The 125,587-nt window shown below is 33.3% G+C and overlaps 12 protein-coding genes, 1 long non-coding RNA gene and 1 other non-coding gene across 51 annotated transcripts; 5 read left to right on the forward strand and 9 right to left on the reverse strand.

Moving 5' to 3' along the window:
- Positions 1-10,043: 10,043 nt before the first annotated feature.
- Positions 10,044-17,426, reverse strand: HEMD (uroporphyrinogen-III synthase family protein). Of its 10 annotated transcripts, none has more exons than XR_015813172.1 (10): positions 17,183-17,426; positions 15,480-15,567; positions 14,784-14,853; positions 14,237-14,352; positions 13,704-13,799; positions 13,090-13,145; positions 12,668-12,753; positions 12,142-12,321; positions 10,676-10,741; positions 10,044-10,572 (listed from the first exon to the last, which is right to left on the reverse strand). XR_015813172.1 is itself a non-coding variant. In XM_022040758.2 (10 exons), the coding sequence occupies exons 1-9, from the start codon at positions 17,354-17,356 to the stop codon at positions 10,693-10,695; spliced, it is 870 nt and encodes a 289-aa protein (XP_021896450.1). In that variant the 5' UTR covers positions 17,357-17,424; the 3' UTR covers positions 10,044-10,572; positions 10,676-10,692. The 10 variants fall into 10 exon arrangements, 4 of the variants coding, with proteins under 4 accessions (XP_021896450.1, XP_021896449.1, XP_021896451.1 ...); XR_015813171.1 differs by having other exon boundaries at positions 10,044-10,575; XR_015813170.1 differs by having other exon boundaries at positions 10,044-10,575; positions 10,643-10,741.
- A 1,547-nt stretch (positions 17,427-18,973) lies between these two features.
- Positions 18,974-24,618, reverse strand: LOC110813525 (polyadenylate-binding protein RBP47C'-like). Its single transcript, XM_022040703.2, has 6 exons — positions 24,084-24,618; positions 22,243-22,723; positions 20,233-20,288; positions 19,717-19,847; positions 19,537-19,633; positions 18,974-19,360 (listed from the first exon to the last, which is right to left on the reverse strand). Exons 1-6 carry the CDS (start codon positions 24,435-24,437, stop codon positions 19,199-19,201), a joined length of 1,281 nt encoding a protein of 426 aa, XP_021896395.2. The 5' UTR covers positions 24,438-24,618; the 3' UTR covers positions 18,974-19,198.
- A 4,126-nt stretch (positions 24,619-28,744) lies between these two features.
- On the forward strand, positions 28,745-28,817 carry TRNAE-CUC (transfer RNA glutamic acid (anticodon CUC)). The gene has a single exon. It is a non-coding gene; the product is annotated as a tRNA-Glu (tRNA).
- Positions 28,818-29,216: 399 nt separating this feature from the next.
- LOC110813488 (polygalacturonase-like) lies at positions 29,217-30,763 on the reverse strand. The gene is made up of 4 exons (XM_088221352.1): positions 30,429-30,763; positions 30,165-30,342; positions 29,782-30,071; positions 29,217-29,630 (listed from the first exon to the last, which is right to left on the reverse strand). The coding sequence occupies exons 1-4, from the start codon at positions 30,611-30,613 to the stop codon at positions 29,375-29,377; spliced, it is 909 nt and encodes a 302-aa protein (XP_088077478.1). The 5' UTR covers positions 30,614-30,763; the 3' UTR covers positions 29,217-29,374.
- Positions 30,764-32,551: 1,788 nt separating this feature from the next.
- On the forward strand, positions 32,552-34,239 carry LOC110813489 (polygalacturonase-like). The gene is made up of 4 exons (XM_022040659.2): positions 32,552-33,100; positions 33,214-33,503; positions 33,606-33,834; positions 33,945-34,239. The coding sequence occupies exons 1-4, from the start codon at positions 32,636-32,638 to the stop codon at positions 34,164-34,166; spliced, it is 1,206 nt and encodes a 401-aa protein (XP_021896351.2). The 5' UTR covers positions 32,552-32,635; the 3' UTR covers positions 34,167-34,239.
- Positions 34,240-34,698: 459 nt separating this feature from the next.
- Positions 34,699-49,441, reverse strand: EMB1427 (Spc97 / Spc98 family of spindle pole body (SBP) component). 7 transcript variants are annotated; one of them, XM_022040698.2, is made up of 18 exons: positions 48,957-49,437; positions 47,037-47,115; positions 46,041-46,156; positions 45,685-45,945; positions 45,489-45,586; positions 44,957-45,119; positions 44,745-44,855; positions 43,582-44,571; positions 43,331-43,483; positions 43,139-43,238; positions 42,951-43,045; positions 42,396-42,587; positions 42,257-42,313; positions 42,101-42,172; positions 41,754-41,852; positions 35,763-35,894; positions 35,492-35,665; positions 34,699-35,314 (listed from the first exon to the last, which is right to left on the reverse strand). In XM_022040698.2, exons 4-18 carry the CDS (start codon positions 45,874-45,876, stop codon positions 35,159-35,161), a joined length of 2,784 nt encoding a protein of 927 aa, XP_021896390.1. In that variant the 5' UTR covers positions 45,877-45,945; positions 46,041-46,156; positions 47,037-47,115; positions 48,957-49,437; the 3' UTR covers positions 34,699-35,158. The 7 variants fall into 7 exon arrangements, 6 of the variants coding, with proteins under 6 accessions (XP_021896390.1, XP_021896389.1, XP_021896388.1 ...); XM_022040697.2 differs by having other exon boundaries at positions 46,041-46,159; XM_022040696.2 differs by lacking the exon at positions 47,037-47,115.
- Positions 49,442-50,100: 659 nt separating this feature from the next.
- Positions 50,101-59,145, reverse strand: LOC110813548 (mitogen-activated protein kinase kinase kinase 5-like). 11 transcript variants are annotated; one of them, XR_015813214.1, is made up of 11 exons: positions 58,454-59,145; positions 57,180-57,938; positions 56,998-57,085; positions 53,570-53,632; positions 53,312-53,475; positions 52,374-52,449; positions 51,915-51,974; positions 51,712-51,837; positions 50,918-51,074; positions 50,697-50,797; positions 50,101-50,508 (listed from the first exon to the last, which is right to left on the reverse strand). XR_015813214.1 is itself a non-coding variant. In XM_088207161.1 (11 exons), the coding sequence occupies exons 1-10, from the start codon at positions 58,792-58,794 to the stop codon at positions 50,714-50,716; spliced, it is 1,947 nt and encodes a 648-aa protein (XP_088063287.1). In that variant the 5' UTR covers positions 58,795-59,145; the 3' UTR covers positions 50,101-50,508; positions 50,697-50,713. The 11 variants fall into 11 exon arrangements, 7 of the variants coding, with proteins under 7 accessions (XP_088063287.1, XP_088063291.1, XP_088063285.1 ...); XM_088207161.1 differs by having other exon boundaries at positions 50,889-51,074; XM_088207165.1 differs by having other exon boundaries at positions 50,101-50,511; positions 50,889-51,074.
- Positions 59,146-59,153: 8 nt separating this feature from the next.
- On the forward strand, positions 59,154-61,571 carry LOC110813490 (protein OSB1, mitochondrial). Its single transcript, XM_088207206.1, has 4 exons — positions 59,154-59,611; positions 59,946-60,084; positions 60,406-60,490; positions 61,033-61,571. Exons 1-4 carry the CDS (start codon positions 59,283-59,285, stop codon positions 61,320-61,322), a joined length of 843 nt encoding a protein of 280 aa, XP_088063332.1. The 5' UTR covers positions 59,154-59,282; the 3' UTR covers positions 61,323-61,571.
- A 1,679-nt stretch (positions 61,572-63,250) lies between these two features.
- Positions 63,251-66,844, forward strand: LOC110813491 (putative disease resistance protein At4g33300). 2 transcript variants are annotated; one of them, XM_088207220.1, is made up of 5 exons: positions 63,251-64,043; positions 64,527-64,924; positions 65,051-65,406; positions 65,509-65,714; positions 65,831-66,844. In XM_088207220.1, exons 1-5 carry the CDS (start codon positions 63,329-63,331, stop codon positions 66,652-66,654), a joined length of 2,499 nt encoding a protein of 832 aa, XP_088063346.1. In that variant the 5' UTR covers positions 63,251-63,328; the 3' UTR covers positions 66,655-66,844. The 2 variants fall into 2 exon arrangements, with proteins under 2 accessions (XP_088063346.1, XP_088063341.1); XM_088207215.1 differs by having other exon boundaries at positions 63,253-64,043; positions 65,828-66,844.
- A 5,322-nt stretch (positions 66,845-72,166) lies between these two features.
- LOC110813566 (uncharacterized) lies at positions 72,167-91,304 on the forward strand. 12 transcript variants are annotated; one of them, XR_015813241.1, is made up of 8 exons: positions 72,167-73,000; positions 74,074-74,176; positions 77,150-77,476; positions 77,573-77,657; positions 78,961-82,062; positions 82,157-85,697; positions 85,809-86,537; positions 86,634-91,304. It is a non-coding gene; the product is annotated as an uncharacterized LOC110813566 (long non-coding RNA). The 12 variants fall into 12 exon arrangements; XR_015813240.1 differs by having other exon boundaries at positions 77,143-77,476; positions 86,634-91,303; XR_015813233.1 differs by having other exon boundaries at positions 72,173-73,000; positions 74,074-77,476; positions 78,961-79,002; positions 79,399-82,062; positions 86,634-90,231.
- Positions 91,305-101,193: 9,889 nt separating this feature from the next.
- On the reverse strand, positions 101,194-106,795 carry PDE135 (Xanthine/uracil permease family protein). The gene is made up of 14 exons (XM_088207255.1): positions 106,134-106,795; positions 105,304-105,401; positions 105,041-105,217; positions 104,465-104,565; positions 104,237-104,312; positions 104,038-104,097; positions 103,763-103,947; positions 103,588-103,684; positions 103,313-103,399; positions 103,123-103,181; positions 102,641-102,732; positions 102,471-102,548; positions 102,219-102,379; positions 101,194-101,830 (listed from the first exon to the last, which is right to left on the reverse strand). The coding sequence occupies exons 1-14, from the start codon at positions 106,303-106,305 to the stop codon at positions 101,612-101,614; spliced, it is 1,662 nt and encodes a 553-aa protein (XP_088063381.1). The 5' UTR covers positions 106,306-106,795; the 3' UTR covers positions 101,194-101,611.
- A 1,635-nt stretch (positions 106,796-108,430) lies between these two features.
- On the reverse strand, positions 108,431-110,918 carry LOC110810188 (serpin-ZX-like). Its single transcript, XM_088207261.1, has 2 exons — positions 110,384-110,918; positions 108,431-109,508 (listed from the first exon to the last, which is right to left on the reverse strand). Exons 1-2 carry the CDS (start codon positions 110,771-110,773, stop codon positions 108,723-108,725), a joined length of 1,176 nt encoding a protein of 391 aa, XP_088063387.1. The 5' UTR covers positions 110,774-110,918; the 3' UTR covers positions 108,431-108,722.
- Positions 110,919-113,158: 2,240 nt separating this feature from the next.
- On the reverse strand, positions 113,159-115,696 carry LOC110824912 (serpin-ZX-like). The gene is made up of 2 exons (XM_088207272.1): positions 115,115-115,696; positions 113,159-114,280 (listed from the first exon to the last, which is right to left on the reverse strand). Exons 1-2 carry the CDS (start codon positions 115,502-115,504, stop codon positions 113,495-113,497), a joined length of 1,176 nt encoding a protein of 391 aa, XP_088063398.1. The 5' UTR covers positions 115,505-115,696; the 3' UTR covers positions 113,159-113,494.
- A 276-nt stretch (positions 115,697-115,972) lies between these two features.
- On the reverse strand, positions 115,973-122,332 carry LOC110825637 (uncharacterized). Its single transcript, XM_088221355.1, has 9 exons — positions 121,270-122,332; positions 120,495-120,563; positions 120,329-120,397; positions 120,091-120,177; positions 119,914-119,981; positions 119,593-119,710; positions 118,466-118,675; positions 118,071-118,388; positions 115,973-116,879 (listed from the first exon to the last, which is right to left on the reverse strand). The coding sequence occupies exons 1-9, from the start codon at positions 121,954-121,956 to the stop codon at positions 116,148-116,150; spliced, it is 2,358 nt and encodes a 785-aa protein (XP_088077481.1). The 5' UTR covers positions 121,957-122,332; the 3' UTR covers positions 115,973-116,147.
- Between the last annotated feature and the right edge of the window lie 3,255 nt (positions 122,333-125,587).

The raw sequence follows: 125,587 nt of genomic DNA on the forward strand, positions 1-125,587 counted from the left end.
ATATACATATATGTATATGTGGTAATTAAAGAGATTTTAGGAGACCAAATTGATGTACGTAAAATGACCTTTTGTGTGTCTACTGCTTCAAATTAAAGTTTAGATTTTATGTTGAATAAAGGTGAGATTTTGGATGTGGGGTGGAAATTTTTTTTTTTAAAAAATTACATAAAATAATTTTACCCTCTTTACCTAAAGCTGATCTAAGGTAACACTTTCTTCCTTTTTCTTTATTTCACCTTCTTTTTTGTTTTCTTTTTGTTGAACTACCTTATTGACAATTTTACAAAATGATGAAAATAATAAAAATACAAATGTTCATAAATTGGGTTCATAAACATCGTAAAATAATTTGATCCATATTTTATGAAGACATTAAAGCATTGAAAATACTTTTTTCTATTACAAGATGACAGAGAAGAATGCATATCTAGTATATTATTTATTGTACTCACGATAAACACTGAGTAAATAAATATATATTAGATATATTACTAATAAAACATTTAAATTACTAGTAAGTTGACCTCAATATATTTCGATTTCTACAGAGACTCTAGTAGTACAGTCAAGACAGTAATAAATTCTCTGTCTTTTTATGAAGAATGAATGATAAAAATTTTGAGAATTCAAGATAAGGTCATGATCCATTTATCGTTACGATAGATGTCAAGTGAAAGAGTGATAATGTATGAAGCTGAGATATTTTAACAGACCGGTTCTAAACAAATAAAAAATAATTAAATCAAAAAATTATTAGGGGACTCAAACTATTTAGTTTAAAATTAGGTAATTAAAGATTTAATGTAATAAAAAGATAAAAAAAATCAATATTTATAAACAAACGTTTTAAGAGATTCGGATTGATATTAGATGAATTATTATTATTATTTCATTAATTATAATTTTTGTAAGTAATTATAGTTTATAGATTTATGATTTATATTAATGTTTGTTGATTTTATTAATTGTTTTTAATTAAAAGATTATTTAATTGATTAAATAATCCCAGTTGAGATGAATGAAGGGTACACATTTAATGGATTTGAGGTGGAGGAGGAAAAAAAAGTGTGTGATAAAAGGGCAAAGGTGGTGCCCTGCTAAAAGGTTTATATATTTGAGGCATCAAAAGCCACTTTGGGTTTGATGTAAAATTTTCCTTTTTTTTTTTTTTTTTTTTTTCTTTTTATAAAGGTTGTTGCTTACCATCCTATGGTCCCCATTTGCAATACCAATCTCTCAATTTGATGTCAAAGAAAAGAAACAATTTGGCGAAGAGGAAGTTAGGTGGACAGCTGGCCATTATCTTCCTCGGGGGACTTGTCTCTAAATCACAAGACACCAGATCCATGGCTATAAAATCCTTCCAAACAACTCATACTTGGTCTCAGAATAAATATAAACCATTCACTCACTCACTCACTCCTACCCTTTCATTATGCCTAGAAACTATGAGGTAGAATCCACAAATGGTAATTTTTTTCATCATAATCTTTTGTACTTTTCATCAGAAAAGAAAACTTCTCGTCCTAATTTATTTTATCTCCAAATTCTTGCTTCAATTTCTTATTCATTCAATTGAAACCCCTTCTAAATGCACAAAAGAAACAAAGATTGTGGACTTTTTATATTATAATAAAAAGTCTTGTACATCAACAAACAAGAGCCCCTTCTCCTTGTTTGTTCAACGAATAAAAACCTTAGCACTACATTCCAAATATGGTTATAAATAATAAAAAAGTACAAATGAAAACAAATAAAATAACATGTTTCATGTTTAATCTCTGAAGCCAGTCGTGTCATTAAATTTTTGTGATATTTGGTGGGTCCAATTCATCCACATGTCTTAACCAAGTCTCTAAAATATTTGAAATAAATAATTTTTTGAGTTCAGTTCAACATCCTTTTATTTCTTAGTTTTTGTTCGTATCAAATTATTGTAAGATATTTAATTACAAAAGAGGAAGTCGTTAGTTCTTCCGTAAATGACGTAAAAGTAATTCGTAAAATTTAAAAAAGATAAAACTTGTTTTTTTATCCCTTCTTTTTCTTTCTTTTGGGCCTTTCCCTCTCATGTGAAATAATGATTGTTACCCCTACCTCTTAACCCAAAAAAACTAAAAGTGTTAAATTATATACATATGTACAGTTCCACTACCGTATATATTAGCTGGATGAACCACTGAACCCTTGACACTTTTTTAACAGCAAACTTGATTACTATCCTTCTATATATATATATAGACATATACACACACACACACACACACACAATATTGTTCATCACCAGAGTGATATTAGCTGGATGAACTGCTTAACTTTTAACCTCATTAATCATTATTTATACGGCAAACGAAATTTGGAATAGACATGTATATCCATATAATATGATAGGGAGCGGTATATATATTCCCACTCTATAAATGCCCAGCTCATCACTCGGGACAATTTGAGTACTATTGAGAAACCCTTCGAGTTTCCCTAATCTACCCCAACCAAACTGGCATGTGAATTAGAGAAACTGGAAAGTAATTGGGCTTAACATTTCTAGCATATCATTTTGTTGAGCGACCTACCCTAAAATACTTAAATGAGAAGCTCAATTAGGCGAATTACTAATGGTGATATTGTTTTAATTACCTGTGTACATATGTATATCTACGTATGGTCTTAATCAAAATCTAACTAGCTAAACATCAATCAAAACAATATTAAGATGAATCTCACACAGCTTTTGCCGCTCTTCCTGTGCTTCCCCTATCTGTGTCCTGATGAAATCCCAGCGAGACCAATCAAGCCAACAATCATTACATATAAAAAATCTAGAAAATCCAACAACCCCCATCGCCCAGAATCATGGACAGACACAGACAAATATGTTGTAGTTTATACTGGATCACATGAAGGCCAATTGAAGCTGATAAGATTTATGCACTGCCAGGACAACCTGGAGTTGATTTTAGTCAGTATGCAGGCTATATGACTGTAGACGCTGAAGTTGGAAGGGCGCTGTTCTATTATTTTGTGGAGTCACCTCATAATTCTCCCACCAAGCCTCTGCTCTTATGGCTCAATGGGAAGTAAGCAACTATAACATGATTTTACAGAACTTAAAACACACACACACACACACACACACATATATATATATATATATATATCAATTAGCATTGCTGACCATCTGCTACCATACATGTATTAACTCCTAAAAGCATGAAGAAGGATGCCAAGCTTCAGGTATAATAATACTAATCTCCTATAGTTTCCTATTTATCGTAAATTGCATAAACACCCATGCATACAATTCTTATTATATTGATATACTGTATGCATGCAGGCACACAAGAAATATATATGTATCCAAAGTTTTTAATTATTTACTATCCATTTTCATGTCAGTTTAGATGATAGACTCCGGAGATTTTTTTATGAAAAAGATTAAAGAAAAAGAAAAAGAAAAAGAAAAAGTTTATATGAGTATTCAGTTTTTTATAGGAAAAAGAGTAAATTGACTCCAGAAATATAAAAGTAGCTCAGAATACCACAAAGGAATCTCCCAAAATTTCCAGCTATCACTAACCCAAAATGTTCGTGACTAAACTTGACGTGTCCCCCCCTATGATTCCAAATTATGATACCAAAAGTGAATATGTAAAAGCCCACTGGCTAAATTATGATTTTTGTTGTTCGCAATATGCAATAAGAGAACTATAAAAATTAGGCATACGTTAGCAAATTCCATGAATGTGATTGGTCCACTTTAAATTTAGTTTTCATTTTATGTTAACATATTTAAAAGAAACCAATAATATGATCTACCAACTAATTTAGGTTCCCAGACTACCTAATAGTTACTAAAAGATAGCAGATCAATGTTTACATAAAAACCAAAACTAAAATCCTTAAAAGAATCCATTAGCCTTGGTCAATATGGAAGTAAGAAATGGTACTTTATTCCAAAGAACCAAAAACGTCATTCCTAGTTCGAAAAATATCTAGCACTTCATGTCAACTAAATCACCCGTAACAACAAAGACAACTCGCTGTAAACTCATACTCCATCATCAGGCCCAGTGATGTCGAACAGAGAAAACTCACCCCATTAAGGTTTAAGGTGATGCCCAAGAAAAGGTATATTCAAGATAAGGAGATAGTGAGTCAAGAATCATGTTGTCGCTAAACAACATAACCTTGTTAATAATATAATCAATCATAAGCCAATTATGAGACAAACATTATACAAACAGATGACAAGTGTGAGGCCCAGCAAGTAATTACAAGTCAACAATAGGGCCCACTACTACCCACAATGCCATTTTATTTTGCATTTCATGTCACCCAAAAGAAGAAATTTGCATTCGCTTTCACTCCTCAAATAATCAATTCCGTAGGCTACCCTTTTAACCAAACTTAACCAAACAACACTACAGAATATTGTTCACTGGCCTCGATCATATCTGTGCCGTTTCTTTTTTGCTTAGAACCATCATCACAAAGAAGAAATTTGCATTCGCTTTCACTCCTCAAATAATCAATTCCGTAGGCTACCCTTTTAACCAAACTTAACCAAACAACACTACAGAATATTGTTCACTGGCCTCGACCAGATCTGTGCCATTTCTTTTTTTCTTAGAACCATCATCACCCTCAACCAGGCAGGCCTTCCTATATCAGTGTAGCCATTGATCCTTCCAACATTTTCCATTTTTCAGTAATACATTAGTAGTGTTACCAAGCCATTATACATACACGTGAAAATGCATGAGTATATCCGGTTACATCTATCTAGTTACGTCAAAAGCTCCAATTGCTTTACACACAGACTTTGGTCAACTGTTATATGTTTTTACCTCTTTCAAGGAGGTTAAGAGTGTCAAAAGTTGAAGATTTAAAGAAAAAAAAAGGCTCCAATTGCTTTGAAATAACTTAGTAATAATGGACTCCCCTTATTTATGGTGATATATCTTTGCTTTTTCTGAACTTCTGCTTAATGAACAGAAGTAGACAATACAGTTATTAAATAAATTAATAACCAAAACAGGCCTGGGCTCCTAGCCTAAATGAATCAAATTTAACTGATGACGAGCAGCATCCAGCTCAGGACTTTTACAGGACACAAGAAGATAAATGTTTGAAAAGAGTGAAAAATAATTAGAATTATTAAATAAATTAACTGGACAGCCTGTCTTGAGCAGGATGTTGGTCTCATGGTTATGGAGCCATGGAAGAACTAGGACCATTCAGGGTAAACAAGGATGGAAAAACTCTCTACAGAAATCCCTACAAATCGAACAATGGTAAGCTAGATTCTTGTTTCTTTCCTCCCTCAAATCTTTTTCTCTTCTAATTGTTGGCATTACACAACCTCCAATGGTATCAAAACTAATTGACAAATGTGATATTCTTGGAGTCGCCAGCAGGCATTGAGTTCTCATATTCAAACACTTCCTCGAACTACATAAACACCAGTGACAAGAGCACAGCCCATGATTCCTACACCTCTCTTGTAAACTACTTTGGGAGGTTCCGTCACTTCAAAACCCGAGATTCTTTAGAGTTTTGCTGGTCATTGTGTACCTCAACTTGCTACCGCTATTTTCTCCAAGGTCAAAATCATACTCACTCCAAGCCACCAAATGATACTTCCTGCTATCACTCGTGTCGCCCTAAAGGAATCTAGATAGCTTCCAATTTCTTAGCCACACCTCTCAAATGATCATCATGGACATGTAGTAAATAAGTAGATTACTCAAAGTGCTCTTAATATTTCTTCGTCAATCCCTCTTGATCCAAGCCACCAAATGATACTTCCTGCTATCACTCGTGTCGCCCTAAAGGAATCTAGATAGCTTCCAATTTCTTAGCCACACCTCTCAAATGATCATCATGGACATGTAGTAAATAAGTAGATTACTCAAAGTGCTCTTAATATTTCTTCGTCAATCCCTCTTGATCCCCTTCCGAACCCAGTCTCACTATACCCAACTTGGCAAAATTGATGTTGAGTCTTGAAACTGTTTGAAAACCTATCAAGATACATCCAATATTCAAAAAAGCTTCCATCTCTAGTCCACATAAAAGCATAGTATTATCACAAAAAATAGATGAGTTATCTCCTCAACCTTATCACCCATCCCCACTCTCAAGTCTCTGAATAAACCGCATTTCCTGGCCCTTGTGAGTATAGTGTTCAAAACTTTCATAACCACAATGAAGAGCAGTGGAGATAGTGTTCAAAACTTCCTGGCCCTACTTTAGACCATGAGAAACTTAAAAATTGATGAAGGGTCTCCAATAACAAGAACTGCAAAAGTAGTAGTGATGCATACCTTCATCCAATGCCTCCATTTCGTCCAAAACCCATCCTCCCTAGCATATAATCCACAAAACACTAATGATGTGCACATTATCCATATCTAGCTTACAAAACATTCCTTTCCTTCTTCTATAAATTAGTTCATCAACCACTTCTTAGCAATTAAGACTACATCCAAGATTTGTCTCCCACCCATAAAAGCGTGTTGGCATTTCACTATTACCTTGTCTATGACCTTTGCCAACCTCTTTGCAAGGACCTTAGCTATGAGCTTATATAGATGCATCCAACAAGGCTAATAGGTTTAAAGTTTTTTATGTTACAAACCCCTCCAAACTTAGCAATGAGAACCAAGAAAGTAGTATTAACAAAAGACCTGCCTTCATGCAAATCCTGAAAGAAGTCCACTATGTCTTTATTCATTATATGCCAAAATTCCTGAAAAGAAACTATGTTGAACCCATCTGGGCCAGGTGTCTTATCTCTTCTACGTGACCAGAGATCATCAAAGATCCTTGAGTATACTGGCTTCATCCAATGTCCTGAATTCCATCCCATCCAGTTTTGGTCTTCACCCCACCTCTTCTTTGCAAAGTCTACAAAAATAGCCCCTAGTCTCCCAATGGTTGTCATATTTGAGGCGCTATTGGATCTGGAAAGCACCGGCACATTATCCTTCCACTGAAGAGAGGGACGTCTTCCCTGATCCATGTCCAGCCTCAAATGCTATCCTATTTTACGAAAACAGGCTCAAATTCTAGTAAAGCATATTTTGCTCCAAAGCTAAATTTCAGTAAAGCTTATGACTATGTAACTTTTGGCTCTTTTTTTTTTTTGAAATTTCAGGGTGTTCATGTTAAAGTTGGGTTCCATCATTCTTTTGTGTTATTGATTATGAAATTTTTATTTCATACTCCAGTGAATGGACAACAATCAATTTCTAGGACAGCGACTATTGGCTTTTTATTTTTTGTGAGAAAGTTCTCCATAATGCTTCAAAAGGTAGAATAGGAAAGAAGAACCATGCTGTCATACTGACTATTTGCAAATGATAGCCTTGTCTTTGATAGGGTAAAAGATAATGATGTGCGGGATTTAAAACAGATCCTGAAAGACTATGAGAGAACATCTGGTTAAACAATAAATCTGGAAAAATTGTTAATAGCTTTTTTCAAGGTAGTGGGCAACGCACATGACAATGGCTGCATCAACTACTTGCCATTGCTCATGTAAATACACATAATCAATGCCTTGGCTTACCTACTGTGATGGGAAGATCATTGACCACAACATTCAAGTTTCTGGTTGGAAAAATAGCAAAAAAAAATTCAAAGCTGGCAGATGAAGTTGTCAAGAGCATGTAGGGAGATCGCGTTAAAGGTTATAGCTCACTTGGAAAGCATTGTCTCCAGATTCTGGTGAGGATAAGAAGGAAAAATTAAAAGAAATCATTGCGTGAGATGAGCAATCCTTTGTGCTGCTAAAGAGACGGATAGATTGGGGTTTTTAGAGATTCTATGCGTTTTAATCTTGCAATGCTTGCAAAACAGGCTTGGAGGATACTACAAGCTCCGAACACCCTGGTGGCACAATTGTTAAAAGCAAGGTATTTCAAGGATGGTAGGATTCCAGCTGCATTTTTGGTCTATAGACCAAGTTACTCATAGAGGAGTATTCTAGTTGGGAGGAATTTGCCGCAAGAAGGATTATGGTGGTCTGTTGGAGATGATCGGTCTATAAACATTTGGCAGAATAAGTGGTTTCCGCTACAATTGGGGTATAGGATATAGACACCAAAGGCTGATGATAATACAGTGATGAACATATAAAATTTGATTATTCCGCAAGGAATGGGGTAGGGTAAGCAAACTAGTTGAACAAATATTTAGTACTCAGGATGCAAAATATATCTCGGGTATCTGATTAGCAAAATATTGCAATTGAATCAATTAATATAGTCTTACACTAACGGTTGGAATTACTTGGTGAAATCAAGATATCATCTTGCTTGGGACTATGTAAATAGCACATCATGAAGGCTCAACTACATCATACTTGAATTTCCCGTGGAAGAAGGTTTTGCATGCTCTCTTGCTCCTTAAAACTAAACACTTTTTGTGGAGAATGAGCATAGATAGCTTCCCAGTTCAAAGTCCCCTTGCTCAAAAAGGTATTTTCCTAGACACTAGATGCCTTATGAGTAGACACTAGATGCCTTATGAGTAGTGAATGCGATGCATCTTTAGAGCATCTGGCCCGTGAATGTCAATATGCAAAAGTAGTTTGGAAATTGAGACATGAAGTTGATCACACGATGTACTTTTTGCAACGATTTATGTCGATCTTACCGGGATTTGGAATACTCAAAACAAATAGGTGCATAAACAAACCTGGATGGTCCTTTCAGTTCTAATTAAACATCTCCAAAATTGGTTTGATGGAAATTCAAACATCTAAGGTCGATGATAGCTTAGCTATTTTGACATCATCTCACACATTTGAGGTTCCAAATGTAGAGGCCAGTCACTGTCTCGAAGAGGTTTTATCAAAGTAAATTCAGATACTTCAATTTGTGGAGAGGGGTAGACAGAAATTGCTTCTATTTATAAAGAAGCGTCAGGTAAGATGGTTGCCATTGAGATAAGGAAACTCTATTGATATGCAGAAAATCATGCCAAACAGGCTACAAGTTATTCATCAATTCTATCACCTTTCCATTTCTCTTACGGGTTTCAGATTGGCTGATGATTCTCGCATTTCTGCTAGGAAGGTAACTAGATTAGTGATTGCCCCCTTGCCATTCATTTTCCTCATCTCTTTAACTTTTCCTCATGCCACAATGCTCCTATCTGCAACTTCATCAATTATTTTGAGTGGCGTATGTTGTGGAATTTGCATTTTTTTCTGAAATCTAAATGATCAGAAGTCTATTCATTAATATGCTTGCTATGCTTAACCTTTTTTTCTTTTAAATAAGCTTTCCATGCGTCACTTACTTGAGCTTTGCCATATTTACTCCCATTCTAATAGCAAAGTTCGGATTTTGGGCCCCTTTGTTGTTTATAAGTAAAAGTTCCTCTCTCAGCCACATCACTCACTAACCTAGTTGCTAGAATAAGACTTTGACAAGCATTTTTGGCAAGGGTTATCATACCTCAAAAATAAAGATTTTTGCTTAGACTGCTGCTCTCAACAGAATTAACCCAAATGTGCTTTTGGACATGCTTTTTGATACTTTCAGCATGACGTGGGTATCCCCCTCTTTTCTCTTGAGTGTTTTTTATTTCTTAATCTAAGGGGGTTGGGTTGAAGAAGGAAGCTAGAAGTTTTTTTTCTAGTTTATGGTTTCTTCTGTGAGAGCAAAATGATAGAATCTTCCATGCTCGTTATTTTCCTCCTCCATTTTTGTCAGACCAAATAAATTTCCTGGCATCTTCATGGGCCAAGGAACACGAGTTTTTTACAGATACCTCTTTGTCCTTGCTACTGAGGAATCTGGGTGCCATTCTGTACCGAGTTATTTCCTTCACTTCATTTCCCTCCTATTCTTTTTAGAGGTTCTTCTGGGGATTCCTTATCCTTTTTTGCTTGTGTTCTCTATTTTCTAATATTAATTATTTTTTATTAAAGAAAAGCGTTAGAACAATCACATAAAAAAAGAGAAGAGAAAAAAAAAGGAAATACCCCTTTAGGATCACCAGAATCAGCAATTGTTGAAATATGCCCAGTCAAAGAATTAATAATCACTCAATTGCAAAAAAATGCCTACTTGTATGCATAAGTTATCTTCAAACAATGATAGAGCACTGGACACCTACTTATAGGTTTTCTAAGTATCCTATTATAAGTGCCCAATAAGAAATAGCAATAAATAGGAAATCTAACTAATAATAGTGCTAAGAGCGTATTCCTACCCCCTACAAGAACAGATATCTCCAAATCTTATAGAAGGTGCTACATCAAAAACTTACATGGAGAAAGATGCATATACAAGCTGAGAAGCTGTCTTTTGCAAGACCAACTAAACCAGCCTCTTCACTAGCCCCGAGGGAGACTTTTGCCAGCTGGACATGATATGACCAAGATGACAAAACTTTTCGTACCTTTCCGGTCTTGCATTTGCAACATTATCATCCTTTTGCTGAGTCGAGTATTTCCCTCTTATTGCAGCTTTTTGAGGCAGAGTATCACCATATCTTCTGCATTTCTAGCACGAACTCATTCTTGCACCTTTTAGCACTTCATCATCCTACCAACTTCTAGAAGGAAATTAGAGAAAACAAGTGAATTATGAATTATTACAAATAAATTAGACAAGTCACATACTTAAAGTGAATGGTAGGGAGGACAAAAGGCTACTTGAATTATTTCAGCTCCTACAACTGGTCATGTGCTCTTAAGGCTTCAAGAATGCTAGCAACCCACCTGCCAACCAAAAGCAATATCACCACCTCAATTTATTCAATAGAAATTCCACAAGTTAACAACTGAAAAAAGGAGGTTAGGACTTGCTTCTAAAGCGTAAAAGGCAAATAGCTCTTGGAATTTAACCTTCAATGAAAAGAATAGATCTAGAAGATATGAATAGTGTTGCATAAATTCATCACTCAGTCTATTAGAATGTATATAGAAAAGTCAGGAAATTTTTCTAGTAACTTAAGCTTATGAGATAGATTTGCAACTCCACTAATTATTTAACTTGACATCAAAGTTTCAGATCCTTGGCTCAACCTTACTGCCCCAACCAAGAGTGACAGAGGAATAATTACTTCAATTTCCCAAATAGAAAGCAGCCAACTAACAGGAACTATCAAATAGAAAGTTAACAAGCTAACAGCTAAAAGAATCAGCAGTGAAGAACTTGCTTCCAAAGCCTAATAAAGGCCAAAAAACATTGGATTATAACAGAAAACAAATAAAATAGATATCTAAACAGACAATCAAAGTCACAGAAATCCATAATAAAGTGGCTATTCTTCATGCACAAAATTCGCACATAGCTATCTGGTTATACATGAGTAAACTGCTAATTAAAAGAGGAAACAGAAGAAATGGAAAAAGATGCTCACCTTAAGAAACTTTAGCAAACCAGACATAATACTTCATGACAGAAGCTTAAAGCCTTATGATAATAGAAAAAGCCCCACTTTTTTTTCTTTTGAGATAAGAAAAAACCCAACTTTATAACTTATATATTGGTACTTTCCCTCATATGGAGATAAGATAACAAGCTTATACTTGTAAACCCTCAAAATGGAAGCAAAGCAAAGAGAGATTAACAGGCTTTGCATGCAGACCCAATTATAGGCAACAAACAAGTGAATAATATCTCCCTTGACTTAAACATAGGACCTAAGCTCCAAAAACTCATACTAAATAATCAATTGAGCAACCAGTTTTCCTAAAACTTCAGTGACAGAAAATAACAGAACATTAATATTTATATGCTATCAGTGACAAATACCAAATAGATTCTATATTTAATCACAGGTATCTTCACATTACATTGGCCTGCCACTAAAATAAATAGATGCAACCATATCCATCATATTCGAATAATTGTCTGGCACATAGCCACCAAAACAGGATGTAAACATAATGAAACAAAAATTACAATATCAAAATAAAATATTAGGGAAATCATACAATAATAAGCATTCTATCAAACAAAAACTCAGCTACAAAAGCATTAGGGAAATTATATTTTAGAGACAGTGCATTTCCACAATACAGTTTATAATGGCATAAAAGTTGTGCACATAACAAAGTGATGACACAACTAGAACCATGCTGGTAGCACCCAGATTAGGATTCATTGTATGTACCATAAACATTGCCATGAGAAGAAACTTCCAAAAAGAGTAAGTTACCCTTCAAAACCAGGTTGCATTGGGTAGTACACATTTTTCAACCCTAATCTTTTTGCAGCTGAAGCAGTTGTCTCGCCAATACAGGCAACTGAATTGTTCCATCCCTTTGATGCTGAAATAAGCTTGAACCAAGCCCTGTAGCAGCAGGGGAGCATCCAATTAGAATTATGTCCTTCCCATGACTATTATTCCATCAAAATGAATGAAGAAGGATTGAGGACCATCATCATCAACCACGGTAGGTAGCAAAAGATAAATGATTAATTGCATAGACCAAGGAGTGATTCAAGGTCAAGATTGTCGGGAAAGTTAGATTAAGTCCTGCTCCACTGCCTCACTATCACCAAACAACATTTTGTTGGCACATTTACTGATGATTGATTAAGTTAGCAGACTGGTGAACTAATCTAGAATGCTGTAATTGAAAGATATGAGACCTTCTAGTACAGTACATGTTTCAGAAATTCAAAAGACTGCTTACCGGACTGCAGAAGGTGAAGCAACTGCAACAACAGGTACAGAAAGTGCCTCCTGAAAAACTATCTGATCCACATGATGAACAGGAACCTGAAAAGAAATGGTAAAGGTTATGGACTGACTGCTGTGACTACTGTAATTACCCAGAGTCCAACATCCTGCTCAACTAGCAGTTAAACATACAAGCCTAAAATTACAACTGCAGTAGATTATGTAGTGTTAGAGACCAAATATGAGAACCTAATCTTCAAATGTGAAACACTCAAGGGTGCATGAACAGGGCAAGATGTAGAACAATGAAACTAGAGCATTGTGAGATAAAGCAAGGAAAAGAAGTGGAGTCACCTAAGATCATCAACCTCATCACAACCATACAAAAGTCTTCCGCACACAACTTTGATATTGGAAAAAAAAAACAACACTTACAGTTGTATATGTGTTAAGCCTGACAACCTCAAATCCACGAGTTGATAGACCTTCCTCTGCGGCAAATATCCCAAAATTCAAAGGTAAGATTATTTCTGAGATTTTCTCATGCATAGGGAGATTTAGATGTCAAGCACTACCAAAAGTGATGAAAAACATATTTTACAAGGGTTGGCTGGCACCAACAAAATGAAAAGTGACAGAGATGCATTATAACAGTTGGCTAAATGTCAAAGCTAAAAGGTATCCCTGTTTCATCAGACAATGAAGACACTAAACTAGAGTTATACAACTGAGAAGAATGGATCATAGAATTAACAAAATTTCAGGTGTTTGCAGTTCATGTACCAAACAAGCTTCCTGACTCCAAGCACAATGATTAAAAAAGTGCAAAAGCAATATGCCTCTGATATTTTGAATGAATAAGTTTACATACTATAGAACTTTGGAATACAAGTGGGCGGGGAAGCCAAATATAGATTCTCTAGAAGGTTATTCAGCCTCATTCTATAAATAATTACTACAGCCACTTGACCAGATATGAGCCTTGAAAGCACTAAGACGCGTGAAACAAAATGTTTATCAAGGAAATCAAAATGATGCCATTCACATACCAATCTCATTACTTGCTTTCAGAGAAGCAGGATATAGAACAGTGCATCTTTTATTCCCTTTCTTTGGAAGCTCTGAAGCCAAAACTTGACCTGTTGCTGAATAATAGAAAAAGAAAATTAACATAACGATAGATGTCTTAAGAACCAACAGCTACAACCATGATATTTACTAAAACAATAACTCAGTTGCCTAGTAGAATACTTATTTTGCAAACATCAAAGTGCAAATTCATCTGCAAAAATAAAGCAACTTCAAAAGCATATTCCAAAAACCAAGGGGCAGATTGATTGTGTTGATGCAACTGGACTTGACTTTTGCAGTCTGAACTAGAAATCAGGAATGTACTTTAGAAATGTCTAAACAAAAGAATAATAATGAATTTATTGTCTCTTCTCCATTTCATTGGCAAGAAGAACTCTCAAACATCAGAGTCCAAAGATTTCAGTGTAAGATAAAGGGAAACAGGCAAAACAAAATGCTGTGATCAGTATAAACTCTACTGGCATACGCATGCATGGTAACAAACAAGTACCTTTTGATGGGACAAAGGCCAGATCAAGTGATTGCCTTGATTGCATTACTTCCTCAAAAATGCATGCTGTACCAGCTCCCACGACACCAACCTTAACATTTGGGGTTCCAGCTGCCCTAAGAACCAAAATTAACGAGAAAATTTTATTATATAAAGCAAAAGTAATGATTTAGGGCCAGAAAAGGCAGACCATAAACCTCTTTCACTAAGTAGACAACAAATTTATGAAGTCAAAAGTTGAATTTCACATTCAGAAGAAACAAACCGTTAATCATAATTATAGTCAAGCTCAGGCATAGAAAACTTCTCAAAGCAAAAACAGAAAAGTCTGGAAAGCACTAGAGTCCAGATAGAAAAATATTCCACGTAAAAAGGTGTTCCAGACGTTTTTAAATGAAGATGATCATGCAGGACTTGAAAAAGAAGACCTTTTTCTTAATTAAATGGCAACCAAAAACACGCGAGAAAATACTTTGGCTGAAACAGCAGAGACCACTCAATGTACAGAAATGAGAACCGATTCATGCGAGATAGCTTTAACCCTTACTTCCATGCTTCCAGAAAAACTGTCCCCGCTTCAGGGGATGTTATGATAATCCAGTCAAATGCAGTATCTGCTGCCATGTCCAGAAAACAACAAGTAGAAATTAAGTTAAAAAAATTCTTACTTGTAGTCTAGAGCTCAATTGCAAAAGAAACATTAATTACATTAACAAACATGATCTGACTACAATAATCATGTACAAAGGGTCTATATTATTTCATAATATATGGAAAAAGTGATTTTTACCATGTATGAAAATCACTTTTGCAAAATCAAATTAATGTAGGAGATATGACAAAAAAAAGGCATGCACAATAACGGTATGATGATTCAAATACAAGGTCATCATCTGGACTGCCTGGACCTATTGTGATTTAAAATAAGTCTAATCCAAATATAAAAAATTGGTCAATTAGAGTTCCTTAGCCAACAGTGAACAAGGCTTGACAAGCAAGCAAAAGATTAACATCTTTTGAAGAAATTAAAAGGGACTGTCTGGCAAGGCTTATGCGATCCCAGCAATATATATGTGTTCAAATGAGAATTTACTGCAATGACGGATGCCCGGGGTCCGTCCATGCTACCTTAATTATGACAGAATATAACTGTCTACATGCACATTAAGTGATTTCTCACTCTTATCAAGTTAATCCACAAAGTTCTGGAATTTACCACTTCTGTGTCATATTGGAAACTCACCATTTAATACGGAAGAAAGCCGATGCAAATCAGGACCCTGTGCATGCTGAATTAGGGGAAGTTCCAAACAGGTTATCCCATGCTTGGCCTGCATTCAAAGTTAGAATTCCATCTGAGCTGCAGATACTTTTGAGCTGCAAATTCATGTTCCGGACTTTTTTTTTATTAAGTTGAAGAAGACAGACCAAGGCAGGAGCCTAAAGGGTATATTTGGAATCATATCAACTGAATGCACAAGCAATGATGGGTACGCTGGAAACAAGATCATGTAAAAATATAACAGTACATGTAGAAATTTTCACAAACAGCATAGACCTGAAAACATGCACTAAATGATTATAAAATTTTAAGCTCTATAGTATTTGCCTACTTAACAAACCCCTGCAAAACTTTTGAATAATATAACCACCCTAATAATTTCCATTACAATTATTAGTTTCCAAATGCTGATACAAACCACAAAAAGAAAAACGTTACGCAACACAAGGAGACGCATGAGCAGCACTGGAAAAATAGTGTATGCTGAGATTAAATATAGGCAGGTGAGAAGATTGTAAAGATGTGGTGGCTACAAATACAAGAAAAAATAGCAGAAGCAATCAGGGCATTAGGGGAGATGCAACTGCATGGATTATGCTCCATTGAAATCTTTAATGGTCCATGACAAGGTAGAAATTGTTCTGTCTTGTGAATTGTACATGGAAAATTAATCGTTCTTCATGGAGTCATATACTAAACGGAAGCCTTTTATGCATCTTATGAAGGGAGTTAGAGATGACCGCATTTGATTGGGTTACAAAAACAGAGTCCCGCACTGCAACATTCGACCATCATTTACATCATATAATACGAACCGATTCATCTTAGACAAAGTAAATGACATTGAACAATACCTCCAAAGAGACCTCATAAAACCTAAACTACTTCATCGGACACACTATTGTTAAAAATAATTCTGAAGCAGATAAGACACAGCATGCCCTTCAGCCACAAAAAAGTAAATTATCAACCCGAGAATCATTAACCACAAAATATCAACTACAAAATCCAACATAGAGCTATTTATGTCCTTTTATATGGCATATAAAACAACTAATCTCCACCATGTCAGTGACAGACTCAAATTTCTCCAGTTAAAAGAAAAATCCTGAAAAAGCTAGACAGAGAGGCCAATAGATGTTTATTCTAGCTTGACAAAAGCAATGTGTGAATGAGTAACGAAATGGATGTTGTTTTTGTTTCAAAAATAGATGCTTCTAGCGTTATGTTTTTTTTTGGTTCGTACAAAAGACCATAAACTTCGAGATGACAGAATCTTATACAGACTAATCGTGCAAAATCCAACATGAGAGAGCGATTAAATTTAGGGAAAAAGAAACGAACGTACAGATATAAATACGGAAATGCAGCATTAGCTTTTGCATTTAATCAAACAAGTGATGTTAAACATCAATCTTTCGCCAAATTCGGAACCATAAGAAAGATGCGATAATGGAAATCCTACGTACAACTCCAGAAGATTCACCGCAAAACAAGAAAAACAAGAAAACCTTTCAAGGTCGAACTCAGATTGTAGAAAGCAAAACCAAAACAAAACGGCATAGCAGAGTTTTGAAATTGAAAAAAAGAAGCAAATGCCTTCATATTTCAATGAAGAGGGGAGGAAAAAGAGAAGAAAAAAGGCAGAGAGCGAAAATGAGTACCAGAGCCTCGACCAGTTTTCCATTCTTGCCTCGTTCTCTAGTCACAACGACCTTGGGATTCGAATTCAAAGCGGAAGCCGCTCGAATTCCAAGACGAGAGGGAAAAAAAAATTTCGTGCGAAGTTGGGGGGAAGGAAGTAAGAAAGAAAGAGGGGAGAGAGAGGGGAGTGCCATGGAAACGTGTTGGGCACAGATGAGAGAAGAATGATCCAGCTGTTACCAAATGGATCTAAACAATTAATTAATTATTTTTAAAGGGCAAATATCTAAAGTGACATTAAAAAACGACTATAATGAAATAACCGCTGCTGCGTTGCTCCCGCCAAACGTCACAGTAGGTACACCTGTAGAAGCTCCTAGAAGACACGTGGCTCTTCACTATTCCTGCAATTACGACCTTACCGTGTTGCTCGCCGACAGTGCAGCATCACTCGTTTTGCCCGTTAAAGAGAGAGAATTCTATACTAAAAACACCGTACACCCAAATTGATTTGACGAGAATCCAAGGGCTGATATTTTGTGAAACGGAGTTGATGAAAGATCAAACGGCTGAGGGAGAGATTGAAGCAGTGTGGCGAGAGCAGGGGATTGAATTCTGAGGACGTAGACGTAATGTATGTGGCCACGTGTTGATGCGTGTTGTGGACATTATTTATACATACCGGTTTTACTTTTGTTAGGAACTTTGTTCCGTTCGGGGGAACCGAAAGGCCATAAAGTCGCATAGTTTTGTATCCGTATGAAACGGAGTCATCATCATACGCCGCTCTCTCCCATTATTCACGGCATAAAATAGAGATTTAGCGAGTGGATAAAAATTAACAGTTTTTTTTTTATATTTTTAAAAAGGCAAACTTCATTAATATTTTAAAATTTTATATTGTGATACTAACGATAGACCAATTAAATTTCACAATTTTTCTAATATATTAAACTAATAATTTATCATACCAATTATTGTAATTTTTTCACCTTGTATTAATAATTATTTTCAAAATATTTTTAATAATTATGCAGTAATGTAATTAAGGTTATTGGTAGAATTATTTCCAAATATGAATCTGGTTTTGCTGAAGATGAGACCGATTAATCTAATTTTCTCCGAAAAATATTTGTAAAACCTGAAATGTCATTACAGGAAGTAAAGACTACCAAATTCCACGAATGAATAAAAAGATCAACCAGTCATACTATATAATTTTTTTTTTTAATTTTCTAAGTAGTTGCAAGATTTTCCAAAATCTTCTATGTAGGGTTTGATCAAACAGCTTGAAGATAATAAAAAAATTTATTATAATTTTAATTTGTTTAAAAATTAAATTGTAATTAAAAAATATTTTTAAAAACTAAATTATAAAATTGAGGAACATTTTGAATTTTGAATTTTAAATTTTAAATTTTAAACTTATTCAACATATAAAAAGAATTACATCTAGTCAACTTAAAATGTTAAGTATTTTATTTTATACTTTATATTTAAGATAATTTCAATAATTGTTTTGATACTTTCTTAAAATAATTTTTTTTATAAAAAAAGTTGGAGGTAATTTTTGAACTCCAACATCATTCAATTTTTGGGTCTCCACGTGATAATAAACATGAACGTGTATAATTATGATAACAAAGGCATTGCTCACAGGAAGCTAATTAAAAAGAAAGAATGTAGGAAGCTTTATATATATAAGCATTCCAGCAGCATAATTCATGTCTGCAATAACCTCAGCATTTAACACAAAAATCCTACAGAACGAGCATCTTTTATTCGCGAAGCACACACCACAGACAGTGAGATACCAGCAAAATCGTGCATTCCAATAGTTAAAGGTTCCTCAAATCACGTAAAATTAAACAAATAATCAATCAAATCCCTAAAAACTACCTCAGGTCGTCAAAATTCAGTTCCATCCACAGCTGGAGGGATTTATAAGAATTCTACAGAACCAAGAAATGGAGCCGATTTGCTCCCTCTAGCATTATATCGTCTAATTACTAGACTTACGACTTCGGAACATTCATTCAGCTTACTTGTTGTTGATGGCTACCATACACAGGATAAGCCCCATAAGCTGCAGCATACATGGTTGGGTCAGGAGGTGGCGCCAGAGCATAGCCATAACCATCATAGATCTGCCCCCCGTAGTATGCCCCAGTCCACTGGTTGCCAAAGTCTCCCCTAAACTGCCACACCATAAAGTGCTGATTAAGCAAAACAGGGTAGCATAGCAAAATTATGCCAGCTCAAATTCTTCAGATGAAGTCATCGCAAAAGTTCAATTAAACTTTCAATAGGTATTCACATGTATAGGGGCTATTACTAGATTTCCAATTTTAGGAAGAGTGGAGAGGAGGAAAACCTGCTTATTTGCTGGATTCCGACCCCAAGAAAGGCGAACTGTTTGCTTCCCAATAACAGTCCCGTTCAACTTCTGCAATGCCTCCTCAGCATTATTTCTGCCAAGAAAAGTCAGATGGTTATAGCAGAATCAGAGCAAACCATTACTTCAGAGAAAAGAAATAAAGCCAGTAAGTATTACTTGTTGGCAAATTGTACAAAGCCGCATCCTTTTCCTACTGGTATCTTAACTGAGACTATTTCACCATACTGCACAAAAGCTTGCCTCAGATCTTCATCGGTGACATTAGGGTCAAGGCCACCAACAAATATCTACAACAAAAACATATTGTAAATGCATAAAAGTAAAGCACTTACATGATGTTTGATTCATATCTCATTCAATCCCAATTAATTTCTAGTTCTAATTCTAGTATTGATGTTAACATGTATAATTTAAACACAGTTCCACGTGCTTGGGTTACTATCATCTCCACATCGAATTTTTTATATGGACATTCAACCCCCACTTAAAAAGGTAAGGATTACATTCTTACCATCAGGGAATTCAAGGAGGTGGCGATAAATCAAACACAATAGTTTAGAAATTTCCTAGTTATGCATATTAAGCTTGATATGAAAATCAAAACTATGAATTGAATGGAAATGAACCAAAAGCAACCTTAATGTTAAAACCACAAACTTAATTCGAGCTTACTGTTGTGTTTGAAGAATCTCCATCAGATTGGCCTGAGGTGCCATTTAATCCACCAGCTGAAAGAAAGCAAAGCAACAAAATACCAATTTAGAACAATCTATGTTATACGTTGCATGGACAAACCACCTTCACTTTTCAAGAATGTAAAAGACACGTCTTGTGAGGTTTATCGCCTCCAAAACCACAAAAATAAGCAAATATAGGTATTGTCATAAAAAAGTATATATCCTACATAAGTAGCCAGACTCAAAATCCTGCCAGTCACCAAACCTTGTGAAGGTCGGAAAAGAGGAGGAAGGCAAGAATAACATTGTTGGTATATGAAAGGTTCCTCTATCCCCTATTGATTAGAGTTGAGAGAATTCCATACTTATAGGAGACATTCCTCAATCCACGTTAAATCATGTTTTCAAAGAAAAACCCCAAGACTAGAATACCCATGGCTTGGCTCAAAGTTGGCTACATCATCAGTAGCTACCCTGTTTTGTAACTGCAGACAACATGCTCTGCTCATAGGATTCCCATCCAGAACACTATATTAAACCTTATAGATTCTCTCATTCAAGAGCCGCGTTGCTGTACAAAATTCTAATATTATACTCAGCTTGCCCAAACTCTGGATAGATTACATACAGAGCAATATGGAACACTAAACAAATCAGAACTTCTTTTCTTGCGTCCCCAAACAGAGATTATAAGTTACAGTTGAAAAACAGCCAGGGAAATGCTTTTAACCCATATCCCTAAGTTCTGCACACTAATTGAAATGGACATAAAGCTGCAACCTCCAAAATTCTGCACACTAATGCATACAACTCCGTCAACATGAAAAGCATGGCCTAAGCGACATTGCAGAAAGCTTCAAGTGTTAAAGATACAGAAACAGTCTCCTTTCATACAAAATATCTGTACAAGTGGAATCAATATATCCTAGAATACATGCTTAGCATAAGCCACTGACACATCAATCATGCATTCAAAAAGAGAGGCAATGATAGAGCTCAATCATTTCCATGCATGAAAGCAGAGAAAGAACCATAAAGATGTAGGAATCGTTGGGGAAATGCTTGCCCACTTCGGGATTAGTATAAACTTAGATATCACAAGAAGGGTCTACGTAATTAAGGGGTTCTTAAGCATCACATATTAGACATGATTGCATCAGGCAATCTGGATATTGAGAAAATGCTCACAAAAATCCCTTCAATAAAGGCTTGATCGGTGATGGCAAAAGTTTGGGCTTGGGGTGGGATTCACTATACAAAGAATATTGTAAAGATTATTCCTTTGACTATTTTTTGGGTCATTTGAAAAGAGATAAATTTTAGAGTTTTTGAGGGTACAGAAGTTGAAAAATACAAACTTAGAGATAGGTGGTTTAAATATTTTGGGTCTTGTATACTGGGCATGACATCACTAGTGATGAAGATTTTGGGGATGTCATTCATACCCTTACGTCTCCGTAAATTCTTTTGTATACAGGCGGGTACTCCTTTTGGTGCCATTCTAATTTATTTTAACTTTTTCTTTAAAAAAAAAAAAGGCTTGATCGTAGGACTAAAAGTAAGAAGGTTATAATGTCTAAATATAAAAATCGTGATTGAACTATAATTAAAGAATCCTAACAGAAAATTTAAAACTTTGAAAAATTGGAAGTATAAATAATATTCTAATATTACAAAACTATAAAAAGACTCCTAAGTAAGACAACAATTCTAGATCTAAAAGAAAAATAATTACAAAGGATAAATCCATTCTGCGTAAAAAATCATCATGAATGTTTTTGGGCACACATGAAAGCATGAGATAGAAAAGGACTGAGAAATTCCTTTTCTGTTCTTTATGTTTGAGAACAAAATGAGCAGTAGATTCCAAATGCATGCATATGGTAACACTATCAGAGAAGAAACTGTGTTATTATATGAGAATTAAAAAAAAAAAAATTGGAAGCAACAATATTAGCAATCATCCAGAAAAAAAGATTATCAAAACAAGTGGAATAATCAATACTTTGTGAAGAAAATGGTTGCTGATATCCTGTTGATTTCCTGGGAGTTGCAGCACCAATACGCATAGGCCTGCTCGAACAATATATACCATTCATTTCAGTCATGGCCTTTGCTCTTTCATTATCATCTCCAAATCTCACAAAACCATAACCTTTTGATCGACCAGTATTGGCATCAAAGACAACTTTGGCAGCTTTAACTGAAGTATATCTACTAGCAAAAGTTTCATGCAATAAGCTATCGGTAACATCTGCAGCAAGATCTCCTACAAAAATAGAAAGATCGGGGCCATTATCTGAGCGCTTGTCAACCGTGCTAAATGTTGCCCAGTTCAGACGAAAAGGCTGTTCTGTATTAGGCATCAAAATGCCAGCATAGTTTTGTAGAACTTTCTCAGCTGTTGCATGCGAAAAAAATTCCACAAACCCATAGCCCTCTGATAAACCAGTCTGTTTATTTCGAATAACCTTAATAGAGGCAATCTGGATAATGTCAGAGCAGAAGATGTTAGAGGAAATATATCACAGTATCCATATATGGCTGTAAATTATATACAATCAGACTGTTTAAAATCAAGATTTAAATATATCTCCACATAAGCAAAGGTAGTATTTCTTCATAAGCATTACTGCATTTCAATATCTATAACAAGAAAATGGAAACATTTACATATACACGTATATCTTTTCCAAAATAATCTTTTCGGAGTTTATCTTCCTTAAAAATATAAACCTAGGTATGATTAAGATATCTTGATGTCAAAGCATAAATACGAGTATCATGTTGTTGTTTGTCGAGGGAAATGTTCCATCCTGGGCTCTTGGAACTCTGATCTACATTCAATAAATGCAGTAGAAGAAATGCTAGTTTATATATGCAAGCAACAACAATCCCCCCGGATATGTCTTGCTTTCTCAACTCTTATCCATTACTTAACTCATCCTTATGTCTATAGGTGCATTAATCTGAAACGAATAATGAGTCCCACACACAAACTGGAAAAAGGAAAAGACTCTTTACTCTCATTTACACTGAAAGCTTCAAAAAAACCACCTATAGAATATAACAACGAAAGGTAAGTTCATATTAGGTCCTATTTGGTTAGAATTTTAGCTTTGACTTTTGCGTTTCAAAAGCACTTCTGCAACTAAACAAGTAAAGTTCAAATGTTTTGGCAAAAGTCAAAATCAGAATCTATTTTTTAACAGTTTTGGAACAAAATCTACAATATTTAGGTTTTAGAAAATGTTTCTGGGTTTTATTAAAAGTTTACACTTAAAATCTCAAAAGGAATTTTCACTAGGCACAGATTTTTTGTTTTTCAAAGTAACAATTTATTTCAACCAAACACCAAATAGCTTTTAACTAAAGACACCTTTTATGAATTCAACAATACTTTAAAACTCATAGCACAAATTAGAAAGTAGAATAGAAACCCCAAGCTTATCGAGATAATCTGCAGCTTTGCTTGGAAATTTTACAAAAAAATAACTTCTTTTTTCAACTTTCCAATCCCATACAACTCAAAACTGTTAGTAAGAATTCTTTCCAAACATTCTGAATGTATACCATTCCAAACTCATATACAGCATAGGAACTGCGTCTATAATAATAATACAATACCCTACGCTCAGAAAGTTAAGAACTAAGTTGTTAAGATAAAATCCCAACCTGTCAATGAAAACCTCACACAGTTCACGTGAGAGAAACAATTGCCAATAACAATATCATGAGATTAATAATTGGCTCATCAATGCACGCAAATATAAAAACACATAAATATCATGTATACCACATGTATTACTAATAGGTAATCAAGGGAGAGAAGAGAAGTGCTTGGACCTCGCCAGTGGAAACAAAGCAGGAGTGGAGATAATTCTCGTCCATCCAGTGATGCAAATCGCCGACCCAAACGGTCTTATTTTCGCCGCTAGATCCTTGATGCTGTTGATGCTGCTGGGGGTGTTGTACGTGCGGGAGAGAAGGCGGATGATGCTGGTACTGGTGGTAGGGCAAGTAGTGCGGAGGTGGCGGCGGCGCGTAATGCTGAGGCGGCATCATCTGATGCTGCATTACCATCGCCGCAGCAGGGTACTGCATCGCCATCCACTGCTGCTGTTGCGGCTGCGCTTGTTGTTGCCTTTGATTCTGCTCCTGCCCCTGTCCCTGCTGCGAATCAGAGCCGTTGGTTTGCATCTTATCTACAATATATTCCTTTGTTTATCCCTTCCAAATCTTTGTTTGTTTTTATTAGCTTCACTCCCTCAGGAAAGCAATAAATACGGATTTTAAAGGAATTGAAATAAGAAAAGGAAAAGAAATTTGAATGTTTGGCGTTTGGCTGGTAAGAGAGAGAGAGAGAGAGAGAGAGCGTGAATCTGAGTTTTCCTGAGTTGTATTGAGAGAGAAAGAGAGGACAGGGCTAGGGTCCAGGAAAGAGTATTTATGTTTTTGAGGATGATGGGTGGGATTTGTAGACGCGTTGATTCTCTAGCCGTTGGATTGTGAGGCGGGGTTCAATCCTGGCCGTTGTTTTCAATCGTGCGCATGTGATACTCCTTCCACTCTCTCTCCTGGATCCGCCGCCAGCTGCCTGGGTTTGCTTTTTTGGGCTCTTGTAGATATTTCTCAGATTTTGCATTTGTTTTTTTTCAACAAAAAAAAAAAAAAAGAAAAGTTCTAAGAAACTATACAAATTGCAATGCTGTCTCTTACCAGTTCATATCTTTTTATATTTACTTAATCATCATTACGGTGACTTGTCAAGATACAATCAAACAATGAAAACAACAAACTTTGTATTAAATGTCGGTACATAATTAATATTTCAGTTTGATTGCCAAGAAAAGTTTATAGTTTTACCATACTGGGAAATTGTTCTTTTTATTAGGTTTTGGCAGCCCAATCCGTCCACTACAAGTCATAGATCGAGCCAGCCCGATCCACCATTTTGATACCAATAATTTTATGTATATAATATAATATAATATATTAATTTTGTCCAAATTAAATTGTATTATTTTGAATTAGTATTCATTCATTATTTCTATTATCATATTGAAATGTCCAATTTTATCTATAAAAAATTCTCGTATTATTTTATCTATAATAACGAGATAAATAATTAAAGACAAATTTAAATTTTTCGTATGTATCAAATTTTTTTAAAAAATGTATTATATATAAATAAAACTAAGAAATATATTATATATTTTAATTAAAAAAATGAATATAATATAATATATATGTACATATATAACTAGATTGGATTTGAGCAATTTTTTGTAAACTAAATCTTACTTGATCTAGCATTATGTTTTCTTTGTCATCCCTAATTATGTCCGCTTGGTAAAGTCTTGCATTTTTCATTATCAAGAATGCTAAAATTAGCAAAAGATAAGCTAAAGGAAGAACATCTATTATCCTAGTGGATTAATTATAGGGTAAATTATCAAATTACATTTTGAAATTTAGTACTTGGTATTTAATATTTTTTTTTATTACAACTTAATTTTTATATTTTTTATTTGTTTTAAATACTTAAATTTTTTTTCATCTCTTAACAGAAAGGATTAAAATAGTTATATCATATTTGAATGATTTAAAAATAATTTAAGCGAATGATTTTGACTAATTAATTTAATTATAAATTAATAATAATATTAGGTTCTTTTATTATTATTAACTAAATTAATTAGTTAAGTTCATTTTTTGAAGTTATTTTTCAAAATATAAAGACAGGATCTAATTGTTTAAAAAAAAAATTATTAGGAAGTAGTAAAAAAAAAGTTAGACAGTTTGAAACAAATAAAGAATTTCAGAGACTAAATCGTAACAAAAAAAAAAATCATGAACTAAATTATAATAAGTATAAAATTTGAGAAACTAATTTAGTAATTTGCTTTAAATATGTACATATATAGTCCAGAATTAGAAGGAAACGGTTTAAAAGTTTAATTTATATCACTATATGGAATACTAGTAATTTATATAATATTTTTTTAGTTGAATTTTATGAATTTATCAATTAGATGATGCATAAATAATAAACATAACACAATCTTTAAATGAAAATATATAAAAATAAAATCTAACAAAAACTTATAATATTTTATAAATGAAGAGAAAATACCAACCATTTCACTGAATAATAATTGATTAATTTATATTACATTTTTAAATTACAATAAATACACGAGACGTTTAAATAGTTAAAATTATTTTGTAAAAACATAATTAGATCAATCATTATCATAATCCATGGATGTAGAATTTTTTTTTTGGCAGATAATTAATAATAATGGATATATATATAATCTATAAAGAGTAGTGACTTGAAGATCCGACAGTGTGACCAACACCTGGACTGTGGCCAGGAGTAGTTGGGCGGAAGTTGTCGGTCTCAGCGGCAATGTAGGGCGCATCGGGTGCATGCATCGTTTGTGGGAAGGTCGCAGCTGCTCGTCCACCCACAGCTTTGCGGCTCAGGTTTGCATGATTAAGCTCCCTACCTTCCTTCAAAAGAGGTCTGCTTGCCTCTGTCGACACAATTAATCCATAAGAAACAATTATCATTATGACAAAAGTACCAGTTAAAATGAGCTTCTTCAAGCTAGCCATCTGTTACTAGATGTTATATTTTATGTAAGTAAATATATATGTGTTTATGTGTGTGTTTGTATATGAGAGAGAGAGAGAGAGAGAGAGAGAGAGAGAGAAAGGGAAGGAGAAGAAGAAGAAGAAGAAGAAGAAGAAGTTAATTCAGTGCTTGCTAAGTAAAGAGGGATGTGTTTGAAAGGTGGTGTGCCTGGGTATTTATAGAGCAGCAATGCATGAACATAAACCATTTCAAATGCTTTTGAAATCATTTTCTCTCCTCAAATTTTCTGCGGGAGCAACTGTTGATTATTACACTTGAAACACATTGTGTTCTTGTCAACCATAGTAGCGTGAGTTTCTAATTACTTACCAAGTGCATATATATATATATATATATGTATACATATGTTTAACGAATTTGTGTTTCTCATGTATGATGATCAATTTAATATTAATCTTTCAGTTCGTTGCATATTATATAGAATTATATGTTTATAAGACAACTAAAATTTTTATGAAATTTATTTGTAAGTTCACATATTTGGTGTAATGCATTCAAATTGAAGAAATTTGAAATTCATATATTATTTTTGGTTCCATGTGAAATTTCATTATGTTAAATTGAATTTTACCGTTTCTATATAAATTTATATTTTTTCTAATTAAAATAAATTTATATTTACTAAATTTATTACAAGAATGACCATAGTGCAAAGTTAAAAACACACAACTAATTATAATTAGGACTGATAGTTTAGCATGGATTATGTATTATCATATATATATATATATATATATATATATTATCTTAGATAGTCACATGCTCTTTTGATAATGTATGATCATTTTTATTATATAAGTTGTTATTTATGATTTTTTTTAACTATTTCTTTTTTTATAAATATGATTTGTGATTATCATTGCATGTTACAATTGTTATACCGATTTAGTTATTTTTAAATTTAACCAATATATATATATACACAGAATCAAAGTCAAATTAATGTATAAAAATATATAAATATTTTTATCTGAAAATATATGTAAATTTTAAAAACAAAAATTAGAAAGTTATTTTATATATAAAATAGAACCTTGCTGTTTGGCATTATAATTAAAGTAAAATAGATGTATTTATGTGGTATTTAATTACACGTTTATGGTAAGTAACAAGTGTTTTCTGGTACAAACCCATATAAATATTTGACTTAATTGGCTCAAAAGTTTGTGGAGTTGCTTATTGTTCATGTGCTTTTTTTATTCCCACAACAATTTTTTTTAGCAAATTTTCTTCAATTCCAATGGTTCCTTCAGTCGACCCTTTGACTTGTTACCCTCCCACGTTTAACGGCCGGGCTTTATTTATGGTTGTCATAACTGCATATATATATATATAAATACACATCTATTTCCCTATACATATGCATCTTTATACGAAAATGTCAATCTTTTTTTAATAACTCTCCTTAGTTATTTTATAGCAAGAAAACATCAAAGCCAAATATTCCATAATTATCAAATTTTTACATATAATTAAAATTGGTACTTACAATAATCTGGCAACCATGCATTCTGCACAAAAAAAAAAAAACCCCATTTGGATCCTTGGGTTTGGGAGGGGGGGGGGATAGATTTTGATGTACTGAATTTTGTACCAAAAGTGGTCGTATATACATATATATGTTATATATGTAAGAGTGGTGTACAAGTGGTGGGTGTTTCAAGTAAAAGCTTGATAAAAGATTGAGGTCCTTGAGCTTCCATAGTTTGGTGTACGAGGATCCTCATTCTCTTGGTTTTATACACGAGAAAAGGGTAAGAAGACAAACAAAAAAAAAAAAGAGGGAAAATACATAAAACAAGACTTATATTTAAATAAATTAAAGTCGTCTCGGTAAGCACAATCCGTTGTAGTCTAGTTGGTTAGGATACTCGGCTCTCACCCGAGAGACCCGGGTTCAAGTCCCGGCAACGGAAAGCAGTATTTTTATTTTCAATCAATATGTGGAAACGACATCGTATGTTAAATGAAATAGTGACGTAAGAATAAATTTGAACTCAATTAAGTTATCAACTTGATGGCAAGAATATTAAAAAGCATCCGAATTACATACTATTAACATTAATGAAATATTTATATATTCAAAAAAATCAAAATATTTAAATTGAACAAGTGTAAAGTACATTTTTGAATTTTAAATCAAGACATTCAGAATTATGATTAACATCATCTATTGCTGCATAATCACTAATTTAATAATAAAAATTAAAAAATTACTTATAACATAATAGAATATAATATTAAATTAATCATAAACAATTAACAATCAGTAGAACTAATCCAAATATTTTTTCATTTAGATTTGCACATGATGATTCAGCCATCTGATCAAATTAATATTCTGCATTCTTATCCCTGTACATGGAGAACTCGGACTGCAATTAAATGTTACAGCTAATGGCGTTGTTGATATTCCTCGAATATTTTTGTATGTTATATCTCTGATTTTTACATTTGATCCCTAAATTATAATTTATAATATCACATAATAAAATAGTACCTGTTTGGGACAATTTAGGTAATGAGGACAGTAATTTTGATCGATGATAATAGGGTTTTTGACGTATTGCATCCTAGCATCTGTAAAACGGATTCCTCTTACAAAACCAGTGCTGGGCCTGGCCCATGACTTAATTCTCAGCCCATTTGTAGTGCCCGCAAAAACTGTTCCCTTCACTGTTACATTCTCTACTCCTTCCTCTTCTGCATATTTCGCCAAGCTGCCTATGCTGCACCATTGGAACCACTTGTAATTAAATTAAAATTTAACTTTGTTTCTCTTACTTTTAAAAAAGCTAAAATATTTTTGACTAATTCCACAAACCATTTTCGTACGGATTAAACTACGACCAGACCATGACATAAGAGATGAGACGGTACCTAATACCATGTCCAGGGCCACAGGTGACTCGCTCAATCCACAAGCTGTTGGCACCAGGGCCCATGGAGATGCAGTCATCACCGGTTTTGATGGAAGCGTTGAAGATGATTACATTTTTTGATTGTTGGACGTGAATGCCGTCGGTATTTGGGCTGTTCGCCGCAGCTATGATTTTCACTTCTTCCACTTTCACGTTCTCGCATCGATTAATCACAATGTGGAACATTTGGCTGTTCAATGACAGTACTCCTTTCATTCTAATGTTCTTGGAGTTTGTGAAGCTCAAAGTCTACAATTGATCAACCATTTTCACTCAACTCGACTCATCTACCCACCTTGAGTTATATGATATAATAAAAAGTATATGTATGCATGCAATTACCGTGGCTCCCTGATCGTAGCAGTTGCCTCGTGCAGTTTTGCAAGCCCACAAGTCGGAGCCTTTAGCGTCGAATTTTCCGCCGACGATTGAAACGCCGGTAACCTGATGGAAGCTGAGCCAAGTTTCAGACTGAAGAAGCAGGCGGTAATCTGGTGGAGCGACCAGCGTGCCATCAATTCTAAAAGTGATGTCATTGGTTTTGCATTTGTCTCGTGTAAACTCCAGAGGCCCCAGCAAGTACCTTCCTTTGGGGACGTATATCACGCCGCCTCCCATACCGCCGTGAAAGCTGGAGTTGAGTCTGTTTTACCATCGGGTTTGGCGCCGAAGCTCAACACGTTAAAAGACGACGTTGCAGATGATGGTAATGGTGGGTTCATCCACAACAACAGTAGAGTGAAAATGGGAGTAATGAAAGGGCGAAGAGATAAGAGAAACCCTTCTGCCATGTTGGAGGAGGAGGGTGTAAATGATACTGCAACAAGAAGATATAATTTCGGAAGTCATATTAATTATATAAGTTGAATATGGACAAGCCAAGATATATATACATATATATATGTATGTATGTATATATGTATACATACACGATAGTAAGGTTTTAGAGGGAGAGAATGGAGACTGCAATGGAATCTGAAGAAAGCTGCGGCTGTTACTTTCTTCCTACTTCAGAGCGTACGCGGTCGCCAACTTATAATTTTTACTTCATTTCTTTCTTTTAGGAGGGGAGTTTGAATTGAATATTTTCTATTTATAATACTATCCTCCAAACTGAACACATACGTACATATATATATATATAATATGTATACACATAAGACACGATGAGCCTTCATTTTGCAAGAGGAACCCCGTACGGCGTTGCTATTAAATTGTGAACTAATAATTAATCCATCCATGAAGTCTTCCCTTATTAATTAAAATGTTATATTTACGAGAGTTACGTAGACTGAAATATTTTAGGGGTTATCAAGATTGTTATAATTTAAGAAAAGAATTTTTTTTTTTTAGAATTTTGGAACTTTCGTTGCGGTTTTAAATGAAATTTGTATTAAATTAACTGCACATGAAGTATTAGATTCTAGTATATATATATATATAGTACTACCAAAATATATGTAATATTAGATGTAATATATATATATATATATATATATAGTACTACCACAATATATGTAATATTAGATGTAAGGGATAATTAGGGGGGGGGGGGGGGGGGAACGTGATATAGGATTTAATGATGTTTGGCTAACATGAGTTTATTTATATTAATTTATTTACATATTTATTAAAGGTATAAATTATAAATTTTAATCATATCAAAATAACTAAAAAATATATAATTTTGCTATTTTGTTTTTTGCAAATCTGCCAAAATATTTTTAACTTAAAATTTTATTTATTTATATTTTGTACTGACAAAAAGACAAACAAATATAAAATATATACTTATTTTATATTCATGCTTAACTATGGTTCAAATATATATATATATATATATAGATGTAATTCCCAATTTCTTTTCACTATCCAACTCAGTCCTGAAGTGATTAATCCATCTTTACGTTAACAGCTTGTGTTTACCTCCTTAATCTTTTTTTTTTCTCTCTTTAAAAATTAAATATATATATATATATGTTTTTATTGAGAGGAGAGGACAGTACATTAAACTTTGTTCAATGTTTAGGAGTATGTTTTGAGTTTCTTAGAAGTTTAATCAAGACATAAAAGTTATATTTCTTCTTAATTAAATAGTAAACTATTTCTTTATAATCAATTAGTCTTAAATAAAATTAACATGGTAACCGTGTTAATTAAGACTAATTTATGATTATATAAAAATTATTTTTTCTGTTGATTTCTTAAGAATTAGCTAGTGGTTATATGTTATTAAGATCGACTCTTATGTTAAATTAGTTTAAAAAATATATTTTCGTTCAAAATAATTTAAGTTGTAATTTGTTTAAAATTAGGTTATGGTGTAGGCAATAATACTATTTTAGTTGTAATTTGTTTAAAATTTTTAATAAATTTAAATTTTTTATGTATATATGAAGTGCATAAAAGAAGTCAAATGCCCCCGATTTTATAATATATATATATATATATATTAAAAGTTGGCGCAACACGTAGGCTATCTAGTTTGAGTATGACCGAAGTAGTACATGCATGCAAATAGACGGCGCGCCGCTTTCTTTACATTTTACATTTCGTTGATAATCCTCTGCCATTCTTAAAACCTACACCATCCATGTATTTCTCTTCTTCATCTTAAGTCTTTTCTTTCATTTCGTTCCTCTATCATTATACACCCTCTATAAATATAGATTCAACTCAACTTAGTTCTCATCATCAGCGACGATAAACATTTACTGTAACGTCCTTCATCTCTTCAACTTCCCTTACTTAATTTCTCCAATATTAATATATCTTACTCATTCCTATTAGCTAACCCATAATAACATTCAAGAATGGCAGAATGGTTTCCGTCTTGTCTTTACAACTTCATCACTCTACTTGTTCTAGTTTTGTGCATGAACCCACCATTACTACCATCTGCAACAACGTCTCTTAACGTGTTGAGCTTCGGGGCCAAGCCAGATGGTAAAACAGACTCCACTCAAGCTTTCATGGAGGTATGGGATGCGGCATGTGGAGCTTCAGATTCAGCCATGATATACGTCCCCAAAGGAAGGTACTTGCTGGGTTCTCTGCAGTTTAAAGGAGAAAACTGCAAAACAAATGACATCACTTTTAGAATTGATGGCACGCTGATGGCTCCACCTGATTACCGGGTGCTTCTTCAGGTTGAAAACTGGCTCAGCTTCAATCAGGTTACCGGAGTTTCAATCATCGGCGGAAAACTCGATGCCAAAGGATCCGACTTGTGGGCTTGCAAGGCTGCGGGTGGGAACTGCTCTGACCTGGGAGCCACGGTAATTGCATAAATACATATATTTTCTATATATATATTTTTACATATACACACACACCATATGACTTAAGGGTGATTAGATGATTTAACTGGAAATGAATGGTTGAATTGTAGACATTGAGATTCACAAACTCCAACAACATTAGAATCAAAGGGTTAATGTCGTTGAACAGCCAGATGTTCCACATCGTGATCAACAAGTGCCAAAACGTGAAAGTTGAAGGAGTGAAAGTCATAGCGGCCGGAAACAGCCCGAACACCGACGGCATCCACGTCCAGCAATCAACAGATGTAGGCATTTTCAACTCTACCATAAAAACTGGTGATGATTGCATCTCCATCGGTCCTGGTACCAAGAATCTATGGATTCAGCGAGTCGCATGCGGCCCTGGCCATGGAATTAGGTACACTACCCTGATATCTATACTTTTCTATTACGTTATATAATGAGAAAATGAAAATGAAAATGGAAATTTATTGATTGTGAAATTAATATAATTGTGCAGCATCGGAAGTCTAGGCAAAGATGCTGAAGAGGAAGGAGTTCAAAATGTGACAGTGAAGCAGACAGTATTTGCTGGTACCACAAATGGGCTGAGAATAAAAGCATGGGCCAGACCCAGTACAGGCTTTGTTCAGGGAATTCGGTTTCTAAGCTGCAGAATGCAAAATGTGGAAAATCCAATTATAATCGATCAAAATTACTGCCCTCACAATAAGAATTGTCCCAACCAGGTAATAAAATTAACCATAAGATTGCTTTTCAAATGTTTAAGAGCTATTTATTTATATTTATTTGATTGTTAAAAAAGAGTTCTAATAATTTTTTTTAATTATTATAATAGGTATCAGGCGTAAAAATTAGAGACATTACGTATCAAGATATTCAAGGAACATCAGCAACACCAATAGCTATAAAGTTCGATTGTAGTTCCTCTCATCCATGCACAGGCATACGAGTTCAAAACGTCAAGTTGACATATTTTGATGAAGCAGCTGAATCATCTTGTACCAATGTAGATGGAAAGTCTTTTGGATTGGTTATACCAATTGTTGATTGTTTCTAATTACACTATTTTAGAAAAAAAATATATATATATCATTGATTGTATAGTATATAATTTATTCTTTGTAAATAAATTGTGAAATAATCACCCCAAACATAAACATTTATTACTGATAATAAATACATACCGATTTAATTTCCAACAGACTTGTGTTCATAAAACTCTACAATTGAATATTTGCATCATTGCCGAGATTTATAGCAATGTATAAGGTCAATGAATCTTATATACCGAGCAAAAAAAAAAAGAAGAAATCATGATATGTATAACAAACATTTTTAATGAATAAAATGTCAAGAAATTAGTACTTGAAGTCTCATCTAAAATTGCTAGCTCTAAAAAAAAGTTCAAATATGGTGATTAAAGTTTGACATTTTTGCTGTCAAACTCATAGTTCTATGTTTTATCCTTTAGGCTCATGGTTTCATGTTTCAATTCTACAATTGGTTGTCTCGGAGAATGTTCAACGAGAAAATAGTAGAAAAAGCGGGGGAATCTACCTGACTACAACAAATAGGAGCTGCAACAATCATTGGTTTTGCGAGAGGAGAATATTTTCATAAAAATTTAGGAACCACCATCAAACTAAATGCAACTGAAATTCAATACTTCCGTCAATAATTGCTAGGCAACCAAAAGCGACATCAAAAAAGAAAAAACAAAAGACACAGAACCCTCAAAATATACATCCTAGTAAATTCTATAACTCTTTACCTTCCCATTATCAACCTATTGACTAACTCAAGGTTGAAAACACGCCATGTGCTTTTTGAGCCGCCATACAACAAATACTACACACTATATTAACACAAAGAATGCCATGGCATTAACTCACAAAGACCTTTGGGACCAGGGAAAGTCTTCAGATTTCCACTATCAGGCATGTAGTAGTTGTGTAATTAATCTTAGTAACCAAATCCGCCAAAGAAGTGTCACCCATTGAGCTTGAGAGGGGAAAGTGTCCCACACACCCTATTTACAGTTTGTTCGACTCATAAAGACCTTTCCCGGTCATAATGGGACAGTTTTGGAACCAAGGACATTTTCGGGTTCCCACTATCAGAAATGTAGTAGTAGTTGTGATTAATCCTAGTAACCAAATCAGCCAAATGAGGAAAGTTTCCCACATTGAGCTTGAAAGAGAGAACCTGCACGATCAAGGCACGACGTTTCATTAGCAATGAAGTTAATGCATGCTGTATTTGGACATAAATGCATATTTTATTGACCATTTGAGAACGCTACACTATGCCCATGCTAAATATTAACCCCTGAATACAGTTTGAACACAAGGATTCAAAGAAAAATAGATGTTGGAAAGATACTCTGAGGAGGAAAGCAATGCAATCATCAAATTGTTTCTCAATCCGATCCACTTCCATTTCACATCTAGCCTTGGTTGCTGAAACTGCTCCGTCGCTACCTAGCATATGCTGTATGGAATAAAAATCCAAAGCCAATCCAAGAATGCTGTTAATCCGGTTTGCAATCAGTGCCCACTGAACACAAAAAAAGATTGTTTGGATAATGGTTAGCCAGAAAGAAAACCAAAGCATTTAATCAAATCGAAAAAACACAGAAAGGTTGATAATCAACCAGCTTGTCTGGAACAACAAAGCACTGGCGCTGGATTGATAGTAAATACGCCTCATGCACTTCTATGACCTCATCCAGAGATCCAGCTGCTGCCATACCTTCACACAGTTCACGCCATGCAGTATGATACACCTGCTTACAAAATCCCAATCAATGATCCAACGAAGCCATATTTTTTCAATTAAAAAGCATGATACAGGTATTGCATGACCAGTTAAGCATGGTTCATTTCGATAAAAAAGAGGTCTTGGGCCATTCATGCACCATAATCATTCATCTCCAGTTTGCTTCCTAAAGTAAAACTGATGTTTGCTGTGCCAGAAACTAGGAACTTTGGCAAAGACCAGATAATTTCTATTTGTTTCAAAACATTTGATTTCTTCAATCGTGGGTCTAGCTCAGAGGTACCATTTTTCAACTTGGACAAAGACTCATATTCAAGTCTCTCCTCACCCACATTATTGATTTTCCACCATTTTAGCTATCTTGTTCCTGTCTATCTAGCAGTCGGTACCAACCCAACAGAACTGTTCCAAGTCAAATCAATTCTTTATCTGGTAGGAATGCAAGATTCATGTAACATCCAGCCTAAAGTAAATAAAAGAAATGTAAATGGAAGGGTTTTAAAAATTTGGAGTTTATTTAATTTCAAGTATTTAAATGAAAATAAATAGGAAAAAATAGGTTGAAAATATAAATAAGTGGAAGTGGAAGGGGACAAAAAGAAATCAGGGAACGGACTGTCCTAATCAAACCATCTGAAAAGATCAAAAGCTGAGATTTTATGAAAAATGAATGGCCCAGATCGAATTTGTGAGATCCAACGGCTGGGGGAATGGGTATAAAAAGAAAAAATTTAGGGTTTTTCTTCATTTGGGAGAGTAGCCGAAAAAGAGAGAGGAGGAGAGAGGAGCCGATCGGGTGAGAGGGAAGAGAGGAGATCCATCGAGCGGGGGAGTCGAGAGGAAGAAAGAAAGAAAAGAAAAGAAGAGGGAGGCTGGAGAAGAAGGGAGAGGAGGAAAAAGAGTGGCCGAACGGGAGAGTGAAGGGGGAGCTAAGAACGGCTGCCACAAGGGAAGAAAAGGAAAGAAGAGAGAGGCGGAGGCGGGGGAGTGGTGGAGGCCGAGCCAAAAAGGAGGAGGAAGAGGAATCAGCTCGAGACGCTGTGCAACGGTGGAGACCGACGTAAGCAAGGTAAGAAGGTTTTGTTTTTCATTTTTGTTCCCCTATTCCTTTTCAATCCTTTTCTATTTTACATTAATCGGTTTGCAGGCTTAAAACTCATCATTCCAATCGCAAGTAAGCAAGGGAGCCGCGGGGTGGCCGAGAGGGAACCATGCGGAGCCAAACCGAGGCCGAATCGCACCATGCCAGGAAGGTAAACTTCTTTTTGTGTTTTGGTTGGTTGTTGAGCAACGAGGAGCGGTGGTCGGTGTCGGGTAGGCCGCGCGAGCTCAGCCTGGCCACCTACCCGGTCGAGAACCGAGGAGCCTTCCGCGAGAGTGGAAAACCGGCCCACCATTGGAAGCCGAGGGGCCTTCCTCAGAAATGGGGGCCCAATTCATCGATTCGGGAATCCGATCCACCAAACGGAAAGCCGAAAGATCTTTCTCGGGTACGGAACCCAATGTTCTGGGTTTGAGAACCGGGATCGTAAAAGCGCAAATTGCTCACCCTTACGCCGCGAACTGGGTATTCTGTCGGATTGTCATTGAAACCCGTAATTTTGATTAAATTAGTTTTTGTTTAGTATTTAAATTATATTAATTAATTGATGTCGTGCGCGTACAGAGAATTAGGATGTTCGGGCGGATCCAGGAAGATTGTTGCGTAGGAGTGTAAGTATTTCTGATTCTGAATCTAGATTAGAATTTTTGGAATTTTGCATGTATTTTATTAATTTCGTGTATTTTAAAATTAGAACGGATACTGATCCAAATTTCGATGAACAAAAGAACCCGAATCTATAATAAGTGAATCCTAAACTATGAGAATTTATGATGAGATGGAACCAGAAAACAAACCCAAAAACTGAGGAATACCTGAAATGTGATGAAAAATGAATTTAAACTTAAAAGAAATTTCGAATTAAATGGACGGGTAAAAAAGAAAAGAAAATAATATAAACAAATAAAAATAAAAATGAAAAGGAATAGTTATGATTGTGGAACGATCAATTTAAATAAAATTTAAGATAAAAATAGAATATGAGGAAAGCAAATAAGGAAATGGAAACGAGAAGATGCAAGTGATTAGAGTATGGATCCTGAATACTCTTTTCATTTAGTCTGAATCGAGAAGGGGAATGTGTGTGTGTGGTTGAAATTCAGCGGGCATGGTGAACCTGCACATAAATAGAGTTTGAAACCTAATTCAAACGTGAATAGATATTTGTGAGTGTGAGCCACCTAACAAACATACCTGCTGTGGCCATTGTGAGATTTGTGTGTGTGTGCTATCTATATAATGAGAGGATCCATTTCGCCTCTTCTCGATGATGACATAAACGACATCGCGCGATGAAAATCTTAAAAATGACATTTCGAGTGTATATGTGATCTTTCGTGTGTATGTGGTTATATTTTGATATTATAATTGATATTTGAGAGTATATATGTGTTCTTTAAGGAGTATGTGGATATACATTCGAGAATTGTAAATGATATTCGAGAGAAATTCAAAAATCCGATCAGAAACATGTAAAATGGTGAAAATAATAAATGAATTTTACATTGAAACATCACTACTGCATTGTTTTATATTGTGTGTTTTGCAAGAAATCTTATCTGGTTTGAAAGGATGGAAATACTAATTAAGTTGGTGAAACTCATTAAATTTCACCCTGATATTTTTCAGATGAGAAAGAAGAGTTAGATCTGTTGTCAGACGAGTAAAATCTCTAAAAAGATTTTTGATTATGTACATTTATTCATATTCTAGAAATTTTCATTTTATTTTATTAAACTCTAGATTTTGATCTCATGTTCTGTATATATAGTTACTGTATATATCGCATGACATTTTAACTTGTATGATAAATTTTTGAGTTATGCATATGTATATTTTGTGGGGCCATTATATGAAACTAACATGAATAGCAATTGTGTCTCATATCGAGTTTGGGGTGTTACAATTCACATGTGATCAATTCACCAAAACAGGTATTTCACATGTGATAAAATCAATTCTTTATCTGATAGGAAAAACAGGCTAAATAATTTCTCATTGTTTGACCTTTTTTCCTAACCATCTAGCAATATGTGGTAACCATATACAGCTGTCTAAGTCAAATCTAATCAACAATCACAAATGTCTTTTTTTTAAAAAAAAAAAAGTGAGTAGTATTGATATGATGATGCCAAGGGAGCACCACTCGTTACAGAAGATTTACAGATCAATGACTATATCTACAATGTAGCCAAAATCTTCAAAGCTATTAATGGAGTTCCCCAAAATAATTGAACCGAAAACATGGGACCATTTATCCTTTGATAGATACAAAATCAGACTCTTTTCTTTCAAAAACTCTTTTGTTCCTTTCCTTCCATGTGATCCAGAAAATAGTCAACGGAGCTAAACCAAGCTGTCTTTTCCTGCTGACAAATATTTCCAGGCAAGGATTTCATTGGACACAGAACCAGCCATGATCCAAGAGATACCAAGCAGCCCAAAAACCATGGACCAAAGATTAGAAGTAAATGGGCACCAGCACAAACAATGGTTGATGTTTCTTGGCAATTTTTACATAGAAAACATCTGCTAGCTAACTGAAAACCCCTCTTCATAAGGTTGTCAAGGGTGAGGATGCGTTCCTTTATGGCATTCCAGGCGAAAAAAGCAGCGGGGTTCCTTTGGGAGGGGGCTGGGTTTTCCAGATGAGCTTTGTGGGGAATTTGGCGGTTTTTGGGAGCAGAGGAGTTGCAGAAGAAGTCGTACAGTGAGCGAACACTGAAAATATCATTCTTTGTGTGATTCCAGCTCAGTTTGTCCTCCCCATTATTTGGAAGATGGGAAGCAATGGTTTGAAGCAATTTTTCATATTCCTCAATCTCCCAATCCTGCAAGTATCTAGTGACTTCAATGTTCCAGGTCCTGCCATCTTCAGAAGCTTGCCTAACCGTAATATATTTGTCTTTGGAAATGGCAAAAATGAGAGGAAAGCTATTTTGTAATACAGTGGTACCACACCAAAGATCTTTTCAGAACCTGATTTTGGAGCCATTCCCAATTTTCCAAGTAGAACAGTGAAGAACAAGATGGTTGTGCTTCCAAATGCTTTTCCACAGGCTCAAACCATAAGTGCTCTTCTCAATGAAAGAATGGTTGGTGATAGTCAACGCGAAACCATTTACACAAGAAAACCCTCTTCCATAAACAATCAGCCACATTCCAGAATTGCCAAATCCATTTACACAGTAGAGCATTGTTTAGCTCTCTAAAGGAATGCAGCCCCAGCCTACCATCATTGAAAGGTCCCTTTGGCTGTGGCTTTGCAGCTCCAAGGGTCTTTTGGTTTATGTGATGGGAATTTAGGATTTTAGAAATTGGACAAGAATTAAGAACGGTAGCACCACGAATAAAATGACTATCAATTGACCTAGAATGAGAAATAAACCAAAAAACTTGAAAATTTTAATAGGGGTGAGCATCAGTCTGGAACCAAGCCGGATTGAAACGAAATCAAACAGAAAAAATTTCCAACACTAAATATCGGACTGATGTAACTTCAACTCGAATCGGACCGGACTGAAAATTTTCAGATCAGTCTGGTCCTTGGACCAAAGTGAACTGAAATTTGTCCAAAACATTTTATTTTTTAAATATGTTATTTATATACTAATATTTTACTTTTAAATGTTAAACGAAATATATATTATTTATACATTTAATATTTTAATATTTTATTTACATAATACATAAAATATACATATATTATTTATATATTTATTATTTTAATTTTTAATATTAAAATATATAAATTGGTCTGGACCGGACCGAAATAGAATGAAAGTTTCAATCAAAACATTTTGACTGGAAACTGTACCGAACATTATTCGATCCAGGTTTGAGTAAGAAATAAAATGGATTGTCCAAGTGATAGAAATTAGTTATGTATTGCTTTTTCTATTATAACCATTTTATTGTATTTAGATTTTCTTGTCAGAGTCTTGCATAGGAATATATTAGCTATGTCGCCTGATTTCTCAGGTATGATGAATGTTATCAGAAATTTATTTAATTCATCAGCTCTTGTCAAATTTCTATCTTTCATTCTCTCCACTTACTTCTTATCTCTCTTTCTGCTCTCTATTCCTCTCATCTATTTTTTCATCTCTTCTCATAACCTAAATTGTTACTGGTATACATGCCAAAGGCTCCAGACAACTTGTCAAAAAAGTCCATTCAAAAGAGTCAGAAAAAAAAAATGCGAACACTACCCATGTGGGAACGAGAGTCAAGCCTCTGATTTGGACTTAAGACTCACAGGATTGAAAGTCTTCCAAAAGCTGAAGAAATAATTCTTCTCTCTTTTCATTTTTTCTTATTTTTTTTCACAAACATTCTATTTGGATGGAGACACATTTTGTACACTTCAGATTCACCTTTTTTGATGTCAATACAATCTTAATTCTACTGATGTCAAAATAGAGGCATAACTTGAAAGTTCAATACTTATTTTGTCAGCCAATTGAAGCATGCACCAACTAAGATTAAAAAAACATGAACTACTTTAGCACACAACATAAAAGGGAGGGGCTAGGTGAGGAATCATGAACACTATAAGTGAACTCAAATGCTTACAGGTCAAGAAATGGACAGGCATATAATGTCAAATGAGAAAAGAGCAGAATTGGAAAGATAAAACATAAATATGAAAAATAGAGGAAGAAAAAAGCATGTACTCACCTGTACCCCAATGCAAAGTATAACATTTACAAAATAAAAGCACAACATTTTGAAATATTCAAATGAGAAACAGGTAAATCTTACTCTGTCCATCACATATTGATGAAAAGCATCCACAAAGTGTAGGAGTTTCTGCTCCACTAACCAATGGTGTTTTCGGTTCGGTGTTGCAGAGCCTTTAGCCTGGAAAGGGGAAGTATGGATCAAATTAGAAGTATATGGTCTTGATAGGCCCTAAACTATCTGATTCTCAAAATTTTTCGGGCAGTCACCCCATTCTCCAAATATATAGCATGTGAGGGACAAAACAGAACAAAGGCAAAAAGCCTGGACTTCCACATCAGATATCTGTCTCCTTTGCAACAATGTGAACTTTCTGAAGAGAAGTCTGTTTACATGCAATAAAAAAAGGAATGAGGGAAAAAGTAAACCTTCCACATCCACCTTCGAGCTTTATCAAGAACAAATTTTGCATGCTTGACCTTCAATAAGAAAGTCATCACCTACAAATTACACAGAACAATTAAAGAAAGAGTAAAAAACAGATAAAAAATTGCTTAATTATGACCAACCTAGAAATAAAATACCTGATTATACTTCTTAATAGCCTCTGTATTAGCAATGAGTTCAAGTGGCCAAGGAACCTGCTAAATGCAATATGTGCAAAACTGAAATGATAGAGGAGCGTTTGAATAAAAAAATACTAGACATATATTTATAAAAGACCTTGTATGTAAACTTCAATAAATCAAGGCCATCAATTCCAAAGCCGTGTCCACGACTTTTACGAGGAGTTGTAGGCACAGGAGCTATATTGGGCTGCTCCTCAGTGTCCAGACCTTCACCTTTGATAATAGACACCACTAATGAATCTGGAGCTCTTAAAAGCATTCCATCGGCAGAGTTTCTAATGGATTCCTGTAGTCAACAGGTTCACATCATTATTATGGTATGTTTTTTTTTATTTAGAGAACATATTGTGATAGATTTATGAGGCAAGTGAAATTAGAAAAAAAAAACACTTCATGCTGATTGATTTTGTGTTATATTTTCAGGGCAAGAGAAATGAAAGACACTTAATGTGGGCTGTTATCGCATGTTGAGAGTACAAAAGCATGCAAGTAATTAAATGCAGATCCATTATTATAGCAAAATTATTGGCACAGAAAAATTTAAAAACACTTAAATAATTTTGCAGATCCATTTTCAACTCAAAATGGATAAGGCAGTCCGTGATTATTGGAGGCTAAAGAAGAGATGAGAATTGTTGAATTAAGCCACCTGTAAAATAGTGTTCAACTCAAAATCATCGTCCCAAGTTTCTCCCTTATCTAGCTTATTGAAAATCACAGTTAAAAAGTGCTGCAGCAGATCACCTGAAGACAACCAGATATCAAAAGAAAAATTCTAGAGAAGCTATATCTACCAAAATAACAGAAACTAGAAGTTAAAAATGCAGGAAAAAGTACCTGACCCTAACAAGTATATGGCACGCAGCACTGCAAGCTCATCCATCAATCTCCAATCGTTCATTAGCTTTGATAAAATAACTCTGCCTACATAGTGCACCTACTCATGTTGTACTTAAAGTGTTAAACACAGTAAATCACCATTATCCCTCTGAACCTCGAAAAACTCCAGAAAAGGCTCCACCACCTTACCTGCCTCCTAATGTAGATTGTAAGGCATTCCTGCATGACAACAACAGGAAGTGGAGTAGCTGCTGGTTCGATGTTTTGAATCCAGCTTAGAACTCTTGATGGAAGGGTGCTGTTCTTCTGGAAAGGTAAGAGTTCTGACATATGGAGATCATCCTGTTTCCAAATTGCAGTTAAGCATTAGGATGCTCTGAGTAAATTTTATAGAAGCTGGAAGTACAAAATTGTTCATAGAACTATCAGTCTACCAGTACCTGAAAACAAGGAAGAATGGTAGGAAAGGGTAACAAGGCTTCCAACAGTTTTGTGTCATCCTGAGAACGAAGATGCTCAGATTCACAAAATTGGAAACCGAATGTATAGTTTGTACCCCTACATACAGAAGGTGGTCCACTCTTGTCCCCAAAAATAGCCTTTCGTAGAACCTCATCATTTAAAGGGGGTAGATCAAATTTTCGAGATAGATTGAGTGCTTCCCAAGTATCCCTATTCTTGTCAAGGAATGTCCGAGAGATGGAAATGATTGGATTTTCTGAACAGAATGGTGTCAGCAGTGCATTTCTAAAACCTGTAGCTGTTGTCCCTTCTTTCCCACAAGGAAAATCACTACAATTCTCATATCCAGATTCTAAGCCTAGCACTTTTTTCTTTTCAAGTGCATCAATCAGGAACTTATACCAAATCTTTTCTGAATATGCTAAGACCGATAAAGTTTCGCCATTCCCATTGTTAATCACTGGGGATATCTCCAACTTGCCTCCATCAATTTTCCACAAGTATTTAGAGATGTGATCACCATGGCCAATAAGACCCGCTAGTGAGACACAAAAAGCCTCAGATAGGGACAACCCAACAATGCTCTTATAGTGATGAGCATATCTTGGGTTGTCATGACCATTAGGATCACTATAACTATCCTTCCTAGATGCTGTCAACAATGTTGAAGGCAGATGTTGGATCAGTTGCAATGATTTTCCAGCAGAAACAATTGACCTAGCTATGTCCTTAATAAATAGAGGGCAAACTAGAATTTCTTTATTTTTATGCTCTTTTCCTTTCAGATGACTCGTAGAAGAAATAGACTCCCTTTCAGCCATTTCTTTCTTGTCATTTGATTGACCTATATGGTCATGGGTAGGGAGCTTGACATTTAATTTCTGACTTTGCACTGGTCTCAAGAGGTAGCTCTTCTCCCAGAATTGTGGCTCATCAACTGAGATAGCCCTGCTGGCATAAAAGAACATCTGCAGAAGAAAAGAATACATCACCATCACATATGGAGAAGACATGCTGATCATCAGAAAACCTTCCAATAATCTGACTGTTTTGATGAAGTCCGCATATTTCCAGTAATTTATAAACACAAAGATTTCACATGTACAGTTTAGGTGGCACAATATTGGGTTGTATCACTTACCTCCTCGAAAGGATCATCAAGAGTCCCTTCAAAAAGCCAAGAATCAAGACACTCAATATAGGGCAATAAACTTCCAACAAATATATGCAGCAGCATCCAATATGCGTTATCCTGAAAGGCACATCTCCAAAATTTGAATTGAGTAAGCCAGGAAACCCAGAAGAAGTTGGAAGAAGACACTATTAAACAGTTACAGAATAAGTGATTACAACCTCACCACCTTGGACAAGACATATTTGATCTAACTTCTTGTAAAGATAGTCAAGAACATGAACAATAATATCAGCATGAGGAATGGATGAAGTTGACTCGAAGTATACTTGAGGGATGGCTCCACGCACTAATTGCAACAAATGTTCAGCACCTGAGCAAAGGCTAATATGAATGAAAGGGTAACAGTAAGTAGAATTCCAAGAATAAACAAGAGTACATAGAACTTGGTTCCTAGTGCATTCTGAAATAGACATCCACAAAACATCATATTCATGATTTTCCTTTGGTTGAGGGAGAGTGGGTTAACAGAATTTATTGGGAAAACCATACAACAAGATAAGTAAGATGTCTTTAATGTCTAGAATGCAACAGAAGATAAAAAAACACAGGCAAACTTCTTTAGGAAAGAGAAGGGACAGCTATACAGTTTTTTGAAGTGACTACAGAAAACCTGAACGATATTACTAGGCAATAGAATCATTAATTATTAGCATTCAGATTAATAAGATTTTAAATGTAACATAAAGAAACCTTGATAAGGAACTTGCCAATCCCAACAGGGTTGGTGTTACTTCAGTGTCAGAGTTTTTCATCTTCATTTCTTCCTTTAGAGCAATATTCCTCAGTCTCTGGTACAGAGGCAAGTCAACTCAGTCTTCACAAAAAGTATATATAAGAGAATAAGAAAAAATATCATCCAAAATTTATATAAGAGACAAATGCTTGCCTTAAGCCATGCAGAAACTGAACATGAAAATGCCCTTAAGGTAGGAGGCAATTTCACAGAAGTCTCCATTCTATTCACTAGAGCATCTACAAGTTTCAGACATGTTGCAGCATACATAAATTGACTGAGAAGGACATGCAGTCCTGTATGGGATAGATGAGTCAAGTAGATTCCTTTTTTGGCACAAAACATCTGTCTACTCAGATCCCAGTAAAACAGGGGACTAGATAAACCTTGCAAGGCTCGTAAAACACCTTGTACCTACCCCAACAATAAAAATGAATAATGAAGATGTTAACTACAAATTATGATGCAGATGAGCTTGTGAGGAAGCATATGAGTTATAAAGTGCATACCAAATCCACTTCATTTGTCCTCAGGGAGGATATTGGTTTCACGAAATGTATGCCATCAGAAAAGGAACTGCACAGCTTATTAATTAAGCTTTCACAAACTTCCCTCTTTACCCCATCTGCTGGAGAAAAGGACATGATATTTTTTTAATTAAAAAAAAAAAGAAAAAAAAAAGAAAGAAAGAAAAGGACATAATATTTACCAACCTCACTGATATAACAATTTGTATAAATAATACAACTCATATTAGTTCAATGGAGTCTCCACCAATCCGAATAATGGCAGGGTTAGAATGCCAATATACACTGATCTAACAGAGATATGTATAAGGAAAATGGATAAGGAAAGATAAATATGATGGAAGGTGGTAGGCACCCCTTCTATGGTGATAGCTAACTAATCAGGGCAATGGTCTGAGCATGTGGAATCCACGGAATTAAACTCAGAGGAAAATATGAAGATGCAAAAATATTTACAAACTATAACTGCAAAGGGAGATCTAATACATCCTAAAAAAAATTAAAGGATTCAAGAACCTACTTGCCGAAAAATTTGTGGAAAAGGACCTAGGGGGCCTGAAATACTTCCTTGGAATTGAAGTAGCCCAATCAAGGAAGGGAATTACTGTGTCCCAGAAGAAATATATACTTGATCTACTTGTTGAGACTGGAATGCTTGGATTTTTTTTTTAATTAAGGCTGGAATGCTTGGATATAAACCAACTGAGACACCCATGGAGCAAAATATTATATTCGGACCACAAAAAAGGAGTTCACCAGTAAATAAAGGGCAATACTAAAGATTGTTGGCAAAACTAAACTATCTCCGCACACAAGATTAAATATGGGCTTTGCCATAACTGTGGTTAATCGGTTCATGAATAATCCAAATGAAGAGCATTTAGGAACGGTCAATCGAATTCTAAGATACCTCAAGATGACTCTTCACATGGATTTATACTTTGGAAAAGACACAAAAAGAGATGTTGAAGTGCTCACTGATGCTGATTGGGTAGGTTCAGTCACCCATAGAAGATCTACTTCTGAATGTTGTACTTTTCTCTGGGAAAATCTAGACCTGGCAAAGAAAGAAGCAACCAATTGTATCTAAAAGCAGTACTGAAGCTGAATTCAGGGCCATGGCTCTAAGGATTAATGAAGCAATGTGGCTAAATCAGGTTTTACAAGAGTTAAACATCGAAAATTCATCTCCAATAAAAGTAGTTTGTGAAAATCTATCGCCCATACACATTGCCAAGAATCACATTTATCATTGACCGTACAAAGTATAATGAAATAGAATGTCATTTTATCAAAGAAAATATTGAACGCGAAATAATCAAGGTAGTAGATATCCACACAAGCCAACAAATTGCAGATATCTTTATCAAGGCTTTGCCAAGGAAGAATTTTGAACACTAAGTTCCAAGCTTGGCATGATTAACATCTATGCTAGCTTGAAGGGAAGTTTAGAACTGTGAGGATAATTAAGTAATTCTCATTGTTACTATTTATGTTTCTGAGGTAGTAGTACATTTATGTTAGGATACAGAATTGATTATGGAGTCTTAAAATAGGCAGTGTCCTTATTAGGCTAGAATTCCTTTTTCTGTTTTTGTTTCCTAGTGTAAGGATTTCCTTCTTTATGTATAGGCTGTAACTTTTGGTTTCAATATAACATAGCATAATAACTTTTCCTACAAACAAACACTCAACAACTAACCTGTCAGATATGAACATTTTAGACATAAAACCCCAGAGAATGATAGATAACCAACCCCAGTTCTAAAATCACAAGGCAGATATCACAACTCCTGTAAAGCATAACACCTATAATTTACATATTCACCACAAATAAACTGATGATATATCAAACAAATCCATTCAGTAAAATTGAGTTAAGGTAGAAGAAAATTATTTTGAAATCAAATGAGGTTAAACTTCTCACTTCTACCTAACCCCAATTATAAAATGGCATACTTTACCATCAAATATCTAATAATAGCAAATCTACTCAAAGCCAAATTACTGAAAATATGAGAACGAATCAAGAATCCTTTAAACCGGGATTATTAAACAACGTCTGACTCACCATTTTTCAAAAATTTAAAAGCCATTGAGCTTATAAACTCTCTAGAAGTGTAAACTAATATAATTTTTTAGAAAATAGATTGTTGAAGTAACTGGATAAAATAAACTTATAAATTATATCTGTTCATTTATGTTTTTGGTCAAGATATACATCCTAAACTGTTAGTTCAATCAAAATGAAAAAATAAATAATTTCATTATTTTTAATAAATGCAACGATTAGAATTTAGTATTTTCATCCATTCAATTATTTATACTTTTTAGTTAAATCACTATAAACTCGGAGTGAAATATAATTTTGAAACTGATTTCTGATTCTTAATTTACCTTGATATTTAATTTATTTAACTCAACTTAATTACTGTGTCAATAATAATTTGAGAAATATACATTATTGTAAGATAAGATTATAACTATATTAGTTATTAATTAATAAAGTTATAATTAAGCTTATAGTTGAGAAGTTGAAGAATATATAAAAACACTAGGGAATTGTGATTGTAAGTGATATATGCTACGACTAAATCAACATATTACAATAGCTGCAAATCTAAACTTCATTGCACATAAGCTTTTGTCAAAGACCCATAACCACCATCATGTAACCAAGGAAAGAAATAAAATCAAACCAACCATTTTATTAATATAAGACAACTAACCAAACTCCTAATTGTCTTTCATTCAAACTCAGACTAATATACGTCTGAGTGTTCACCTAAATTTTCAGATTAATACCAAAACAAGATTACCACTCCCTCAAAAGAAATTTCCATTTGAAAGGCTATCAAAACATCTATAAACTCGTGCAAACTGAGAAGGAGATTTTACCTATCTCGGAACTGTCACAAGGACCTGATAGGAAGATAGTGAAGTCCCCAGGTTTCTGCTCCATAACTGCTTATTGCCGATGAAGAGAGACAGGAGTTGCAGCATGAAGATGGCCGTAGTGAGTGCCAGCCATTACTGTTGAAGACGCCGAGAAAGAGAAAGGCAACGAAGAGCAGAGAAATGGATGGTAATGTCAGCGTCGGTCTTCAGAGTAAAAGGAGCAAAGACGAGCGATTCGGGTATCTCGGTGGTTGCGGATTCAGGTGAAAAAGTAAGAAAAATAAGACAATTGGAAAAGGAGTTTTGGCTAACTGGTTTTGCTGAGACCGAACGATGAGAATGGCTGGATCTGGCTGTGAATACAAGGATGAAAGGGAGAAGAAATAGAGAGAAGAGAAGGGGTTTAGATGGCTTGGGTTACTGAAAGCAGAGAAGAAATTAAAGATATTAAGCCTAACGGCTAAGGCTTGGGTACCGATTCCAGGTAAAAAAAATGATTTTGAAACGGGCGCTCTTCATTTTCACCTGTCTTTTTTTTTTTTTTTTTAATCTAAATTTTAATATTCTTTTTATTTTTTATAACAAAATAATGGAAAATTATTATAAATTTAAAAATAAAGTAAAATTCCTAAAATTATTAACGGAATACATAATAAAATTACTTTAAAAAAAAAACAATTTTCAAAAAGAAAAAGAGATGATAATATTCTGTGAAGGCATGAGGTTGATTAATGTAATCTCCAACTAGCCACTGAATTTATTGTTGGTGATGGACCTTCGTACATGTATTAAGGGGTACGTAGTATATCTGTATAGCGTGTAGATGTATATATGTTCCAAAAGCTTAAGCTTAAGCTTATACAATGTGTATACTCCATAGGTCTTGTTGGTATTTCTGATGGGCAGTTGTGTTTTTAGACATTTTAAGCGCCTTGGTAAGTATTAGGTGCAGGAAAGCAAGCATTTATGACCATTTCGGCAGATGCATTTCCAGTAATCTCAAGCATATGAGTGGTTTTAGGCGCATTTGGACTACGCGGCATGTTTATAATACTTACCAACATACGACCAAAATTTTTGTTTAAATAATCTTATAATTGGTAAAGATGTAAAAACACAATTTTCTATCTTTGCCACCAAACAATTAAGAATTGCAAACCATTATCTCCCATTTAATTTCTTCTCCTTCATTAGCATCCAAACAAGAGAGAGGAGAGTAGATTACTTGGACTTTCTTCCCTCCCCTCTATTTCTTTTCCCTTAGCTCCCGTTCCCACTCCAAAATATAGTTCGACGTACAAACACCATCATTTAGTTTCTCTACCCTGAATTCCCATATGTAAAGATTAAACCTCCAAGATAATGAATGCGTTCAACACCAGCAAATGCTTGGAAGAGCACAACTTCCCTTCCATAAGTCCTTAAAACAGCAAAAGGACGGTTGTCGAAAGCACCGAGGGGCATGTTGTTAGAAACATTCATGAGAGGATTGAACCATGAATCATTTGTGTTCCGGATGAACCACGCACGACTTCAAGAGAGTGGTGAGAAGCTGCTGAGCATTTAACAGTTTTAGCATAGCATGCTTAATAGTTATCAAAGAAATAAAAGAAAAACCAAACAACACAAAAGACTGGTAACTAATTTTAAGCAGATGCAGTGGCCATGGAGAAATGCAATTATTCTTCAACAGAAAACCGTTTTGAGCAAAAATCTGGTTGCTGTGGCAAGAATATGCACCTCTTACATGACGGCTTCTAATTTGAAACTGGCCTTCCAGGAGAGGTAGGCAAAAAATCATTTTTCTGCACATTGCAGTTTCTTGGACTTTGTGATTTATCCTAAGATAAAAGATGATCACATCCTAAAGTCAAAATGAAGTAAGTCATCTTTGAGATTATTAATAGCTGAGAAGCAGGTCGTAAAGCTCACCATTTTGTTTGGACTTCTAAAATGATCACCTGAATTTCGGACAAAGGGATGCTTAAGCAGCATATCAGCTGATGGCCGATCGGCAGGATTTCTACGAAAGCAACAACAAAGGAAGTCCTTTCCTTCTGGAGATAATGTTTCTGGTATAGGTGGGGTTCTATTCAGAACCTTGCACATTGCTTGAGGCTGCAGAAAAAAAAAAAAAAAGAATCAGTGACTAAATGAGGAACATTTATGCATTCCCTTACAATCACCCAAGACCAGGGCCCAAACGCCTCATTCTCTTTGGAAAAAGCAATCTAAGTAAATAAGCAAACAAAGGGTTGGGTCAAGTTGCCACAGTGATGGAGTTTTTGCTGAAGAAAGAAAACCATATAACCAGAGATCATCTTTGATGCTTTAAAAAGCTAAGAGATTTCAAGGATTCAGCAAAGCACTCTAGAGTTTGTATATGAAGGAAATGAAGAACTGTGAAGAAAAGGATGGCTTATGCTACTACAATGTTGATTAAAATTATTGCAATCACATTTGATGATTTAATGCCACTAGACCAGTATTTTAACAACTAAAAGCCATGTCAAAAACCAGTAGGAAATGATAACTGGTGGACAGATGTCTACCTACTTTTGCATGTGTTCTGTGGACGTTGTACCCCCAAATCATATTTGAGAAGTATAAAAAGAAAAGTAGCAGAAGATAATCACACAAGATAAAATTTCTGGATATACTTGTAAAACTGAGAAATATCTTCATGGCATTGGAGATGCATTGGCAATCTTTATTCTGACGAAATGAAAGCTATTGAGTGCAACTGAAGACTCACCCCCTCAAGCTCGCTCCAAGGAGGTTTACCATTATACATTTCAATGATAGTACAACCCAAGCTCCAAATGTCAACAGCCAAAGCAAGATCAGGATCGTCATCTTTTTTTATCACAGCCATCATGACCTGCACAGAATTAACATGTAAATAAAATGCAGAAACTATATACAAGGAAATTAATATATCAAAGCATTGGGAAACACCTCTGGAGCCATCCAGTATGGACTGCCCTTCAGAGAGAGCTCATACGATAGACCTGTAAGCTGAATATAAACAACAGTTAAAATATTAAAGTAAAGGCATTATGGGAGCTTAATGACAGTATAACTACATTACTGGAGTTTCACTAACAGCTTAACCACGTAAGCAATCTATCTTAAAGAAAAGGGGTGGGGTTGAGGGGAAAACAATGCATACAACAGGCCATATCAGCTAATTACTAATCCAAGGGACAATAACAAACTTCACCATTTGACCAAAGTGATATAGTAAAAACAGCGAACGAGCAAGTAACCTTGCATATGTATCTTAAATGCAGGCGATGCAAACTGCATCAACAAGAATTCATAATCCTAAATTATTGATCATTCAAGAAACATTCAAGTTGCAGAAAGAAATTGTTCCTCAAGAAAAAAAGATGCACTAAGAAATTCAGTACTTACGTGTTTTGCCATACCAAAGTCTGCAAGCTTCACAATGCCAGATGCGTCAACAAGCAAATTAGCACATTTGATATCTCTATAACGCATAATCAATCATGTCAAAGAAAACTCCAGATCAAGAAGAAACAAAGAAATTTGGAACCTATAAATGCTTTACACTCTCCCAACTACTTTTTCACTTGAAATGTTCTGCAGTAGAATTATGTCTGTCTCCTCAGATGTTTGAACCAACAACAACTAGCATCTTAAATTTTAGGGACAATTTCCATTTAGTCTTTGAACTATGTACCATGTTTTATTTAGTTATAAAAGTTCTTTTAAGTTAGAATTTGGTTCTCAAACTCACAATTTTTTTTTAAAAAAAATTCAACAATGATTTTATATAACCGTGAAGATCTTGACAGAAATATTTTATGTTTTCCTTATATTATTTTGTTTTAAATAGAGTTTGAAAGTTGTAAAAACTAAAGATTAACCTTAACAAACCTAATAAGAACAATTAATTTATTTTATTTAAGCAATTGAGTTTTTCAATAATAGACATTAAGAAAGAAGAAGAGGTCTACAATGACTATCTTTTGAATACTTTTTTAATTTCTTGTCCTACACAGAAGGATTATATTTCTTATATCGTGTTTTAGGTTACCCAAAGATTACAGAAAGAACTTTTACTATTAAACAAATTCATCAACAGTTATATTTGAGATACTTTTGTAAGTTTAGCGGCTAAATTGTAACAAAAAGAATTAACCTCTAAATTGCAAAATAGCCCCATAGTTAAGTACTAAATTAGCAATTTATCTTACAATTTATTATCAGATAATTTCCCTGTCTGCCATTTATTGGAATATTGCAAGTTATGTAATTGTCTAAAAGTTAAAGTTCAATTCAATCCCATCATGACTCTTTTGCTCCCTTCTAATTATGCATGTTCTCACCTGTGGATTGTCTTCCTACCATGCAAGTAGGCCAGCCCAGAGAGAATATGACGAGTGAAATTGCGAACTATAGCTTCTGTTATGGCTCCATGATGTTCACGGATGTATTTATTAACTGATCCAGGATGAACATACTCCAAGTATATATAAAAATGATCATCAACCTGCAAAATCAGAAACAAATTTTGGATAAATCAAATTTTAAGTTGCAAAAATCTGAAATAGTGAAAATGAATTGATAGAATGTAGGATTCTTACTCTTTCACTGCCATAATACTGCACTATATTTGGATGCTTTAGATCACGAAGAACTTTAATTTCCTGCAACAAGTACTGGAAGTATGAAAAGATACACTTATAAAGACAAAGGGAAATTTCAATGATATAACTGCATTGCCAGAGTCATTTGATGGATGCATAGTATCTAGCATATATTTCAGAGACATGATTGACAATTTGGAGACAATCATCTCTAAATCCTGACAGTTCCAATCCACATAATTTATGAAATTAACCATTCCAGGAAGAGAGCCTGCAGAAACTATCCCATTATTAGTTGTCTTAGCTGTTTGGCACCAAAAAAAGAAAGTAAATGGCTTTAGGTATTACCACTTAAGCTATCAAATCGAAAAAAAGAATGACCTTGACTAGTAATCCATCATGGCTAGTTTTCTTTGCATTTAGTTAATGACAAAAACCTGCCCTAATCAAAATATTTGACCCACAGATACTTCCGTGAGTTCTTTGCGTGAGTGATGCCCCGATGGATCTGCTTGATGAAGATATCATCTATTATCCAGATTATAGTTTGAACAAGAGTGCCCAATGGATGCCATTTTAACCATGTTCCTACAAATGCAATTCTAGAAGCATAAAGTTATGGAGAATCGATATGAACTAGAATTTCTAAGTAGATTAGAAGTTGTATTTCTACCTAATCTACTAGTTATTGTAAGAATTAGGATAAGTTAGGTTTTTAGTAGCTTTTGGGATTTTATTTATAGTTTAAATTCTTTTAAGTTGTTAAGTTTTCAATTAGGATTCTTCAATTATAGTTAGATTAAGATTTCATTTTTAACCATTATAAAGCCTTGCCTAATCTCACTTTTCGAGATGAAGCAGTGAATTCGTAAATTATTCCGATAGCTTTTTTAACACCAGTCATGTGATACAATGACATCTTTAGTGTACTGCTTGAGAACCTACCAAAGATGAGATGCATGACAGATTCTAAGGTCCTGGTTATTTTTCTTTTATGTGCTCGTTCTTAGGTGTGATATTTATGTTTATAAAAAATTTCCAACTACTCAAATTTTCTCTAATTAGTCCTGCATCAAAAAATAAATAAAAAACATGTCTATTTAAAAATAAATAAATAACATACCCAAACATATCCTATCCATCTGGAACAAGAAAAAACAAATCATCAAACAAAAATTTTAACTGTATCAGCTTCCCAGATCACTAACCCCTCGCAGTATTCAACACAGCCGCTACCAGTGACAACAGATACGATAAGCATGCTCCAGAGTCCCACCTCAAGAAACTATATAGCAACACATCACTTGCCGCTGAAGCTCAGACGCCACTGCTCCACCACATTGCCACCATCGCAGTTATGATACCTCAAATTGGCTCCCAATCTACAAGACAGCCAGAATCCTAACATCCTATGTGACTGGAGACTGAAACTTAGATTTCATACATGTGTGACTCGAGAATGGACTTCTCCAGAATGTGCTTTGTTTAATTGATTTATCCAGAATGTCCTACCTCAGCCTCCTCTAAACCAGCGTTCCATGAATTCTTTTTGGCATGCTTTCTTCATGGTTACAGCTGGTTTCATCATATTCCAACTCTACAATCCTCTTCTGAACAAAATCTAGAAAATCTGTGTATGTGGAATATTGGGGGAAATTGAGCAATCTTCCTCAAAGGATACTTATCTTTTTGCTGTAATAAGCATATTAATCAGTTAAAAGGAAAAAAGACTGAAGTATTCTCCAACACTTCAAATCTCAGTTAATTTGAGGATAAGAAGCTTCTCGTTCACAATGATTGTCACATGAACCTTGTTTCAACCTCTACAGAGATCTTTCAATACAACCATATCTACAGACATATGAAGTAGCATGGTTAGAGATAATGAATATCCCAGTACCTCAAAAATGTCTTCTTTCTATTCATTATGATGCTTATAATGAATATCCTGTTTATGTATTTTCTCTTAAAATTGCATATATTCTTCTAGCCTAAACTTGGATTTCTAAACGACTTCAGCATGACATATTATTAGTACTTATGATTTTATGCATGGTGTGAAGAATGTAGTTTTGGTGTCCTATGACTATGAAAAGATGCATAAAAATTGACTCCCACCAGAGTCAACAATCAATAAAGAAGATAAAAGACGAAAAACACACTTGAATAGTTAGAACCAATTTAAACTTTTATCTGTTTGCTGGAATGGAGGAACAAAAAAAAAAAATCCCCCACTTTCAAATGGCTCAAGATCTTTCACCTAAAAGATTTTTGTAAAAGTACAAAACAATTGAGTTTACTGATAATTAACTCAAGAATGAACAAGAAGCACAAACTTGTCAATATATTGATTTCTCCTATTGCCAAGGTTTCACATTCTCAAATAATTGTCTGTTCATTGTTTTTGACAAGGACGAGTAAATGAAAGGTGTTAATTTGGAAGCTACAAGATTGAGGATTTTACATCATTTGCCACTTAAAAATTTATGGATGAATTTTCTCCAACCTGGTGGAGAATGTTGAAGAATAGTGGACTAGAACTTCTAAACAGATTAGTAGTTGTATTTCTAGCAAAGCTGCAATTTATTGTAAGAGCATGGGCAATGTTAGGGTAGCTCTCAAACTTTATTTATAGTTTAAGCTCTTCTAAGTTATAAGTTCTTAAGTATGATTCGTAAGTATAGGTAGATTAGAATTTTATGTTTAAGCATTATAAGTTCCTACGTGATCTCATAACTGAGATGCATTTGTTGAACTAATAAATTATTTTGAGACTACTCTCAATATTAGTTGTGTGATACAATCATATGTTTGATGATTAAGAACCCACTTTAGCGATGATGCTTGAGGAATCCTTGGTGTGACTCCTAGTTATTTTTTTGTTTTCTAGACTAATTCCAAATGTCTCATACTTATTTGAACTGAGGGGAGGAGAAAAAGGAAATAAAAGAAAAGGATGCGTACTCACCATCCTTTTACTTGTTTGGATAAAAAATAACAATTAGTGAAGGGAGTGGTGTAAGCATCACTGATATGGTAATTTAACTCTAATTTGTAATATCATAAACTTTTTCTCCTAACAAGAAAATAATAATAATTGTGTAGAAAACGAAGCCACATTGACTGGTCATAATGACAGCCGTCATTCATAGTTGGCAGAAAATACCACAGAGATCGATCCTATTTGATTATTCACAAGTTAAACTTCATTGCTTTCACATTTTAAGGGAGGTGGAGAAACAGAGGTGGGTAAGAATTGGAGAAATTCTGTAATGGAATAGCGCCTAAGCAATTTAGGGTTTTTACAAGCACTTACTACACACGTTTAAAATGTCGAGAAGCCAACAAACAGATTGCAGAACAAATAGCAAATATACTATATATTGGTTCTTTAAAGGAGTTCAATAAAGAAAATGGAAAGAAACCTGCTCCAACTGTTTTATACATTCAGCAGACTTGGGATCATCAGGGATTACATCAACTTCCTTCATTGCACATAGAGCTCCAGTCTCCCTGCTCATGAAAGAGGAGAAGTAAGATCTGCCACAAAAGGAAAAAAAAAAAACAAGAACTTGCCAAGAGAGATAATTCCAGAATACATGCTTACCTGTTGGTTCCAACATATACGCTTCCAAATGTACCACGACCAATAAGTTTTCCTTTTTGCCATTGACTTTTAGTTGATGATGCAGCTAACCTTTCTGCTGGTTGATGAATGACAACTGTTTGTGATGGAATTGATGATTGAGTTTGTCCTAAAGCTCCTGGAGGAAGAGGCAGCGGATGTGCATTGGCAGGGCCATTACTTTCAAGCCACTCCTTAGAATTCTCAAGAAGCAAGTTATGATGCATTAGAAAGGGAAATGGACTCCTGGGGTTGATGTGTGGGCTTAGTGGGCTAGGGCTATAAGGAGGAGAATGATCAGGAGTGTGTAGCCTGTTTACATCCGGAGTCTCTGAAGCCAACCAACTCTGAAATTCTTGAGGAGTCCAAAAAGGAGATTGGGAAAATTCCCCCCTCTTTGATCTTTGAGGACTGACATCAGGACTTGAGAATGCACTTGTCGGAGCACTCCCAGGAAGGACATTCAATCTCAAATTGTAACTATGGTCCTTAATTTCCAGTTCATGGGAGAATGCTCTATGCAGATTTCTTAACGATTTATTTGAGTCCACTATATCATGAGAAGGAAAAGAGTCCAGAGTCTTTGATCTTTGTGGACCAACAGTGTGATGTGTGCTCTTTGCAGGGGCCCTTGCTCTAAAGTCACTAGTAACGTTTCCAATATTTACGTCTTGAGAGCATCCTCTATGACTATTGGCTGAAGATTTGACTGATTTTTTGAGAATATAATCTGTGTTCTGCCTGGTATTTTGTGGATAAAAATCAGCAAGTAATTAATTAGCCATGTTTTCCATAGTTCAGGTACATAGTTATCTGGCTAATATGGTTTACAAGCACAAGATCATCACCTCATGGCCTACATGGAATGCCAAAATTAACTTATTAAGGAATATAGCATTTTTTCCCTATTAAAGAACTTACATTCTCAGAGGACTGGATTAAAGTCTAATTCTTGACATTTCCTTTCAGGTGCAAACAAATCCAACGAATAAAACTATGAAATTCATCTTTCCAGAAATCTTAGGTTTGAAATTCGGTCCATTATAAGCAATCGCTGTGAATCCCTTAAGGAGAAACAAAAAGCATTCATCCAAATAATGTGAAACAAAATCTACCAAACTACATGTTTTTCACAAGTCTAATTACTTCAAAGATTCCCAATTTTAAAAACTAAGGACAACTCTTGAAACAATAAGCATTCATTTGAGTACAAGATTAACTAATTTAATATAGTAAAATAAAACAAGTTTAATTACCTAGCCAACACACCCCCCGGGCCTTCTCCGGGCGAATTGGAGCCCAACGAATTCGGTTTCCGGAGCGAAGATGAAGCAGGAAGAGGCAGTGGCTTTGGGACGGCGGAAGAAGACCAGTGGTCGGAGACAGTCGGAGAGGGAGATTTGCGAGTCAACTCGGGGGAAGCCGACAATTTATAAGGGAAGTCAGAGAATTGCAGGCCGAGATCGTCGATGGAAACATGCCTGAGCTTTCTCTGGCGGGTGAGCTTCCTAACAGTAAAAGAATGGGGCGTAGTTTTGGCGGGAGTTAAAGCTTCTGCAACATTGGGAGAGGAGGGTGGAGAGGAAGAAGAAGGCATTTGGAGTATTGAGAAAGCAAGAAGGAAGTGGTATGGGAGATCCCGTCATGTGAAAAGAGGAAGATTAGACACAAATTTTGTAGAATTGACGCTGATTGGAGAAGACCAGAGAGAGCTGAGTGTTAAACTCGACAGTTCACGCAAATGTTGGAGATATGAGTCAACAACACGTACAAGACTCTTAACCATTGACAATTTCTTTCTGCTCAATATTTTTATGTTTGTCAACCATCAGAGCGCGTGATTTCACTTGATATTTTATATTTCAAATTTATTTTTTTTAATTAATTTAGCAATAAATTAAAGATTTAGAAATTATAGTAAAATAAAATTAATGCAACAATACCCAATTTCCCCGCAATCGGCGGGAATAACACAAACTAAAAACTGAAACCCCCCGCCAAATTCCTCGTCTTCAAACAGAACGTCACCGGACTGTCAATCATTCACCACCTTCATTTCATCTCACGCACTGAGATTCTGCTTAGATGAAAGCATATCGTATCAGTACCCTCATTAAGCGGAACGCTTCTGCATTTTCCCTCTTTAATATCGTTCCCTTCTCTTCGTCCTCTGCTGCAAACCCTAGATTCTCCTTCTTCTCCGACGACAACGAAGAAGGCAGTGCCGTTTATCGTCACGTGCTCAAATTCCAGCGCCCAACCACTGTAGACCTGCTTCCTCACTTGGTGAACTCCGTCAGCCTTATTGGCTCGGTAGATCGGCCTCTTCAAGAATTTAAAATCAAAGGTGTTAATTTTGGGGTTTACACACACCTTCGAGTTAAAGATTCGCGTAATCCGAACCGTACGTTTAGGTCAGCGCTGTTTTGACTGTTTAGTAACTTGTTCGTAATCGTAGTTATTATCAATATCTATTCGCTATTTTCTATATGTAAAATTCTAAAATCAACGCGATGAATATGCTTAAATTAATGTTAGTCCGTCTTCTCCCAAAAGTCATACTGCCCATTTTGCCTTAATTGTTCGATTCTATTTTATCCCCGGGACATGTCGTAATAATGGTGAAAGCGCTGGATTTAAGTTCTATGCTTATATATGTAACAAAGAGTATCGCCTATATCTATGCTTCAATATTTCTGCTTAATGTCTACTTACATTTGTTGTTAAACAACGGTATTTATTAAATAGGATACTGCTAAATATGTGGAACGAGATGGCAGAAAAGTGTTTTACACACCTGAAGGCAGATGATTTTATATTCGTGTCCGGTCCATTGGTGTGTTTCACCAATCTTGACGCGAGCGGAAACCAGAGCTTCCACTACAAGGTTTGAGGAATGAATTTGTTTTTACCATATTTATAGTCAAAAACTTGGCAAAGAGAAAGGATCTTGCTTTCCCAAAGTTGTGGTAATTACAATATTTGTCGTTATGTTGGGTTGTGTATTCCTCTGCATTCCCAGGTTAAGGTTAATGCTGGGCAAGGTATGATCAGAAATGTCCTTCAACATTGCTTGTAACTAACTATCTCTGAGGATTTCAACCAGTTCCCAAAATTTATATTTCATTGCTTTACATCCGTATCATTTTATTTCATGTACTTTAAGCTTTCATTCTGAAATACTATATTTATTTATCCGGTTTCATAGGTAAATGTAAAGGAGCTCAATTATGTTGCGCATCCTAGCCTGGGCTCAGTCTTCCAAAAATCCAAGGGATCACAAGTAGGAGCAGGTGTTTGTTTTCTAATAGCTGTTAAATAGTGGATCCACCTTGCAATAAATGAGTTTTTTTTTCTTTTTTTTCTGTTCTTTTAATTGGTCCCTGGTGTAATCATCACTGCAAGCAAGTTCAAAATATTTAAAAGGATAACCAATTGCAGATAACCAATTGCAGGCTATCACTTTGAATAGGGTAGAACATTAATATAGATCTTGTATTGATAACATGGATAAAAATTCTGGGTTATTGCTGTAGGAGCTGGTAAGTGATAAACTTGGAACTTAGCATCTCATGAAAATTTTCATTAGCTATAGCTGCATGGTAATCTTATTTTATAGAACAAGCCCAAACAGAGGTAATAGGAACTGACACAGGATGGTGATTTGTTAGTTGAGCTGAGGTCCATCTAGTCCTTCAAGGCACTAACCAAACTATGTTGAAAAGGAGTGTCTTCGGTTAGTTGATTTACTGTAATTTTCATGAGACCTTTTGAACTGCTTTTGTAGCTTTTTTACTCGAGTTTATTTATGTTTCTGTCCTTTTGCACGTAATAGATGTTGATGAAGATTGCATGAGTAAGTACAAAAGCCAACTACACCTGTGGCAAGTATTCTTTGCAAGCCCATACGAGTGGTGGGATAATAGGAGACGGAAGCAAAATTCAAGGGAACCTGATTTCAGACACAAGGATACTGGTGAAGCACTCTGGCTTCATTCAAGTGATCCTCCATGGATTAAAAGGCAGCTCCAATTGCTTGATTCAAAAATGGAGGAACAAGGCCTTGGGGAAGAAGAAAGATCTAAGTCTCGTTCTCGTGTTTGTAATTGGGTTTACAATGAGTAGCAGACTCAGGAAAGGACTCTATATAGTGTTTGGATTTGGCCATAGAAGAGTTACTGCTTGCATTTCAGGTTTTGCTTCTAAAGTTGCAATCTTTTACATGTTCGTGATATGTAGATTTTAAGATGTCTTAATTCTGGAATAGGAGGTCTGGTTTGTATCAAATTCTAATTCTATGAAAATGGAACGGCAATATAATGCAAGTGTAGTATAAATGTAAATGAAACATAAAATCCATTGAGATACAAAATCCATGCTTGCGAAATTAAAAATATAATTTGATATGTTAGAATTTGGTTTAAGATTTTTAATTTAATATTGATATGGTGAATAAAAAAATAATAAAAAATAAATAAAAAGGTTGAATATAAATAGGATTTAATTGTCGAGATGTATTAGATTGACCAAGGATTGCGATGTATACCCACTCTGTGGACGTAGAAGAGCAATATTTCCAATAGGCTGTCTGTCTGTCTCAACCAAAAAAGCCGAAGGCACCTTCAAGGTTGAAAGTCTTGCCTATTACTTTACAGACTTGCTTTTGGACATTAGCTAGCTCTGTTAAAAACTTTGGATTTAATACGGTTATTAAGTACTACTAATACGTTTAACTTAAAATTCATTTAATCACTTCTTAATTTTGATTTTGGTTCTTAAAACAATTTAATATATTTTTTTTTTTTAAAAAATTATTTAATGTCTGTTTTGTACTAAATTATGTAAGAAAATATAGACAAAATGGGTACTGTAAATGGGCTCCGATAATTAATAGGTAGTGATTGATAAAAATAAACAAATAAAAATAGTTTAAAATTATAATATTTTAAAAAATAGCTGAAATAAATATTTAATGAAAATTTTTATTTTCACAACTAATCTAATGTATGAGTTTTATTTTAAAAATAATTTTTTTTTTACAAAAACCGGGAAATGTTGACTTTAAAAATTATAATGTTCATTTTTTCTCCACTGCCACAATTGATCAATACGAGAGAGAGAAAATAAAGAAAAAGAGAGTAAGTAAATCAATTAAATTTGCTTAGCTTCTATCGTTATTAGCAATCACCAATTAGACTACATCCACCGTTGATCAGGCTAAAATGGAGATGAACTCAGACCATATTATTCCAGCTCCTCTCTTTCCACTAAAGTTTCAGATCAACACCTCCTCGTCTTAGCTTTAAACTATGTTTTATGCATGGTTATCTTTTTATATTCAATTTTTTAAAAGTATTACGCTACATAATTAGTGTGTAGTCAAAATTCATTAATATATATATATATATTTACCTTCAATATAATGAAATTTGTTACTTTGAAGCAGTCTTTGATTATTTTTTAAAAAGGGTTAAATTTATTTTTTTACTAAAAATTTTTAGAAGTAATTAGAGAATAAATTTTCAAATAAAATTGCGGTTTGAACAAAAAAAAAAAAAAGACGTAAGAAAAGGTTCGACAAAGATAATAATATTGTCTATATTTAATGATATAAAAAAGTAAAATTTATTATTATATAATATTTAATTTAAAAAATAGTAAATTTAATTTATTAATATACTTATAAGGTTATAAAGGTTAAATTAAATTTTTAGTAAAATTTTTTAAATAAAATTATTATAACGGATTAAAAAATAAATTATTGACGTACTTTTTAATTAACAATCAAATTAACGTAATTTTATATTAGCTATCTTTCGTAGGGTAAATTTAATTATGAATAAAAATAAATTATACTTTTATATATTTCTTATGATTTTTAAATTACAGATCACGCGTTAAAATTCTGGATATTTTTATAGTATTCCCATTTTAAAAAGCCCAAAAAAAAAAAAAAAAAAAAACCCTTTTATTACTTTCAGCGGTCAACGACTTAACAGTCAACCCAACCCAACCCAACCCAGTGCCCAAAAGAAATAACGAGGGGCATTTACAAGATTCTTCTATTGCCAGTTACTTTAAACCAACTCTAGTTCTGAGGTCGTACTCACCTGGAAAACAAGCCAGCAATAATGGGGGTGTCCGACTTCTTCGTGGGGGAGATCGCAGCGGAGCTTCTCAAGCAACTCTTCACCATCTCCCGCAAGTCCTGCTTATGCAAGTCCAGCGCCGCCCAGCTCATCACTTACATCGAAGAGCTGCTTCCCATTATTCAAGAGATCAAGTACTCTGGTGTGGAGCTCTCCGCTTTCCGTCAATCGCAGCTCGACCGCCTGTCCGGGACGCTCAACCAGGGCCGGGAGCTGGCCAATAAGGTGCTCACATCCCCCCGCTGGAACGTCTATAAGAACCTCCAGCTCGCCCGCAAGATGGAGAGACTCGAGAAGACCGTCTCCAGATTCTTGCAGGGCCCCATGCAGGCGCACATGGTCGCTGACGTTCATCACATGAGGTTCGAGACGGACGAGCGCTTCGATCGGCTCGAGGGGACGGCGCGACGGATTGAGCAGGGTCTGGAGCAGCGGCTCTGCGCTATGAAGATTGGTATGGTAGGCGACGGATGGGGCGGAGGGTGGGAGAAGCACGCGGTCAGGAGAGAGGAGGAATTGATGCCAATGGAGACTTTTTTTGAGAATTCTTTAATGGGGTTGGAATTGGGGAAGAAGAAGGTGAAGGAGATGCTGATTGGAAGGCACGAGAATGGAGGAGTTGTTGCAATTTCTGGGATGGGTGGGTCTGGCAAGACGACTCTCGCTACTGAGCTTTGCAGAGATGAGGAAGTTCGGAGTAAGTGGTTTTCGGCTCTTTGTTCTATTCTTCTGTTTTAAGTTCTGGGTATATGAAAATTTGTTATTATTTTCGATTAGTTATGCCTTCTATTTATTATGTTTGGTTGCTGAGAAAATACAGAAAGGGAGAGAGAAAAGTAGGAAGGTTGTTTATTTCATGCATTTTCCGTTGGCTGGCCTTATATAACTGTATGATTTCAGGCTCAAATGCATTCCCAAAAAGCTTATTGTAGAGAAAAATGTAAAAGAACCTTTTATCTTGGTTGATGAATCTGAAAACTTAGAATGGAATACCGGGAGGGTATTACTGTGTCACTTACTTGGATTCCTTACTTTTAGGGATTCTAACAAACTCTTTGAATCAGGCCCTCTAAAGTATTATCGCCAAAAGTTTATCTGGAAGAATATTGTTTGTGGAGTTATATCCTCAACTGTCCTTTGGTGTAAGCATTCTAATATATTCCCCTAACTACTTTTGCAGACTACTATAAGAACAGGATTTTGTTCCTGACAGTCTCGCAGTCCCCAAATGTGGAGCAGTTGAGAGCAAAAATTTCTAGATTTCTATTTGGGAACGAGGCCATTGGTTCTCTTTATGCAGTTCCTCAGTGGAATGTTCAGTTGACTTCCTCAAATGGATCACGAAATCTGGTAGTCTTAGATGATGTATGGTCACCCTTGGTTCTTGAACAACTGATTTTTAAAACAACTGGGTGCAAAACCCTTTTCGTTTCCCGATTCAAATTCCCAACAATTGTTAACGACGCCACATATGAGGTGGAGTTGTTGGGAGATGATTATGCCATTTCTCTGTTCTGTCTTTCTGCTTTTGGGCAGAAGTTCATCCCTCCTGCTGCTAATGAGAGTTTGGTCAAACAGGTAAGCTCTAAACCTTTGCGGTATTTCCTTGACACGTGAATTATTACGTGCAAGTATTGATCTATGAAAGTCAACATTTGATAGCTCATTGTTTGCTGATGCTACTGGATGAAATGTGTTTGACAGATTGTTGATGAGTGTAAGGGTCTTCCTTTGGCTCTTAAAGTAATTGGAGCTTCACTACATGGAAAGCCTGAACAATGTTGGGAGAGTGCAAGAAAAAAGTTGTTAAGAGGGGAAGCCATCTGCGGAGTGCATGAGAGCAAATTACTTGAGAGAATGGCAATAAGTGTTGAACATCTAAAGGACAAGGTTAGAGAATGCTTCTTGGATTTGGGATCTTTTCCAGAAGACAAGAAAATTCCTCTTGATGTTCTCATCAACATGTGGTCGGAGTTACATGACCTTGATGGAGAAGATGCTTTCACTACTCTTCTTGAGCTCTCAGAGAAGAATCTACTTACCATTGTGAAAGATTCAAGGTATGCCAGTAAAGCATTTTATTTTGTTCTTGAGCAGGTTGCTAGATTTCTTTTATATTTTGTTGTGATTACCTCTAAATGTTTTACTATGTTAATGTTCAGAGCTGGGGATCTGTATACGGGCTACCATGAGATTTTTGTTACTCAACATGATGTGTTGAGGGACCTTGCTATTTACCTGAGCAACCATGGGAACATAAATGAACGTAAACGACTGCTTATGTGTAAGAGAGACAAGGCCCTCCCGAAAGAATGGGAGAGACATGCTGATAGCCCCTTCAATGCTCGGATTGTTTCAGTTTACACCGGTACTACTTCCATTCTCTCGCTACCTTGATTGCAGATTGTCAATTTACCAATTCAATTTGTTGTTGCAAGATTCAAATATTGTCTACCTAAATCATTTTAACTTCTCTTACAGAAGAGATGAAGGAAATGGACTGGTTTCCCATGGAATTTCCCAAGGCAGAAGTGTTGATCCTGAACTTTTCTTCCAAGGAATACTTCTTGCCTCCCTTCCTTGATTATATGCCGAAGCTTAAGGCACTTATAATAATAAATCATGGCACATTAAATTCATCGCTCGGTAACTGTTCAGTTTTTTCTAATTTGCTCAAGCTGAGGAGTCTGTGGCTTGAAAAAGTTTGGGTCCCCCAGTTTTCATCCTCCCCCTTAAGAAACTTGCGCAAGATATCTCTAATCCTCTGCAAGCTCAATAACAGCTTTGATCAGTCAGTAGAGGAGCTGCCCTGTATTTTCCCTTGCCTTGAAGAGCTGACAATTGACCATTGTGACGATTTAGTTGAGCTGCCTTCAAGCATCTGTGATATGTCCTCTCTCGACTGTCTAAGCATCAGCAATTGTCACAACCTCCGTGAATTGCCTTCCAATATAGGCAAGCTGAAGCGTGTAGAGATTCTGCGGCTATATGCTTGCCCAACACTGAAAGCTATTCCCGAAGGGATTCGAGAGCTAGTTCTGTTGAAATACCTTGACGTCTCTCAATGCATTAACTTGGCACATCTTCCTGAAGATATTGGATGTCTAACACGACTAGAGAAGATTGATATGAGGGAATGTCCGCAAATTCAGAGACTACCAAGGTCTGCTGCCTTGCTGCAGTCTCTAAGACGGGTGATTTGTGACGATGGGGTATCATGGCTGTGGAAGGATTTGGAGAAGACAATACGAGGTTTTCATGTTCAAATTGCCGAGAAATGCTTCAGTCTAGACTGGCTTGATGAATGATTTATCTCAGTGTTATTTAGTCACGTGTAAATAATTTTTGAATTATGTTTCCCCTTCTCACACCTTTGTACACTTACATATTGCAAGTGAAATTTTAGCTTTTAACTACCCGTACCATCTTGTCTTCCCTCTGTACAAGTGCAAAGTCTCATTTTTGTATCACAATTCAATTCGGCTGATTTTTATCTTATTCTGTCCATCTTAATATATTCTTGATTTTATAGTTTAAGTTATTTAATTTTTAGAAAGATCTATTTATACAAATAAAATATGGTTAATATTTATTTCAAAAATAATTTTTTTTAAAAAAAAAAATTATAAATTCTGATTTAACTAATTTGAAATTAATTATTATAAAAAAGTTTAATTATTTAAGTTTTATATATTTTTTAATTATAAATTAAAAAAAAAAATCAAGTAATCTACTACAAGGAGATAATGATTAAATTTTCCATATAAAGTCACTCGTGCTTTGACTAAATTTTTTTTAATGAATATAGAAAATATAGTGTAAGGCTTTATCATTATCCCCCAATAAATAAATCAATCATGACATTGAAACGAAAAAAAGTAAAGAGTCATGGGGGGATGCACCAAGAAAATATATTTCATTTGAAAAGAAAAAAGAAAGAAAGGCAGAAGTTCCATATAGGTCTTTCACGAGGGCGATATAATCACGTACTATTTATATTCTCAGAAAATTTATTGAACTTGTAAAAATAGTAGTTTAAATAACTATCATATAAATTAATTAATAATATTGTATTATATTGTTTATAATTTTTGTGTTACGTTAAAAAATTATAAATTTAAATTTTATTAAAAATATATAATTTATTATTTTATAAATTATTTATTATTAGTTATAATAGAAAAATTTATTTAATTGTAATTAGCCTATTATATTTTTATTAAAAAAAAAAGTTTTTTCTATTAAAATAATCACAGATAAAATATTTTAAGAGAGAGTTAAATGTAATATATTTTTATATTATTTATTTGGATAAAAAAAAAGCAAAACTAAAAAATATTTTTTAATTAATCATGTTTAGATATTCTTAAAATAGTTTAAAATATTAAATAAAATATATTAATATATGTAATAAAAAAATTTAATAATATAATTAATTTTTATCTAGCAACAATATATTTTGAAATTTTAATTTTAACTTATAAATTAATATTGACATAAAATTTAATATTTTTTTAAAGTATTTTATGGATTCAGAATAATAACTTTATAATATATGATTATGTAAATTTAAAATTTAAAATTATTAATATATTAGGAAGATTTTAATAATTAAGCTGAGTTTATTCTTGTTAAACTATTATAAATTTATCAAAAAAATGTTTTATAGTTACTAATTTGTTTATTTGTGATAATCACAATTAAATAGTATCTATTTTTAAATTAAAAAATATATTGATTTAAAAGAAAAAATATTTGCAACAGTTTCAAAGTAAAAGACCAAATTAAAATAAAAAGTGAAAATTTATTATTTCGTAATTAAGGCTTTTTAAAGTTTTATTATATATATAAAATAAAAAATAAAGAAAGAGGAAGAGGGTGTTGCGTGGAAAACGCGGTAAGAGCAGCCCACCAGATTCCCCTCCCGCTACCCGCCACTTGCTGATGGTCCAGTGTCTGGTACGTTGGAGTCGATGGGGTCCACCAAATCTCATTAATGATCACGCCTGGGATACCTTCATATTCATAATTATTATTTTTTAATTGTAATAAATTATTTAGTGATATAAAATTTTACATTTTCCATTATTAATTATTTATTTTTACTTTATCCAAATTTTTTATAAAAATTATATTTATTACATCATAAACAACAAAAATGTTGTGTAATAATTAAAACTAGAAAACCATATATACGAGCAGCTTCCTGGAAAAAAGGTTGTCCCTTTTAAGAATAATATAATTTTTTAAAAAATTTTGCTAATATAATATATTGTGTATATAAATATTTATGTAAATAATTTACAAAATAAAAAATAATATATATATATATATTGTAACGGTCCCGGAAATTTAAAATGAAATGTATATTAAAAATATCAAATGCGGAAGCGAAGTCAAAAATTCGATTAACATCCCTTACACTAAAACCAAAAACATGCTCACAATATAAAAGATCAAACTACCTAAATGAGAAACTTGAAAGTAAAAGCTACGAATATGACTATGGAGTCTTTAGGCATCCCCTTCGTCGTCCTCCTGTGGAACCGGCTCGGGAACGATGTCTTCCTGATATGAAATGATTAAATAAGGAATTAGCTACACTAGCCCAATAAAGACATCACGATATCCACCGTCACGGAGGTAAAGGTGGGTAGAAAACACAAAAAGACCAATGGAGCATAATTTACAACAAATCCTTTTATCAATAATAAAACATTTACCATTCACTTACCTCGGTGAAATTCATAAAAATAATATACGAAAGCAATAACATCATCATCATCATGAAATCATATATAAACTGTATAATATAATACTTATCAAGCCTTCCGTAATTCAATCGTTACACAACATATTTTTCTCATTTACCAGCCCACTAGTATCCATAGGGATCCATAGGGGTCCCGCTATCCGTTAAGCCTTAACACTTGAAATCAGATTCCAGGGCCGTCCCCATACCCCGTCCGGTATGGGCGCCAAAACTATAAACCTCATTACTCCGTCCGGTATAAGGGTGAAACGGGCCGTCCCCATACCCCGTTCGGTATGGCCGCCAAAACACATAAGATCTCCATACCCCGTCCGGTATGGGAGACCACAATCCCGGTAGGGTTCCCTACGGACCCGGTCCGTCTACCATCTCCCAGGATATCTAGTCAGGCTGACCACATTATACAATTACCCATTTACATAATCTTTCATTCTCTTTTTCCTCAGTCAGCATCATCAATCAACATACAAACAAGCAAAACAGTAATTTATGCCAAACAGACAACATACAGCATCAATATCCCAGTCATTCAATCCATAATCAATAAAACAGTAAAATATACACACGAAACTATAAAATGAAAACATCAAACCTCATACTGCTTTTAAAATTGTAAAACAGGGCGAATAACAATTAACCGACAACCACACTAGACTCGGGCTCCATTAGCGACCTTAAGCAATTTCGCACATTCGTTGATTCATGAAATACCATTTTATCATTTATTGAACTTTAATACCGTGATAGGAAATAGGGTGAGGGGTCCTTACTCGTTTCGGGGTCCGAACACGGCTTCACAGTGCGCCTACAGGCTGTCCATAATTTTTCCTGAATTTTTTCGGGGAACTGAAACGCACTACTGGTACCTGCACGTGTTTCAAAAAAATCCCAAATTAGGCCCAGGGCCCCTTTCGGCCAATATCGCAACTCCGGCACGGCGGCTCCGCCGTGTTTTGGACACGATGCCGCCGCTTGCGGCGGCGATTCGCCTCGGTTTGGCCGTTTTCGGCCGTTTCTGGCCGAATTTGGCCACACTTGCATTGATCCTTGCGATTAAACAACTCTAGGGCCCTCGGGGGATCAAAAAATTACGGAAAACCGAAGCTTACCGGCGGCGGTGCTCTAGGGTACGGCAGCTCTCCGGCGAAGTTCGTGTTTTGGTGATTCGGCTCCGATCAACCTGTAGAGAAAAGAATGGTGATCACGGTGATATAAAAATTGCATTAAACAGAGGCCGGGAAGGGCCTCATCGGAGGCAAAAACCAAGGAGGGGCGCGGCGCCGCCGCTGGGTTTCGGCCGTGTTTTCCGGCCGTTTGGTCAGGATTTTGGCTCCGATTTGGCCACAGGGGAAATCAGCGTGGAAAAACGAGTCGGGGGTATGAAATTTACCTCGATCGGTGGTCGGAAATCCCTCTGGTGCGGCGGCGGGTGGCGGTGGCCGGCTTCTGGTTCGTCTTCTCCGGCGAGGGCAGGCGGCTAGGGTTTTGTGGTCTGGTGTGGGGGTCTTATTTATACCCTTTTGCCTTTTGATCTAAACCGTCCATTTTGATTTAATCTGGGCCGTCCGTTTTTGATTGAATCTGGACCGTCCGTGCGATTGCATCTGGGCCGTCCGATCGCGCATACGCGGATCGCCAACGTGGCCCGTCCCGGATCGACGTGGTCTTGCCACGTGGCAGGTCCCGGTTGGCCGGGACTGCTGACTGAGTCTGCTGACGTGGCCTCCCCCCCCCCCCCCCCCCCCCTTTTTTTTTTTTTTTTCTTCTTCTTCAATTTCTCGGGCGCTACATATATATATTATAATAACAACCTGGGCCTAGATCAGGCTTGGGATTGGGCCAGATGAGGCCCAAGATCACTACAAAACTTTTGAGTACGTTCCATCAAATTCAAGATCAGTACAAAATGAAGTGTAATCAAATATTTATTTTCTTTTGCCTATTCCATACAGAATTGTACAATTTTATTGTCAGAAAATAATGTTACATCTGTACTTTATAATAAAAAGTAAAAAATTCTTATTGTAATTTTAACAAAATTATCTTTTCATGTAGCATAAATTATTTTGGAAAAATTTCTCAAGTCCTATTTATGCTATTTTACTTTAAAAAATATATATTAATTTTCTATCATAAAGATATTTTAATTTTTTATAAAAAATAATAAAAATTTAACTTAATTATTATGTCACATTATATTTTTTCATACACTAAATATAAGGTAATACTCATTTTTATTTACTTATTGTAGATTTCAAATTCCAAAGATAGAGGTGAATAATTACGTACTCAGTATTTTGTTTTTTCTCGGCTAGCTAAAATAATTAATTCTTATAATTATGTGACTCTTTAGGTAAAAAATTTAAAATAGTCCAATTATCTGTCTTTATTTTATTTTTTTATAAATAACATTGTTTTGTTACTTGAGTGGTCTGGACTCCTCTGCATTTTCATTTTTTTTCTTTTGCCTTATTTTCAATTGGCATGCAGTGGTTTATGTACAGATTCATCGTATATGAAAAATATTACTCTTTTCCAAATGCATAGTTGAGATATCTAAAAAATTATTTAAATTAATAATCTAAAAAATTATAAAAAATGTCATTATTTATTTTTTATATTTTAACATAAATTGTTACAATTAATTATAAAATTATGTTTATCCGTTTTAAATTTATTTATTTTTATTTTCTTTCAGTAATAATTAATAAAAAAAATCATCTAAAAAGGGAGTTTTTTTTCATTTTTCTGTCAATTTTTTTAAATTTTTTCTATTTCTCAATAAAATACACATTCACATTTTTTTAGAATTAATTAAAATTTTTTAATTTATTATCTCATTTTTAATAATTACAGTTTTCTATCATAAAAATATTTTTATTTTTTATAAAATATAATAAAAATTTAAAACATCACCCTAAGACTGGCTCCGTGTAGTTTAACTTTTTTAACGAAGTAGTTGCTTTTTTCTTTCTTTTTCTTTTCTTTAAAATTTTTTTTAAAAAATAAATTGACCGTTGTGTTATGCTTGTCGGCGTTCTTTTAACGCAGTCTGAATTTCTTTATTTTCCCTTTAAAAGCAAACTGACCGTGCGATTAGATTAAAACCCCACAAAAGTTTTCCAATTCTTCTCTTCAGACCACCTTCTTCCTTTCTTTCGTCTTTCTTTTGCTTTCAAAAAGTTTTCAACGTTTTTTGTTTTCAGATCTGGCCTTGCCCAGAGAGAAGGAGAGAGATACAAGCACAAAAGAGAGAGAGAAAAAGGGGAAAAAGACAGAAACGAGGTCTGAAACCCCTCCATTCTCTTCAATGTTCAGAGGGAAAGAGAAGAATATCAGAAAGAGGTAAGGAAAAAGATGATAGAAAACAAATTAGAATGGTCATCTTTCTACCATTCCATTTCTTTTTCAGTTTCTTGAGAGCAGAGAATCAAATAGAGAAAGAAAAGAAGAACAAAGAAAGAAGGAAAAAAGAAGATCGAAAAGAAGATAGATGGGTTTCTCGTAAAGACCCAACACTACTTAGTCATTCTGTTAAATTTCAATCTCTCTTGTTCGCAAGCCTTTCCCAGAGAGAAGGTGAGAAATACAAGCATAACAGAGAGAGAAAAAGGGGAAAAATCAGGAACGAGCAGACATGGATCTGAAACTTTCCATTCTCTTCAATGTGGAGAGGGAAAGAAAAGAATATCAGAAAGAGGTAAGGAAGAAGATGATAGAAAACAAATTAAACTGTCCTCTTTCTACCATTCTATTTCTTTTTCAGTTTATTGGGAGTAAAGAGCCAAATAGAGAAAGAAAAGAAGAGCAAAGAAAGAGGGAAGAAGAAGATCGAAAGAAGAGATATGTCTTTCTCTTCAAAGACCCAACGGTAGCCGGAGGTATTTTTACTTATCTCTTAATATTGGTAGGTGATCATTCATGGAGTTTATTTATTTTTGGTTATCCTTTCATGAAGTTGGCATAAGTGATTTAGTCTCTCTTAATCTGGGTTTACAGTTTCTGTCTTCTTACAACTAACTAATTGTTTCTTAGCATCAGTTATTTTCAACTATATCTGCAATGAGGAATAATGAATTGGTTCTCTGTCTCTCTCTGTGTTCTCTTCTCTCTTTTATTCTCTCTGTCTGTTTCTCACTCTCTCTGCACTTCTCTCTTTGTTTGCTACATTCCAAACCCTAAAAGCCCTCTTCCTAAATTTCACACATAACATATTTCTAAATTAATTCGAGTTCTTTCTTGTTATAAACATTGCAGCAGGTTTCTTAACTGGGGAGATGTTGTTTTTCTTATTCCTTTCTACCATGATTTATGGACTTGAATTTTACTCGAAGATAGCAGCAGTTTCTTGTTTTTTCATTTAAATATTCCAGATTAGCTTTAATAATTTTACAGACAAACAAACTCTCTTCTGAAATTTGATTTAGTAGGTTCTGTTTTTTATGGAGTTTGCAAAGTTGATCTTTTGGTCTCTGTTTCTAAATACATTTGACACGTTCCTTTGAGCCCCAGGTAGGTTGGGAATAGAATATTAATGCTGTGGATATTCCATAGTTATATGCTAATGTATGAATCAAATATGAACATATTACCCTTTTCCGATTGAGGGAACTTTCGAAAAGAAGAATTGCTTGATTGATTACCCTACCCTCCCAAAGTATTCAGAGTATTTGGGTTTTCTTGAAAACTAACATCGTAAAAATGTTACAGTAATAATAAATATACTAAAAATAAAAGCAAGAAAAACGATTGGATTTGGAGCTCTATTGCATAGATGGTAATCTAGTCTTTTTTAATCTTCTAACTTATCATTTCTTTCACAATCTAAAACTTCTTAAGAAACTATTTTATCTTGTGAACTTTCCTTTAAATGTTTTCATAATTAGAAATATTTTCTAAAGTGTCGCATACTTCTCATTTATGCTTTCAATTGTTGCAACATTTGCATTTTCAGTATGATGAGATGTTCCCTTCACTATTCAGTGATCATCCTAATATATTTCCTCCACACCTGTCGACATGGGCTAGTGAACTTTGGCACTGAAATAGCATGAAAGGTATGTCCGCAGACAGGAAGCTGAGAACTTGCTCAATTCCAGTTGGTGGCTTCCTGAAACACTCAGTATCTCTTCTCTCTCTCTCTCTTTAATCATTCTTAAACTTAATCTTCAATCTTAGAATGCGATTGAATGATTTCGTCAGTTGCTTGAAAGTAACTTGTTTACCATTTGCAAAATAATATGCACTCGTTATAACTTTGACTCTAGCTCATAAATAATGGTTGATCAATATTATTTTTAAGAAATGCAATGCAATTGGTATTTTTAGGATAACTTGAATAAGCTAATAATTTTTTCAAGATAATTTACTTTTCTCTATATGATCTGCTGGTTTTCCATTTGGATCGTGGCTAGTAGATAAAATGACTTGTGGTTGTTGGCAAATATATAATATCATCCTTGGAGATATATTTAAAATTATATAGCTAAAATTGCTATTTTTAAATAAGATTAGGAATTAAATGTTGATTAACTTTTATGTATTAAAGCTGATAGGTATCGAATATTTAGTGATGAGATAGTGATGCATTCAAAACTAGATAGTTAGGATTGCTTTTTTCAGATAAGACTAAGAATTGATGTTGATTGGCTTTTATGTACTAAAGTGATAGGTATAGAGTGCTAGTGATAGAGAAGAAAGTTTTTGTTTGATTTTAGCTCTAACACAATGGTCGATTAGTATTGTTATAAGATATTCGATGTAATTGGTGTTTTAAAATGACTTGAATCATTTTAAAGTTTTTTGAAGGTAGATGACTTTCTTTTGTATGGTTTAATGTTTTTTTGTTTTGGTCAAAGCCTGTTGTTGGATAGATGGTAGTTGTTAGTTGTTATGTGGTATCATTCACAGTGATTTATTTAAACTTAGATGTTTAGGGCTGTTGAGTAATGTTAGGAACTAGATACTGATTGATTTTTTATCTGTTGAAGCTAATAGGAATAGAGTAGTTTTAGTAGTAAGTTTGTGGAGGTAAGTTCTTGTTTGATTTTAGCTCCAAGATAGTGGTAAATTATTGTTTCAAAGTAAGCTAAAGAAGAAAAAAAAGATTGCATATGTATGTGACTTTCTTTTGAATCTAATTCTAAAAGATAATAAATAGTTTGAATACAATAACAGTTAAAAGTAATTTGTAATTGAAAGAAAAGTTTGGCAAATAAAAGTATCAAGTAAAGATAGTTTATAAGATGACATCACTAGTAGAACATGAAGAAGAGTTTGGAGCATCGGAGTTAGGCAACAGGTTAATACACCTCGAAATAAATATACTTATTTGCTGCATTAAGTGTGTGTATTGGATCCTAATAGTTTATGTAATGTGGCTTGTGAACGTATTGCAAAAATGCTGCACTTGCACTGAAAAAATAATTTTTTCTGGCACTCGAACTAAATTTACTGCAAGATTATATCCATGAATTTTTCAACTACATAATTTAATTAAAAAAATGCGAAATGTAGATGGAGAGCCAAGTTTTCTTACTTCATTAAAAAACTAATAGCTTTTAAAATACAAAAAATTCTGCAACAAAGAAATTCTAACTTAAATATTTATCATATGAGAGCTTTATTTTCGATTTAGATTGGATGATTATTTTATTTTAAGAGTTTAATTTTTAAAAACTTATAATTTAGAGTTATCATTCATTTTTTTTATTTTGATGATTTTAGAAACCTAATTAGCTTTTAAACCAAAACAAAAATTACATTTAGCTCTTCAATTTTTTCAGCAAACAAACATCTCAAACACAATAACGACAAACTATAAACAAATTACAACTACTCTTATAAACTGATAAGAAAAAAAAAATAAACTTCAATTATCAGCCCAAAAAATCAAATATCTCGTTTTTAACATTTTCATGAGTTGAAATGATTATAAATTGAAACAATTTAGCATTATTTCGTCAGTGTATGCGTACATTAACGTAGTAATACTTAAGGCTGTTTTTAATGTTATGCAGAGGACAACAAAATTGTCCTCTTTTAATGGCCATTTTTAATCTCCATGTCAAGCTGTGCATATGTTATATTTAATTGTTATTGGTTCTCTTCTAATTTGAATTACAACATAAAAGAGTGTTGATCATTTATAAATTGATATGCTCACTTTTGTGTAATTGTTGTAGATTTCAAACGCCAAAAATCATGTAAATAAACATATATTCAATGTTATATTTGTTTTTTAACTAGTTAAAATTTTCTTTCTTTGTTATTATAAAGATCTTTAAGTAAAAAGTTGAAAAGAATCTAATCATATATTATCTATATTTTGTTCTCTTTTGTGGTAACATTGCTGGAGATATGTTGGGTTATGATATATTTGTGGAATAAAAGGTTTGTTTTCTAATGCTTATGACATAAATTTTATTTTCTATTACGTATATATTTTTTTATTTAGAATTATTTACTTAACAATATTCTTTTTGTTTACTAATCAATCCTAAAAGCACTTTTAAGGTAAATAAACATGTGTTTTTTATCTTTTTGGGTTGCTAAAATTTTTATATTTTGTTAGTGTGTAATTATTTAAACAAAAAGTTTAAGATGGTTCAGACGTGTCATTTGTGTTATGTTTTTATTTAGAATTATTTACTTCACAATATTCTTTTTGTTTACTAATCAATCCTAAAAGCACTTTTAAGGTAAATAAACATGTGTTTTTTATCTTTTTGGGTTGCTAAAATTTTTATATTTTGTTAGTGTGTAACTATTTAAACAAAAAGTTTAAGATGGTTCCGGCGTGTCACTTGTGTTTTGTTTTCTTTTGTTGATAGTACTCTTTTAGACGTGGATTATGATTTATCAGTGGAATAAGAGGGTTGCCTTTTTTCTTTTATCATATTTTTCAGTTTAGTTTTTTTTTTTTTTTTTTTCAGTCTAATTTTTTTTAAATTTTTTGATGATGTTGAAGAGAGTTACAGCACTATCTTTTTTCGCATTATTTATCACATTAAGTTTTAAAAAGTTTTCAGATGGAGCTTAAAAAGAAGATCTATGGTTCGATTTGATGGCAAATACTGGTGATGGCGGGAACTCATCTTCTTCAGTTGCAGGAGTACTTGGTCAGCAGTTTCTTTTATTTCTTCAATGTTTCTAACAAGGTTGCATTTACTGAATTGGTAATTAGGATATTGGAGCTAGATCATATGGTGGTTTGGTACTATGAACTTTTGTGTTTTATGAGGTATCTCTTTCTTTTTGTATTTTTCATTATATTTCTTGGGTTTTGGTATGTTTGTCTTGTTTCTCGCGTTGCTGGCAAGAGGACGGATGTCCTGACCATTCTTCAAAATTGTGCTGTAAGTGATGAAAATTCAAATTTTATTTTAATGATTTTGCATATTTATTGGTTGTAGCAAACCTGTGAATATTGGCTCTCTTACTTACGCTGGCAGGTTCTCAGTATAGCCGATATGTGAGCAACAAAAGAGGGAGAGTGTGTACGAAGAAGAGAATCAGAGCGGCAGAGGAAGAGAGTTTGTAAGAAATTTTACCTCATGATTTTATTTTTTGATTAGTCAATTATTTTTATTTTTTTACTAACTAATCAAACAATAATTTTTAAATTATGTTACCATAACTTAGTTGAAGGATGAATTTGAACACTAAAAACCTACATGACATTAGATCGATATGAACAATGCAAAGCAAACAAATTATAATTAGAAACTGAAATTGGAATAAAAATACAAATAAACTAAAATACTAAAAGAAAAATCTAATTGATTTTTTTTTTCAATTCCAAACAAATGAAACAAACAAGTAATTCAGAGTGAAATTACAACAAACTAAAACAACAAATTTTAACAAGAAGTAGCCGTTGAAATTCTAATATAATTATAAACAAACTCAAATACAATCACAAATTCAAGTAAACCAAAACAAAAATTATATTTAGCTTTTCAACTTTCCCAACAAACAAACATCTCAAACGCAATAATGAGAAATTACAATAAACAAATTACATCTACCTATTCAAACAAATTCAAATACAACTACAAAGTCAAGCGAACCAAAACAAAAATTACATTTGGCTCTTTAACTTTCCTTGCAAACAACATTTCAAACACAATAACGACAAATTACCACAAACAAATTAGAACTACCCTTACAAACTGACAAGGAAAAAGAGTAAAACTCAAGTATCAGTCCTGAAAATGAATGTCTCGTTTTTTATATTTACGTAAGTTGAAATGATTATAAATTGAAATAATTTAGCATTATTTCGTCAGGAATTTCTTTACGTGTACATTAACATAGCAATACATGAGGCTTTTTTAATGTTATGCAGAAGACAATAAAATTGTCATCTTTTAACGTATGTTCTTCTTGATTTTAGTCTTCTTTTAACGCCTGCATTTGTTACATTTAATTGTTATTAATTTTCTTCTTATTTTAATTACAACGTAAAAGAGTCTTAATCATTTATAAATTGATATGCTCACCTTTGTGTAATAGTTGGTGTAATTGTTGTAGATTTCAAACGCCAAAAATAAGGTAAATAAACACGTATTTAATATTATATTTTTTTCTATAATTAGTTAAAATTTTCTTTCTTTGTTATTATGAAGATTTTTAGGCAAAAAGTTAAAGAGAGTTCAATTATATATTATCTCTATTTTGTTCTCTTTTGTGGGTAATAATGTTGGATTATAAGAGATTCGTGGAATAAAAGATTTATTTTACTTTGCTTATGATATAAATTTTATTTTCTATTATATATATATATTTTATGTTTAGAATTATTTATGTAACAATATTCTTTATGTTTACTTTAATATAGGACTACTGAAGGTTATTATCAATCTTAGAGAGCACTTTTAAGGTAAATAAACATGTGTTTTTATCTTTTTTGGTAGCTAAAATTTTTATATTTTGTTAATATGTAAGTTTTTAGGCAAAAAGTTTAAGATGGTCCAGGCATGTCACTTATATTTTATTTTTTTTATTAGTAGTATTCTTTAATACGTAGATTATAAGATATCCGTAGAATAAGAGGTTTGTCTTCTTTCTTTTATTATATTTTTCAGTTTAGTTTTACTTTTTTTAAGCCTAATTTATTTTTAAAATTTTTTTTGATGGAATTGGAGAAAATTACAACGCTATCTATTTCTGCATCATCTATCACATTAAGTTTTATAAATGTCTCATTTGGAGCTACAAGGAGATCTACTCCATGATCACTTTAGTGAAAAAGATCTGTGGTTCGATTTGATGATAGATACTGGTGATGGCGGGAACTCATCTTCTTCAATTGCAGGAGTACTTGGTCAGCAGTTTTTTTTGTTTCTTCAGTGATTCTAATAAGGTTGCATTTTCTGATTTGGTAATAAGGATATTGGTGCTGGTCTATTATATTATAGTTTGGTACTATGAGCTGTTGTGCTTTATGAGATATCATTTTCTTCTTGTCTTTTACATTATATCAAGGGTTTTGGTATGTTTGTCTTGTTTCTCGCGTCGCTAAGAAAAGGAAGGATGTTCTGACCATTCTTTAAAATTGTGCTGTAAGTGATGAAAATTCAATTTTTATTTTAATGATTTTGCATAATTACTTATTGTAGCAAACCTGCGAATACAAGCTCTCTACTTACGCTAGCAGGTACTCAGTATAGCCTACGGCGTGCTTTACGGTCTGTGAGGAACAAAAAAGAGAGAGTGTGTACGAAGAAGAGAATCAGAACCGCAGAGGAAAAGAGTTCGTATCAAATTTTACCTCATGATTTTATTATCTGATTCGTCAACTATTTCTATTGTTTTTACTAACTAATCAAGCAATAATTTTTAATTTATGCTACCATAATTTAGTCAGAATGATAGATTTGAAACCTAAAAATCTACGTCACGCTAGATCGATATGAACAAAGTAAAGCAAATGAATTATGAGTAGAAACTAAAATTCGAATAAAAATACAAACAAATTCAAATACAATTACAAATCCAAGTATACTGAAAGAAAAATTCAATTGATTTTTTTTTTGGCAATCCCAAACAAATGAAACAAACAACTAACTCGATTGAAATTACAACAAATTAAAACAACAAGTAGACGTTGAAATTCTAATACAATTACAAACAAACTCAAATACAAAGACATACTCAAGTAAACCAAAATAAAAATCGCATTTAGCTCTTCAACTTTTCCAGCAAACAAACATCTCAAACACAATAACGAGAAACTACAACAAACAAATTACATCTACCCTTACAAATAAAATCAAATACAATTATAAAATCAAATGAACCAAAATAAAAATTACATTTGACTCTTCAACTTTCCCTGCAAACAAACATCTCAAATACAATAACGACACATTACCACAAACGAATTATAACTACCCTTACAAACAAACTCAAATACAAGTACAAATTTAAGTAAATCAAAACAAAAATTACATTTAGCTCTTCAACTTTTCCAGCAAACAAACATCTCAAACACAAAAACGACAGACTACAACAAACAAATTACGACCACCCTTACAAACTCATAAGGGAAAAGAGTAAACCCCAAGTATCTGCCCATAAGCAAATATGTCGGTTCTAACATTTGCATGAGTTGAAATGACCATAAATTAAAAAAGTTAAGCATTATTTCTTTATGTGTACATTAACATGGCAATGCTTGAGGCTGTTTTCAATATTGTGCAGATGATAACAAAATTGTTCTCTTTTTATGTATGTTCTTCTTGATTTTGTCGTTTTTTTTTTTCTAATTTGAAGTTTTGATATCTGTTGTTCCATGCCAAGCTGCGCATATGTTATATTTAATTGCTACTGGTTCTCTTCTGATTTGAATTACAAGGTAAAAGAGTCTTGACTGTATATAAATTGATATGCTCACTTTTGTTTATTTGTTGTAGATTTAAAACATCGAAAATAAGGTAAATAAATACGTATTCAATATTATCTTTTGTCTTTAACTAGTTAGAATTTTCTTTCTTTGTTATTATAAAGATCTTTAGTCAAAAAGTTAAAGCGAGTCCAATTATATATTATCTCTATTTTGTTCTCTTTTGTGGGTAACACTGTTGGAGAAAGGTTGGGTTCTGAGATAATCGCGGAACAAAAGGCTTATTTTCATTTGATTGTGACATGTTTTATTTTCTATTATATTTATATTTTTTTCTATTTAGGATTATTTACTTAGTAATATTCTTTTTGTTTACTTTAATATAGGACTACTGAAAGTTATTACCAATCTTAAGAAGTACTTTTAAGATAAGTAAATAAGCATGTGTTTTTATCTTTTTAGGTAGCTAAATTTTTTTACATTTTATTAGCGTGTAACTCTTTGGGCAAAAAGTTTAAGATGGTCCAGGCGTGTCACTTGTGTTTTGTTTTCTTTTTTTGATACAACTCTTTTAAACGTGGATTATGAGGTATCCGAAGAATAAGAGGTTTGTCTTCCTTCTTTTATCATATTTTTTTTATTTTATTTTGTTTTTTTATTAGCTTAATTAATTTTTTTTTTTGATGGAGTTGGAGAGCGCATCATCTATCACATTAAATTTTAAAAAGTTTCCGGACGAAGCTCAAAAAGGAGATCTACTACATGGTCATTTTAGTGGAAAAGAAGGTTTGTGGTTCGATTTGATAGTAAATACTAGTGATAGCGGGAACCCGTCTTCATCGGTTGCAGTGGCATTTGGTCGGCAATCTCTTTTGATTCTTCAGTGTTTCTAATGAAGTTGCATTTACTGAAATGGTACTCAGGATATTGGAGCTGGTCTATACAGTGGTTAGGTACTAAGAGCTGCTGTGTTTTATGAGGTATCTCTTTCTTCTTGTCTTTCACATTATATTTCTTGAGCTTTGGTATGCTTGTCTTGTTTCTCGCGTCGCTGGCAAGAGGACGGAGGTCTTGATCATTCTTCAAAATTGTGCTGTAAGTGATGAAAATTCAAATTTCTATTTTAATGATTTTGCATATTTACTGGTTGTAGCAAACCTGAGAATACTTGCTCTCTTGCTTACGCTAGCAGGTACTCTGTATAGCTTGTTGCGTGTTTTACGGTCTGTGAGCGATAAAAAGAGGGGAAGTACATACGAAGAAGAGAACTAGAGCGGCAGAGGAAGAGAGTTCGTATGAAATTTTACCTCATTATTTATTATCTGATTCGTCAACTATTTCTATTATTTTACTAACTAATCAAGCAATAATTTTTAATTTATGCTATCATAACTTAGTCGAATGATCGATTTGAAACCTAAAAATCTACGTCATGCTAGATCGATATGAACAAAGCAAAGTAAACAAATTATGATTAGAAATTGAAATTCGAATAAAAATGCAAACAAACTCAAATACAATTATAAATCCAAGTATACTGAAGGAAAAATTCAATTGAATTTTTTTTTTTGGCAATCCCAAATAAATGAAACAAACAACTAACTCGAATGAAATTATAACAAATTAAAACAACAAGTAGACGTTGAAATTCTAATATAATTACAAACTCAAGTAAACCAAAACAAAAATAACACTTAGCTCTTCAACTTTCCCAGCAAACAAACTTCTCAAACACAATAATGAGAAATTACAACAAACAGATTACAACTACCCTTAAAAACAAACTTAAATACAAGTAAACTAAAACAAAAATTACATTTAACTCTTCAACTTTCCCAGCAAACAAACATCTAAAATACAAAAACGATTGACTACAACAAACAAATTACGACTGCCCTTACAAACTGATAAGGAAAAAGAGTAAACTCCAAGTATCTGCCCATAAGCAAATATGTCGGTTCTAACATTTGCATGAGTTGAAATGACCATAAATTGAAAAAGTTTATCATTATTTCTCTATGTGTACATTAACATGGCAATGCTTGAGGCTGTTTTCAATATTGTGCAGAGGACAACAAAATTGTTCTTTTTTTATGTATGTTCTTCTTTATTTTGTCGCTTTTTTTTTCTAATTTAAAGTTTTGATATCCATTGTTCCATGCCAAGCGGTGCATATGTTACATTTAATTGCTATTGGTTCTCTTATGATTTGAATTACAAGGTAAAAGAGTCTTGACCGTACATAAATTGATATACTCACTTTTGTTAATTTGTTGTAGATTTCAAACGTCAAAAATCACGTAAATAAATACGTATTCAATATTATTTTTCGTCTTTAACTAGTTAAGATTTTCTTTCTTTGTCATTATGAAGATCTTTAGGCAAAAAGTTAAAGAGAGTCCAATTATATATTATTTCTGTTTTGTTCTCTTTTGTGGGTAACACTGCTGGAGAAATGTTGGGTTCTGAGATAATCGCGCAATAAAAGGTTTATTTTCGTTTGTTTGTGACATATATTTTATTTTTTATTATATTTATATTTTTTTCTATTTAAGGTTATTTACTTAACAATATTCTTTTTGTTTACTTTAATAGACGACTACTGAAGGTTATTATCAATCTTATGGAACACTTTTAAGGTAAATAAGCGTGTATTTTATGTTTTTAGGTAGCTAAAATTTTCATACTTTGTTAGTGTGTAACTCTTTAGGCAAAAAGTTTAAAATGGCCCAGGCGTGTCACTTGTGTTATGTTTTCTTTTGTTGATAACACTCTTTTAAACGTGGCTTATGAGGCATCCGGTGAATAAGAGGTTTGTCTTCCTTCTTTTATCATATTTTTCTGTTTTATTTTATTTTTTTATTAGCTTAATTTTTTAAAAAAAAATTTTGATGGAGTTGGAGAGAGTTACAATGCTAACTATTTGCACATCATCTATCACATTAAATTTTAAAAAGTTTCCAGACGAAGCTCAACAAGGAGATCTACTGCATGACCATTTTAGTAGAAAAGAAGATCTGTGGTTCGATTTGATAGCAAATACTGGTGATGGCGGGAACTCGTCTTCATCTGTTGCAGTAGCATAATGTCAGCAGTCTCTTTTGATTCTTCAGTGTTTCCAATGAGATTGCATTTACTGAAATGGTACTCAGGATATTGGAGCTGGTCTATACAGTGGTTAGATACTAAGAGCTGCTGTGTTTTGTGAGGTATCTCTTTCTTCTTGTCTTTCACATTATATTTCTTGAGTTTTGGTATGCTTGTTTTATTTCTCGCGTCACTGGCAAGAGGACGGAGGTCCTGACCATTCTTCAAAATTGTGCTGTAAGTGATGAAAATTCAAATTTCTATTTTAATGATTTTGCATATTTACTGGTTGTAGCAAATCTGCGAATACCTGCTCTCTTGCTTACGCTGGCAGGTACTCTGTACAGCTTGTTGCATGTTTTACGGTCTATGAGCGACAAAAAGAGGGAGAGTAGGTACGAAGAAGAGAACCAGAGCGGTAGAGGAAGAGAGTGCGTATGAAATTTTACCTCATTATTTATTATCTGATTCGTCAACTATTTCTATTGTTTTACTAACTAATCAAGCAATAATTTTTAATTTATGCTACCATAACTTAGTCGAATGATAGATTTGAAACCTAAAAACCTACGTCACGCTAGATCGATATGAAAAAAACAAAACAAACAAATTATGATTAGAAACTGAAATTCGAATAAAAATGCAAACAAACTCAAATACAATTATAAATCCAAGTATAGTAAAAGAAAAATTCAATTGATTTTTTTTTTGCAATTCCAAACATATGAAACAAACAACTAACTCGAGTGAAATTACAACAAACTAAAACAACAAATTTCAACAACAACTACGTGCTGAAATTCTAATATAATTACAAATTCAAGTAAACCAAAACAAAAATAACACTTAGCTCTTTAACTTTCCCAGCAAACAAACATCTCAAACACAAACACAATAACGAGAAACTACAATAAACAAATTACAACTACCCTTAAAAATAAACTCAAATACAAGAAAATCAAAACAAAAATTAAATTTAACTCTTCAATTTTCCCAGCAAATAAACATCTAAAACACAAAAACGACAAACTACAACAAATAAATTACGACTACCCTTACAAACTAATAAGGAAAAAGAGTAAATCCTAAGTATCTGCCCATAAACAAGTATGTTGGTTCTAACATTTGCATGAGTTGAAATGACCATAAATTGAAAAAGTTTAGCATTATTTCTTTGTGTACATTAACATGGCAATGCTTGAGGCTGTTTTCAATATTGTGCAAAGGACAACAAAATTGTTCTCTTTATGTGTCTGTTTTTCTTGATTTTGTTGCTTTTTTTTCTAATTTAAATTTTTTATATCCGTTGTTCTATGCCAAGCTGTGCATATGTTACATTTAACTGCTCTTGGTTCTCTTCTGATTTGAATTACAACGTAAAAGAGTCTTGACCGTATATAAATTGATATGCTCACTTTTGTTTATTTGTTGTAGATTTCAAACGTAAAAAATATGGTAAATAAACACGTATTCAATATTATCTTTTGTTTTTAATTAGTTAAAATTTTCTTTCTTTGTTATTATGAAGATCTTTAGGCAAAAAGTTAAAGAGAGTCCAATTATATATGATTTCCGTTTTGTTCTCTTTTGTGGGTAACACTTCTGGAGAAATGTTGTGTTCAGAGATAGTCGCGGAACAAAAGGTTTATTTTCGTTTGCTTTTGTGACATATGTTTTATTTTCTATTATATTTATATTTTTTTCTATCTAGCATTATTTACTTAGTAATATTCTTTTTCTTTACTTTAATATAGGACTACAGAAGGTTATTACCAATCTTGGGGAGCACTTTTAAGGTAAATAAGTATGTGTTTTTTATCTTTTTAGGTAGCTAAATTTTTTACATTTTGTTAGCGTATAACTCTTTAGGAAAAAAGTTTAAGATGGTCCAGGCGTGTCATTTGTGTTTTGTTTTCTCTTTTTTATACCACTTTTTTAAACGTGGATTATGAGGTATCTGAGAAATAAAAGGTTTGTCTTCCTTCTTTTATCATATTTTTCTGTTTTATTTTATTTTTTTTGTTAGCTTAATTTTTTTAAAACTTTTTTTGATGGAGTTGGAGAGAGTTACAACACTAACTGTTTGTGCATCATCTATCACATTAAATTTTAAAAAGTTTCCAGACGAAGCTTAACAAGGAGATCTACTGCATGGTCATTTTAGTGGAAAAGAAGGTCTGTGGTCGATTTGATAGCAAATATTGGTGATGGCGGGAACTCGTCTTCATCGGTTGCAGTAGCATTTGGTCAGCAGTCTCTTTTGATTCTTCAGTATTTCTAATGAGGTTGCATTTACTGAAATGGTACTCATGATATTGGAGCTGGTCTATACAGTGGTTAGGTACTAAGAGCTGCTGTGTTTTATGACGTATCTTTTTCTTCTTGTCTTTCACATTATATTTCTTGAGCTTTGGTATGCTTGTCTTGTTTCTCGCGTCGCTGGCAAGAGGACGGAGGTCTTGACCATTCTTCAAAATTGTGCTGTAAGTGATGAAAATTCAAATTTCATTTTAATGATTTTGCATGTTTACTGGTTGTAGCAAACCTGAGAATACTTGCTCTCTTGCTTACGCTGGCAGGTACTCTGTATAGCTTGTTGCGTGTTTTACGGTTTGTGAGCGACAAAAAGAGGGAGAGTATGCACGAAGAAGAGAACCAGAGCGGCAGAGGAAGAGAGTTCGTATGAAATTTTACCTCATTATTTATTATTTGATTCGTCAACTATTTCTTTTGTTTTACTAACTAATCAAGCAATAATTTTTAATTTATGCTACCATAACTTAGTCGAATGATAGATTTGAAACCTAAAAACCTACGTCACGCTAGACCGATATGAACAAAGTAAAGAAAACAAATTATGATTAGAAACTGAAATTCGAATAAAAATGCAAACAAACTCGAATACAATCACAAATTCAAGTATACTGAAAGAAAAATTCAATTGTTTTTTTTTTTAGCAATTTCAAACAAACGAAACAAACAACTAACCCGAGTGAAATTACAACAGACTAAAACAACAAATTTCAACAACAATTACGTGCTGAAATTCTAATACGATTACAAACTCAAGTAAACCAAAACAAAAATACTACTTAGCTCTTCAACTTTCTCAGCAAATAAACATCTCAAACACAATAACGAGAAATTACAACAAACAAATTACAACTACCCTTAAAAACAAACTCAAATATAAGTAAACCGAAACAAAAATTATATTTAGCTCTTCAACTTTTCCAGCAAACAAACATCTCAAATACAAAAATCACAAACTACAACAAACAAATTACGACTACCCTTACAAACTGATAAAGAAAAAAGTAAACCCCAAGTATCTGCCCATAAGCAAATATGTCGGTTCTAACATTTGCATGAGTTGAAATGACCATAAATTGAAAAAGTTTAGCACTATTTCTCTGTGTACATTAACATGGCAATGCTTGAGGCTGTTTTCAATATTGTGCAGAGGACAACAAAATTGTTCTCTTTTTATGTATGTTCTTCTTGATTTTGTCGCGTTTTTTTTTTTTCTAATTTGAAGTTTTGATATCCGTTGTTCCATGCCAAGTGGTGCATATATTACATTTAATTGCTATTGGTTCTCTTCTGATTTGAATTACAAGGTAAAAGAGTCGACCGTATATAAATTGATATGCTCACTTTTGTTTATTTGTTGTAGATTTCAAACGTCAAAAATAAGGTAAATAAACACGTATTCAATATTATCTTTTGTCTTTAATTAATTAAAATTTTCTTTCTTTGTTATTATGAAGATCTTTAGGCAAAAAGTTAAAGAGAGTCCAACTATATATTATTTCCGTTTTGTTCTCTTTTGTGGGTAACATTTCTGGAGAAATGTTGGGTTCTGAGATAGTCGCGTAACAAAAGGTTTATTTTCGTTTGCTTGTAAGACATGTTTTATTTTCTATTATATTTATATTTTTTTCTATTTAGCATTATTTACTTAGTAATATTCTTTTTCTTTACTTTAATATAGGACTACAGAAGGTTATTACCAATCTTGAGGAGTACTTTTAAGGGAAATAAGTATGTGTTTTTTATCTCTTTAGGTAGCAAAAATTTTTTACATTTTGTTAGCGTGTAACTCTTTGGGCAAAAAGTTTAAGATGGTCCAGGCGTGTCACTTGTGTTTTGTTTTCTTTTTTTGATACCACTCTTTTAAACGTGGATTATGAGGTATCCAGGGAATAAGAGGTTTGTCTTCCTTCTTTTATCATATTTTTCTGTTTTATTTTATTTTTTTATTAGCTTAATTTTTTTAAAACTTTTTTTTAATGGAGTTGGAGAGAGTTACAACGCTAACTGTTTGTGCATCATCTATCACATTAAATTTTAAAAAGTTTCCGGACAAAGCTCAACAAGGAGATCTACTGCATGGTCATTTTAGTGGAAAAGAAGGTCTGTGGTTCGATTTAATAGCAAATACTGGTGATGGCGGGAACTCGTCTTCATCGGTTGCAGTAGCATAATGTCAGCAGTCTCTTTTGATTCTTCAGTGTTTCCAATGAGATTGCATTTACTGAAATGGTACTCAGGATATTGGAGCTGGTCTATATAGTGGTTAGGTACTAAGAGCTGTTGTGTTTTATGACGTATCTCTTTCTTCTTGTCTTTCACATTATATTTCTTGAGCTTTGGTATGCTTGTCTTGTTTTTCACGTCGCTGGCAAGAGGACGGAGGTCCTGACCATTCTTCAAAATTGTGTTGTAAGTGATGAAAATTCAAATTTCATTTTAATGATTTTGTATATTTACTGGTTGTAGCAAACTGCGAATAATTGCTCTCTTGCTTACGCTGACAAGTACTCTGTATAGCTTGTTGCGTGTTTTACGGTCTGTGAGCGATAAAAAGAGGGAGAATATGCACAAAGAAGAGAACCAGAGCGGCAGAGGAAGAGAGTTCGTATGAAATTTTACCTCATTATTTATTATTTGATTCGTCAACTATTTCTATTGTTTTACTAACTAATCAAGCAATAATTTTTAATTTATGCTACCATAACTTAGTCGAATGATAGATTTGAAACCTAAAAACCTATGTCACGCTAGACCGATATGAACAAAGCAAAGAAAACAAATTATGATTAAAAACTAAAATTCGAATAAAAATGCAAACAAACTTAAATACAATCACAAATCCAAGTATAGTGAAAGAAAAATTCAATTGATTTTTCTTTTGCAATTCCAAACAAATGAAACAAACAACTAACCCGAGTGAAATTACAACAGACTAAAACAACAAATTTCAACAACAACTACGTGCTGAAATTCTAATACGATTACAAACTCAAGTAAACCAAAACAAAAATAATACTTAGCTCTTCAACTTTTCCAGCAAACAAACATCTCAAACACAATAACGAGAAACTGTAATAAAAAAATTACAACTACCCTTAAAAACAAACTCAAATACAAGTAAACCGAAACAAAAATTACATTTAGCTCTTCAACTTTTTCAGCAAACAAACATCTCAAACACAAAAACGACAAACTACAACAAACAAATTACGACTACCCTTACAAACTGATAAGGAAAAAGAGTAAACCCCAAGTATCTGTCCATAAGCAAATATGTCGGTTCTAACATTTGCATGAGTTGAAATGATCATAAATTGAAGAAATTTAGCACTATTTCTCTGTGTACATTAACATGGCAATGCTTGAGGCTGTTTTCAATATTGTGCAGATGACAACAAAATTGTTCTCTTTTTATGTATGTTCTTCTTGATTTTGTCGCTTTTTTTTTTTCTAATTTGAAGTTTTGATATCCGTTGTTCCATGCTAAGCGGTGCATATGTTATTTTTTTAAATTTTTGCTGGAGTTGGAGGGAGTTACAACGTTATTTATCTCTGCATCATCTATCATATTAGGTTTTAAAAAATTTCAAGGTGGAGCTCAACAAAGAGATCTTCTCTATGATTATTATAGTGGAAAAGTAGATTTGTGGTTTGATTTCATGGTAGATACTGGTGATGGTGGGAATTCGTCTTCTTCGATTGCACGACTACTTAGTCAGTGGTTTCTATTGTTTCTTCAATGTTTCTAACCAGGTTGTATTTTTTGAATTAGCAATCAGAAAATTTGAGCTGGTCTATACAGTGGTTTGGTATTATGAGTTGATGTGTTTTATGAGAAATTGGTGAATAAACTATTTGATTTCCTTCTTATGATATAAATTTTATTTTTTAATACGTGTTTTTCAGTTTTATTTCACTTTTTCTATCCCATTATAGTATTTTCTTTTAATTTTTTGATGTAATATGAGAGAGTTAGGGTGGTATCTCTTTTTACCATCGATCACATTAGGTTTTGGAAGATTTTAATATTATCCTACATTAAGATTATTGAACCATAGATTTATAAGAGTGCGATTACAATTAAAAAATAATAATTTAGGAGTCAACAAATTTAACACGAAATCTTCTAAAACATTATGCAAACAAATCTAAACACAAAAAGAAAAAACCAAAACTTACATCAAACTAGATCGATATGAACAAACCAAATCAAACAAATTACAATTAGAAACTGAAATTAGAATACAATTCCAAACCCACTTAATACAACTGGAAATCTAAATAACCTAAAAGAATGATCCAATTCAATTTTTTATCATTCCAAACAAATAAACACACAACCAACATGAGTGAAATTACGACAAATTAAAGCAAACAAATTTCAACGAAGACTACGTACTCCAAAATCTAAATATATTACAAATAAACTCAAATACAGATATAAAACTCAAGTAAGTTGAAACAAAAATAATATTTAACTCTTCAACTTTCCTAACAAAGAAACACCTCAAACGCAATAACGAAAAACTGCGACAGACTAACAAAAACTACAATTAAAAACCAACGAAAACCACAAATATCAGCCCACAAAAAGCATATGGCATTTTTAACATTGGGAAGAACAAGATAAGTAGTATTATGTTTGCATGAGTTGAAATAACTATAAATTAAAAAAAATTAGCGTAAAGTCTTTTTTAATGTTGAGCAGAGGAAAATAAAATTCTCCTCTTTCAGTGTTTGTTCTTGTTTATTTTAGTCGTTTTCTTTTCATTTTAAGTTTTGATATCCATTGTTCAACGCAAAACTATGCATATGCTATACATGATTTTTAACTGCTTTGTTTCATTTGAATTATAACGTAGAAAAATCATGGTTATTCGTAAATGTATATGCTCACTTTTGTTTAGTTTTTGTAGATTTCAAATGATGAAAATCAGGTATATTGTCTCGCGTTCAATATTTATTTTTTTCTTTAGCTTGTTAAAATATTAATATTTATTTATTATGCAACTCTTTAGACATAAAATTAAGGAAAGCACATTCGTATTATTTGTATTTGTATTTCGTTTTTTTTAACAAGTGACACTGTTGGAGACATGTTAGGTTATAAGATATCCATAAATTGAAAGTTTTTTTTTTCTTGGCTTTGAAATAAATTTTTTTTTACATTACGTTTTTTTTTTTTTTTTTGTTTAGCGTTATGTTCTCAGTGAATTTCTCTTTTTTACTTTAACATAGCACTAGTTTAGGTCATTATGAATATTATGGAGATTGTTCTCTTTTAATGCTTTTTACTCGAGGTTAGAGTTGATTTTTTTTTTATTTTTCAATTTTGCTACACGTAGTTCCCATGAAAAATTATCCATATGTTCAATTTATTTGCTAATGGTTATTTACTCTTTTGAATTACAACACTGACGAATCTTAGTTAATTTACAAATTGATTTACTCACTTCTATTTACTTATTGTAGATTTTGAACTCCGAGGATCAGGTAAATAAACATGTACATAATATTTTATTTTTGCTCAGCTAGCTAAAATAATTAGCTTTTGTTACTATGTAAATCTTTAGGCAAAAAAATTAAAATTGTCCAATTGTCTTACCTGCATTTTGTTTTCTTTTATAGATAGTACTGTTTTGTTAGTTAACTATTTTGTTACCTTACATTTTCATCTTTTTCTTTTGCCCCATTTTTAAATGACATTCAGTGGTTTATGTCCAGATTCATCATATGTAGCGGAGAGGTCAACAAGGTGAGTGATGATTTATGGCTCAAATTTAATGGGTAATATGTTGTTGATTATAAAATGTTTGCAAGATTGTTAACATAGTTGCACTTGTTTTGTCCAAAGTGAAGATTATAATGCTTGGCCATTTATTTCGATGTGCCTTTATTGCCTTCATTGGTGTTTCTTACGTTTTTTATGCTTGTTATTTCATTTCTTCTTTTGATATTCTGTTTCGGAATTCTTTTTTTTTTCTTTGAAATTTGAGGAGTGGGATGGGATTGCATTAAGAAATAATATCAAATAGTATCTTTATATTATCAGCATTTCACATTAAATGCATTAATATTTGGTTTTTAAACTCTAGAAATGAGGTAAATAAACATGTGTTTTTCCTCAACTAGCTATGACCTTTATACTTTGTTACCATGAACTCTTTAGACAAAGTTTAAAATAGTCAAGTCGATACTTTTTCTTTGTTTTGTTTTTTTTAATAGGCAGCACTTTGGTATATATGTCAGTTATGAAGTATTCATGGAATAAAAGGTTTAATTTCCTTCTTTTATAACATAAATTTTATTTTTCATTATATATTTTTCTATTTAGTTTCACTTTCTCTCAACCTAATTTTTTTAAAAAAAATTTGATGGAGTTGGAGAGAGTTAGGGGGTGTTATCTCTCTCCCGATCATCTATCACATTAAGTTTTAAAAAAATTTAAAATTATGCTACTATAACTTAGTTGAATGTTGGATTTGAACACTAAAACACAAAAAAAGAAAACCTATATCACGCTAGATTGATATGAACAATGCAAAGCAAACAAATTGTAATTAGAAACTGAAATTAGAATAAAATTACAAATCAACTTAAATACAATTACAAAGCCAAGTTTACTGAAAGAAAAACCCAATTGAATTTTTTTGCAATTCGAAACAAATAAAATAAACAACTAACTCAGTGAAATTACCACAAAATAAAACAACAAATTTCAACAACTACGCGCTGAAATTCTAATATAATTACAAACAAAATCAAATACAATTACAAACTCAAGTAAACTAAAATAAAAATTACAATTAGCTCTTCAACTTTTTCAGCAAACAAACATATCAAATACAAAAACGATAAACTACAACAAATGAATTACAACTACCCCTACAAACTGACAATGAAAAAGAGAAAACCCAAAATATCAGCCTATAAAATGAATATGTTATTTTTAACATTTACAAGAGTTGAAATGATTATAAATTGAAAAAATTTAGCATTATTTGCTCATTGAATTTCTCTCTGTGTACGTTAACATTGCAATACTTGATTTTTTTTTTGAAGTTATGCTGGGGACAATAAAATTGTCCTCTTTTAATATTTGTTCTTCTTGATTAGTCCTGCTTTTTTTTTTTAATTTGAAGTTTTGATATCCATTGTTCCATTTTAAGCTATGCATATGTTACATTTACATGTTATTGGTTCTCTCCTTATTTGAATTATAACGTAAAAAGTCTTGGTTATTTATAAATTGATATGCTCACTTTTTTTTTAGTTGTTGTAGATTTCAAATGCCAAAAATAAGGTAAAGAAACACGTATTCAATATTATATATTTTTTTCAACTAATTAAAATTTTCTTATTTTGTTATTATGAAGATCTTTAATCAAAAAGTTAAAAAGATTTCAATCATATATTATCTCTGTTTTGTTCTCTTTTGTAAATAACATTTATGGAGACATGTTAAATTATGAGATATTCGTGTAATAAAATGTTTATTTCCTTTGCTTATGACATAAGTTATCTTCTAGTATATGTACTTTTTTTTAAGGATTATTTACTTAACAATATTCTTTTTGTTTACTTTAGTATAGGACTACTGACGGTTACTGTCAATCTTAGGAAGCATTGTTTGTGGTAAATAAGCATGTGTTTTAAATTTTTTAGGCAGATAAAATTTTTATATTTTGTTATTATGCAACTCTTTAGGCAAAAACTTTAAGATGGTTCAAACATGTCACTTGTGTTTTGTTCTCTTTTGTTGGTAGCACTATTTGAGACGTGGATTATGAAATATCCATGGAATAAAAGGTTTGTCTTCCTTCTTTTATTATATTTTTTAGCATTTACTCTTCAGTTTATTTTTCAAAATACTTGAGACATGGATTATGAGGTATCTGCGGAAAAGGTTTGTCTTCCTTCTTTTATCATTTTTTTTTTGTTTAGTTTTTCTTTTTTTTTTGCCTCATTTTTTTAAAAAAAAATTTGATAAAGTTGGAGGGAGTTACAACACTATCTATCTCTTCATCATCTATCACATTAGGTTTTTAAAAGTTTTAAAATAGAGCTCAACAAGGAGATCTTCTCTATGATCATTCTAGGGAAAAAGAAGATATGTGGTTCGATTTCATGACAAATACTGGTGATGGTGGAACCTCGTCTTCTTTGATTGCACGATTACTTGGTTAGCGGTTTCTATTGTTTCTTCAATGTTTCTACTAAGGTTGCATTTACTGAATTGGTAATCAGAAAATTGGAGCTGGTCTATACTGTGGTTTGTTACTATGAGCTACTGTGTTTTATGAGGTATTCGTAAATAAATAGTTTGATTTCTTTCTCTTATGATATAAATTTTATATTGTAATATATATTTTTCAGTTTGATTGCACTTTTTTTATCCCTTTATAGTTTTTTCTTTTAATTTTTTGATGGAGTCCGAGAGAGTTAGGGCTTATCTCTCTATACCATGATCACATTAGGTTTTAGAAGATTTTAATATTATTCTACTTTAAGATAGTTGAACCATAAATTTATAGGAGTGCGTTTATAATTAACAAAAATAATTTAGGAGTCAACAAATTTAACCCAAAATCTCCTAAAATTTTAACCAAACAAATTTAAACACAAAAAAGAACCAAAACAAACAAATTACAATTAGAGACTGAATAGAGAATACAATTCCAAACCCATTCAAGTACCACTAGAAATCCAAATAACCCAAAAGAATGATCCAATTCAATTTTTTATCATTCTAAACAAGTAAACACATAAACGACACGCTTGAATTTACGACAAATTAAACCAAACAAATTTCATAGACCACTACGTACTACAAAATTCAAATACATTTACAAATTAACTCAAATACAATTACAAATTCAAGTAAGCTAAAACAAAATTCACATTTAACTTTTCAACTTTCCCAACAAAGAAGCACCTCAAACGTGATAACGAAAAATTGCGACAAACGAACTAAAACTACAATTAAAAACCGACGAAAACCACAAATATCAGCCCACAAAAAGCATGTCATTTTTAACATTGGGAATAACAAGAGAAGCAGTATTATGTTTGCATAAGCTGAAATGACTATAAATTAAAAAAATTAGCATGAGGTCTTTTTTAATGTTAAGGGAAAAATAAAATTCTTCTCTTTCAGTGTTTGTTCTTCTTGATTTTAGTCATTTTTTTTTTCATTTTAATTTTTGAGTTCCGTTGTTCAATGCAAAACTATGCATATGCTACATATTATTTTTAATGGCTCTTTTTCATTTGAATTATAACGTAGAAAAATTATGGATTTTTTATAAATTGATATGTTCATTTTTGTTTAATTTTGACAGATCTCAAATGCCCAAAATCGGGTATATAATTTTGCATTCAATATTTATTTTTTTCTTTAGCTTGTTAAAATATTGATATTTCGTTTCTATAAAACTCTTTAGACATAAAAATAAGAAAAACACATTCGTATTAGTGATATATTTTTTTTAACAGATAACACTGTTGGAGACATGTTAGATTATAAAATATTTGTTAATTGAAAGGTTTTTTTTTTCTTTACTTATGACATAAAGTTTATTTAACATTACGTTTTTTTTGTTTAGTGTTATGTGCTCAGCGAATTTCTCTTTATTTATTTTAACACAGCACAAGTTTAGTTTATTATCAATCTTAAGGAGGTTGTTCTCTTTGAATGCTTGTTACTCATGGTTTTAGTTGATTTTTTTCTTTTATTTTTCAATTTTGGTACATTTAATTCCCGTGAAAAATTATTTATATATTCTATTTATTTGCTAATAGTTATTTACTCCTTTGAATTATAACATTGATGAATCTTGATTATTTACAAATTGATTTACTCACTTTTATTTGCTTATTGTAGATTTTGAACTCCAAAAATCAAGTAAATAATCATGTACCCAATATTTTATTTTTGCTCAGCTAACTAAAATAATTAGCTCTTGTTATTATGTGACTCTTTAGGCAAAAAATTTAAAATGGTCCAGTTGTCTGTCTTGCATTTTCTTTTCTTTTATAGATAGTATTATTTTGTTATTTGAGTGGTCTGAACTCCTCTACATTTCATCTTTTTCTTGTACCCTATTTTTAATTGGCATACAATAGTTTATGTTCAGATTCATCATATGAAATTTCTCCCAGCTACTCATTATGGGCCATATTTTTTGTCTTCACATTGCAAGTTATATAGTGGAGAGGTCAACAGTTTGAGTGATGATTTCTGGCTCAAATTTTATGGGTAATATGTTGTTGATTATAAAATGTTTGCAAGATTGTTAACATATATGCACTTGTTTTGTCCAAGGTGTAGATTATAATGCTTGGCCATTTATTTCAATTTGTCTCTACTGCCTTCATTGGTGTTTCTTACATTTTTTATGCTTCGTTATTTCATTTCTTCTTCTGATGTTCTGTTTCTGGATTTCTTTTTTTCTCTTAAATTTGGGGGAGTGGGGTGGGGATTGCATTAAGAAATAATATCCAATAGTATCTATATATTATTAGCATTTCACATTAGATGCATTAATATTTGGTTTTTAAACCCTAGAAATAAGGTAAATAATGTTTCCTCAACTAGCTAAAACTTCTATACTTTATTACTATGTAACTCTTTAGACAAAAAGTTTAAGATGGTCAAGTCGTTACTTTTTTTTTTTTATAGGTAGCATTTGATAGATATGTCAATTATGGAGTATTAATCATGGAATAAAAGGTTTGACTTCCTTCCACTTTCTCTCGACCTAATTTGTTTTAAAAAAATTTATTGGAGTTGGAGAGAGTTATGGCGTTATCTCTCTTCCCATCATCTATCACATTAAGTTTTAAAAAAAATTAAAATTATGCAACTATAACTTAGTTGAATGTTGAATTTGAACACTAAAACTCAAAAAAAAAAAAAACCTACATCACACTAAATCGATATGAACAAAGCAAAGCAAACAAATTGTAATTAAAAACTGAAATTGGAATAAAATTACAAATCAACTCAAATACAATTAAAAAGCCAAGTATACTGAAAGAAAATTCCAATTGAATTTTTTTGCAATTCCAAACAAATAAAACAAACAACTGACTAGAGTGAAATTACCACAAAGTTGAATAACAAATTTCAACAACTACGTACTGGAATTATAATATAATTACAAACAAACTCAAATATAATTACAAATTCAAGTAAACTAAAACAAAAATTACATTTGGTTCTTTAACTTTCCCAGCAAAAAAATATCTCAAATACAAAAACGACAAACTACAATAAGGAATTATAACTACCCTTACAAATTGATAAGAAAAAAGAGTAAAGATCAAGTATCAACCCAAAAAACGAATATGTCATTTTTAACATTTGCATGAGTTGAAATGATTATAAATTGAAAAAAATTTTATCATTATTTGCTCAGTGAATTTCTTTCTGTGTACATTAACATAGTAATACTTGAGTTTGTTTTCAATGTTATACAGAGGACAATAAATTGTTCTTTTTAATATCTGTTCTTCTTGATTTTAGTTGTTTTTTTATAATTTGAAGTTTTGTTATCCGTTGTTTCATTCCAAGTTGCGCATATGTTACATTTAATTGCCATCTCCCCATTTAATTTACAACATAAAAAAAGTCTTGGTTATTTATAAATTAATAGGCTTACTTTTGTTTAGTTGTTAAAAATAAGGTAAATAAACATGTATTCAATATTTTTTTTTAACTAGTTAAAATTTTCTTTTTTTGTTATTATGAAAATCTTTAAGTAAAAAGTTAAAGAGAGTTCAATTATATATTCTCTCTATTTTGTTCTCTTTTGTAGGTAACATTACTGGAGACATGTTGGGTTATAAGATATTTGTGTAATAAAATTTTTATTTCGTTTGCTTATGATATAAATTTTGTCTTCTTTTAGATATTTTTTTTTCTATTTAGGATTATTTACTTAGTAATATTCTTTTTGTTTACTTTAATATAGGACATCAAGGCTACTATCAATCTTATGGAGTATTGTTTAAGGTAAATAAACATGTGTTTTTATTTTTTTAGGTAGGTAAAATTTTTATATTTTGTTATTGTGCAACTCTTTAGGCAAAAATTTTAAGATGGTTCAGATGTGTCACTTGTGTTTTGTTCTCTTTTGTTGGTAGCACTCTTTTAAGACGTGGATTATGAGGTGTCAGTGGAATAAAACATTTGTCTTCTTTCTTTTATCATATTTTTTTTGTTTAGTTTTGCTTTTTTTTTAGTCTAATTTTTTTTTAATTTTTTAATAAAATTAAAGAAAGTTACTAACGCTATCTATTTCTACATCATTTATTACATTATGTTTTAAAAAGTTTCAAGATGGAGCTCAACAAGGAGATCTACTCAATGATCATTCTAGTGGAAAAGAAGATCTATGGTTCAATTTCACATAAGATGCATTAATATCTGCTTTAGCCCATAACCTAAAGTGTAGCTCTTCTGTCACTGGAAAGCCTTTTTTTTTTTCTTTCTCATAATAACAATTACAATTATGGTGGTTTCTATTAGCTTGTTGATTTTTTGTCTTTTGAAGGATACTGAAAAAAAAAAAAAAAAGAATTTCCAGAATAGTTTTTTCATTTTCATGTCTTCTAAAACTAAGATCAATTGCATTCCTTTTTCTTATCAATTTCACGGTAAATAATGGTGATGGTAGGAACCCGTCTTTTTCGATTGCACGATTACTTGGTCCACGATTTCTATTGTCTCTTCGGTATTTTTAACCAGGTTGCATTTACTGAAGTGGTAATCAGAATTTTGAAGCTGGTCTATACAGTGGTTTGGTACTATGAGTTGCTGTGTTTTATGAGATATTCGTGAATAAGCTGTTTAATTTCTTTCCCTTATGATATAAATTTTATTTTCTAATATATATTTTTCAGTTTAATTATATTTTTTTATCCCATTGTAGTTTTTTCTTTTAATTTTTTGATGGAGTCTGAAAGAGTTAGGGCATTATCTCTCTGTACTTTCGATTACATTAAATTTTAGAAGATTTTAATATTATCCTATTTTAAAATAGTTGAAACATAGATTTATAGGAGTGTGATTACAGTTAACAAAAATAATTTAGGAGTCAACAAATTTACTCAAAATTAACCAAACAAATCTAAACACAAAAAAGAAACAAAAGTGCATCAAACTAAATCGATATGAACAAGTCAAAACAAACAAATTATAATTAGAAACTGAAGTTAGAATACAATTCCAAACTCACTCAAGTACTACTAGAAATCTAAATAACCTAAAAGAAATATCCAACTGAATATTATATCATTCCAAACAAATAAACGCACAACCAACACAAGTGAAATTACAACAAATTAAACCAAACAAATTTCAACCATGTGTACTACAAAATTTAAATATATTTACAAATAAACTCAAATACAATCACAAATTTAAATAAACTAAAAAAAATCATATTTAACTCTTCAACTTTTCCAACAAAGAAACATCTCAAATGCGATAAAGAAAAATTGCGATAAATGAACTAAAACTACAATTAAAAACCGACGAAAATCACTAATATCATCCCATAAAAAGCATATGGCATTTTTAACATTTGGGAATAACAAAAGAAACAGTATTATGTTCGCATGAGCTGAAATGACTAAATTGAAAAAATTAGTGTAAGGTCATTTTTAATGTTAAGCAAAGGAAAATAAAATTCTCCTCTTTCAGTGTTTATTCTTTTTTATTTTAGTCGTTTTCTTTTCATTTTAAGTTTTGATATCCGTTGTTCAATGCGAAACTATGCATATGCTACGTACAATTTTTAATAGCTCTCTTTCATTTGAATTATAATGTAGAAAAATCATGGTTATTTACAAATTGATATGTTCACTTTTGTTTAGTTCCTATAGATTTCAAATGATGAAAATCAGGTATATATTCTCGCATTCAATATTTATTTTTTATTTAGCTTGTTAAAATATTAATATATTGTTACTACGAAACTGTTTAGACATAAAGTTAAGAAAAATCAACTCGTATTATTTGTATTTTATTTTTTTTGTAAGTAACACTGCTGGAAACATGTTAGATTACGAGATATTCGTGAAATTAAAAGTTTGTTTTCCTTGGTTTATGCCATTAATTTTATTTTCCATTACTTTTTTTTTTTTTTTGTTTAGTGTTATGTGCTCAGTGAATTTTTTCTCTATTTACTTTAACATAGCACTAGTTTATATCATTATCAATCATAAGGAGGTTGTTCTCTTTTAATGCTTGTTGCTCTGTGTTCTAGTTGATTTTTTTTTTTTGTAATTTTCAATTTTGGTACACGTAATTTCTACAGAAAATTATCAATATATTCCATTTATTTGCTAATGATTATTTACTCTTTTGAATTATAACATTAACGAATCTTGATTATTTATAAATTAATTTGTTTATGTAACTCCGAGGATCAGGTAAATAAACATGTACACATTTCTTTCTGCTTGCCCCCCTTTCCTCTAGACGATAGTAATTTCCTGGGGGAAGGGGAAATTTTCTGTAAGCCTTCCTTTCTTTTTCTCCAGAAAAAAAAAAAAAAAAAAAAAAAAAAAAAAGATTTTCCTTCCTGACTCACTACATGCTTCAGAACATCAGCTGGATTTATTCAAGATGGTTTTTGAACATTAAATATTTCATATTAATTAATCTAAAAAGATATTCAATATTCAATAATATGATGACCAACGTTCTGGATCTAATGGCAGACAACAAATGTATCGACAACATAAATAAATACCAACCTATAAACCTAAGTAAATAATTTTCACAAGTAAAACAACTAGAGAACAGGGAGAAAATTATCAAACAAAATAAAATAGTATAAAGCACAACGTATATATTTAAAATTTGTTAAACAAATAAATAATATTTTAAACATTTAGTGCAACAATTACATGAGAGCAAAAAAGATCCGAACCCGAACCATACTGTCTTCGCCATCGATGCACTAGAGTGCTTGTGGTATTTTGTTTTTCATGTGCCATAGAAGTGCCCTAATTATTCCTCCTTCAAAGTCTGTCCCCACCACACCACCATCAAGATTCATTTTTCTTGAGAAGAAAGGGAAAACCCTTCTCATAATTTGGGCAAAATTAGTCCTACATCAGCTCAATCAATCACAGCAATGCAATGAAACATACCTCATCATGCATGGTAACAATTTTGCCCAAAAACTATATAATAGCTAATCACACACAACAGGTACGTGGGTTATGCTCACAGGAATCTGGTGGGGATATATTCGCTTATCCTCAGCGGAAGACTGTAAAACTCCTCGTTTCTAACGTCTCCCTTTCTGTGCTGGAAAGGTTTCCACCATGGAAGTCCTCTGTCATCAATTGCGTATCTTGCCTGAAGTGTGTTATCAAGCAGTGTCCCGACAATCATTGCCACAGTCGGAGGTGATGAGAAGATTGTGTTTAATATATCATTAAACTGCAAACATAACAGGATGATGGATGTCAGATGAATATTTCAAAAATACTTCTTTAATATAAATATATATTTTTCAATTCCAATAGAGCTGGACCCAGGCTAGGCTTGGGCTTTGATCAGGCTGGACCAAGATCAGGCTTGGCCTTTGACTGTGAAAAACCAGACTGGATGATGGGCCTGTTTAGCTCAGCTTACGAGGCCCATTAACTAACTAACTTTGCAGAGTTGTCCCACCAAATCAAGATGGGTACAAAATGAACTATGGACATCATCAAAAAAGAGATGAACCCCCAAAGATAAATAACCAAGTTGTCCGAGAGTTGGCCAGAAGCCAAATGGACATATGCTTTTTTTAAGAAAATATGAAAAATAACTATTTGCAGCTCACCCATCCACCAGCTGTTCTAACTGGTCCATGCCCGTCCGCAGTAGTATTCAAAACGAAGTATTGAGATATTGATATCCCGAGGAAAAGGGAGACACCCAAAATGTAAATGTTTCTCATGGAATTATGATTAGCAAACTGCATGAATGAGATCCCGATCGCAGCTGCAGAAAATTAAAAAGAAAAAAGGAAATGCTGAAATAAAATCTAATAATACTTAAAATACATAAGACGAAAAAATCTTAACACACTCACCAACTATGCCAAGCAAAATGCAGTATATGGCAGCAAAAACAGGCAAAGGAATAGAAGCAAAGAAGGCACCGAATTTCCCTGAAAAACATGGGCATTAGACGACCAAATATCAATTATAAACTGAAAGAGAAACTTCAGATGGAACAAAGAAGGGAAGTTCCAAGACAAACCGAATATGGAGAAAAAGATCATGAAGCCAGTCGAAATCTGTACAACTCTTCTGCTCCCTATGTGTGTTAATCCAAGAAGGCCAACATTCTCACTGCAATAACGTCAACAGGTGACAAAAATTATCTCAATAACAAATAAACACTGCCAAGCCATAAGAACAGCAACTTCAGAGGGATCGATATGTGAAGGTTAAATCAAAACGAATGAGAGAGAGTAGCTAAAGATAGGCACAAAACTTAAATGGAAGTCTATTTGTAGCATGATTAAAATTAGTTGTGTGGCACGATAAACACACTAACTTCCTGATAGAAGGTTTGAACAGGAGGGGAACAATTTCAAAGTAATCTAACTTAGTGCTTCAGGAAATGGAGACGTTTCTTTCACGGAGTTGAATCGATGAGCTCAACCTTTGAAGTAATTTCAAAAGCTATAACAGAGACAAATGGATAACTGTGCAAATAAAAAAAGTACGCGTGCTTACACGGATGCAGTGGTACCAACAGCAGAACCAAAAATTCCTTCAAGCAGCATACCAATACCCTGCAAGAGGACAACAATTGTGAAGATGATAAAACAACACCACTTCATTGCAAATGCTTCCAGGTAAATTATGGATGAATTTAAAAGAAAACAAACATGAGAAATAATATTGTAATGATCCAAAATAGGACCTGCAGGCCGATACTGCGGCTGAGGACATGTGCAGGAGGGGCTGTGGCACCTGCAAGCCGTGATGCAGCAAAAAATGTTCCCGTTGACTGCAAGGATGAAGACAAGAGGTTTCTAGGATTGTATTTTTAATTCTGGAGTCTACATCATGTGTAGAAAATTCAGCCAAGCTTTTAGTTCGTTTGAGAAAACAGGAAACTTCAAGAGTGATCACAAACTGAGGAAAAGACAATATAAGTTTTCAAATTAAACGTGAAATTAAATATAGCTGTTGCACCTCCACAGATGAAACAAGAGCTGCCCCCATCATCCCAAATACGTGGCTTGCTCTGAATATGGGTGTACCCCACTGAAATGGGTAAGGGATTTTAACCCTATAAAACATCAAACACAAGATGAAATTAAACTGCAATGCCATGAAACACACATAGCTGTATTGTCTTTGTAAATACCAAGGAGCAGTAGACATAAGGAATGCCCGATCTGTGCGGCAACTCTGTTTAGTTAGCGGTGAAACATTGTTGTACGCACCAGCAACAGTGAGGATAGCAGCAAAAGCCCAGACAATCCCGATGCAGAAAAGCAAAGCAAATCTCTCAAGTACCATATGAATCCTTGGGTGGATATTCTTCAAATACTGTGCGAAACAAGGAGTTCTTTGTATTTATAAAGAAGAAACATCAGAGTGGCAAAAATCAAATGGGACTAATTGAACAAGGTAGATTACTTGTTGGGAAATGACAAGTAGAATCAGCATGGGCAGACCAATTTCCACACAATTGCCAAGCTGTACAAAAAACAAATAATGTCAGATAGTGCTTTAGTAATATTCCAATGAAATGAACAACAGAGACTGGTTTTGAGTTTTATTCTTGGTATGATTAAAGAAATTTTGAATGCAGTCCTCAATGAGAAAGCTGAATTACCAGTGGAAAGCCCCTCATGAACAGACCAAGACCGACCACACAAACCACCGGTGCAACGACAATGGGACTAAAATATCTGCCCAAAACAAAAAAAGAAAACAACTAAGAAAAGAAAACCCAATAAGTTGGTTCTTGTGAATGAAAAAGGAAAGAAATGAAAGAGTTGAAGAAGATCAATGAAAAGTCTGGAATTACTTTAGTAATCTCTTAAGAGTCTGATCACGTTACCTAGTCAAATTCCCCCACACCTGACTATACCCAAGAAGTATGTTGATAAAGGAAGAAACAATTAAGGAACCCTGAATAGTTCTCATAACATGTTGAAACCTCTGCAAGCACCCACATCAAAACCATGAAGTTATTTGGTCAGCACCTAAGAATTTTAAGGCAATAGAGGTAAGGTGTCACCAAAGCATACGCTTCAAATCACTGTGTAAACTGGCATGAAAATAAAGATTCTTGAACCTAGCAATAGAAATAAATCCATCAAAACAACAAATGACAAAATTTGCATCTGTCAATGAGTGAGAATAAGTTTAATGCCTGAGAAGAAGCATTTGATCCTGCGCAATACAACACATGAACTTGGAAAGTATTTTACATAAGCTTAAATCAACTAACTGGTCCCAACTTTCATACAACATGAAGAATTTCATCAATGCTTAAGTAACAACATCATGCATTCCACTTGCTTATTACCACTGGAAAAATCTAAGTACATGCACAAAAATACAGAATCTTTTTTTTAAAAGCTTGTTTCTTACTCATAGTCTATAGATACATCATTCGTTGAATTCTGCATACCTCATGTTCTGATGAGAATTGCCTGTCAGAGTAATCATTGATGATGGACAGCACAGGCAAAATGAAAGCAAAGGATACACCCATTACGGTAGGAAGCCTTGTCCCAATAAGTGTTTGCAGCAGCGTGTTAATCCCAGACATAAACAACAAAGTTTGTATCACCCGGGCTTTATCACCCTGTTCATGGCATCATCTAAGTGATATACGACCAAGCATCACACTCAACAATATTAACAAAATCCAAAATTGTTGACAAAACATACATGGTCTCCTCCCATTTGCGGTACAAGAGTGTTGGCTATTAGAACAGTAGTTCCGAGCATCACGATATAGTGTTGGAAAGCCAGCAAAAGTGCTTCAGCTGTAGAATCCAACTTATTTATGATCAGAAAAACGTAAACTTTGTAGCAGAAACAGCAAGATTATATTTATTTGAGATTTCAGTTCAGCACAAGAGTAAACTCCTGGTTTTTAGGATTTCCATCCCCATAGTACAGCACAAGTTAGTTGAAAAACACTATAAATTAAGTGGTCAATTTCAATTTTTTATCAGAAAATTATAGCATAAAAATTTACGGGATACCAACCCAAATCACTTGTACTCCTGTACAAAATACTTATATCTTCCTTGCTATTACACTGATATAAGCACTTAATTACTATTAGTAATAATTATGTTAAAATTCAGGATAGCAAGAAGAAATGGACTTCAGAAAAAAAAAAAATGAGACCAAAGTCCGTCGCAGTTTCGAATCAAAGAGAGAATCAGAATCAGGGATAGAAAATAAGTTGGCAACAAAATTACGATTAACATGAAAAGAAAAATTAAAAGAATATTAATAATTATAAAGTCAACATGAATTGGATCTGTTAATCTCTTAAACCGCACAATATAGATAGTGACATGCAGCAAAACATATATAAAAAATAGACGAAATATTAAAAGAAATCTTTCACCTTTTATCATAAAATTCTTACTTTCACCCAGCTTTCAATTCGAATTAAATAATCAGATAAGTATAAACTACTCAATAGTAAGTAAAAACCAAAACTGGAAAGAGAGAGAGAGAGAGAGAGAGAGATAGAGACTAACGCCAGGAAGGATTGGAATGGATGCAGTACTGGAGCTGGTGGAGCTGCTCGGCAGGAGTCCAAGTGGGTCCCCTGGAGATAGCAAGGGGTGGCGGTCCAGGTGGTGGTGGGGTGGCATGGGGTACTGGTGGCGCTGCCACCGGTGGGTGTTGATAGTTTCCTGTTTCGACCATTTTTTCTTCTTCTTCTTCTTTCTTATTCTGTGTTGTTGGATTTCAAAAGCAGGGAAGTCTGAACCTTTGTTTTCGATAAAACTTTTGAATCACACCGACAGAACGAAGGAGAAAGATAAAGATGGGGAAAAGAAATGTTTAATAAAGTAGTTTTGTCTTCTTCCAAAAAGGGGAGATGGTAAATTAGCAGACTTTTTAAAATATTAAATTTTTATCAGATTAGAATAAAGAAACCGGGACGGATCATTTATATTTTACGTTTAAAACTTTAAAAACACTTGCAAATTAAAAGAGAAATGATAACTTTCAGGAACCTGAAACACAGAGTGAGAGATAAGAGAGAGAGAGAGAGAGAATTGGGTTTTGGGAGGGAGTTAGGATTACGTTAAGGTTGTCGTGAACCGAGGAGCATAAATATATACCATTATAAAACTATGATACATACCCATTTGCGTGTATGCATATGTATATAATTGAAATCTGAAAGTAATAAATGAAGACTACGATTATTAAATGATGTGATGTGCGGGCAGTACAGGTCCTTTCAAAAAGCCTAAGCAAGCTCCATCTCTCCCATGTTTAGGTATTTTCCATTTTCGTCCCTGACCTTTCTGTTTAACTACTAAAATGCCATTCTTTGAAATTCTTCTGAAGCAGCCATACTTTTTACATATGCTGATCATGTGCTGTGTTGTCCGGATCTAAAATATCTTTCAATCTTAAATCTAGCTTGATATTTTATGTAATTATACTGAATTTTTTATTCAAAAATAAAATTTTATAACTCTTATTTATTTAAGATTTAAAATTAAAAAAATCAACAGTTTTATGGAATACATTTCTTTCAAGTTTTGCAGAGCAGTAGGGCGAATCTAGATTGAAATTGTTGTCGAGTCAAGCTTTAGCTTTAGCTTTAATTGATCCAGTAAGCAGACAGCAGATGAGACGACAAGGCATGTGGGTTACGTTTTGGCAAAGTGGAATTGGAAAACTACTTGAAAATTACAATTTACCTCACGCTTTCCACTATGATTGACTTGTAAACAAGTTGAGCTAAAATTACTATTATTTAACATTTTATTAATCAGTTTTTTTTTTTTCTAAAATTAACTAATAAAAAGGTGTTTATAATTGAAATTACGTAGTTAAAAATTAGATTTGTTTTAGACCCACTTCATAGAAATTATTATTTTTTACTTTTTAAAAAAAAAAAAAAAATTTCCTATGATAAGAAGTATATACTCGGAATGCAAACCTACTTTCTCATATAAAAAAAAAAAAAAAAAGAGAGTTTGAGAAGAAAGAGAGAGAAAGGGCGAGACATATGTGAAGGTGAAGACAAGATCCTACCTCACTGCTTGTTCATGGATATTTTTTTAAAGTACAAAAATTAATTAACTTTAATCCTCCCCGCAAGATGTACTGTTCAGAGCACTGCTTCAAAAAGCACCGAGACAAGCAAGAGTAAGTAGAAAACAATATATGTGCGTGTGTATGTATATGGAGTCCGGGTTTTGCAGATCTGAAGCATTGTAATTTGAAATTTTCACCATCTTTCCCACCACAAGGTCCAGATGCTCCCAGGCCAAAAGATTAAAAGCACACACAAACATAGAAGAAGAGAGAGGAAGATATATCCAGAGGGATGAGAATTATATGGATGTCACGTGGCTGCTACCTTTTTGAAGAAGGCCCCGCACAATCAGGGCTGGGATTGGGATTGGGATTGGGATTGGGATTGGGATTGAGATTGGGAAAACATGAGCCATGGGACTGAGAAGAGAAATGGATTGAAGACGGAGACATGGGAGGGAGGAGAGAGCTGAGGAAGGTTTTTGTTTATTAACAATCAAATAAACAAATAATAAACACTGCATGTCAAGATGGAGAGACATGGGAGGAAGGAATTTGTTAAATAAATGCGTTGATAAAAATTTAAGGGAAAAAAACTAATATACATAATTTTTTAAAGCATAAAAACTAAAAAAGCAAAAGAAAAGAATTAATGGAAACTAATTCAAATAAAATAGTACTAATATCAAAAACGAATTTTTATCCCTGTCTAATACAAACAGCAAATAAGAATTTTCCGCAACAAACAGCACTCACATCCACATATTAGATATATACCTATAATCACCACATTTATATCCCTGTCTAATGCCAATATCAGCTTCATCCATGAACCAGAACAGAAAGGATAAGGGAGCTTCATGAGGATAACAACGAACAAGGGTTTAGACACAATATCCTATAATAGAATTGTCCAGGCATTGGATATTACCTAAGTACACACAATATCCTAGAATAGAATTGTCCAGGCATTGAATATTACCTATGTACAGAAAATCCCACTTTCCATAGATGTAAGTTCGTTAGATTTCATTAACTCAACAATTAGTATCACCATACCAGTTTCAGTCAGCCTCCAATGGATTCAGAACGTGCCCGATGAACAGAACCATGCCAGTCAAGTCCTCTCTGATCAGGAACAGGAACGGGTGGTCAGCTACAAAGTCTATTTTATTAACAATATAACTACAACTGCGAAATCTTATCATTCCAGCAGAAGCAGCTGCAGCTTCTGTTCCTTCTTCATTGACTTCAATGAATGAATTATGGAAAATGCTCGAAACATGTAAGCCCTGCCCCACTGGGGAGTCCACCATCTCTGTCAAACCTCCTTCGGAAAAGGGTGACACCAGTCCTAATTCCTTCAGAGTTTTAGAAGCTTCAAAGCCAAAAGAGATTTTAAACTTCGGAATCCTAAAGTCACCTACTTCAACTTGTTTGTGGGGAATATGATTATCAATGACCCCAGAACCAGATCCTAACTTCTCTACCAGAGCTTGCAAACCATCTTTTGCATCTGGGAGAAATAAATACATTGAGTATCGGCGCTTGTCCCCACCTTGTTTATAAGGAAGCCCTAGAACTTTGAAACCATCGTAGGCACCGATAAGTTGCTTCTCCATACTGGTCATGAAAGGAACGCAAACTGAACTCCCATTCAGAAGGTGAAAGTCATAGTCTTCTGTTTTCGATGGATCAAACTTTTTACCCCAAGTTCCTTTGAAATACAAGGCATTTGCAAAAATGAGCCTGGTTGTGTGGTCAACTGATCCAGGAGGTAGGAGCTGTTTGATAAGGCCATTTGTCTCCTTTTCAGCCCATGAATTCACTTCACTGGTTACTTCAACAGCCTTCAAATAGGTCACCACCATGACAATGAAAAGTTATTAGAACACCCACCACCGCATCAATGGAAACTAGCGAGAAATGCCAATACTTACATAGCCCATTAAAAAAACCATAAATCAATCTTGCATCACACTGAGTTAATGACCAGTCTTATATCAATGTTGTGCGTTACTAAATGCAATCACTTTTCTCACAAATCCAAGAAACTGAAAAAGTAGACCAAGAGATGTACCCACACCCAAAAACACTGATAAATCAAACACTAGACAAGATGATGATCTAACAATCTTCAGTTCCCCAGTGTTACAGACTTCAAAATAAACCCAGATTTAAAAAATAGTAGTAGGCAAGTCAGGTGTACATTCAGAAGAATCAAAGGTTTAATCTTATAGTTTTTACGCAAGAAAGTCTAAGCAAAAAGATCAAACAGAGAAAAAAGGCAGTATATCCTGTTCTTCAATGGATTCATCCCATCGTAAAAGGCCCAGATTTTTGTTCTTTTTTTTTTTAAGAAATAATCACCTAAGTTGAACTCATGTTACATACAGAGGTTCCATTTTTTTTAGCTGGTTATATTAAGGAAAATACTGCGGTTGAGTTGTGTCCACTACATTGTTCCATAACAAAATCCTTCCATTTGGACCAAGGTTTTTATGTAGCTCCTTATGAAAGGTGGGAGATACAACTTTTTTTTTACTGCAATGTAAACCATCATTTAGACTTTAGGAAACCTGTAAAATGGCTTATCTTACACAACAGGGGCATAAAAATAAACGATACAATAGACAAGATTGTTAGATTAAACGCTTACAACAATCAAAACTCAATGAAATAAATTAAACTCAAATATACGGAGAAGAAACAAAACCAAAATTACCTTTGTTTGGAAATCGACTTGATTGGAAGCAGCCTTGTAGATGCTATCAACAACCTGTTTGAAAGAATGCTTGAAAGAGAGAGACTCATCGATCCAAACACCGTTAACAAAAGCTAGACGGGGCCCACCGGAGGGGCTGCCGTCGGCGAAAAGAACAGAGAGTAGGTCGGAGGAGAAGGAGTTGAGCTGGTCCGTGGATTGAGACTTAAGGAAAGAAAGCAGCTGGGCGAGGGTGGAGCCTCGGGCCCCAGCCGCGATTAAGCTCAAAACAACGTTGATGGACGGCGGAGATAAAATGAGGTTGGACTCCTTGGCTTCGGTTGCTATAACGTGCTTGGCAAGGCTAAATGTGACATCGTTGTGGTTGCCGATCGTTTCACGGAGATCCATAGTAGGCTAGTGGCAGAGGATCAGAGGAAGAGAGGAGAGAGACTTGAAGGACAAAGGGGAGTCCGCCGGGGAAGAAACGATGACGTTTGAAGGGTGACTTTTACAGTAAAAGCCGCGTGTAGTTTAATAATTCTAGGAAGGCCACGTGGACTCTCTGGAAAATATCAGCCAGTGATGGGATATGTAACCGACAATCCAAAATGCGAGTTTTTCTCAATTGGGTTCACTTATTTATTAAGAAATTAAATATATTTTATATATTCTAATTTTCCAAAGAATATATAAAAATGTATAAATATTTTAAAAATAAACATATTTTAATTGTATATTGAACATACAAATAAGATGTTAAAATTTTTTTTAACATATTTGTTGAAGTTGCTCTTATATAATTGAATTTGAATTGGATTTAGAATTTTTTTGAATTTAATACCAATATATCAAGTAACTCAAAAAGTTATGAGTTATTATGTATACGTGCAAAAATTATTTAAGATGTTCTGTGTTGATTTAGAGAGAAAAAAAAAATTTATATTTTATATTTTTTTTTCTCTCTATGATTCAAAAACAATACGCAATCACGTAAAACAACATAAAAATAATGAAATCTAAAAATTCATACACAAGTATTTTATAAATTCTTTTTCTACTATTTAATATATAGTGTTAAAATCTCTTAAAGGACAATGATTGATGGAAACTTCGTAAAGGAAATATTTAATATCAAACAACTCCACGCAGCTGAATCTACTCAAACAAAAATTGTTCCTTAACCACGAGAGATGTCAACTTTTGGACTTCAATTCTTGTCATAACCTCAAACAAAGTCGTTCGACTCTAGGGTTTAGATCATTCTAGATTGCATGTATTGATTTGAAAACATGATGCTAGTGGAAATTTTTTCCGACTAAGAGTTGAGTATAGTAAAAAATGACTATATTGTTAAATTTAATCAATACAGTAAATCATATTATATTTTTCAGATTTTGAAATTGAATTTTTTAACAAACATTCATTTTTCTTTGACGGATAGAGCAATCAATGTTGCTCAAAGATGAGTAATATATCTCATAAATCATTACGATACCAGAATAACTCGTAAATTAGTAAAATGATGATAAAACTATAAGTTGAGTTTATACTTGATATTTAAAAATGTAGAGACAAAAGAAAAATTTTATACTGATTTGCAAGAAAATAAATAACAAATTTCTTAAAACTCATAGGAAGAAGAAGAACAATAAGAAAAATCACAAAGATTACATAAAGAATGCTCAAATATCATGTTACAACTAAATGCAACTAGAGAAAGTAAAAAAGAAGAAACAAAAGCAAAACTTGAGAAGAAGAAAATTATGTATTGAATATTTTCGAAGTTAGCATATGGACTACAATAAGAATATTTATATCTTATGCTAAATTATATATACATATAATAATTTTAACCTTATTAAATGATTTAAGTGTGTAAGATTATTAAGTTAACTGTTTAAATAGTCAACTTTAATACTACAAATTCTATTTTATCAATAATAAGACTATACCCAACTTGTAGAATGTTATAATAAGTAGATGTAAGTGCTTATTCCTTCTTCATTAACTTCAATGCATGGTTGAAACATATAGTTCTCGTCCTACTATAAAGTTCGCAATCTCTATCAAACCAGCTCCTCCCTTAAAAAAATGATAACATTACTATTAATTCATTTAAAATTTTAGAAATTTCAAAGCCAAAACAGATCTTAAATTTCAGAACCCTTAAATCACTTACTACTTGTTGGTAGAAATGTGACTATCATCTTTTGTTATGAGTACAACTGCATGTACAAAAAATTCATGATTATTTCTCTTAATTTTTTTAATTAAAAACAATAAAAAATTACATTTTCTTTTTTTTTACACATCAAATTTCATGTGACGTTAAAAGTAAAAAAAAAATATTTAAAATGATATTATATATTAAATCTCTTATATATAGCAAATACGTTACAAATCCAATAAAGAACTAGGGAGAGTTAGCAAAGTAAAAAGAGAAAAAGGCAAGAATTGTGGGAAGACAATATCCTACCTCACTAACTTTTCTTTTCTTTGGCATATTGACGAGGTTTATCAGAGTATTAATCTATTCTTATTATTTTAATTAAAAAAAAAATTAATTATCAACTAATATTTTATTTTATTATATTTATAATTACTTTAATTAAAAAAAAAATTAATCATCATAAAATATTTTTCTGTCAAATTCGTAATAATTCGTTTAGACAAAGTCTAACCTCACTAGTCGTTGATGGGTTTCTTCTCCCACCTCTCTCAAACACTTCTTGTCTCATTTTCATTCTTTAATCCAATATGTCTAAAAAAGTACATCGTAATCAAACACACAACTTCAAAATTCATTCGCATCCCAGTCTAATAGAAGCAGCAAATGAAAATTTCCACAACGAGCACCATTCACATCCACATATTAGATACATAGCTATAATCACCCCATTTATATCCTATATCCCTGTCTAATACCAATATCAGCTTCATCCAAGAACCAGAACAAAAAGGATAAGGGAGCTTCATGAGGATAACAACAAACGATTATTTAGACACAATATCCTAGAATAGGATTGTCCAGGCTTTGAATATTTACCAAAGTACAGAAAATTCCCACTTTCTATAGATGTATGTTTGTTAGATTTTATTAACTCAACCATTAGCATCACCATAACAGATTCAGTCAGCCTGCAATGGATTCAGAATGTGCCCGATGAACAGAACCATGCCAGTCGAGTCCTCCCTGATCAGGAATAGGAACGGGTGGTCAGCTACAAAGTCTATATTATCAACAATTCGAGGACAGCTGCCGACACGTATCACGCCGGCAGAAGCAGCTGCAGCTTCTGTTCCTTCTTCATTGACTTCAATGAGTGACTTATGGAAAATTCTCGAAACATATAGGTGCCGCCCCACTGGGGAGTCCACCATCTCTGTCAAACCTCCTTCTGAAAAGGGTAACACCAGTCCTAATTCCTTCAGAGTTTTAGAAGCTTCAAAGCCAAAAGAGATCTTAAACTTTGGAATCCTAAAGTCACCTACTTCAACTTTTTGGTGGGGAATGTGATTATCAATGAACCCAGAACCAGATCCTAACTTCTCTACCAGAGCTTGCAAACCATCTTTTGCATCTGGGAGAAATAAGTACATTGAGTAGTGGCGCTTGTCCCCACCTTGTTTATAAGGAAGCCCTAGAACTTTGAAACCATCGTAGGCACCGATAAGTTGCTTCTCCATACTGGTCATGAAAGGAACGCAAACTGAACTCCCATTCAGAAGGTGAAAGTCATGGTCTTCTGTTTCCGATGGATCAAACGTTTTACCCCAAGTTCCTTTGAAATACAAGGCATTTGCAAAAATGAGCCTCGTTGTGTGGTCAACAAATCCAGTAGGTAGAAGCTGTTTGATAAGGCCATTTGTCTCCTTTTCAGCCCATGAATTCACTTCACCGGTTACTTCAACAGCCTTCAAATAGGTCACCACCATGACAATGAAAGGTTATTAGAACACCCATCACCTCATCAATGGAAACTAGCGGGAAATGACAGTACTTAAATAGTCCATTAGGAAAACCAAAACTCAATTCGTATCACACTGAGTTACTGAGCAGTCTTATGTCAATGTTTTACGTTACACTGAACAAAATAACTTTTCTCACAAGTCCAAGAAACAGAAAAAAGAGACAGAGATGTATGCAAACCAAAAACACTGATAAATCCAACAATAGATAAGATGATGATTTTATATATATTTATATAGTCGTAGGCAAGTAGGTGTACATTCAGAAGAATCAAATGTTTAATCTTATAATTTTTAAGTAAGAAAGTCTAAGCAAAAAGATAAAATAGAGAAGAAAGCCAGTATGTTCTGTTCTTCAATGGATTCATCCCACCGTAAAAGCCCAAAATTTTGTTCTTTAAAAAAAATCAACTAAGTTGAACTCATATTACATACAGAGGTTCTGTTCTTCTTAGCTGGTTATAATTAGGAAAGTACTGCGGTTGAGTTGAGTCAACCACACCGTTCACATAGCACAATCCTGTAAAAGTTTTTAATGGTATTTCCTTAGGAAAGGTAGGAGATACAACTTTTTCTTGACTGCAACGTAAACCATGATTTAGACTTAGAAACCTGCATAATAGCTGATCTAACATAATCACACAACAGGGGCATAAAAAAAACCATACAACAGACAGGATGATAATCTAACGACGAAGAACTTAAATGCTTACGACAATCAAAATTCAATGAAATAAAATGAAACTCAAACATGCGGAGAAGAAACAAAACCAAAGTTACCTTTGTTTGGAAATCGACCTGATCGGAAGCAGCCTTGTAGATGTTATCAACAACCTGTTTGAAAGAATGCTTGAAAGAAAGAGACTTGTCGATCCAAACACCGTTAACAAAAGCCAGACGGGGGCCACCGAAGGCGCTACCGTCGGCGAAAAGAACAGAGAGTAGGTCGGAGGAGAAGGAGTTGAGCTGGTCCGAGGATTGAGACTTTAGGAAGGAAAGCAGCTGGGCGAGGGTGGAGCCTCGGGTTCCAGCCGCGATTAAGCTCAAAACAACGTTGATGGACGGCGGAGATAAAATGAGGTTGGAGTTCTTGGCCTCGGTGGCGATAACGTGCTTGGCAATGCTAAATGTGACGTCGTTGTGGTTGCTGATCGTTTCACGGAGATCCATTGTAGGCTAGTAGTAGCAGGGGATGAGAGGAAGAGAAGAGAGAGACTTGGAGGACAAAGGGGGGTTGGCGGGGAAGAAATGATGACGATGGAAGAGTTACTTTTACGGGAAAGGCCGCGTGTAGTTGAAGAATTCTATGAAGGCCACGGGGAATGTCTCTGGAAGTATCAGCCAGTGATGGGATATATAACTTTTAACAATCCAAAATGTGAGTGTTTCTCAATTGGGTTTACTTATTTATTAAGAAATTAAATATATTTTATATATTCCAATTTTGCAACCAAAAAAAAAAGTAAAATATATAAAAATATTTTAAAAATAATCATATTTTAATTGTATAATAAACATACAAATAAGATGTTAAATAATTTTTTAACATATTTCTTGAACTTGATCTTATATAATTGAATTTGAGTTGGACTTAGAAATGTGCAGAGACCACCTCAGAAGTTTTGGCTGCTCAAGAGATAAAAAAAAAGAATCTATCTTCTGTTCTTTCTCTATTTCATTTTCATTATAGAATTATTTACAGTAGCTGTCAAAGATTGCTCCTCATGATTCAAATGCAGTAGGCAGCCGATAATCCAAAGAAACGAAAATGAAATCTAAATATTCATACACATGTATTTTACAAACTTCCTTCCTACCATTTGACATCTAGTGTCAAAGCCTCTTGCGGGACAAGGATGGACGGGAACTTTGTAAAAGAAATATTTGACATTAAACTACTCCATGCAGCTGAATCTACTCCAACAAAAGGTGTTACCTTCTTAACCATGAGAGGCATCAACTTTTGGCCTTCAATTCTTGCCATTACCTCGAACCAAAGTCGTTCGACTCTAGGCCTTGTTCTCCAATCCGTCTGTTCATCATTGCTCCTATTTCTTTCCAATTCTAATTGGAACCGGACAATGGTTGATGCCTTAAGTTTGGCGTTGAGAAAACCCAATAACTTTCTTTTATTTGTTCTATCAACCATAGAACTTTTCAAAATTTTTTCCAACCTACCAATTCTCAGAGCTAAGGAATCAATTAATGGTACCTGCTTATACGCTCGGTGACTGTGACACTTTTCTGACAGCAATTCAATTGCCTCCTCAGATAAGGAAGTGGTTTCAATGTAGGAATCAGGGTTCCGAGTCTGATAGGCAACAAGTGATGCTGACCCTGAAATTCGTATGGGTAGTAATGGCATGCATAGGGACTGCCAAAAGGACCAAAATCCACTTATCCCATCGTAATAGACGACACCCTTATTCAATGATAAGCCAAGATCCAATGTGTAAAATACTGAGACTTCTCGAGCTCTTACTACTTCCACGGAGATGCCTTCACCTACACGGATTGTTTTCAGTCCAGTGAACGAAGTATTCATCTGATTACCAAAAATAAAAATAGCACAGGACTGTCAGTAGATGAGAAACAACTTCATCTGAGAAAAAAGAAGCAGAAATCATGAAATTCAATAAAAACACCCAGAACAAGGTAACATTTTTTGTACAAACTAAAAGATAGTATTATATCCATTGTCAACAAATTAGATTTCTTCATCATTCTAATATTGCAAAAGAAAAAAAGTCTATGTAAGATTAAAAAATGTTAAAAAATTGATTGAATTGAAACTTCTTTCGGACTTCTCTCAGAAGCTTTTCCAGAACTAAGGTGGGAAGATCACATAGGATAATTTAAGGCATACACAGAATGCAGACTCCTTCTGAAGTTTTACCCGTCTCTTCAACCTTACTACACGTTTGATTCCTTTTAATAACTAACCTAATGCAAGAAGCTTTACAACCAAAATTGATCACCTTGTTTGTTTTAATTACATACCTACATAATCAAACTTGTAATGTAATAATGATAACAGCCTCTGAACTATATAACCAATGACATTATACTGAATAACAAAAATAACTGTATTGCATTCCATTAGAAATTCATTAAATCCAACAAAACATATTGGAAGTGTTACAGAAGTAGTTTTTTTCTCTTATCCTCTCAATAGAGCAAGATCAAGATTAAAGCAAACACACTAAGAGGCCAAAGTAATCACGTTACAGTTCATAATGCTTTTTTTCTTTTCTAACAGAACCTACTTTTACAAGTGATAGTTTATACAAAAAATAGAAGCGGGTTCCAGTTTGTAGAACTTGCCAACGCAGGAAAAATGAAAATGGAAAGCTAATCTTAGAAGGAAATAGAAATATATAGGGAGCACCAAAGAACATCAAACCCTACCAAAAATGCGAAGTGAAAACCACAAAAGTTTGCACCAATTAAACCATTAACATTAGCATTATTTTTCAAATGAAATGTATGGATTAAGGGGTAAGATTTTAAATGTTCATCGCTCATGCCCATCGTGAAGTTCGCTCTTGAAATTTATCTACTGATAGCTAAGCATATAATCGATTCATAAACTATTCTTTTACTCGGCCAACTTGCGTATAAATGAAAAAAATAGAAGTTTTCTTCCACTTGAAAAGGAAGAAAATATGGAAGAAGGTACTCAAAATGATAATTACAATTTAAAAAAAAAAAAAAAAAAAAAGAAAGGGAAGCTTACCGGTAACAATAGGGAGAGGCTATCATCAGCATCGCCAGAAACCCGCAACTCAAACGGACCCTCCAATTTAAACGAATCAAGCACCGCGAGGGAACCAGCTTCCTTCACCAAATCCCCAAAATCGAAGCCAGCGTTGCTGAAATTTGTCCAAGAAGCCACTTCAACAGGGAACTTGAAAACGATTTGGCTCTTTCCGAACCGGATCCAAAACTCATAGGCCTGAGCCACTCCGACCCTAACCTTACGGAGTTGCAATTTGGAAAAGCTAAGTTGATCCAAATCCCAGCTTTGCTTGGTGGCTATCTCTTTCAACACATCCTGATAATGGATAAATTGGAAGAAGATGAATGAAGATCGAGGAAGGGAAAAGTGAAAGTAGAAAAGGGAAAACGTACCTGCAAGAAGTGGGTATGATTGAGATGATCGTGGGATTGGAGAGGAATAAACGCGAGAGTAAGTGCAAAGGCCTGAAAGAGGAGAAGAGAGAAGAAGAAACGGCTCATCTCAGCGGTCGACTGTGTCAGAGCGTCAAGGCTGTATTCGGCGTCCTCATGGTTCTGTTCTGTCACTAAGGAATCGCTGATCCCCTGAGAAATAAAACGAGTTTATGCCCCCGATAGTGTTGTTTCTGTGGACTCCAGCTCTTGTAATTACTTGCTTCGTTAAATGAACGCCACGTGGCGGACTTCAGTTGGAGATGTATTTTCTCTTCCTAAAATATTTTTTATTTTTTTTTTTTTACAAATAATAAAAAATTCTATTAGCAATATTTATTTCCCACACCCTGTACAGGAGTAGGGTCTCTAATATCCATTTTACATAAAATAGAAGACAAAAAACAACACCCACAGTTCCCTTTCCTTTCTGCTGCTCCTCCCCCATTCATAACTTTTAAATAAAAATAAAAATTTAAAGGTAAAGTTTCTTCAAAATAATCAAACATTTTAAGAACATCCATAAATGAAAATGTCTGACTATCAACAACTGAAGAAAAGAGAAAGAAGGTCAGCGACATCAACTGACAATTTTTAACAACGAAGACGTAGACATTGAACACAAAGCAGAAGAAATGGTATCGGAAATTTATTCAACATTATCAGTCCCAAGTCAGACACCATTTCCCTCTCTAAGGCTCTTCTTCTCGAATGCCTGAGCCCCATCACACCAAAAAATAAAAATAAAAAACTAAATCAGAGCAAGAATAATACCAAGCCATTACAGAAATTGTCTCATCAGCTCTTCCCTTTTTTTTTTTTGGGGGGGGGGGTTTTCCTCCCTGAAAAAAAAAAAAAAAAAAAAAAAAAAAAAAAAAAAAAAAAAAAAAAAAAAAAAAAGTCATAGCCAGCATTAGGCCATCAATGAAGGTACGTGATGATGGACAAGATGATCCATCAAAAGATATAATTCCAAGGGAAGACATTCACAGGCGTCCGGGTCCATGACCCCATGAGTTTTAATCACGAATTTGCTATCTAGAAGAATGAAGATATCTCTCTGCAAGTAGAGGGCTATGAATCTGTTATGATACTGCTACATCATTCTTCTCTGCACCTGGATAACTAATGGTGTCTGATACCTTGGATGGAGGCCAATAACGAAACAATGATCTACCAACTATGTTTTCGATGGGCAATGGACCCCTGAAAAAATTGGTTAAACATATTGTTAGATGTATCTTTATTCCCAAAACATATATGTTACATATATCTGTTTCCAATTTCACTCAAGTAATTTTGAGAATTCAGTGTTAAATAAACATGCCACAGCAGCTGACAAAACCATCAAAGGCTACAGATTCAAAACCAAAATGTGATGCTGCCAATTGACATCCTGATATACTTACCAGTTATGAGAGTCAAAGCTGTTATTGCGATTGTCTCCCATAACAAAAACGTACCCTTCAGGCACAACCTGTAGATGTTCAACCATCACAACATAACACTTAGTTCACCTATTGGCTCAACAAAGTGGCCATTTAAATGAATGACTGAGATATACTTTAAGAGAAAAATATAAGTACCAATGGTTCCATGTCGTAAGTAACTGGCTCCAGAATGAAATCTTCATCTTGTATGACACCATTTACAAACAGTTTCCCATCATGAACCTATCAAACACAATCCTCGCATTGAGATACAGTATCCAGAAACAAATATGGTATATGACAAGAGGATATGAACAATAGTGCAAATGGAAGAAACATGGACAAAAGACCTCAAACTATGGATATGTTCAATGACATAAACATAAGAGCTTACTTCAACAGAGTCTCCAGCCTTTGCAACAATTCTTTTTATAAATACATCACCTGTGTTGAAACCCAATTTCTGCAGAATTCAAGCAAAAGAAGAAAACTGCTGTAAGGAGCATGTGAAAGAAGGAACTTCTTATGCAAAAACACTAATAAGTTCATTACTAAAATACCTGCAAACACGGAGGTGCCTTGAATATCACTATATCTGAAACCTCAGGCTTCCTGAAGAAATATGAAACCTAACAAAAAAAAAAAAAGAAAAAAAAAAGGAATAGAAACCTCAGTCAATCATCAGCAGCAAACCATCTTACATCCAATTTATAACCAGTAGCAGTTTGTCATTTCACCTCAATTTAATCAAGTTGCTAAATGGATCTAATATCAAACAACTTTTCCATCAGAGGTAAAAATTTAACATATAATTTAACAATGGAAATCAATAAAATTCCTAATTGAAGAACACTAGAAAAATCTCTCATTTGAAAATTATCTGATCAGTCAAAATAATTTACTTGGCATGTAAAATGAATGACTGGAAACACGAAGGATCATTCAAGGTGATATTTAGATAGCTGAAATTCAAATCATGATGAATGCATCGTGTTTCTGATTAAATTGCCAATAACAAACTTCTGGCTCAAATCCCATTGAAGGATAATCTATGAAAATATTGAAATTCAAGAACTGATCTAATCCGCAGGCTTTACCACGCATAGAAGATTCTTTAAAATAAAAGGACAATCTATGGTTCGCGATGTGCTACTATTCTTGTCGTCAAAGCAGGTAAAATTTTTTGGAAAAAAATGAAGATTAATACGGTTCCTCACCAACCGATCAATAAGAGTATTCCACAGTATTCACCAATAATGAATAAGGTACAAAAGCAAGAGTAAAGTCATGGCCAGAACTATAAAATTCAGGTCAAATGATACCATATTGGTTTACCTTCTCTGCCAAAATGCGGTCACCCACGTCCAGAGTAGGATACATAGAAGCTGAAGGGATCGATCTCGGCTCTGCCAAGAACGACCGGAAGAGGATACTGACAGTCAAAGCCGTAAAGACAGCTTTGGCATCCTCCGAACAGAAATCCAATATCCTCGAAAACCAACGGCTCTTGCTACCAAAATCCTTTTGATTCAACTGGAACCCCAAGCTATTCATCTCCTCACTATCACTTATACAGCCTTGTGTTCCTCCTTTGTCCACAATATCGCTTTCCAATGCTGTATGTGGCTCACTGGAGGGGAGCCACTTCGACCCCTGGAAGAATGGGATAATCGAAGTGGCTTTGAACGGAGAAATCCCAAAGACACCTAAAGTCGAGGCACCCGAGACGCCGGCCGTTGACTTCATGATCGAGATCAGACCCATGACGAGTGGGCTCTTGCAATCGTCTCCGAGAATTTCCGAAGCCAAGGTGCTGTACATCGAAGCGGTTCGGGTCTGAGTCTGAGTCCACTGACAATTAACGCTGGGTCTGTCGACGTCGGGCTTCTGATTGGGGCAGAAGAAGCGGGAACGGATCCAACACTCGTGGAAGGAGCGGGAATTGCCACCACGGGAGCAGGCAGTGGCGGCCAGGTTCTGGGCGACGTAGCCGGAAAAGGAGAAGGTAACCCTGATAGCCATATCTGCGATTTTGATTAGCTTGATGAGGATGTAGTACAGAGTGTCGAATACGAGATCGAAATCAGATCTAGGGAGCCCTAGAAGTAGACAGACAACATTTCTGATGAAGGATTCAGTCGATTGGAGACGGGAGCGTCGAATTGGGGTTTCGAGCTACCACCAATGGGAGTGAAGTCGTTGATTTGAGAAGCACGATATTCGAAATTCGGGGTTTTGAATTTGGATGAAAATTGACGAGGGAGAGGGGAAGAGAGAGAGCTCGGAGTCACCCAGCTTCCTCTCTGGGCGACGAGTTGGGAGAAATCGGGAAAGGAGATGGGATTGGGGCGAGGGAAATGGGAGAGAACAGAGTAGAAGACGAGTCTTGGCGGTGATAAGACGGCGGCTATTTGCTCCATCTCGATAGTCGACTTGTTTCTTCAAATATCTACGAAACTGCCACTGCCTGGTTTTCGCTGCATTTGAGTTCTGTATATAGAAATATTTTATTGTTTTAAAAATTAAAATAATAATTTAATTATTCTACTATTCATCTTCATTCATATTAATTAGTTAATTCAGTTTTACTGTCGGTATTTAATATGAATAAATAATTTATCAGAAAATATTACGTAATTAATGGTATTAACTTTTATTTATATAATAAATTAAATTAAAAGTTTTTTTAAAAAAAATAACAATCAACATAATAAAAAATTAAAATAATGACTATTTTAAATAAAAATAAATAATATAGAAACTAAATTATTATTTAGTTTTAAAATAATAGAATGTTCTAATTTATTTTTAAAAAAAATTTATTTGTGCTGTATAAAATATTGATTAATTTAATTAACAAAAATTAGTTTAATTAGTTATAAAGTATTTCTTTTAACCACCTAAATTTATTTTTGGGGGGGGGGGGGGGGGGGTAGTATTATGAAAATAAAATATTAAATATATTAAATCAACGTGAGTGAGTCTGACCTTAAACGTTTTATAAAATATTTTATTTTATTTTATTTTTAAAATGTTTAATTTTAGTACCCAAAAAAATAATTGGTCCAATATAATGTTTAATTATAAAATAAAATATATACATACATTATCAAAAATTAGTAATTATTTTTACAAAGAATATATTATAAATGTTCTATTACCTACATTAATTTTTTATAAATACAAATCATTTAAATATATCATAAAATAATTAAATAAATATAATAATCTAAAAAGTTAAAATAAATATAATTCATTATAAAAATAGTGTTAATAAACAAAAATAAATATATGAAAATAAAAAAATTAAAATAATTTTTTTTATAGAAAGTGAAAGAATAAATTATTTTTAGCCACAAGAGGGGATGAATGAAAACTGTAGAGTGATATTGAAAAAATAAAAAAAAATAAAAAAAAAAAACCAAAGGCGGACTTGGGGCGTTGGAAGAAAATATGTGAAAAATGTAGGGGCAATTTTGGCATCTTGTATTTTTCAATAGTGTCGTTGACTCTGACCAAACCAAACCACTCCCCTCCCTATGACTTTCCCATATTAACATGTGTATTAACAATCACATCCCTACAAATCGGAAGCTTCCCAAGAACCCATAATTTCTAAAAATAGAATAAGCTCCCCCCGAAATTATCTAAATCCAACTTAAGCCCAAATCAAAGAACTTGATGTGTATATATATATATATATACACATTTCATAATTCAATTACTCCAAATAGTAAATAAATACACCGACAATTAATTATAGGTTAAAGTTTTGATATAATTTTCTAATTTTTTTATTTAAAAAAAAAAAAAGAAAACATAAATATATCTAATGCTCCTATATGATCCCATTTTAAAAATATTAATTAATATTTATATAAATATAGGGAGTCAAAATATTTTAAAAGAAAGAATTTGCAAAAAAAAAGTGGATGTTCTTACAAATAACAAAAATATTTGGGGCCAAAACACGTTAAAAGAAATTGACTGGGAGTGTCTCGCAATAAATATTTTAGAGAGTGACGCTTTTCAGTGTCTGGTTGGGTGACGGAAGCGCATACGTAAGCGCTACCACCTGTTTGGATGAAAAATTTATAAGGAACTAATGAATCATTTGTCCTTTTTTTTTTTTTTTTTTTTTTCCTTAAGGAGCTACTGAGTTATATAACTAATAATTTATCTAAAAAACCAATAAAAATTTTAAGTACACTTTAAATAATATATTTAAATTTTATCAATTTTAATAAATTAAAAATATTATATTTCAAGATGTTGTATCTATCATATTTTTTCAGGTTTTCATTTTCAATAAGTCTACTTACTTGAGTTTCTTATTTTTGTTTTCATTTTTTTTCAAATCTTTTAAAAAAACATATCTATAATTTAATAAATAAAAAAATACTAAATTTAAATGAACAAATTTCAATAATTTTTCTCATAATTCTCGTTTTCTTTAAGGTAAAATAACTATATATATATGTTTTAATTTAAGAAATTGAGGTAGATTTAATATCTCTTCCAACTACAAAAAAATATATATATCTATATATACAATTTTTTTTAACTATTAGATATTATCTACTAAATTTCATTATCTATATTATTATTTTTAAAGTATAACATAACAATGCATTAATATGAAAATATCACGGTAGGTATAGGGACCAGAACACTATAATTTGTTTATAAAACTTATTTTAATTGCAGCATGTGACTTTTCTGTTACCTATAAGGATTCATATAATCTTACAAATATTGAACTTTACCTATATTTTGTTGTTATTAATTTATTAATTTAATTAATTAATTAAAATTATTTTTAAGTGCCTAAATAATATTTTATTATTTTAATTTTCTTCTATCAAAATAAAAGGAAATTGGACACTTGAAATGAATTATAACAAAATTAAATTAAAAATTAAATTTTAATATACGTTAAATTTTGAAATATAATTTAATAAATTTTATTATAAGAAATGTGAATTAAACGATGATAATAATAAAATAAGTTAAAACAAAATTTAGTGTGAAAATAATGTTCGTATAAAGTAGTTATGCCACAAGGACACAAACCATATAAGAAAATAATAGAGACAAACCAAATTAAAGAAAACTTCTCAGTCATGTTCATTATTGGGTCTACATGCATATATACACCTTTTGTCTTATCAGAATTTAAATTGTAATATTCAAATTAATATATATAATTTAATTTTATACTCTTTTTTTAATTATTATTTAATGTAAAATTGGAGAAAATTAGATAAATGATGAAATTAAAAATAATTTTAGAAAAAATTAGTAAAAATTTGAGTTCTGAAAGCATTTTTTAAAGAAAATTCAAAAATTATAGATCAAAATACAATTTAAAAAAAAAATTATGCCACATAGAACGCCCAGTCAACAGCTCCAACGAACCGGAGCACGCCGCGTGATGAAGGACGCTGACACAGTGCCACGCATGAGGCCATGCGGAGGATCCGTGTACCCGTGATCGAACGATCCAAATACATTCTCGCGCGCACGGACGATCCAGATTCATTCCATCCCAAGACACGATCAGACGGTCAGATTTAAACGAGATGAACAGTTTAGATCTATTTCTTATTTAAACGCGATCAGACAGCCCAGATTAAATCGCGATAAACGGTCT

Source organism: Carica papaya, chromosome 1 (assembly GCF_054855325.1).
Source record: "Carica papaya isolate Zhongbai chromosome 1, ASM5485532v1, whole genome shotgun sequence".
Lineage (NCBI taxonomy): Eukaryota > Viridiplantae > Streptophyta > Magnoliopsida > Brassicales > Caricaceae > Carica > Carica papaya.

Excerpts from the sequence above, each read along its gene's own strand:
- HEMD (XM_022040758.2), bottom strand. The coding sequence starts at position 17,356 with ATGGCACTCCCCTCTCTCTCCCCTCTTTCTTTCTTACTTCCTTCCCCC. Across the intron at positions 14,854-15,479 it reads GCTTTCTTCCGTATTAAATG|CAGATACTGCATTTGACTGG; the intron begins GTGAGTTTCCAA and ends TGGACATGGCAG. Across the intron at positions 10,742-12,186 it reads ATGCAACCTGGTTTTGAAGG|GTGGGTTGCTAGCATTCTTG; the intron begins GTAACTTACTCT and ends TTTGGTTGGCAG.
- LOC110813525 (XM_022040703.2), bottom strand. The coding sequence starts at position 24,437 with ATGCAAACCAACGGCTCTGATTCGCAGCAGGGACAGGGGCAGGAGCAG. Across the intron at positions 22,724-24,083 it reads GCTTTGTTTCCACTGGCGAG|ATTGCCTCTATTAAGGTTAT; the intron begins GTCCAAGCACTT and ends GACATTATCCAG. Across the intron at positions 20,289-22,242 it reads GCAACCATTTTCTTCACAAA|CTGGTGGATTAAATGGCACC; the intron begins GTATTGATTATT and ends GCTTTCTTTCAG.
- LOC110813488 (XM_088221352.1), bottom strand. The coding sequence starts at position 30,613 with ATGGCAGAAGGGTTTCTCTTATCTCTTCGCCCTTTCATTACTCCCATT. Across the intron at positions 30,072-30,164 it reads GCTACGATCAGGGAGCCACG|ACTTTGAGCTTCACAAACTC; the intron begins GTAATTGCATGC and ends GATCAATTGTAG. Across the intron at positions 29,631-29,781 it reads GGCCCTGGACATGGTATTAG|CATAGGCAGCTTGGCGAAAT; the intron begins GTACCGTCTCAT and ends CCAATGGTGCAG.
- LOC110813489 (XM_022040659.2), top strand. The coding sequence starts at position 32,636 with ATGGCAGAATGGTTTCCGTCTTGTCTTTACAACTTCATCACTCTACTT. Across the intron at positions 33,101-33,213 it reads GCTCTGACCTGGGAGCCACG|ACATTGAGATTCACAAACTC; the intron begins GTAATTGCATAA and ends GTTGAATTGTAG. Across the intron at positions 33,835-33,944 it reads ATAAGAATTGTCCCAACCAG|GTATCAGGCGTAAAAATTAG; the intron begins GTAATAAAATTA and ends TTATTATAATAG.
- EMB1427 (XM_022040695.2), bottom strand. The coding sequence starts at position 49,020 with ATGGAGCAGAAACCTGGGGACTTCACTATCTTCCTATCAGGTCCTTGT. Across the intron at positions 43,239-43,330 it reads CAATCTACATTAGGAGGCAG|GTGCACTATGTAGGCAGAGT; the intron begins GTAAGGTGGTGG and ends CAACATGAGTAG. Across the intron at positions 43,046-43,138 it reads CATATACTTGTTAGGGTCAG|GTGATCTGCTGCAGCACTTT; the intron begins GTACTTTTTCCT and ends GGTTGTCTTCAG.
- LOC110813548 (XM_088207152.1), bottom strand. The coding sequence starts at position 58,794 with ATGCCTTCTTCTTCCTCTCCACCCTCCTCTCCCAATGTTGCAGAAGCT. Across the intron at positions 52,450-53,311 it reads GGTAGGAAGACAATCCACAG|AGATATCAAATGTGCTAATT; the intron begins GTGAGAACATGC and ends TATGCGTTATAG. Across the intron at positions 50,821-50,888 it reads TTAGAAGTCCAAACAAAATG|GATGTGATCATCTTTTATCT; the intron begins GTGAGCTTTACG and ends TTTTGACTTTAG.
- LOC110813490 (XM_088207206.1), top strand. The coding sequence starts at position 59,283 with ATGAAAGCATATCGTATCAGTACCCTCATTAAGCGGAACGCTTCTGCA. Across the intron at positions 60,085-60,405 it reads ACCAGAGCTTCCACTACAAG|GTAAATGTAAAGGAGCTCAA; the intron begins GTTTGAGGAATG and ends CCGGTTTCATAG. Across the intron at positions 60,491-61,032 it reads GGGATCACAAGTAGGAGCAG|ATGTTGATGAAGATTGCATG; the intron begins GTGTTTGTTTTC and ends TGCACGTAATAG.
- LOC110813491 (XM_088207215.1), top strand. The coding sequence starts at position 63,329 with ATGGGGGTGTCCGACTTCTTCGTGGGGGAGATCGCAGCGGAGCTTCTC. Across the intron at positions 64,044-64,526 it reads CAGAGATGAGGAAGTTCGGA|ACTACTATAAGAACAGGATT; the intron begins GTAAGTGGTTTT and ends CTACTTTTGCAG. Across the intron at positions 65,715-65,827 it reads GATTGTTTCAGTTTACACCG|AAGAGATGAAGGAAATGGAC; the intron begins GTACTACTTCCA and ends CTTCTCTTACAG.
- PDE135 (XM_088207255.1), bottom strand. The coding sequence starts at position 106,305 with ATGGTCGAAACAGGAAACTATCAACACCCACCGGTGGCAGCGCCACCA. Across the intron at positions 105,218-105,303 it reads CGCAAATGGGAGGAGACCAT|GGTGATAAAGCCCGGGTGAT; the intron begins GTATGTTTTGTC and ends TGCCATGAACAG. Across the intron at positions 101,831-102,218 it reads TTAGAACAGCTGGTGGATGG|TTTAATGATATATTAAACAC; the intron begins GTGAGCTGCAAA and ends TTATGTTTGCAG.
- LOC110810188 (XM_088207261.1), bottom strand. The coding sequence starts at position 110,773 with ATGGATCTCCGTGAAACGATCGGCAACCACAACGATGTCACATTTAGC. Across the intron at positions 109,509-110,383 it reads AAGTCGATTTCCAAACAAAG|GCTGTTGAAGTAACCAGTGA; the intron begins GTAATTTTGGTT and ends ACCTATTTGAAG.
- LOC110824912 (XM_088207272.1), bottom strand. The coding sequence starts at position 115,504 with ATGGATCTCCGTGAAACGATCAGCAACCACAACGACGTCACATTTAGC. Across the intron at positions 114,281-115,114 it reads AGGTCGATTTCCAAACAAAG|GCTGTTGAAGTAACCGGTGA; the intron begins GTAACTTTGGTT and ends ACCTATTTGAAG.
- LOC110825637 (XM_088221355.1), bottom strand. The coding sequence starts at position 121,956 with ATGGCTATCAGGGTTACCTTCTCCTTTTCCGGCTACGTCGCCCAGAAC. Across the intron at positions 119,982-120,090 it reads CTTACGACATGGAACCATTG|GTTGTGCCTGAAGGGTACGT; the intron begins GTACTTATATTT and ends GAACATCTACAG. Across the intron at positions 118,676-119,592 it reads AGAATGATGTAGCAGTATCA|ACTCGTTTTATTTCTCAGGG; the intron begins TAACAGATTCAT and ends TCGGGGGCATAA.